Source organism: Pristiophorus japonicus, chromosome 19 (genome assembly GCF_044704955.1).
Source record: "Pristiophorus japonicus isolate sPriJap1 chromosome 19, sPriJap1.hap1, whole genome shotgun sequence".
Taxonomy (NCBI): Eukaryota; Metazoa; Chordata; class Chondrichthyes; family Pristiophoridae; genus Pristiophorus; species Pristiophorus japonicus.
The window spans coordinates 63,886,025-64,030,203 of record NC_091995.1 but is presented as its reverse complement, the minus strand read 5'-3'; the positions used below and the strand labels follow the sequence as shown (position 1 = coordinate 64,030,203).

At 52.4% G+C, this 144,179-nt stretch overlaps 1 protein-coding gene across 4 annotated transcripts; it reads left to right on the top strand.

Annotated features, from left to right (window-relative positions):
* The first annotated feature begins 40,759 nt into the window (after positions 1-40,759).
* On the top strand, positions 40,760-137,420 carry micall1a (MICAL-like 1a). 4 transcript variants are annotated; one of them, XM_070861543.1, is made up of 16 exons: positions 40,760-40,931; positions 43,770-43,818; positions 59,816-59,957; positions 62,775-62,848; positions 65,930-66,066; positions 69,025-69,878; positions 75,347-75,413; positions 88,893-89,215; positions 103,726-104,231; positions 110,704-110,838; positions 111,886-112,012; positions 115,580-115,670; positions 116,680-116,753; positions 116,841-116,955; positions 118,209-118,255; positions 133,724-137,420. In XM_070861543.1, the coding sequence occupies exons 1-16, from the start codon at positions 40,792-40,794 to the stop codon at positions 133,846-133,848; spliced, it is 3,006 nt and encodes a 1,001-aa protein (XP_070717644.1). In that variant the 5' UTR covers positions 40,760-40,791; the 3' UTR covers positions 133,849-137,420. The 4 variants fall into 4 exon arrangements, with proteins under 4 accessions (XP_070717644.1, XP_070717643.1, XP_070717642.1 ...); XM_070861542.1 differs by having other exon boundaries at positions 65,927-66,066; XM_070861541.1 differs by having other exon boundaries at positions 62,775-62,875.
* Positions 137,421-144,179: the final 6,759 nt, after the last annotated feature.

The window sequence follows — 144,179 nt, the reverse complement described above, 5'->3', positions numbered from 1 at the left end:
AGCCCAAGGTACTGCAGATCCATCGCTCGCCCAAGGCAGCCCATGGTACTGCAGATCCAGCGCCCCCCCGAGGCAGCCCATGGTACTGCAGATCCAGCACCAGCCCACGGCAGCCCACAGTACTGCAGATCCAGCGCCGCGCCACACCGTGGTAGCCCATGGTACTGCAGATCCAGCAGCCGCCCGTGGCAGCCCACGGTACTGCAGATCCAGCGCCCCTCGAGGCAGCCCACGGTACTGCTGATCCAGCGAGCCCCACCGTTGCAGCCCAGGGTACTGCAGATCCAGTCCCCTGCGAGGCAGCCCACGGTACTGCAGATCCAACGCCAACCCCGCACCAAGTGGTAGTCCATGGTAATGCAGATCCAACGCCCACCGAGGCAGCCCACGGTACTGCAGATGCAGCGCCCCCGAGGCAGTCCATTGTACTGCAGACCCAGCGCTCTCCCCCCGCGGCATCCCATGGGACTGCAGATCCATCGCCCCCCGAGGCAGCCCACGGTACAGCAGATCCAGTCCCCTGCGAGGCAGCCCACGGTACTGCAGATCCAGCGCCCCCTCCGCCCGTGGTAGCCCATGGTACTGCAGATCCAGTGCCCCCCGAGGCAGCCCATGGTACTGCAGATCCAACGCCAACCCCGCACCAAGTGGTAGTCCATGGTAATGCAGATCCAACGCCCACCGAGGCAGCCCACGGTACTGCAGATGCAGCGCCCCCTGAGGCAGTCCATTGTACTGCAGATCCAGCGCTCTCCCGCCGCGGCATCCCATGGGACTGCAGATCCATCGCCCCCCGAGGCAGCCCACGGTACAGCAGATCCAGTCCCCTGCGAGGCAGCCCACGGTACTGCAGATCGAGCGCCCCCACCACCCGTGGTAGCCCATGGTACTGCAGGTCCAGCGCCCCCGAGGCAGCCCACGGTAATGCTGATCCAGTGCCCCCCCCGCTAGGTGGTAGCCCATGCTACTGCAGATCCAGCACCAGCCCGCGGCAGCCCACGGTACTGCAGATCCAGCGCCCTCCCGCCCCGTGGTAGCCCATGGTACTGCAGATCTAGCACCTGCCCGCGGCAGCCCATGGTACTGCAGATCCAACGCCTCCTGAGGTAGTCCACGGTACTGCAGATCCAACGCCAACCCCCACCAAGTCGTAGCCCATGGTACAGCAGATCCAACGCCCCCCGAGGCGGCCCACGGTACTACAGCTGCAGCGCCCCCCTTAGGCAGTGCATTGGTACTGCAGATCCTGCGCCCTCCCCCCGTGGCAGGCCATGGGACTGCAGATCCAGCGCCCTCCGAGGCAGCTCACGGTACTGCAGATCCAGCTCACCCTGAGGCAGCCCATGGTACTGCAGATCCAGCGCCCCCACTGTCCGTGGTAACCCATGGTACTGCAGATCCAGCACCAGCCCGCGGCAGCCCACGGTACTGCAGATCCAGCGCCCCACCCACCCCGTCGTAGCCCATGGTACTGCAGATCCAGTAGCCGCCCGCGGCAGCCCACTGTACTGCAGATCCAGCGCACTCCCACCACGGCAGCCCATGGTACTGCAGACCCAGTGCCCCCCCAAGGCAGCCCACGGTACTGCCGAATCAACCCCCCCCCAAGGCAGGCCATGGTAAACTGCAGATGCAGCGCCCCGCCCCCGCGGCAGCCCAATGTACTACAAATCCAATGCCCCTAGAGGGAGACCACAGTATTGCACATACACCGCCCACCCCCACCGTGGTAGCCCATTGTACTGCAGCTCCAGCATCCCGCCAAAGCAGCCCATGGTATTGCAGATCCAGCCCCCCCACCAGTGGTAGTTCATGGTACTGCAGATTCATCGCCCCCCCGAGGCAGCCCACGGTACTGCAGATCCAGCGCCCCCCGAGGCAGCCCATCGTACTGCAGATCCAGCGCCCCATGAGGCAGCCCACTGCACTGAAAAGCCAGCACACTCCCCGCGAGGCCGCCCATGGTACTGCAGATCCAGTGTCAACCTCCCGTGGTAGCCCATAGTACTGCAGATCCAGCGCCCCCCGAGGCAGCCCAATGTACTACAAATCCAATGCCCCCGGATGCAGCCCACAGTATTGCACATACAACGCCCCCCTCCATGTGGTTGCCCATGGTACTGCAGATGCAGCGCCCGACCGCGGCAACCCACGGTACTGCAGGTTACGCGCCCCCCGAGGCAGCCCATGGTACTACAGATCCAGCGCCCCCCCCGTGATAGCGCATGGGTCGCAGATCCAGCGCACGCCGAGGCAGCCCATGGTACATCTGTCCAGCGCCCCCCCACCGCAGCAGCCCACGCTACTGCAGATCCAGTGCCCCCGAGTAAGCCCATGGTACTGCAGATCCAGCGCCCGCTGAGGCAGCCCACGGTACTTCAGATCCAGCACGCCCCGAGGCAGCCCAAGGTACTGCAGATCCAACGCCCGCCCGAGGCAACCCCGTGGTACTGCAGATCCAGCGCCCCCCCCTGAGGTAGCCCATGGTACTGCAGATCCAGTGCGCCCCGAGGCAGCAAGGTACTGCCGATTCAAACCCCCCCAAAGGCAGCCCACGGTACTGCCGAATCAACCCCCCCCAAGGCAGGCCATGGTAAACTGCAGATGCAGCGCCCCGCCCCCGCGGCAGCCCAATGTACTACAAATCCCATGCCCCTAGAGGGAGACCACAGTATTGCACATACACCGCCCACCCCCACCGTGGTAGCCCATGGTACTGCAGCTCCAGCATCCCGCCAAAGCAGCCCATGGTATTGCAGATCCAGCCCCCCCCAGTGGTAGTCCATGGTACTGCAGATTCATCGCCCCCCCGAGGCAGCCCACGGTACTGCAGATCCAGCGCCCCCCGAGGCAGCCCATCGTACTGCAGATCCAGCGCCCCATGAGGCAGCCCACTGCACTGAAAAGCCAGCACACTCCCCGCGAGGCAGCCCATGGTACTGCAGATTCAGCGTCAACCTCCCGTGGTAGCCCATAGTACTGCAGATCCAGCGCCCCCTGAGGCAGCCCAATGTACTACAAATCCAATGCCCCCGGATGCAGCCCACAGTATTGCACATACAACGCCCCCCTCCATGTGGTTGCCCATGGTACTGCAGATGCAGCGCCCGACCGCGGCAACCCACGGTACTGCAGGTTACGCGCCCCCCGAGGCAGCCCATGGTACTACAGATCCAGCGCCCCCCCCGTGATAGCGCATGGGATACAGATCCAGCGCACGCCGAGGCAGCCCATGGTACATCTGTCCAGCGCCCCCCCACCGCAGCAGCCCACGCTACTGCAGATCCAGTGCCCCCGAGTAAGCCCATGGTACTGCAGATCCAGCGCCCGCTGAGGCAGCCCACGGTACTTCAGATCCAGCACGCCCCGAGGCAGCCCAAGGTACTGCAGATCCAGCGCCACATGAGGCAGCCTGCGGTACTGCAGATCCAGCGCTCTCCCCGCGAGGCAGCCCACGGTACTGGAGATCCATTGCCTTCCCCAGTGGTAGCCCATGGTACTGCAGATCCAGCGCCCCCACCAGGCAGCCCATACTACTGCAGATCCAGCGCCCCCCGAGGCAGCCCATGGTACTGCAGATCCAGCGCCACACCCCGTGTCAGCCCATGGGTCTGCAGATCCAGCGCTCCCCAAGGCAGCCCACGGTACTGCAGATCCAGCATCCCCATCTCCATGTGGTTGCCCATCGTACTGCAGGTCCAGTCCCCTGCGAGGCAGCCCACGGTACTGCAGATCGAGCGCCCCCACCGCCCGTGGTAGCCCATGGTACTGCAGGTCCAGCGCCCCCAAGGCAGCCCACGGTACTGCTGATCCAGTGCCCCCCCCGCCAGGTGGTAGCCCATGCTACTGCAGGTCCAGCACCAGCCCGCGGTAGCCCACGGTACTGCAGATCCAGCGCCCCCTGAGGCAGCCCACGGTACTGCAGATCCAGCGCCCCCTGAGGCAGGCCATGGTACTGCTGTCCAGCGCCCCCCCACCGCAGCAGCCCACGGTACTTCAGATCCAGTGCCCCGCGAGGCAGCCCATGGTACTGCAGATCCAGTGTCCATTGAGGCAGCCGACGGTACTGCAGATCCAGCATCCCACCTCCATGTGGTTGCCCATGGTGCTGCAGATTTAGTGCCCCCCGAGGTAGCCCACGGTACTGCAATTCCAGTATTCCCTCCGTGGTAGCCCATGGTACTGCAGATCCAGCATCCCCCCCTCCATGTGGTTGCCCATGGTACTGCAGATTTAGTGCCCCCCGAGGCAGCCCACGTTACTGCAGATCCAGCGCCCCCTGCGGCAGCCCACGGTACTGCAGATCCAGCGCCCCCTGAGGCAGCCCACGGTACTGCAGATCCAGCGCCCCCTGAGGCAGGCCATGGTACTGCTGTCCAGCGCCCCCCCCACCGTAACAGCCCACGGTACTGCAGATCCAGTGCCCCACGAGGCAGCCCATGGTACTGCAGATCCAGTGCCCCCTGAGGCAGCCCACGGTACTGCCGATTCAACCCCCCCAAAGGCAGGCCATGGAACTGCAGATCCTGCGCCCCGCCCACGCGGTAGCCCAATGTACTACAAATCCAATGCCCCCTGAGGCAGCCAACAGTATCGCACATACAGCGCCCACCCCACCGTGGTAGCCCATGGTACTGACAATGCAGCACCCCCCGAGGCTGCCCACAGTCCCGCAGATCCAGCGCCCCCCCCGTGGTAGCCCACGGTACTCCAGATCCAGCACCCACCGAGGCAGCCATGGTACTGCAGATCCAACGGCCCCCCCCTCCACGGCGGCAGCCCATGGTACTGCAGATCCAGCGCCCACCGAGGCAGCCCACAGTACTGCTGATCCAGCGCCGCTCCACCGCAGCAGCCCACGGTACTGCAGATCCAGTGCCCCCCGAGGCAGTGCATTGTACTACAGATCCAGCGCCCGCTGAGGCAGCCCATGGTACTGCAGATCCAGCGCGCCCGAGGCAGCCCAAGGTACTGCAGATCCATCGCTCGCCCAAGGCAGCCCATGGTACTGCAGATCCAGCGCCCCCCCGAGGCAGCCCATGGTACTGCAGATCCAGCACCAGCCCACGGCAGCCCACAGTACTGCAGATCCAGCGCCGCGCCACCCCGTGGTAGCCCATGGTACTGCAGATCCAGCAGCCGCCCGTGGCAGCCCACGGTACTGCAGATCCAGCGCCTCCTGAGGCTGTCCATGGTACTGCAGATCCAGCGACACCCTGTTGCAGCCCACGGCACTGCAGATCGAGCTCCCGCCGAGTCAGCCCACGGTACTGCAGATCCAGCGCCCCCCGAGGCAGACGACGCTATTGTAGATCCAGCGCCCCCCGCGGCAGCCGACAGTACTGCAGATCCAGTGCCCACCCCCGTGGCAGCCGATGCTACTGCAAATCCAGTGCCGCACCCCCGCTGCGGCAGCCCATGGTACTGCAGATGCTACGCCCGCCCGCGGCTGCCCACGGTACTGCAGATCCAGCGCCCCTCGAGGCAGCCCACGGTACTGCTGATCCAGCGAGCCCCACCGTTGCAGCCCAGGGTACTGCAGATCCAGTCCCCTGCGAGGCAGCCCACGGTACTGCAGATCCAACGCCAACCCCGCACCAAGTGGTAGTCCATGGTAATGCAGATCCAACGCCCACCGAGGCAGCCCACGGTACTGCAGATGCAGCGCCCCCGAGGCAGTCCATTGTACTGCAGACCCAGCGCTCTCCCCCCGCGGCATCCCACGGTACAGCAGATCCAGTCCCCTGCGAGGCAGCCCACGGTACTGCAGATCCAGCGCCCCCTCCGCCCGTGGTAGCCCATGGTACTGCAGATCCAGTGCCCCCCGAGGCAGCCCATGGTACTGCAGATCCAACGCCAACCCCGCACCAAGTGGTAGTCCATGGTAATGCAGATCCAACGCCCACCGAGGCAGCCCACGGTACTGCAGATGCAGCGCCCCCTGAGGCAGTCCATTGTACTGCAGATCCAGCGCTCTCCCCCCGCGGCATCCCATGGGACTGCAGATCCATCGCCCCCCGAGGCAGCCCACGGTACAGCAGATCCAGTCCCCTGCGAGGCAGCCCACGGTACTGCAGATCGAGCGCCCCCACCGCCCGTGGTAGCCCATGGTACTGCAGGTCCAGCGCCCCCGAGGCAGCCCACGGTACTGCTGATCCAGTGCCCCCCCGCCAGGTGGTAGCCCATGCTACTGCAGGTCCAGCACCAGCCCGCGGTAGCCCACGGTACTGCAGATCCAGCGCCCCCTGAGGCAGCCCACGGTACTGCAGATCCAGCGCCCCCTGAGGCAGGCCATGGTACTGCTGTCCAGCGCCCCCCCACCGCAGCAGCCCACGGTACTTCAGATCCAGTGCCCCGCGAGGCAGCCCATGGTACTGCAGATCCAGTGTCCATTGAGGCAGCCGACGGTACTGCAGATCCAGCATCCCACCTCCATGTGGTTGCCCATGGTGCTGCAGATTTAGTGCCCCCCGAGGTAGCCCACGGTACTGCAATTCCAGCATTCCCTCCGTGGTAGCCCATGGTACTGCAGATCCAGCATCCCCCCCTCCATGTGGTTGCCCATGGTACTGCAGATTTAGTGCCCCCCGAGGCAGCCCACGTTACTGCAGATCCAGCGCCCCCTGAGGCAGCCCACGGTACTGCAGATCCAGCGCCCCCTGAGGCAGCCCACGGTACTGCAGATCCAGCGCCCCCTGAGGCAGGCCATGGTACTGCTGTCCAGCGCCCCCCCCACCGTAACAGCCCACGGTACTGCAGATCCAGTGCCCCACAAGGCAGCCCATGGTACTGCAGATCCAGTGCCCCCTGAGGCAGCCCACGGTACTGCCGATTCAACCCCCCCAAAGGCAGGCCATGGAACTGCAGATCCTGCGCCCCGCCCACGCGGTAGCCCAATGTACTACAAATCCAATGCCCCCTGAGGCAGCCAACAGTATTGCACATACAGCGCCCACCCCACCGTGGTAGCCCATGGTACTGACAATGCAGCACCCCCCGAGGCTGCCCACAGTCCCGCAGATCCAGCGCCCCCCCCGTGGTAGCCCACGGTACTCCAGATCCAGCACCCACCGAGGCAGCCATGGTACTGCAGATCCAACGGCCCCCCCTCCATGGCGGCAGCCCATGGTACTGCAGATCCAGCGCCCACCGAGGCAGCCCACAGTACTGCTGATCCAGCGCCGCTCCACCGCAGCAGCCCACGGTACTGCAGATCCAGTGCCCCCCGAGGCAGTGCATTGTACTACAGATCCAGCGCCCGCTGAGGCAGCCCATGGTACTGCAGATCCAGCGCGCCTGAGGCAGCCCAAGGTACTGCAGATCCATCGCTCGCCCAAGGCAGCCCATGGTACTGCAGATCCAGCGCCCCCCCGAGGCAGCCCATGGTACTGCAGATCCAGCACCAGCCCACGGCAGCCCACAGTACTGCAGATCCAGCGCCGCGCCACACCGTGGTAGCCCATGGTACTGCAGATCCAGCAGCCGCCCGTGGCAGCCCATGGTACTGCAGATCCAGCGCCCCTGCGAGGCAGCCCACGGTACTGCAGATCCAGCGCCCCCTCCGCCCGTGGTAGCCCATGGTACTGCAGATCCAGTGCCCCCCGAGGCAGCCCATGGTACTGCAGATCCAACGCCAACCCCGCACCAAGTGGTAGTCCATGGTAATGCAGATCCAACGCCCACCGAGGCAGCCCACGGTACTGCAGATGCAGCGCCCCCTGAGGCAGTCCATTGTACTGCAGATCCAGCGCTCTCCCGCCGCGGCATCCCATGGGACTGCAGATCCATCGCCCCCCGAGGCAGCCCACGGTACAGCAGATCCAGTCCCCTGCGAGGCAGCCCACGGTACTGCAGATCGAGCGCCCCCACCACCCGTGGTAGCCCATGGTACTGCAGGTCCAGCGCCCCCGAGGCAGCCCACGGTAATGCTGATCCAGTGCCCCCCCCGCTAGGTGGTAGCCCATGCTACTGCAGATCCAGCACCAGCCCGCGGCAGCCCACGGTACTGCAGATCCAGCGCCCTCCCGCCCCGTGGTAGCCCATGGTACTGCAGATCTAGCACCTGCCCGCGGCAGCCCATGGTACTGCAGATCCAACGCCTCCTGAGGTAGTCCACGGTACTGCAGATCCAACGCCAACCCCCACCAAGTCGTAGCCCATGGTACAGCAGATCCAACGCCCCCCGAGGCGGCCCACGGTACTACAGCTGCAGCGCCCCCCTTAGGCAGTGCATTGGTACTGCAGATCCTGCGCCCTCCCCCCGTGGCAGGCCATGGGACTGCAGATCCAGCGCCCTCCGAGGCAGCTCACGGTACTGCAGATCCAGCTCACCCTGAGGCAGCCCATGGTACTGCAGATCCAGCGCCCCCACTGTCCGTGGTAACCCATGGTACTGCAGATCCAGCACCAGCCCGCGGCAGCCCACGGTACTGCAGATCCAGCGCCCCACCCACCCCATCGTAGCCCATGGTACTGCAGATCCAGTAGCCGCCCGCGGCAGCCCACTGTACTGCAGATCCAGCGCACTCCCACCACGGCAGCCCATGGTACTGCAGACCCAGTGCCCCCCCAAGGCAGCCCACGGTACTGCCGAATCAACCCCCCCCCAAGGCAGGCCATGGTAAACTGCAGATGCAGCGCCCCGCACCCGCGGCAGCCCAATGTACTACAAATCCAATGCCCCTAGAGGGAGACCACAGTATTGCACATACACCGCCCACCCCCACCGTGGTAGCCCATTGTACTGCAGCTCCAGCATCCCGCCAAAGCAGCCCATGGTATTGCAGATCCAGCCCCCCCCCCAGTGGTAGTTCATGGTACTGCAGATTCATCGCCCCCCCGAGGCAGCCCACGGTACTGCAGATCCAGCGCCCCCCGAGGCAGCCCATCGTACTGCAGATCCAGCGCCCCATGAGGCAGCCCACTGCACTGAAAAGCCAGCACACTCCCCGCGAGGCCGCCCATGGTACTGCAGATCCAGCGTCAACCTCCCGTGGTAGCCCATAGTACTGCAGATCCAGCGCCCCCCGAGGCAGCCCAATGTACTACAAATCCAATGCCCCCGGATGCAGCCCACAGTATTGCACATACAACGCCCCCCTCCATGTGGTTGCCCATGGTACTGCAGATGCAGCGCCCGACCGCGGCAACCCACGGTACTGCAGGTTACGCGCCCCCCGAGGCAGCCCATGGTACTACAGATCCAGCGCCCCCCCCGTGATAGCGCATGGGTCGCAGATCCAGCGCACGCCGAGGCAGCCCATGGTACATCTGTCCAGCGCCCCCCCACCGCAGCAGCCCACGCTACTGCAGATCCAGTGCCCCCGAGTAAGCCCATGGTACTGCAGATCCAGCGCCCGCTGAGGCAGCCCACGGTACTTCAGATCCAGCACGCCCCGAGGCAGCCCAAGGTACTGCAGATCCAACGCCCGCCCGAGGCAACCCCGTGGTACTGCAGATCCAGCGCCCCCCCCTGAGGTAGCCCATGGTACTGCAGATCCAGTGCGCCCCGAGGCAGCAAGGTACTGCCGATTCAAACCCCCCCAAAGGCAGCCCACGGTACTGCCGAATCAACCCCCCCCAAGGCAGGCCATGGTAAACTGCAGATGCAGCGCCCCGCCCCCGCGGCAGCCCAATGTACTACAAATCCCATGCCCCTAGAGGGAGACCACAGTATTGCACATACACCGCCCACCCCCACCGTGGTAGCCCATGGTACTGCAGCTCCAGCATCCCGCCAAAGCAGCCCATGGTATTGCAGATCCAGCCCCCCCCCAGTGGTAGTCCATGGTACTGCAGATTCATCGCCCCCCCGAGGCAGCCCACGGTACTGCAGATCCAGCGCCCCCCGAGGCAGCCCATCGTACTGCAGATCCAGCGCCCCATGAGGCAGCCCACTGCACTGAAAAGCCAGCACACTCCCCGCGAGGCAGCCCATGGTACTGCAGATTCAGCGTCAACCTCCCGTGGTAGCCCATAGTACTGCAGATCCAGCGCCCCCCGAGGCAGCCCAATGTACTACAAATCCAATGCCCCCGGATGCAGCCCACAGTATTGCACATACAACGCCCCCCTCCATGTGGTTGCCCATGGTACTGCAGATGCAGCGCCCGACCGCGGCAACCCACGGTACTGCAGGTTACGCGCCCCCCGAGGCAGCCCATGGTACTACAGATCCAGCGCCCCCCCCGTGATAGCGCATGGGATACAGATCCAGCGCACGCCGAGGCAGCCCATGGTACATCTGTCCAGCGCCCCCCCACCGCAGCAGCCCACGCTACTGCAGATCCAGTGCCCCCGAGTAAGCCCATGGTACTGCAGATCCAGCGCCCGCTGAGGCAGCCCACGGTACTTCAGATCCAGCACGCCCCGAGGCAGCCCAAGGTACTGCAGATCCAGCGCCACATGAGGCAGCCTGCGGTACTGCAGATCCAGCGCTCTCCCCGCGAGGCAGCCCACGGTACTGGAGATCCATTGCCTTCCCCAGTGGTAGCCCATGGTACTGCAGATCCAGCGACCCCACCAGGCAGCCCATACTACTGCAGATCCAGCGCCCCCCGAGGCAGCCCATGGTACTGCAGATCCAGCGCCACACCCCGTGTCAGCCCATGGGTCTGCAGATCCAGCGCTCCCCAAGGCAGCCCACGGTACTGCAGATCCAGCATCCCCATCTCCATGTGGTTGCCCATCGTACTGCAGAAGCAGCCCCCCTGAGGCAGCCCATGATACTGCAGATCCAGTGCCCCCCGAGGCAGCCCATCGTACTGCAGATCCAGCGCCCCACGAGGCAGCCCACGGTACTGCAGATCCAGCGCTCTCCCCACGAGGCAGCCCACGGTACTGCAGATCCAGCGCCTTCCCCCCGTGGTAGCCCATAGTACTGCAGAAATTGCGCCCCACGAGGCAGCCCATGATATAGCAGTTCCAGTGCCCTACCCCCGCAGCACATACAGCGCCACCCCCCCACCGTGCTAGCCCATGGTACTGCAGATCCAGCACCCCCCGAGGCAGCCCACGGTAATGCTAAACCAGCGCCCCCCCGTGGTAGCCCATGGTACTGCAATTCCAGCACCCACCGAGGCAGCCCACGGTACATCTGTCCAGCGCCCCCCCACCGCAGCAGCCCACGCTACTGCAGATCCAGTGCCCCCCGAGTAAGCCCATGGAACTGCAGATCCAGCGCCCGCTGAGGCAGCCCACGGTACTTCAGATCCAGCACGCCCCGAGGCAGCCCAAGGTACTGCAGATCCAACGCCCGCCCGAGGCAACCCCGTGGTACTGCAGATCCAGCGCCCCCCCCTGAGGTAGCCTATGGTACTGCAGATCCAGTGCGCCCCGAGCCAGCAAGATACTGCCGATTCAAACCCCCCCAAAGGCAGGCCATGGAACTGCAGATCCTGCGCCCCGCCCACGCGGTAGCCCAATGTACTACAAATCCAATGCCCCCTGAGGCAGCCCACAGTATTGCACATACAGCGCCCTCCTACCATGGTAGCCCATGGTACTGCCCATGCAGCACCCCCCGAGGCTGCCCACAGTCCCGCAGATCCAGCGCCCACCCCCGTGGTAGCCCACGGTACTGCAGATCCAGCACCCACCGAGGCAGCCATGGTACTGCATATCCACCGGCCCCCCCCTCCACAGCGGCAGGCCATGGTACTGCAGATCCAGCGCTCCGCCGCCGCGGCAGCCGAATGTACTACACATCCAGTGCCCCGTGAGGCAGCCCACAGTATTGCACATACAGCGCCCCCCCCACCGTGGTAGCCCATGGTACTGCAGATCCAGCGCCCCCTGAGGCAGCCCACGGTACTGAAGATCCAGCGCCCCCTGAGGCAGCCCACGGTACTGCAGATCCAGCGCCCCCTGAGGCAGGCCATGGTACTGCTGTCCAGCGCACCCCCACCGCAGCAGCCCACGGTACTTCAGATCCAGTGCCCCGCGAGGCAGCCCATGGTACTGCAGATCCAGTGTCGATTGAGGCAGCCGACGGTACTGCAGATCCAGCATCCCACCTCCATGTGGTTGCCCATGGTGCTGCAGATTTAGTGCCCCCCGAGGTAGCCCACGGTACTGCAGATCCAGCATTCCCTCCGTGGTAGCCCATGGTACTGCAGATCCAGCATCCCCCCCTCCATGTGGTTGCCCATGGTACTGCAGATTTAGTGCCCCCCGAGGCAGCCCACGTTACTGCAGATCCAGCGCCCCCTGAGGCAGCCCACGGCACTGCGGATCAGCGCCCCCTGAGGCAGCCCACGGTACTGCAGATCCAGCGCCCCCTGAGGCAGGCCATGGTACTGCTGTCCAGCGCCCCCCCACCGTCACAGCCCACGGTACTGCAGATCCAGTGCCCCACGAGGCAGCCCATGGTACTGCAGATCCAGTGCCCCCTGAGGCAGCCCACGGTACTGCCGATTCAACCCCCCCAAAGGCAGGCCATGGAACTGCAGATCCTGCGCCCCGCCCACGCGGTAGCCCAATGTACTACAAATCCAATGCCCCCTGAGGCAGCCAACAGTATTGCACATACAGCGCCCACCCCACCGTGGTAGCCCATGGTACTGACAATGCAGCACCCCCCGAGGCTGCCCACAGTCCCGCAGATCCAGCGCCCCCCCCGTGGTAGCCCACGGTACTCCAGATCCAGCACCCACCGAGGCAGCCATGGTACTGCAGATCCAACGGCCCCCCCCTCCACGGCGGCAGCCCATGGTACTGCAGATCCAGCGCCCACCGAGGCAGCCCACAGTACTGCTGATCCAGCGCCGCTCCACCGCAGCAGCCCACGGTACTGCAGATCCAGTGCCCCCCGAGGCAGTGCATTGTACTACAGATCCAGCGCCCGCTGAGGCAGCCCATGGTACTGCAGATCCAGCGCGCCCGAGGCAGCCCAAGGTACTGCAGATCCATCGCTCGCCCAAGGCAGCCCATGGTACTGCAGATCCAGCGCCCCCCCGAGGCAGCCCATGGTACTGCAGATCCAGCACCAGCCCACGGCAGCCCACAGTACTGCAGATCCAGCGCCGCGCCACCCCGTGGTAGCCCATGGTACTGCAGATCCAGCAGCCGCCCGTGGCAGCCCACGGTACTGCAGATCCAGCGCCTCCTGAGGCTGTCCACGGTACTGCAGATCCAGCGACACCCTGTTGCAGCCCACGGTACTGCAGATCGAGCGCCCGCCGAGTCAGCCCACGGTACTGCAGATCCAGCGCCCCCCGAGGCAGACGACGCTATTGTAGATCCAGCGCCCCCCGCGGCAGCCGACAGTACTGCAGATCCAGTGCCCACCCCCGTGGCAGCCGATGGTACTGCAAATCCAGTGCCGCACCCCCGCTGCGGCAGCCCATGGTACTGCAGATGCTACGCCCGCCCGCGGCTGCCCACGGTACTGCAGATCCAGCGCCCCTCGAGGCAGCCCACGGTACTGCTGATCCAGCGAGCCCCACCGTTGCAGCCCAGGGTACTGCAGATCCAGTCCCCTGCGAGGCAGCCCACGGTACTGCAGATCCAACGCCAACCCCGCACCAAGTGGTAGTCCATGGTAATGCAGATCCAACGCCCACCGAGGCAGCCCACGGTACTGCAGATGCAGCGCCCCCGAGGCAGTCCATTGTACTGCAGACCCAGCGCTCTCCCCCCGCGGCATCCCACGGTACAGCAGATCCAGTCCCCTGCGAGGCAGCCCACGGTACTGCAGATCCAGCGCCCCCTCCGCCCGTGGTAGCCCATGGTACTGCAGATCCAGTGCCCCCCGAGGCAGCCCATGGTACTGCAGATCCAACGCCAACCCCGCACCAAGTGGTAGTCCATGGTAATGCAGATCCAACGCCCACCGAGGCAGCCCACGGTACTGCAGATGCAGCGCCCCCTGAGGCAGTCCATTGTACTGCAGATCCAGCGCTCTCCACCCGCGGCATCCCATGGGACTGCAGATCCATCGCCCCCCGAGGCAGCCCACGGTACAGCAGATCCAGTCCCCTGCGAGGCAGCCCACGGTACTGCAGATCGAGCGCACCCACCGCCCGTGGTAGCCCATGGTACTGCAGGTCCAGCGCCCCCGAGGCAGCCCACGGTACTGCTGATCCAGTGCCCCCCCCGCCAGGTGGTAGCCCATGCTACTGCAGGTCCAGCATCAGCCCGCGGTAGCCCACGGTACTGCAGATCCAGCGCCCCCTGAGGCAGCCCACGGTACTGCAGATCCAGCGCCCCCTGAGGCAGGCCATGGTACTGCTGTCCAGCGCCCCCCCACCGCAGCAGCCCACGGTACTTCAGATCCAGTGCCCCGCGAGGCAGCCCATGGTACTGCAGATCCAGTGTCCATTGAGGCAGCCGACGGTACTGCAGATCCAGCATCCCACCTCCATGTGGTTGCCCATGGTGCTGCAGATTTAGTGCCCCCCGAGGTAGCCCACGGTACTGCAATTCCAGCATTCCCTCCGTGGTAGCCCATGGTACTGCAGATCCAGCATCCCCCCCTCCATGTGGTTGCCCATGGTACTGCAGATTTAGTGCCCCCCGAGGCAGCCCACGTTACTGCAGATCCAGCGCCCCCTGAGGCAGCCCACGGTACTGCAGATCCAGCGCCCCCTGAGGCAGCCCACGGTACTGCAGATCCAGCGCCCCCTGAGGCAGGCCATGGTACTGCTGTCCAGCGCCCCCCCCACCGTAACAGCCCACGGTACTGCAGATCCAGTGCCCCACGAGGCAGCCCATGGTACTGCAGATCCAGTGCCCCCTGAGGCAGCCCACGGTACTGCCGATTCAACCCCCCCAAAGGCAGGCCATGGAACTGCAGATCCTGCGCTCCGCCCACGCGGTAGCCCAATGTACTACAAATCCAATGCCCCCTGAGGCAGCCAACAGTATTGCACATACAGCGCCCACCCCACCGTGGTAGCCCATGGTACTGACAATGCAGCACCCCCCGAGGCTGCCCACAGTCCCGCAGATCCAGCGCCCCCCCCGTGGTAGCCCACGGTACTCCAGATCCAGCACCCACCGAGGCAGCCATGGTACTGCAGATCCAACGGCCCCCCCCTCCACGGCGGCAGCCCATGGTACTGCAGATCCAGCGCCCACCGAGGCAGCCCACAGTACTGCTGATCCAGCGCCGCTCCACCGCAGCAGCCCACGGTACTGCAGATCCAGTGCCCCCCGAGGCAGTGCATTGTACTACAGATCCAGCGCCCGCTGAGGCAGCCCATGGTACTGCAGATCCAGCGCGCCTGAGGCAGCCCAAGGTACTGCAGATCCATCGCTCGCCCAAGGCAGCCCATGGTACTGCAGATCCAGCGCCCCCCCGAGGCAGCCCATGGTACTGCAGATCCAGCACCAGCCCACGGCAGCCCACAGTACTGCAGATCCAGCGCCGCGCCACACCGTGGTAGCCCATGGTACTGCAGATCCAGCAGCCGCCCGTGGCAGCCCACGGTACTGCAGATCCAGCGCCCCTCGAGGCAGCCCACGGTACTGCTGATCCAGCAAGCCCCACCGTTGCAGCCCAGGGTACTGCAGATCCAGTCCCCTGCGAGGCAGCCCACGGTACTGCAGATCCAACGCCATCCCCGCACCAAGTGGTAGTCCATGGTAATGCAGATCCAACGCCCACCGAGGCAGCCCACGGTACTGCAGATGCAGCGCCCCCGAGGCAGTCCATTGTACTGCAGACCCAGCGCTCTCCCCCCGCGGCATCCCATGGGACTGCAGATCCATCGCCCCCCGAGGCAGCCCACGGTACAGCAGATCCAGTCCCCTGCGCGGCAGCCCACGGTACTGCAGATCCAGCGCCCCCTCCGCCCGTGGTAGCCCATGGTACTGCAGATCCAGTGCCCCCCGAGGCAGCCCATGGTACTGCAGATCCAACGCCAACCCCGCACCAAGTGGTAGTCCATGGTAATGCAGATCCAACGCCCACCGAGGCAGCCCACGGTACTGCAGATGCAGCGCCCCCTGAGGCAGTCCATTGTACTGCAGATCCAGCGCTCTCCCGCCGCGGCATCCCATGGGACTGCAGATCCATCGCCCCCCGAGGCAGCCCACGGTACAGCAGATCCAGTCCCCTGCGAGGCAGCCCACGGTACTGCAGATCGAGCGCCCCCACCACCCGTGGTAGCCCATGGTACTGCAGGTCCAGCGCCCCCGAGGCAGCCCACGGTAATGCTGATCCAGTGCCCCCCCCGCTAGGTGGTAGCCCATGCTACTGCAGATCCAGCACCAGCCCGCGGTAGCCCACGGTACTGCAGATCCAGCGCCCTCCCGCCCCGTGGTAGCCCATGGTACTGCAGATCTAGCACCTGCCCGCGGCAGCCCATGGTACTGCAGATCCAACGCCTCCTGAGGTAGTCCACGGTACTGCAGATCCAACGCCAACCCCCACCAATTCGTAGCCCATGGTACAGCAGATCCAACGCCCCCCGAGGCGGCCCACGGTACTACAGCTGCAGCGCCCCCCTTAGGCAGTGCATTGGTACTGCAGATCCTGCGCCCTCCCCCCGTGGCAGGCCATGGGACTGCAGATCCAGCGCCCTCCGAGGCAGCTCACGGTACTGCAGATCCAGCTCACCCTGAGGCAGCCCATGGTACTGCAGATCCAGCGCCCCCACTGTCCGTGGTAACCCATGGTACTGCAGATCCAGCACCAGCCCGCGGCAGCCCACGGTACTGCAGATCCAGCGCCTCACCCACCCCGTCGTAGCCCATGGTACTGCAGATCCAGTAGCCGCCCGCGGCAGCCCACTGTACTGCAGATCCAGCGCACTCCCACCACGGCAGCCCATGGTACTGCAGACCCAGTGCCCCCCCAAGGCAGCCCACGGTACTGCCGAATCAACCCCCCCCAAGGCAGGCCATGGTAAACTGCAGATGCAGCGCCCCGCCCCCGCGGCAGCCCAATGTACTACAAATCCAATGCCCCTAGAGGGAGACCACGTATTGCACATACACCGCCCACCCCCACCGTGGTAGCCCATTGTACTGCAGCTCCAGCATCCCGCCAAAGCAGCCCATGGTATTGCAGATCCAGCCCCCCCCCCAGTGGTAGTTCATGGTACTGCAGATTCATCGCCCCCCCGAGGCAGCCCACGGTACTGCAGATCCAGCGCCCCCCGAGGCAGCCCATCGTACTGCAGATCCAGCGCCCCATGAGGCAGCCCACTGCACTGAAAAGCCAGCACACTCCCCGCGAGGCCGCCCATGGTACTGCAGATCCAGCGTCAACCTCCCGTGGTAGCCCATAGTACTGCAGATCCAGCGCCCACCGAGGCAGCCCAATGTACTACAAATCCAATGCCCCCGGATGCAGCCCACAGTATTGCACATACAACGCCCCCCTCCATGTGGTTGCCCATGGTACTGCAGATGCAGCGCCCGACCGCGGCAACCCACGGTACTGCAGGTTACGCGCCCCCCGAGGCAGCCCATGGTACTACAGATCCAGCGCCCCCCCGTGATAGCGCATGGGTCGCAGATCCAGCGCACGCCGAGGCAGCCCATGGTACATCTGTCCAGCGCCCCCCCACCGCAGCAGCCCACGCTACTGCAGATCCAGTGCCCCCGAGTAAGCCCATGGTACTGCAGATCCAGCGCCCGCTGAGGCAGCCCACGGTACTTCAGATCCAGCACGCCCCGAGGCAGCCCAAGGTACTGCAGATCCAACGCCCGCCCGAGGCAACCCCGTGGTACTGCAGATCCAGCGCCCCCCCCTGAGGTAGCCCATGGTACTGCAGATCCAGTGCGCCCCGAGGCAGCAAGGTACTGCCGATTCAAACCCCCCCAAAGGCAGCCCACGGTACTGCCGAATCAACCCCTCCCCAAGGCAGGCCATGGTAAACTGCAGATGCAGCGCCCCGCCCCCGCGGCAGCCCAATGTACTACAAATCCCATGCCCCTAGAGGGAGACCACAGTATTGCACATACACCGCCCACCCCCACCGTGGTATCCCATGGTACTGCAGCTCCAGCATCCCGCCAAAGCAGCCCATGGTATTGCAGATCCAGCCCCCCCCCAGTGGTAGTCCATGGTACTGCAGATTCATCGCCCCCCCGAGGCAGCCCACGGTACTGCAGATCCAGCGCCCCCCGAGGCAGCCCATCGTACTGCAGATCCAGCGCCCCATGAGGCAGCACACTGCACTGAAAAGCCAGCACACTCCCCGCGAGGCAGCCCATGGTACTGCAGATCCAGCGTCAACCTCCCGTGGTAGCCCATGGTACTGCAGATCCAGCGCCCCCTGAGGCAGCCCAGGGTACTGCAGATCCAGTCCCCTGCGAGGCAGCCCACGGTACTGCAGATCCAACGCCATCCCCGCACCAAGTGGTAGTCCATGGTAATGCAGATCCAACGCCCACCGAGGCAGCCCACGGTACTGCAGATGCAGCGCCCCCGAGGCAGTCCATTGTACTACAGATCCAGCGCCCCCCCCGTGATAGCGCATGGGATACAGATCCAGCGCACGCCGAGGCAGCCCACGGTACAGCAGATCCAGTCCCCTGCGAGGCAGCCCACGGTACTGCAGATCCAGCGCCCCCTCCGCCCGTGGTAGCCCATGGTACTGCAGATCCAGTGCCCCCCGAGGCAGCCCATGGTACTGCAGATCCAACGCCATCCCCGCACCAAGTGGTAGTCCATGGTAATGCAGATCCAACGCCCACCGAGGCAGCCCACGGTACTGCAGATGCAGCGCCCCCGAGGCAGTCCATTGTACTGCAGACCCAGCGCTCTCCCCCCGCGGCATCCCATGGGACTGCAGATCCAGCGTCAACCTCCCGTGGTAGCCCATGGTACTGCAGATCCAGCGCCCCCTGAGGCAGCCCAATGTACTACAAATCCAATGCCCCCGGATGCAGCCCACAGTATTGCACATACAACGCCCCCCTCCATGTGGTTGCCCATGGTACTGCAGATGCAGCGCCCGACCGCGGCAACCCACGGTACTGCAGGTTACGCGCCCCCCGAGGCAGCCCATGGTACTACAGATCCAGCGCCCCCCCCGTGATAGCGCATGGGATACAGATCCAGCGCACGCCGAGGCAGCCCATGGTACATCTGTCCAGCGCCCCCCCACCGCAGCAGCCCACGCTACTGCAGATCCAGTGCCCCCGAGTAAGCCCATGGTACTGCAGATCCAGCGCCCGCTGAGGCAGCCCACGGTACTTCAGATCCAGCACGCCCCGAGGCAGCCCAAGGTACTGCAGATCCAACGCCCGCCCGAGGCAACCCCGTGGTACTGCAGATCCAGCGCCCCCCCCTGAGGTAGCCCATGGTACTGCAGATCCAGTGCGCCCCGAGGCAGCAAGGTACTGCCGATTCAAACCCCCCCAAAGGCAGGCCATGGAACTGCAGATCCTGCGCCCCGCCCACGCGGTAGCCCAATGTACTACAAATCCAATGCCCCCTGAGGCAGCCCACAGTATTGCACATACAGCGCCCTCCTACCATGGTAGCCCATGGTACTGCCCATCCAGCACCCCCCGAGGCTGCCCACAGTCCCGCAGATCCAGCGCCCCCCCGTGGTAGCCCACGGTACTGCAGATCCAGCACCCACCGAGGCAGCCATGGTACTGCATATTCACCGGCGCCCCCCTCCACAGCGGCAGCCCACGGTACTGCAGATCCAGCACCCACCGAGGCAGCCCACAGTACTGCTGATTCAGTGCCTCCCCACCGCAGCAGCCCAAGCTACTGCAGATCCAGTGCCCCCCGAGGCAGTGCATTGCACTACAGATCCAGCGCCCGCTGAGGCAGCCCACGGTACTGCAGATCCAGCGCGCCCGAGGCAGCCCAAGGTACTGCAGATCCATCGCTCGCCCAAGGCAGCCCATGGTACTGCAGATCCAGCGCCCCCCCCGAGGCAGCCCATGGTACTGCAGATCCAGCGCCCCCCCCGAGGCAGCCCATGGTACTGCAGATCCAGCGCCCACTGAGGCAACCCATCGTACTGCAGATCCAGCGCCACATGAGGCAGCCTGCGGTACTGCAGATCCAGCGCTCTCCCCGCGAGGCAGCCCACGGTACTGGAGATCCATTGCCTTCCCCAGTGGTAGCCCATGGTACTGCAGATCAAGCGCCCCCACCAGGCAGCCCATACTACTGCAGATCCAGCGCCCCCCGAGGCAGCCCATGGTACTGCAGATCCAGCGCCACACCCCGTGTAAGCCCATGGGTCTGCAGATCCAGCGCTCCCCAAGGCAGCCCACGGTACTGCAGATCCAGCATCCCCATCTCCATGTGGTTGCCCATCGTACTGCAGAAGCAGCCCCCCCTGAGGCAGCCCATGATACTGCAGATCCAGTGCCCCCCGAGGCAGCCCATCGTGCTGCAGATCCAGCGCCCCACGAGGCAGCCCACGGTACTGCAGATCCAGCGCTCTCCCCACGAGGCAGCCCACGGTACTGCAGATCCAGCGCCTTCCCCCCGTGGTAGCCCATAGTACTGCAGAAATTGCGCCCCACGAGGCAGCCCATGATATAGCAGTTCCAGTGCCCTACCCCCGCAGCACATACAGCGCCACCCCCCCACCGTGCTAGCCCATGGTACTGCAGATCCAGCACCCCCCGAGGCAGCCCACGGTACTGCTAAACCAGCGCCCCCCCGTGGTAGCCCATGGTACTGCAATTGCAGCACCCACCGAGGCAGCCCACGGTACATCTGTCCAGCGCCCCCCCACCGCAGCAGCCCACGCTACTGCAGATCCAGTGCCCCCCGAGTAAGCCCATGGAACTGCAGATCCAGCGCCCGCTGAGGCAGCCCACGGTACTTCAGATCCAGCACGCCCCGAGGCAGCCCAAGGTACTGCAGATCCAACGCCCGCCCGAGGCAACCCCGTGGTACTGCAGATCCAGCGCCCCCCCCTGAGGTAGCCTATGGCACTGCAGATCCAGTGCGCCCCGAGGAAGCAAGGTACTGCTGATTCAAACCCCCCCAAAGGCAGGCCATGGAACTGCAGATCCTGCGCCCCGCCCACGCGGTAGCCCAATGTACTACAAATCCAATGCCCCCTGAGGCAGCCCACAGTATTGCACATACAGCGCCCTCCTACCATGGTAGCCCATGGTACTGCCCATCCAGCACCCCCCGAGGCTGCCCACAGTCCCGCAGATCCAGCGCCCACCCCCGTGGTAGCCCACGGTACTGCAGATCCAGCACCCACCGAGGCAGCCATGGTACTGCATATCCACCGGCCCCCCCCTCCACAGCGGCAGGCCATGGTACTGCAGATCCAGCGCTCCGCCGCCGCGGCAGCCTAATGTACTACACATCCAGTGCCCCGTGAGGCAGCCCACAGTATTGCACATACAGCGCCCCCCCCACCGTGGTAGCCCATGGTACTGCAGATCCAGCGCCCCCTGAGGCAGGCCATGGTACTGCTGTCCAGCGCACCCCCACCGCAGCAGCCCACGGTACTTCAGATCCAGTGCCCCGCGAGGCAGCCCATGGTACTGCAGATACAGTGTCCATTGAGGCAGCCGACGGTACTGCAGATCCAGCATCCCACCTCCATGTGGTTGCCCATGGTGCTGCAGATTTAGTGCCCCCCGAGGTAGCCCACGGTACTGCAGATCCAGCATTCCCTCCGTGACAGCCCATGGTACTGCAGATCCAGCATCCCCCCCTCCATGTGGTTGCCCATGGTACTGCAGATTTAGTGCCCCCCGAGGCAGCCCACGTTACTGCAGATCCAGCGCCCCCTGAGGCAGCCCACGGTACTGCAGATCCAGCGCCCCCTGAGGCAGCCCACGGTACTGCAGATCCAGCGCCCCCTGAGGCAGGCCATGGTACTGCTGTCCAGCGCCCCCCCCCACCGTAACAGCCCACGGTACTGCAGATCCAGTGCCCCACGAGGCAGCCCATGGTACTGCAGATCTAGTGCCCCCTGAGGCAGCCCACGGTACTGCCGATTCAACCCCCCCCAAAGGCAGGCCATGGAACTGCAGATCCTGCGCCCCGCCCACGCGGTAGCCCAATGTACTACAAATCCAATGCCCCCTGAGGCAGCCAACAGTATTGCACATACAGCGCCCACCCCACCGTGGTAGCCCATGGTACTGACAATGCAGCACCCCCCGAGGCTGCCCACAGTCCCGCAGATCCAGCGCCCCCCCCGTGGTAGCCCACGGTACTCCAGATCCAGCACCCACCGAGGCAGCCATGGTACTGCAGATCCAACGGCCCCCCCCCTCCACAGCGGCAGCCCATGGTACTGCAGATCCAGCGCCCACCGAGGCAGCCCACAGTACTGCTGATCCAGCGCCGCTCCACCGCAGCAGCCCACGGTACTGCAGATCCAGTGCCCCCCGAGGCAGTGCATTGTACTACAGATCCAGCGCCCGCTGAGGCAGCCCATGGTACTGCAGATCCAGCGCGCCTGAGGCAGCCCAAGGTACTGCAGATCCATCGCTCGCCCAAGGCAGCCCATGGTACTGCAGATCCAGCGCCCCACCGAGGCAGCCCATGGTACTGCAGATCCAGCACCAGCCCACGGCAGCCCACAGTACTGCAGATCCAGCGCCGCGCCACCCCGTGGTAGCCCATGGTACTGCAGATCCAGCAGCCGCCCGTGGCAGCCCACGGTACTGCAGATCCAGCGCCTCCTGAGGCTGTCCACGGTACTGCAGATCCAGCGACACCCTGTTGCAGCCCACGGTACTGCAGATCGAGCGCCCGCCGAGTCAGCCCACGGTACTGCAGATCCAGCGCACCCCGAGGCAGACGACGCTATTGTAGATCCAGCGCCCCCCGCGGCAGCCGACAGTACTGCAGATCCAGTGCCCACCCCCGTGGCAGCCGATGGTACTGCAAATCCAGTGCCGCACCCACGCTGCGGCAGCCCATGGTACTGCAGATGCTACGCCCGCCCGCGGCTGCCCACGGTACTGCAGATCCAGCGCCCCTCGAGGCAGCCCACGGTACTGCTGATCCAGCGAGCCCCACCGTTGCAGCCCAGGGTACTGCAGATCCAGTCCCCTGCGAGGCAGCCCACGGTACTGCAGATCCAACGCCAACCCCGCACCAAGTGGTAGTCCATGGTAATGCAGATCCAACGCCCACCGAGGCAGCCCACGGTACTGCAGATGCAGCGCCCCCGAGGCAGTCCATTGTACTGCAGACCCAGCGCTCTCCCCCCGCGGCATCCCATGGGACTGCAGATCCATCGCCCCCCGAGGCAGCCCACGGTACAGCAGATCCAGTCCCCTGCGACGCAGCCCACGGTACTGCAGATCCAGCGCCCCCTCCGCCCGTGGTAGCCCATGGTACTGCAGATCCAGTGCCCCCCGAGGCAGCCCATGGTACTGCAGATCCAACGCCAACCCCGCACCAAGTGGTAGTCCATGGTAATGCAGATCCAACGCCCACCGAGGCAGCCCACGGTACTGCAGATGCAGCGCCCCCTGAGGCAGTCCATTGTACTGCAGATCCAGCGCTCTCCCGCCGCGGCATCCCATGGGACTGCAGATCCATCGCCCCCCGAGGCAGCCCATGGTACAGCAGATCCAGTCCCCTGCGAGGCAGCCCACGGTACTGCAGATCGAGCGCCCCCACCGCCCGTGGTAGCCCATGGTACTGCAGGTCCAGTGCCCCCGAGGCAGCCCACGGTACTGCTGATCCAGTGCCCCCCCAGCCAGGTGGTAGCCCATGCTACTGCAGATCCAGCACCAGCCCGCGGCAGCCCACGGTACTGCAGATCCAGCGCCCCCCCCGCCCCGTGGTAGCCCATGGTACTGCAGATCTAGCACCTGCCCGCGGCAGCCCATGGTACTGCAGATCCAACGCCTCCTGAGGTAGTCCACGGTACTGCAGATCCAACGCCAACCCCCACCAAGTCGTAGCCCATGGTACAGCAGATCCAACGCCCCCCGAGGCGGCCCACGGTACTACAGCTGCAGCGCCCCCCTTAGGCAGTGCATTGGTACTGCAGATCCTGCGCCCTCCCCCCGTGGCAGGCCATGGGACTGCAGATCCAGCGCCCTCCGAGGCAGCTCACGGTACTGCAGATCCAGCTCACCCTGAGGCAGCCCATGGTACTGCAGATCCAGCGCCCCCACTGTCCGTGGTAACCCATGGTACTGCAGATCCAGCACCAGCCCGCGGCAGCCCACGGTACTACAGATCCAGCGCCCCACCCACCCCGTCGTAGCCCATGGTACTGCAGATCCAGTAGCCGCCCGCGGCAGCCCACTGTACTGCAGATCCAGCGCACTCCCACCACGGCAGCCCATGGTACTGCAGACCCAGTGCCCCCCCAAGGCAGCCCACGGTACTGCCGAATCAACCCCCCCCAAGGCAGGCCATGGTAAACTGCAGATGCAGCGCCCCGCCCCCGCGGCAGCCCAATGTACTACAAATCCAATGCCCCTAGAGGGAGACCACAGTATTGCACATACACCGCCCACCCCCACCGTGGTAGCCCATTGTACTGCAGCTCCAGCATCCCGCCAAAGCAGCCCATGGTATTGCAGATCCAGCCCCCCTCCAGTGGTAGTCCATGGTACTGCAGATTCATCGCCCCCCCGAGGCAGCCCACGGTACTGCAGATCCAGCGCCCCCCGAGGCAGCCCATCGTACTGCAGATCCAGCGCCCCATGAGGCAGCCCACTGCACTGAAAAGCCAGCACATTCCCGCGAGGCAGCCCATGGTACTGCAGATTCAGCGTCAACCTCCCGTGGTAGCCCATAGTACTGCAGATCCAGCGCCCCCCGAGGCAGCCCAATGTACTACAAATCCAATGCCCCCGGATGCAGCCCACAGTATTGCACATACAACGCCCCCCTCCATGTGGTTGCCCATGGTACTGCAGATGCAGCGCCCGACCGCGGCAACCCACGGTACTGCAGGTTACGCGCCCCCCGAGGCAGCCCATGGTACTACAGATCCAGCGCCCCCCCCGTGATAGCGCATGGGATGCAGATCCAGCGCACGCCGAGGAAGCCCATGGTACATCTGTCCAGCGCCCCCCCACCGCAGCAGCCCACGCTACTGCAGATCCAGTGCCCCTGATTAAGCCCATGGTACTGCAGATCCAGCGCCCGCTGAGGCAGCCCACGGTACTGCAGATCCAGCGCCCCCTGAGGCAGCCCACGGTACTGCAGATCCAGCGCCCCCTGAGGCAGGCCACGGTACTGCTGTCCAGCGCCCCCCCCACCGTAACAGCCCACGGTACTGCAGATCCAGTGCCCCACGAGGCAGCCCATGGTACTGCAGATCCAGTGCCCCGTGAGGCAGCCCACGATACTGCCAATTCAACCCCCCCAAAGGCAGGCCATGGAACTGCAGATCCTGCGCCCCGCCCACGCGGTAGCCCAATGTACTACAAATCCAATGCCCCCTGAGGCAGCCAACAGTATTGCACATACAGCGCCCACCCCACCGTGGTAGCCCATGGTACTGACAATGCAGCACCCCCCGAGGCTGCCCACAGTCCCGCAGATCCAGCGCCCCCCCCGTGGTAGCCCACGGTACTCCAGATCCAGCACCCACCGAGGCAGCCATGGTACTGCAGATCCAACGGCCCCCCCCTCCACGGCGGCAGCCCATGGTACTGCAGATCCAGCGTCAACCTCCCGTGGTAGCCCATAGTACTGCAGATCCAGCGCCCCCCGAGGCAGCCCAATGTACTACAAATCCAATGCCCCCGGATGCAGCCCACAGTATTGCACATACAACGCCCCCCTCCATGTGGTTGCCCATGGTACTGCAGATGCAGCGCCCGACCGCGGCAACCCACGGTACTGCAGGTTACGCGCCCCCCGAGGCAGCCCATGGTACTACAGATCCAGCGCCCCCCCCGTGATAGCGCATGGGATGCAGATCCAGCGCACGCCGAGGCAGCCCATGGTACATCTGTCCAGCGCCCCCCCACCGCAGCAGCCCACGCTACTGCAGATCCAGTGCCCCCGAGTAAGCCCATGGTACTGCAGATCCAGCGCCCGCTGAGGCAGCCCACGGTACTTCAGATCCAGCACGCCCCGAGGCAGCCCAAGGTACTGCAGATCCAACGCCCGCCCGAGGCAACCCCGTGGTACTGCAGATCCAGCGCCCCCCCCTGAGGTAGCCCATGGTACTGCAGATCCAGTGCGCCCCGAGGCAGCAAGGTACTGCCGATTCAAACCCTCCCAAAGGCAGGCCATGGAACTGCAGATCCTGCGCCCCGCCCACGCGGTAGCCCAATGTACTACAAATCCAATGCCCCCTGAGGCAGCCCACAGTATTGCACATACAGCGCCCTCCTACCATGGTAGCCCATGGTACTGCCCATCCAGCACCCCCCGAGGCTGCCCACAGTCCCGCAGATCCAGCGCCCCCCCGTGGTAGCCCACGGTACTGCAGATCCAGCACCCACCGAGGCAGCTATTGTACTGCATATTCACCGGCGCCCCCCTCCACAGCGGCAGCCCACGGTACTGCAGATCCATCGCTCGCCCAAGGCAGCCCATGGTACTGCAGATCCAGCGCCCCACCGAGGCAGCCCATGGTACTGCAGATCCAGCACCAGCCCACGGCAGCCCACAGTACTGCAGATCCAGCGCCGCGCCACCCCGTGGTAGCCCATGGTACTGCAGATCCAGCAGCCGCCCGTGGCAGCCCACGGTACTGCAGATCCAGCGCCTCCTGAGGCTGTCCACGGTACTGCAGATCCAGCGACACCCTGTTGCAGCCCACGGTACTGCAGATCGAGCGCCCGCCGAGTCAGCCCACGGTACTGCAGATCCAGCGCACCCCGAGGCAGACGACGCTATTGTAGATCCAGCGCCCCCCGCGGCAGCCGACAGTACTGCAGATCCAGTGCCCACCCCCGTGGCAGCCGATGGTACTGCAAATCCAGTGCCGCACCCACGCTGTGGCAGCCCATGGTACTGCAGATGCTACGCCCGCCCGCGGCTGCCCACGGTACTGCAGATCCAGCGCCCCTCGAGGCAGCCCACGGTACTGCTGATCCAGCGAGCCCCACCGTTGCAGCCCAGGGTACTGCAGATCCAGTCCCCTGCGAGGCAGCCCACGGTACTGCAGATCCAACGCCAACCCCGCACCAAGTGGTAGTCCATGGTAATGCAGATCCAACGCCCACCGAGGCAGCCCACGGTACTGCAGATGCAGCGCCCCCGAGGCAGTCCATTGTACTGCAGACCCAGCGCTCTCCCCCCGCGGCATCCCATGGGACTGCAAATCCATCGCCCCCCGAGGCAGCCCACGGTACAGCAGATCCAGTCCCCTGCGAGGCAGCCCACGGTACTGCAGATCCAGCGCCCCCTCCGCCCGTGGTAGCCCATGGTACTGCAGATCCAGTGCCCCCCGAGGCAGCCCATGGTACTGCAGATCCAACGCCAACCCCGCACCAAGTGGTAGTCCATGGTAATGCAGATCCAACGCCCACCGAGGCAGCCCACGGTACTGCAGATGCAGCGCCCCCTGAGGCAGTCCATTGTACTGCAGATCCAGCGCTCTCCCCCCGCGGCATCCCATGGGACTGCAGATCCATCGCCCCCCGAGGCAGCCCACGGTACAGCAGATCCAGTCCCCTGCGAGGCAGCCCACGGTACTGCAGATCGAGCGCCCCCACCGCCCGTGGTAGCCCATGGTACTGCAGGTCCAGTGCCCCCGAGGCAGCCCACGGTACTGCTGATCCAGTGCCCCCCCAGCCAGGTGGTAGCCCATGCTACTGCAGATCCAGCACCAGCCCGCGGCAGCCCACGGTACTGCAGATCCAGCGCCCCCCCGCCCCGTGGTAGCCCATGGTACTGCAGATCTAGCACCTGCCCGCGGCAGCCCATGGTACTGCAGATCCAACGCCTCCTGAGGTAGTCCACGGTACTGCAGATCCAACGCCATCCCCCACCAAGTCGCAGCCCATGGTACAGCAGATCCAACGCCCCCCGAGGCGGCCCACGGTACTACAGCTGCAGCGCCCCCCTTAGGCAGTGCATTGGTACTGCAGATCCTGCGCCCTCCCCCCGTGGCAGGCCATGGGACTGCAGATCCAGCGCCCTCCGAGGCAGCTCACGGTACTGCAGATCCAGCTCACCCTGAGGCAGCCCATGGTACTGCAGATCCAGCGCCCCCACTGTCCGTGGTAACCCATGGTACTGCAGATCCAGCACCAGCCCGCGGCAGCCCACGGTACTGCAGATCCAGCGCCCCACCCACCCCGTCGTAGCCCATGGTACTGCAGATCCAGTAGCCGCCCGCGGCAGCCCACTGTACTGCAGATCCAGCGCACTCCCACCACGGCAGCCCATGGTACTGCAGACCCAGTGCCCCCCCAAGGCAGCCCACGGTACTGCCGAATCAACCCCCCCCCAAGGCAGGCCATGGTAAACTGCAGATGCAGCGCCCCGCCCCCGCGGCAGCCCAATGTACTACAAATCCAATGCCCCTAGAGGGAGACCACAGTATTGCACATATACCGCCCACCCCCACCGTGGTAGCCCATTGTACTGCAGCTCCAGCATCCCGCCAAAGCAGCCCATGGTATTGCAGATCCAGCCCCCCTCCAGTGGTAGTCCATGGTACTGCAGATTCATCGCCCCCCCGAGGCAGCCCACGGTACTGCAGATCCAGCGCCCCCCGAGGCAGCCCATCGTACTGCAGATCCAGCGCCCCATGAGGCAGCCCACTGCACTGAAAAGCCAGCACATTCCCGCGAGGCAGCCCATGGTACTGCAGATCCAGCGTCAACCTCCCGTGGTAGCCCATAGTACTGCAGATCCAGCGCCCCCCGAGGCAGCCCAATGTACTACAAATCCAATGCCCCCGGATGCAGCCCACAGTATTGCACATACAACGCCCCCCTCCATGTGGTTGCCCATGGTACTGCAGATGCAGCGCCCGACCGCGGCAACCCACGGTACTGCAGGTTACGCGCCCCCCGAGGCAGCCCATGGTACTACAGATCCAGCGCCCCCCCCGTGATAGCGCATGGGATGCAGATCCAGCGCACGCCGAGGAAGCCCATGGTACATCTGTCCAGCGCCCCCCCACCGCAGCAGCCCACGCTACTGCAGATCCAGTGCCCCCGATTAAGCCCATGGTACTGCAGATCCAGCGCCCGCTGAGGCAGCCCACGGTACTTCAGATCCAGCGCCCCCTGAGGCAGCCCACGGTACTGCAGATCCAGCGCCCCTTGAGGCAGCCCACGGTACTGCAGATCCAGCGCCCCCTGAGGCAGCCCACGGTACTGCAGATCCAGCGCCCCCTGAGGCAGGCCACGGTACTGCTGTCCAGCGCCCCCCCCACCGTAACAGCCCACGGTACTGCAGATCCAGTGCCCCACGAGGCAGCCCATGGTACTGCAGATCCAGTGCCCCCTGAGGCAGCCCACGGTACTGCCAATTCAACCCCCCCAAAGGCAGGCCATGGAACTGCAGATCCTGCGCCCCGCCCACGCGGTAGCCCAATGTACTACAAATCCAATGCCCCCTGAGGCAGCCAACAGTATTGCACATACAGCGCCCACCCCACCGTGGTAGCCCATGGTACTGACAATGCAGCACCCCCCGAGGCTGCCCACAGTCCCGCAGATCCAGCACCCCCCCCGTGGTAGCCCACGGTACTCCAGATCCAGCACCCACCGAGGCAGCCATGGTACTGCAGATCCAACGGCCCCCCCCTCCACGGCGGCAGCCCATGGTACTGCAGATCCAGCGTCAACCTCCCGTGGTAGCCCATAGTACTGCAGATCCAGCGCCCCCCGAGGCAGCCCAATGTACTACAAATCCAATGCCCCCGGATGCAGCCCACAGTATTGCACATACAACGCCCCCCTCCATGTGGTTGCCCATGGTACTGCAGATGCAGCGCCCGACCGCGGCAACCCACGGTACTGCAGATCCAGCGCCCACCGAGGCAGCCCACAGTACTGCTGATCCAGTGCCTCCCCACCGCAGCAGCCCAAGCTACTGCAGATCCAGTGCCCCCCGAGGCAGTGCATTGCACTACAGATCCAGCGCCCGCTGAGGCAGCCCACGGTACTGCAGATCCAGCGCGCCCGAGGCAGCCCAAGGTACTGCAGATCCATCGCTCGCCCAAGGCAGCCCATGGTACTGCAGATCCAGCGCCCCCCCCGAGGCAGCCCATGGTACTGCAGATCCAGCGCCCCCCCCGAGGCAGCCCATGGTACTGCAGATCCAGCGCCCACTGAGGCAACCCATCGTACTGCAGATCCAGCGCCACATGAGGCAGCCTGCGGTACTGCAGATCCAGCGCTCTCCCCGCGAGGCAGCCCACGGTACTGGAGATCCATTGCCTTCCCCAGTGGTAGCCCATGGTACTGCAGATCCAGCGCCCCCACCAGGCAGCCCATACTACTGCAGATCCAGCGCCCCCCAAGGCAGCCCATGGTACTGCAGATCCAGCGCCACACCCCGTGTAAGCCCATGGGTCTGCAGATCCAGCGCTCCCCGAGGCCGCCCACGGTACTGCAGATCCAGCATCCCCATCTCCATGTGGTTGCCCATCGTACTGCAGAAGCAGCCCCCCCTGAGGCAGCCCATGATACTGCAGATCCAGTGCCCCCCGAGGCAGCCCATCGTACTGCAGATCCAGCGCCCCATGAGGCAGCCCACTGCACTGAAAAGCCAGCACACTCCCCGCGAGGCAGCCCATGGTACTGCAGATCCAGCGTCAACCTCCCGTGGTAGCCCATAGTACTGCAGATCCAGCGCCCCCCGAGGCAGCCCAATGTACTACAAATCCAATGCCCCCGGATGCAGCCCACAGTATTGCACATACAACGCCCCCCTCCATGTGGTTGCCCATGGTACTGCAGATGCAGCGCCCGACCGCGGCAACCCACGGTACTGCAGGTTGCGCGCCCCCCGAGGCAGCCCATGGTACTACAGATCCAGCGCCCCCCCCGTGATAGCGCATGGGTCGCAGATCCAGCGCACGCCGAGGCAGCCCATGGTACATCTGTCCAGCGCCCCCCCACCGCAGCAGCCCACGCTACTGCAGATCCAGTGCCCCCGAGTAAGCCCATGGTACTGCAGATCCAGCGCCCGCTGAGGCAGCCCACGGTACTTCAGATCCAGCACGCCCCGAGGCAGCCCAAGGTACTGCAGATCCAACGCCCGCCCGAGGCAACCCCGTGGTACTGCAGATCCAGCGCCCCCCCCTGAGGTAGCCCATGGTACTGCAGATCCAGTGCGCCCCGAGGCAGCAAGGTACTGCCGATTCAAACCCCCCCAAAGGCAGCCCACGGTACTGCCGAATCAACCCCCCCCAAGGCAGGCCATGGTAAACTGCAGATGCAGCGCCCCGCCCCCGCGGCAGCCCAATGTACTACAAATCCCATGCCCCTAGAGGGAGACCACAGTATTGCACATACACCGCCCACCCCCACCGTGGTAGCCCATGGTACTGCAGCTCCAGCATCCCGCCAAAGCAGCCCATGGTATTGCAGATCCAGCCCCCCCCAGTGGTAGTCCATGGTACTGCAGATTCATCGCCCCCCCGAGGCAGCCCACGGTACTGCAGATCCAGCGCCCCCCGAGGCAGCCCATCGTACTGCAGATCCAGCGCCCCATGAGGCAGCCCACTGCACTGAAAAGCCAGCACACTCCCCGCGAGGCAGCCCATGGTACTGCAGATCCAGCGTCAACCTCCCGTGGTAGCCCATAGTACTGCAGATCCAGCGCCCACCGAGGCAGCCCAATGTACTACAAATCCAATGCCCCCGGATGCAGCCCACAGTATTGCACATACAACGCCCCCCTCCATGTGGTTGCCCATGGTACTGCAGATGCAGCGCCCGACCGCGGCAATCCACGGTACTGCAGGTTACGCGCCCCCCGAGGCAGCCCATGGTACTACAGATCCAGCGCCCCCCCGTGATAGCGCATGGGATACAGATCCAGCGCACGCCGAGGCAGCCCATGGTACATCTGTCCAGCGCCCCCCCACCGCAGCAGCCCACGCTACTGCAGATCCAGTGCCCCCGAGTAAGCCCATGGTACTGCAGATCCAGCGCCCGCTGAGGCAGCCCACGGTACTTCAGATCCAGCACGCCCCGAGGCAGCCCAAGGTACTGCAGATCCAACGCCCGCCCGAGGCAACCCCGTGGTACTGCAGATCCAGCGCCCCCCCCTGAGGTAGCCCATGGTACTGCAGATCCAGTGCGCCCCGAGGCAGCAAGGTACTGCCGATTCAAACCCCCCCAAAGGCAGGCCATGGAACTGCAGATCCTGCGCCCCGCCCACGCGGTAGCCCAATGTACTACAAATCCAATGCCCCCTGAGGCAGCCCACAGTATTGCACATACAGCGCCCTCCTACCATGGTAGCCCATGGTACTGCCCATCCAGCACCCCCCGAGGCTGCCCACAGTCCCGCAGATCCAGCGCCCCCCCGTGGTAGCCCACGGTACTGCAGATCCAGCACCCACCGAGGCAGCCATGGTACTGCATATTCACTGGCGCCCCCCTCCACAGCGGCAGCCCACGGTACTGCAGATCCAGCGCCCACCGAGGCAGCCCACAGTACTGCTGATCCAGTGCCTCCCCACTGCAGCAGCCCAAGCTACTGCAGATCCAGTGCCCCCCGAGGCAGTGCATTGCACTACAGATCCAGCGCCCGCTGAGGCAGCCCACGGTACTGCAGATCCAGCGCGCCCGAGGCAGCCCAAGGTACTGCAGATCCATCGCTCGCCCAAGGCAGCCCATGGTACTGCAGATCCAGCGCCCCCCCCGAGGCAGCCCATGGTACTGCAGATCCAGCGCCCCCCCCGAGGCAGCCCATGGTACTGCAGATCCAGCGCCCACTGAGGCAACCCATCGTACTGCAGATCCAGCGCCACATGAGGCAGCCTGCGGTACTGCAGATCCAGCGCTCTCCCCGCGAGGCAGCCCACGGTACTGGAGATCCATTGCCTTCCCCAGTGGTAGCCCATGGTACTGCAGATCAAGCGCCCCCACCAGGCAGCCCATACTACTGCAGATCCAGCGCCCCCCGAGGCAGCCCATGGTACTGCAGATCCAGCGCCACACCCCGTGTAAGCCCATGGGTCTGCAGATCCAGCGCTCCCCAAGGCAGCCCACGGTACTGCAGATCCAGCATCCCCATCTCCATGTGGTTGCCCATCGTACTGCAGAAGCAGCCCCCCCTGAGGCAGCCCATGATACTGCAGATCCAGTGCCCCCCGAGGCAGCCCATCGTACTGCAGATCCAGCGCCCCACGAGGCAGCCCACGGTACTGCAGATCCAGCGCTCTCCCCACGAGGCAGCCCACGGTACTGCAGATCCAGCGCCTTCCCCCCGTGGTAGCCCATAGTACTGCAGAAATTGCGCCCCACGAGGCAGCCCATGATATAGCAGTTCCAGTGCCCTACCCCCGCAGCACATACAGCGCCACCCCCCCACTGTGCTAGCCCATGGTACTGCAGATTCAGCACCCCCCGAGGCAGCCCACGGTACTGGCAAACCAGCGCCCCCCCGTGGTAGCCCATGGTACTGCAATTGCAGCACCCACCGAGGCAGCCCACGGTACATCTGTCCAGCGCCCCCCCACCGCAGCAGCCCACGCTACTGCAGATCCAGTGCCCCCCGAGTAAGCCCATGGAACTGCAGATCCAGCGCCCGCTGAGGCAGCCCACGGTACTCCAGATCCAGCACCCACCGAGGCAGCCATGGTACTGCAGATCCAACGGCCCCCCCCTCCACGGCGGCAGCCCATGGTACTGCAGATCCAGCGCCCACCGAGGCAGCCCACAGTACTGCTGATCCAGCGCCGCTCCACCGCAGCAGCCCACGGTACTGCAGATCCAGTGCCCCCCGAGGCAGTGCATTGTACTACAGATCCAGCGCCCGCTGAGGCAGCCCATGGTACTGCAGATCCAGCGCGCCCGAGGCAGCCCAAGGTACTGCAGATCCATCGCTCGCCCAAGGCAGCCCATGGTACTGCAGATCCAGCGCCCCTCCGAGGCAGCCCATGGTACTGCAGATCCAGCACCAGCCCACGGCAGCCCACAGTACTGCAGATCCAGCGCCGCGCCACCCCGTGGTAGCCCATGGTACTGCAGATCCAGCAGCCGCCCGTGGCAGCCCACGGTACTGCAGATCCAGCGCCTCCTGAGGCTGTCCACGGTACTGCAGATCCAGCGACACCCTGTTGCAGCCCACGGTACTGCAGATCGAGCGCCCGCCGAGTCAGCCCACGGTACTGCAGATCCAGCGCACCCCGAGGCAGACGACGCTATTGTAGATCCAGCGCCCCCCGCGGCAGCCGACAGTACTGCAGATCCAGTGCCCACCCCCGTGGCAGCCGATGGTACTGCAAATCCAGTGCCGCACCCACGCTGCGGCAGCCCATGGTACTGCAGATGCTACGCCCGCCCGCGGCTGCCCACGGTACTGCAGATCCAGCGCCCCTCGAGGCAGCCCACGGTACTGCTGATCCAGCGAGCCCCACCGTTGCAGCCCAGGGTACTGCAGATCCAGTCCCCTGCGAGGCAGCCCACGGTACTGCAGATCCAACGCCAACCCCGCACCAAGTGGTAGTCCATGGTAATGCAGATCCAACGCCCACCGAGGCAGCCCACGGTACTGCAGATGCAGCGCCCCCGAGGCAGTCCATTGTACTGCAGACCCAGCGCTCTCCCCCCGCGGCATCCCATGGGACTGCAGATCCATCGCCCCCCGAGGCAGCCCACGGTACAGCAGATCCAGTCCCCTGCGACGCAGCCCACGGTACTGCAGATCCAGCGCCCCCTCCGCCCGTGGTAGCCCATGGTACTGCAGATCCAGTGCCCCCCGAGGCAGCCCATGGTACTGCAGATCCAACGCCAACCCCGCACCAAGTGGTAGTCCATGGTAATGCAGATCCAACGCCCACCGAGGCAGCCCACGGTACTGCAGATGCAGCGCCCCCTGAGGCAGTCCATTGTACTGCAGATCCAGCGCTCTCCCCCCGCGGCATCCCATGGGACTGCAGATCCATCGCCCCCCGAGGCAGCCCACGGTACAGCAGATCCAGTCCCCTGCGAGGCAGCCCACGGTACTGCAGATCGAGCGCCCCCACCGCCCGTGGTAGCCCATGGTACTGCAGGTCCAGTGCCCCCGAGGCAGCCCACGGTACTGCTGATCCAGTGCCCCCCCAGCCAGGTGGTAGCCCATGCTACTGCAGATCCAGCACCAGCCCGCGGCAGCCCACGGTACTGCAGATCCAGCGCCCCCCCGCCCCGTGGTAGCCCATGGTACTGCAGATCTAGCACCTGCCCGCGGCAAACCATGGTACTGCAGATCCAACGCCTCCTGAGGTAGTCCACGGTACTGCAGATCCAACGCCAACCCCCACCAAGTCGTAGCCCATGGTACAGCAGATCCAACGCCCCCCGAGGCGGCCCACGGTACTACAGCTGCAGCGCCCCCCTTAGGCAGTGCATTGGTACTGCAGATCCTGCGCCCTCCCCCCGTGGCAGGCCATGGGACTGCAGATCCAGCGCCCTCCGAGGCAGCTCACGGTACTGCAGATCCAGCTCACCCTGAGGCAGCCCATGGTACTGCAGATCCAGCGCCCCCACTGTCCGTGGTAACCCATGGTACTGCAGATCCAGCACCAGCCCGCGGCAGCCCACGGTACTGCAGATCCAGCACCCCACCCACCCCGTCGTAGCCCATGGTACTGCAGATCCAGTAGCCGCCCGCGGCAGCCCACTGTACTGCAGATCCAGCGCACTCCCACCACGGCAGCCCATGGTACTGCAGACCCAGTGCCCCCCCAAGGCAGCCCACGGTACTGCCGAATCAACCCCCCCCCAAGGCAGGCCATGGTAAACTGCAGATGCAGCGCCCCGCCCCCGCGGCAGCCCAATGTACTACAAATCCAATGCCCCTAGAGGGAGACCACAGTATTGCACATACACCGCCCACCCCCACCGTGGTAGCCCATTGTACTGCAGCTCCAGCATCCCGCCAAAGCAGCCCATGGTATTGCAGATCCAGCCCCCCCCCAGTGGTAGTCCATGGTACTGCAGATTCATCGCCCCCCCGAGGCAGCCCACGGTACTGCAGATCCAGCGCCCCCCGAGGCAGCCCATCGTACTGCAGATCCAGCGCCCCATGAGGCAGCCCACTGCACTGAAAAGCCAGCACATTCCCGCGAGGCAGCCCATGGTACTGCAGATCCAGCGTCAACCTCCCGTGGTAGCCCATAGTACTGCAGATCCAGCGCCCCCCGAGGCAGCCCAATGTACTACAAATCCAATGCCCCCGGATGCAGCCCACAGTATTGCACATACAACGCCCCCCTCCATGTGGTTGCCCATGGTACTGCAGATGCAGCGCCCGACCGCGGCAACCCACGGTACTGCAGGTTACGCGCCCCCCGAGGCAGCCCATGGTACTACAGATCCAGCGCCCCCCCCGTGATAGCGCATGGGATGCAGATCCAGCGCACGCCGAGGAAGCCCATGGTACATCTGTCCAGCGCCCCCCCACCGCAGCAGCCCACGCTACTGCAGATCCAGTGCCCCCGATTAAGCCCATGGTACTGCAGATCCAGCGCCCGCTGAGGCAGCCCACGGTACTTCAGATCCAGCGCCCCCTGAGGCAGCCCACGGTACTGCAGATCCAGCGCCCCTTGAGGCAGCCCACGGTACTGCAGATCCAGCGCCCCCTGAGGCAGCCCACGGTACTGCAGATCCAGCGCCCCCTGAGGCAGGCCACGGTACTGCTGTCCAGCGCCCCCCCCACCGTAACAGCCCACGGTACTGCAGATCCAGTGCCCCACGAGGCAGCCCATGGTACTGCAGATCCAGTGCCCCCTGAGGCAGCCCACGGTACTGCCAATTCAACCCCCCCAAAGGCAGGCCATGGAACTGCAGATCCTGCGCCCCGCCCACGCGGTAGCCCAATGTACTACAAATCCAATGCCCCCTGAGGCAGCCAACAGTATTGCACATACAGCGCCCACCCCACCGTGGTAGCCCATGGTACTGACAATGCAGCACCCCCCGAGGCTGCCCACAGTCCCGCAGATCCAGCGCCCCCCCCGTGGTAGCCCAGGGTACTCCAGATCCAGCACCCACCGAGGCAGCCATGGTACTGCAGATCCAACGGCCCCCCCCTCCACGGCGGCAGCCCATGGTACTGCAGATCCAGCGTCAACCTCCCGTGGTAGCCCATAGTACTGCAGATCCAGCGCCCCACGAGGCAGCCCACGGTACTGCAGATCCAGCGCTCTCCCCACGAGGCAGCCCACGGTACTGCAGATCCAGCGCCTTCCCCCCGTGGTAGCCCATAGTACTGCAGAAATTGCGCCCCACGAGGCAGCCCATGATATAGCAGTTCCAGTGCCCTACCCCCGCAGCACATACAGCGCCACCCCCCCACCGTGCTAGCCCATGGTACTGCAGATCCAGCACCCCCCGAGGCAGCCCAAGGTACTGCTAAACCAGCGCCCCCCCGTGGTAGCACATGGTACTGCAATTCCAGCACCCACCGAGGCAGCCGATGGTACTGCAGATCCAGCCCCCACAAGGCAGCCCATGGTACTGCAGATCCAGCGCCACCGAGGCAGCCCATGGCACTGCAGATCCAGTGCCCTCCCCGCCCCGTGGTAGCCCATGATACTGCAGATCCAGCACCCTCAGAGGCAGTCCACGGTACTGCAGATCCAGCGCCTTTTCCGCCTCGTGGCAGCCCATGGTAATGCACATCCAGCACCCGCCCGCGGCAGCCCACTGTACTGCAGATCCAGCGCCCTCGGAGGCAGTCCACGGTACTGCAGACCCAGTGCCCCCCCGTTGCAGCCCACGCTACTGCAGATCGGGCGCCCGCCGAGGCAGCCCACGGTACTTCAGATCCAGTGCCTCCGAGGCAGCCAATGCTACTGCAAATCCAGTGCCCCCCGCAGCAGCCCACAGTACTGCAGATCCAGTGCCCTCCCCCGCGGCAGCCCATGGTACTGCAGATCCAGTGCCTCGCCACCGTGGTAGCCCAATGTACTACAAATCCAATGCCCCCTGAGGCAGCCCACAGTATTGCACATACAGCGCCACCCCCACACCGTGCTAGCCCATGGTACTGCAGATCCAGCACCCCCCGAGGCAGCCCATCGTACTGCAGATCCAGCGCCCCACAAGGCAGCCCATGGTACTGCAGATCCAGCGCCCTCCACACGCGGCAGCCCATTGTACTGCAGACGCAGCGCCCTCCGAGGCAGCCCACGGTACTGCAGATCCAGCACCCACGTGGCAGCCCATGGTACTGCAGATCCAGCCCCCACAAGGCAGCCCATGGTACTGCAGATCCAGCGCCATCGAGGCAGCCCATTGCACTGCAGATCCAGTGACCCCCCGCCCTGTGGTAGCCCATGATACTGCAGATCCAGCACCCTCGGAGGCAGTCCACGGTACTGCAGACCCAGTGACCCCCCGTTGCAGCCCACACTACTGCAGATCGGGCGCCCGCCGAGGCAGCCCACGGTACTGCAGATCCAGTGCCCCCGAGGCAGCCAACGCTACTGCAGATCCATTGCCCCCCGCAGCAGCCCACAGTACTGCAGATCCAGTGCCCTCCCCCGCGGCAGCCCATGGTTCTGCAGATGCAGCGCCCGCCCGCGGCATCCCACGGTACTGCAGATCCAGCGCCCCCCGAGGCAGCCCACAGTACTGCCGATTCAACCCTCCCACAAGGCAGGCCATGGTACTGCAGATCCAGCGCTCCGTCCCCGCGGCAGCCTAATGTACTACAAATCCAGTGCCCCCCGAGGCATCCCACAGTATAGCACATACAGCGCCCCCCCCACCGTGGTAGCCCATGGTACTGCAGATCCAGTGCCCCCCCTCGTGGTAGCACATGGGATGCAGATCCAGCGCACCCCGAGGCAGCCTATGGTACTGCAGATCCAGCACCACCCCCACCTCGTGGTAGCCCATGATACTGCAAATCCAGCAACCCCCACGCCCCGTGGTAGCCCATGGTACTGCAGATCCAGCACCCGCCCGCGGCAGTCCACGATACTGCAGATCCAGCGCACCCCGAGGCAGCCCACAGTAGTGTTGATCCAGTGCCCTTCCCCGCGGCATAGCATGGTACTGCAGATCCAGTGCCACTCCCCTGCCGTGGCAGCCCATGGTAGTGCAGATGCAGTGCCCGCCCGGCATCCCACGGTACTACAGGTCCAGCGCCCCCCGAAGCAGCCCACGGTACTGCAGATCCAGAACCCCCCGTGGCAGCCCATGGTACTGCAGATCCAGTGCCCCCCGAGGCAGCCCATTGTACTTAAGATCCAGCGCACTCCCACCGCGGCAGCCCATGGTACTGCAGATCCAGTGCCCGGTGAGGCAGCCCACTGCACTGCAGATTTAATGCTCCCTGGGGCAGCCCACGGTACTGCCGATTCAACCCCCCCCACCAAGGCAGGCCATGGTACTGCAGATCCAGCGTCCCGCCCCCGCTCAGCCCAATGTACTACAAATCCAATGCCCCCCGAGGCAGCCCACAGTATTGCACATGCAGCGCCCACCCCCACCGTGGTAGCCCATGGTACTACAGATCCAGCACCCCCTGAGGCAGCCCACGGTACTGCAGATCCAGCGCCCACTCCGTGGTAGCCCACGGTACTGCAGATACAGTGCCCCCCGAGGCAGCCCACGGTACTGCAGATCCAGCGCCCCCAGAGGCAGCCCATGGTACTGCAGATCCAGCGCACTCCACCCGCGGCAGCCCATGGTACTGCAGATCCAGCGCCCCCCGAGGCAGCCCACGGTACTGCAAATCCAGCGCTCTCCCCCGAGGCAGCGCACATTGCTGCAGATCCAGCGCCTTCCCCCCGTGGTAACCCATGGTACTGCAGATCCAGCGCCCCCCCCCGAGGCAGCCCATGATACTGCAGATCCAGCGTCCCCCGAGGCAGCCCACGGTACTGCAGATCAATCGCCCCCCCCGACTGTGGTAGCCCATGGTACTGCAGATCCAGCGCCCTCCGAGGCATTCCACGCTACTGCAAATCCAGCACCCCCCGAGGCAGCCCACGGTACTGCAGATCCAGCTCCCCCCGAGGCAGCCCAATGTACTGTAGATCCAGCGCCCCCCGAGGCAGCCCATGGTACTGCAGATCCAGCGCCCCCCGAGGCAGCCCATGGTACTGCAGATCCAGAGCTCCCGAGGCAGCCCACGGTACTGCTGATCCAGCGCCCCCGAGGCAGGCAACGGTACTGCAGATTCAGCGCCCCCCGAGGCAGCCCATGGCACTGCAGATCCAGAGCTCCCGAGGCAGCCAACGGTTCTGCTGATCCAGCGCCCCCCGAGGCAGGCAACGGTACTGCAGATTCAGCGCCGCCCCCCAGCCCCCCCCCCCCCCCCCGCGTGGCAGCAACACCATCACAGGGCACAGCGCTGCCCTCTTCCCTAAATGCGACTGCACTAGTATTAGTGTAAAAATAAAACCACAAAATGCTGGAAATATTGAGCAACATCTGCGGAGAGAGAAACAGAATTAACGTTTCAGGTCGTTGACCTTTGCTCAGTTTTAATGTGGAACTCGCTACCACAGGGAGGGATTTGAAGTGAATAGTGTGGATGCATTGAAGTGGAGGCTGGATAAACATAGGGTGGAGTGGAGAGTAGAGTATGCTGATAAAGTTAGATAAGAAAAGACGAGAGGAGACTCGAGTGGAGCATAAACACCGGTCCACGAGGGCGTTGTGAATTAAGTACCGCGGGGGGAGGTGGTGCTGCAGTACCGCGGGCCGCCGCGGGGGGAGCTGGTGCTGCAGTACCGCGGGCCGCCGCGGGGGGAGTGCTGGCGGAGCGGAAGTGCCGGCCGGCGAGCGGAAGTGGCGGGGACCAGGGTCGGAGCCGCTCCCATGGCGACCCGAGCGCTGCAGGATTGGGCCCGGCTCCAGGCCGCCGGATACCCCGGGGTGGAGGTCCGCAACATGAGCTCCAGCTTCAGGGACGGACTCGCCTTCTGTGCCATCATCCACCGGCACCGGCCCGACCTGCTGTAAGTGTCCGGGGAGGGAGAGAGGGGGTGGGGGAGAGAGAGAGAGAGAGAGGAGGAATGATGGGAGGCACGGGTGAGGGATGAGGAGGAGGGGAGGGACAGGAGGAGTGAGAGGGAATGAGGAGGAGAGAGCGAGGAGGGGGTGAGATGGGGTGGAGGAGGGGCTGAGAGGGGGAGAGCAGGTTGTGATGGGGAGGGGGTGAGAGGAGGGGGAGGAGGGGGCAGCGGAGGGAGGGTGTGATGGGGAGAGGGTGAGAGGAGGGGGAAGCGGAGGGAGGGTGTGATGGGGGAGAGCAGGGTGATGGGGGGAGGAGGGGGTGTCCTGAGCCTGGCCCCCAAGCTGCAGGAGCAACAAACCTTTCCTTCCTCACGTTACTGCAGCTTCCCACCCCTCTCTCTAACACCTGTCAGGCTGAAAATCTCTGTTTGAAACCTGAGTGTCACATGACTCTGAAATGAGCTTGCGACCACATATGTGCACCATCACAGAGACCGCCATTTCCACCTCCAGAACATTGCCCGTCTCAACTCATCTGCTCCCGCTAGACTGGACTATTCCAACGCAGTTCTGGCTGGCCTCCCCTCTTCCATCCGAAACGTATCCATTTCCAATCTGGCACCAAATCCTGCTCACCCATCACTCCTGTGCTCGCGGACCTACATCGGCTTCTGGTTAAACATCGCCTTGATTTCAAAATTCTCAGCGGTGTTTACAAATCCCTCCATGGTTTTGCCCCTCCCTATCTCTAACCTCCAGCCCCACCACCTCCCGAGATGTCTGCGCTCCTCCAATTCTGCCTTCTTGAGCATCCCAGATTATAATCGCTTAGCCAAGGCCCCCAAGCTCTGGGACTCCCTGCCTAAACCTCTCTACCTCGTTTCTCTTTTGACAGTCTTTAAAGTCTAACTCTTTCATCTGTCCTAATAGCCCCTTATGTGGCTCGGAGTTGAAGTTTATTCTATGACACTCCTGTGAAGCGCCTTGGGACATTTAACTAAGTTAAAGGCATTATATAAATACAAGGTGTTGTATTAGAAGTGGTATTTCTGCAGGTAGCATGATGCTATTGAGGGTCCTGCTCTCCCTGCTTATAGTGTTACCGCATTACATTCATCCTGGCAGCTGGGGTTTGTAATAGGCATCACTGAAATGGTCAGGCTTGTATCAGCAGTGGGGTAGGCGAGTGAAATGCAGTCCTGTTGTAATGACACGCAAAGGTCGTCAGGATTTCCTTCGAGTGACCTTAATAGTCTGGTTGTGGCAAACTGACGTAACGTGATGAAGGAAGAGTTTGCTGGCCCTGCAGTTGGGGGCCCAGGCTGATAGGACACCATGGTTAAAAGGAGGAGGGCAGATCAAGTAAATGAGACAGGGAGCAGGTGACGGCAGGAGAGGTGCGGAACACCGAGGTTTTGAGTTGGAGCAGGTTCATACAGAGAGAAGGGCAAGCTTGCAGCATAGGATCTTTGCAACTTTGTCGGGACGGCAGGGAAATTAAAAAGGGGATTAGCTGTAATGTTGACAGAGACAATAAAGGCTTTGACATGTGGGGGGAGGGAAGTGTGTTGAAGGTGTCAGAGGGAACCACCAGGCACGTTCGACCTTGTATCCACTCCAGGAGGGAGGGACTGGTTCAGAGCTTTAGCAGGAGAGGGGTTAGAATTGAAGTCAGATCTGGGCTTAGCACAGCAGAGAGTGGGGATAATGTGCACTGGTCAGAAGGTGGAATAGCTCCTGCCACTGATTGCGTCAGTCTGGTGAGGTCTGGGCAGGAGGAGCTCGGGGATAGAGGAATGTGCTCAATCTCCGTCTGACTCATCGCAGGGCCTGAGGGGGTCCTGTACAATTTAAACAGTCTTCTGCCTGCCACAATAATGTTTGGTGCAACCTGCCCAGCGCACTCCCCCCACCCCAGCCCCGCTCCCCCTCCAGCACCGGCCCCGCTCCCCCTCCCGCACCGGCCCCGCTCCCCCTCCCGCACCGGCCCCGCTCCCCCTCCCGCACCGGCCCCGCTCCCCCTCCCGCACCGGCCCCGCTCCCCCTCCCGCACCGGCCCCGCTCCCCCTCCCGCACCGGCCCCGCTCCCCCTCCCGCACCGGCCCCGCTCCCCCTCCCGCACCGGCCCCGCTCCCCCTCCCGCACCGGCCCCGCTCCCCCTCCCGCACCGGCCTCCCACAACCGCCCCCCCTCCCCCTCCCGCTCCCGCCCCCCTCCCTCCCCCCCTCTCCCTCCCCCCCTGTCGCCCCCCCCCTCTCTCTGCCCCCCCCCCCTCTCTCTCTGTCACACCCCCTCGCGCTCTCTCGCTCTCTCTGGATCTCTACCACCCCACCCCCCCCCCCCCGACCCGTGCCTCTGTCGTGTTCCGTTGATGGATTTCCCATGCCAGGGATTGGCACAGCCGACATGTTGGCATTTGATGCAGCCAAACAGCATTGTTACAGAATGTGTTTAAATTCTGTGTGACCTTGAACTGGCACACAGCCTGGTTTGGTTCAGTGCCTGGTGCCACACTCCATGCTGAGGCTGGCCATTCGTCATCGATCGGAACAATCTGTCTCGGACTGAAAAGCTTGTGTGTTTCAATCAGATAGAAATTCCCCTTCCCCACCCCCCCGTTCCCCTCCCTCCCTCCCTCCCTCCCTCCGCCCCCCCCCTTGCCCTCCCCCGGCTCGCCTCCTCCCCTGGACCTGTGGGCAGCACTCTGCACTCAGCTAGTTATCACGAGTAGATAATTGAGGAGGAGGGTGTGTCGATGTCTGTGTGTCTCTCTGTCCCTGGTTGTATTGAAGCCCCTGTAGCAGGACAGATTGTGTCTGACATTCTTGTGTCTTTTTCAGAGACTTTGATTCTCTCTCCAAAGAAAATATCTATGAGAACAATCGCTTGGTAAGTGTTGCAGTGTCAGGAAAACAAAAACTTCCTGTTGGTGCGATTCCATGCAACCATTTCCTGCCATGCTAGGCTTGCGCTGAACTCTGTAGAAACAGTTGCTGCCTCATATTCTCACATTTCTCACCCCCATGCGCACAAGGAGCTGAAAGGAGATAGTTTGTGGTTTACAGATGGTTGAGTACAGAGTGAGTGGATTACTGTGGTGCTGTGCCCGATGCTCGGGTGCTGAGCCAGTGTAGATTGCACAGAGGCTGCCGTCAGTTCAGAACTTTCAACAGCCAGCAACTCTACGAAAGCAGCATATGTACCATCAGCTTTCTGAATTAACGTCCATTGTTATTGTTTAAAGCCCTTCCTGTTGCAGAGCAGCCAGGGACTAAGGAACGCAGAGCGTGAGAACGAGTTTCGTACGCTACCATGACACTTGTCAACCATTGCAACCTCAGGAGCTTCCGGCAAATTCCAGGCACCTCTCCCCCTGGGAACCTTCAGCAAATCCAGGGAAACTTCTGCGAATCCCGGGACCCCCAGAACCACCTGAAAATCCTGGGAACCCCCTCCTGGGAACCTCCTGCAAATCTCGGGACACCCCCCCCCCCCCCCCGGGAACCTTCTGCCGTCTGCAAATCCCGGGCCCCCCCCCCGGAAACCTTCCGCAAATCCCGGGAACCCTCCCCTGGATCCTCCTGCAAACCCCGGGTACCTCCTCTCTCCTCTTCCCCACCCCCCCCCAGCAACCACTGAAAAGCACATATACAGTAATGCCATGTCACCACCTCACCGTCTCAAAACCTGAGACAGCCCGACAAGGTTCTGTACAAGTTTAACATAACTTCTTTGCTTTTGAATTCTGTTTCTCTCAAAGTGAACCCCCAGTGATTTATTTGCACTTTGATGCCTTTTTTAACATGTGTTGCTATTTTTAATGATTTGTGAATCTACACCCCTGGGTCCCTTTGCACCTGTAAACTCCATTTAGTCTCTTTATTTTCCAAGAGGTGGATAGCCTCCTTGTTCCTCCTACCAAAATGCACCAGCTCACATTTATCTATATTGAAATTAATTTGTCACTTACATGCCCATTCTGCAAGTTTGTTTACGGTAGAATTAATGAAAAGCTTTTAGTTTGTCGTGTACAAACTCTTTTAAAAAAAAAAAAAAAAAATAGCTTGTCAGAAATGACTGGAATGTAAAAGAACTGCAGAATACTGTACTAACACTTCAGAAATGTCACTCAGTTACACGGTTATTCATCGACAAACAGTCCAAAAGCCCAAGGGGAGCTGAGAGGCATACCTTTCTGCAATTTGTATACATTTTCAAATATTCAACATATCATCCCATCCCTCGTGTCACTATAGCAACGGCTGCACAAGCAGCAGGAGCAGCAGCTTCCCTATGGCGCTGACGTGATGTACTTCCACGTAAAGTACGACAGTATTAATCACAATGCAACCAGACAACCAACAAATAGAAAGAGCTGTAGTTCTTTAGTTCACGGTATTGAAAAGAATTGAACAAAAATGGGTACAGGTTGGGAATCAGGAGTTCCAGACACCGGGACGATCTGTGACAGGGTCATCTGGAATCCGGAAAATGTTCTGGAATCCGGATCTCTGCCTCCTCCTCCCCCCCCCCCCCCTCTACCTCCCAGCCAGCAGGTTGACTGAGCGATGCATTGACTCTGTGATTTGGCTGGAGCACGAGTTGGTGGCTGTTTTGTTAATGTGCGAGGGTGACTGTTGTGAGATCAGACTGTTTCTTAAACCAAGTAGATTAACTGTAAAGGTAATTACAGTAATTGGATTGTGTCCTGAGACTTAAGGGAGTAGCCGAGAGCTGAGTGAATAATTAGCTGGGATAAAATCTGTTTGTGCTGCTGACAGACTTGAGATGCTGACAGTCAGCATTTGATTAAAGATGATGAGCGAGCAAGTTTTAACCGAGCAGAAGTGTCGCACTGAGACATCGTTGGCCTCTACCTGCATGATCCCAGATGGGTGAGAATTACTGCTGCCCCACATACCCCACACAAACTGTCCGAGACACTTTCATTGGCCAAATAATCTTTTATAGATATTTAATGTGTTTAAATATCCCGGTTAGAATGTTGTCAACATTAGCATCAGTTTAAAAAGGTGGCTCTGCCTGGGAGCTCATTGGGGAGGGTCACTGAGGAGTCTGACAGTGTTCCAGAATCCATGGGACCTGAGTGGGGGAGCGGTGTCCGGGGAGCAGCGAGTGTGGGCGGGGAGTGGGGAGTGGTGTCCGGTCAGCGGGGGAAGGGGCGGGGAGCAGTGGAGGGGGCGGGCTGTGTCCGGGGAGCGGGGGAGGGGGCGGGCAGTGTCCGGGGGGCGGGTGGTGTCCGGGGGAGTGGGGGGGCGGTGTCTTGGGAGCGGGGGAGGGGGGGCGGTGTCCGGGGAGCGGGGGAGGGGGCGGGTGGTGTCCGGGGAGCGGGGGAGGGGCCGGGCGGTGTCCGGGGAGTGGGGGAGGGGGCGGTCGGTGTCCGGGGAGCGGGGGAGGGGGCGGGCGGTAACCGGGGAGCGGGGGAGGAGGGGCGGTGTCTGGGGAGCAGGGGAGGGGGCGGGCGGTGTCCAGGGAGCGGGGGAAGGGGCGGGCGGTGTCTGGGGAGCGGGGGAGGGATCAGACGGTGTCCGGGGAGCGGGGGAGGGGGCGGGTGGTGTCCGGGGAGTGGGGGGTCTGTTGGAGCCCTTGTCAGCCAGCAGTTTAATTTGGGTGGGCTGACAATTCCTGCATCAGACCCATTGGGAAACAGTGCTGTGCGAGACACAAGATGGCTGTGAAGATGTGCACGCGCTCCATTCTCCCCACTAATAGTTGCACTGAGAGTGTGCAGGGACATAGTTAGATTTTCCGTAAGGGAGTTTCACTGTGTGTAGACAGGGCTGAGCAAGTTGGGAGTTGATTCTCTCAGAATACTCGGTGTTGGTTTAACTGATACTTACTCATGTGCAGTCACTTGTTCCAGCTGAAACTGTGAGTTTAGTTTGTGAAGGGTTTGGTTTGCTTGCTGTCTGTCCATGTACAGGGTATGAGTGTTGAAAGCAGAGAGTGAGTTTTGAGGCGGTGTTTGAGCAGGTCAGTGTGCAGATCGCTGGGATAGATACACAGCTCGCCGTGCCACCGAGCTCCAGCCCCGACTCGCTCACTGCCCTGCTCCAGCTGTCTGACCCGGGACATCAGCACGCTTCCATTGTCCCTTCACATCTATTGATCAAACACAAGGAACAACCAGTTTTAATGTCGAAGCATTGTCCGTTATCACGGGTGGGTTTGTGTGTGGTCTAACTGCACGGACAAATGAGCTGATGACAGAGAGAAGTGTTTGTCTTAAGGGTGATACTTCAATTGGAACAATTGCTTACTGCTAGATAATGCCTGACGGGATATTTTTGCCAGCTTCTACATGACTGTCCCAGTCATTGTGTGTGGTGCGTGCTATGCTATGCCAGGCCGGGCTCTAAGGAGCTGTGCTGTGCCAGGCCAGGTTCTATGGTGCCGTGCTATGCCAGGCCAGACTCTCTCACTTCCACCCTCTCTGAGCGTAGCCAGGTGATGTTTCCTGCCAGTCTTGCAATGTTTGCTGTGTCTGCAGTGTGCTTGGCGTTTTATCCTAACCTTTGCGAGCTTTAGTTGCTCTGCAGTTACACATCTGACCTGTTCCACTGGCCCATGAAAGGTATGTGATGTGTGCTTTGCAAACAGTGAGGCCCGAGTACTGTCAGAAGGTTCCCTTAGCTGACACTGGACAGGAAACGTTCCTATTGCAAATATCTGGGCCGACTGTTTAGCTTGCACAGTTAATTTGTGGCCTCTTCATTTTAAAATGACCTGTTAAAAATTGTAAACTACCATAGAAATCATATCTTGGCCATCTTTCCCTTCTCTTTGCTTCTGGCCCTCTGATTCTCCCAGTCCAATTTGCCTACTTGGACAGTCTGTTCAGTTCCTCTCCTCTTTCATGCTGTTTTTTTCTCTCTTCAGGGCACACCCATCAGCAGAACACGCGCCTCTCTCTCACACCCATCAGCAGAACACGCCTGTCTCTCACACCAATCGGAAACAAATCATCATCATCATAGGCAGTCCCTCGGAATCGAGGAAGACTTGCTTCCACTCCCAAAGTGAGTTCTCTGGTGGCTGAACAGTCCGATACGAGAGCCACAGACCCTGTTACAGGTGGGACAGACATTCGTCGAGGGAAGGGGTCGGTGGGGCTGGTTTGCCGCGCGCTCCTTCCGCTGCCTGCACTTGGTCTCTTTACGCTCTTTGCGTCGAGACTCAAAGAGCTCAACGCCCTCCCAGATGGACTTTCTCCACCTCGGGCGGTCTGCGGCCAGGGTCTCCCAGGTGTCAGTGGTGATGTCGCACTTTACCAGGGAGGCTTTGAGGGTGTCCTTATTACGTTTCCGCTGTCCTCCTTTAGCTCGTTTACCATAAAGGAGCTCCGCATAAAGCATTTGCTTAGGGAGTCTCGTATCTGGCATGCGTACTATGTGGCCTGCCCAGCGAAGCTGATCGAGTGTGGTCAGTGCTTCAATGCTGGGGATGTTAGCCTGGTCGAGGACACTGATGTTGGTGCGCCTGTCCTCCCAGGGGATTTGCAGGTAGTTGCAGAGACATCGTTGGTGATATATCTCCAGTGACTTGAGGTGCCTGCTGTACATTGTCCATGCCTCAGACCCATACAGGAGGGCGGGTATTATTACAGCCCTGTAGACCTTGAGTTTGGTGGTAGATTTGAGGACCTGGTCTTCAAACACTCTTTTCCTCAGGTGGCCGAAGGCTGCGCTCGCGCACTGGAGGCGATGCTGAATCTCCGCATCAATGTCTGCCTTTGTTGATAAGAGGCTCCCGAGATATGGGAAATGGTCCACATTGTCCAGGGCCGCGCCGTGGATCTTGATGATTGGAGGGCAGTGCTGTGTGGCGGTGACAGGCTGGTGGAGGACCTTTATCTTATGAATGTTAAGCGTAAGGCCCATGCTTTCATATGCCTCAGTGAATACATTGACTATATCCTGGAGTTCAGCCTCTGAATGTGCACAGACGCAAGCATCGTCCGTATACTGCAGCTCAACGACAGAGGATGGGGTGATCTTGGACCTGACCTGGAGGTGGCGTAGGTTAAACAGCTTCCCACTGGTTCTGTAGTTTAGTTCCATTCCAGCGGGGAGCTTGTTGATTGTGAGGTGGAGCATGGCGGCGAGGAAGATTGAGAAGAGGGCTGGAGCGATAATGCAGCCTTGTTTGACCCCAGTCTGGACGTGGATTGGGCCTGTAATGTATCCGTTGGTAAGGATCACGGCCTGCATGTCATCGTGAAGCAGGCGAAGAATGTTGGCAAACTTTTGGGGGCATCTGAAATGGAAGAGGACGCTCCATAGACCCTCACGGTTGACAGTGTCAAAGGCTTTTGTAAGATCGAAAAAGGCCATGTATAAGGGCTGGTGCTGCTTCCTGCATTTTTCCTGCAACTGGCGCACTGCAAAGATCATGTCTGTTGTGCCCCGTAGGGGACGAAATCCGCATTGTGATTCCGGGAGGAGCTCCTCGGCCACAAGGAGAAGACGATTGAGGAGAACTCGAGCAACAACTTTCCCAGTGGCTGATGGCAGGGTGATTCCCCTGTAGTTGCCGCAGTCGGACTTGTCCCCTTTTAAAAAAAATTGTCGCAATCACCTCGAGACATCCTTGTCCCATGTCCCCACAGGCGACAAATTCATCCTCTTGGGTGATTTTAAAGCCAGGGTCGGCAACAGTGCAGCACTCTGGGGATGCATGATTGGCAGAGAGGGGGTAGGTATAAAAGGCGAAGCTTCACCCACCTTCATCGCTTCTGGGTCCTGTGAATAAAGGTTAGGTCACGGAGTGACTTTGTCTGCAGAATGTGCCTCGTGTGAATTTATAGTCGTGTGTAAGGACACAACACACTCCCTGGGCAGGAGTTTGGGGTCGGAGGTCAGTGAGCCCCCCCACGCGATCCTCTGCCTAATAAAACTATAACGCGGGCTCTGACCTCTGTGCTCGGATTCCTTCTGCGTCCTTCCACTGTGGAAGCTCACCCACTGGGAGCACTGGAACATGAAAACCTTTACATCTGTGACCGCAGAGACTCCTCTTCTTCCTAGGCAGTCCCCTGGAGTCGAGGATGACTTGTTTCCACACTACTATGAGTTCAAAGGTGATTCGAGTTGGGCTTCCCCTGCCCGCCGTGTCTCGCTCAGGGCGGTGATGTCGATGTCGAAACGTCTGAGCCCCCGGGAAACTATAGCGGTGCAGCGTTCCAGTCTGACGCTGTTCGGGTTGTCCATGTGGGGACATGGGACAAGGATGTCTCGAGGTTGGAATAAAAACCCTCTTTAGCCTCATCTGTTGCATCGTGTGTTGGGGCATACGCACTGATGACTGTGGCACATTGGTTCCGAGATAGGGTGATACGAAGAGTCATGAGGCGTTCGTTAACCCCACAGGGGGAGTCTTTGAGGCAGTCGACCAGCTCATTCTTGACGGCAAAGTCGACTCCATGAAGGTGGCGTTCTGCCTCTGGTTTCCCTTTCCAGAAGGTGGTGTAACATCCACCATGTTCCTTCCCCTGTCCGCCGGGTTTTGCTTAAGGCGGCAATGTCAATGTCGAAACGTCTGAGTTCCCAGGCAACTATGGCGGTGCGGCGTTCCGGCCTGTTGCTGTTGGGATTGTGCATGAGGGTCCTGACTTTCCAAGTCCTGAACTTCATAGTGACGAAGTGGAAGATGCCTGTGCATGAGTTCTTTTAATGTGGGGTGGCCGCTGCACACCGGCAACCACACTGGCTTAGCTGAACAAGGTCTTGGTCTAGTGGCAAGGGCGTCCAAGACACCTGGAGACCAGGCACAGCTCGATAAGCCTAATTGCCTACGGCGAAGTGTTGGCCACAAGCTCGGCGCCGAGTAGCGCCATTGATGGTAGATGGCCCGAGGCTTGGCTGGGGGGGCAGGCATTCGGAAGGTGACTTCCAAAGTTATTTTAAAAGTTGATAAAAAGTCTCAATTTATTTCAAAAGTTTCTAAGAGTTGTTAAAAAGTCTAAGATGTAAATCAATAATAGGTTATAAAAGTTTCCCCAGTTTAAAAAGTTTATAAAGATTGTTAAAAAGTCAAGGATGTAGATCAATAATAAATGTTTAAAAGTATTTCGATTAAAAGTCTAAAATGTAAGTTTTAAAAGTTATCCCAACTTGTTTAAAGGTTGAGTAAAAGTTTAAAAATTAATTAAAAGTTGGTGAGGACTTTAAGACGTTGGATTGAACGGCGGCCTCGGAGTCCCTTCGGCAGGTTCCACGTTCTCCAAATCTGTCAGCACAATGAACACCTGGTGTGCGACCACAGGGACCGGCGTGGGCCGGTGTGGTGTCCTTTCGGCCCAGGACAGAAGGGGCCGGTGTGTTGTCCGGCTTCCTCACCCCGGAGAGCGGCCCCGGAGAGCACTGCCTTGTTACAGAGGACTCCGATGCTGACATCGAGCTCAGTCGGAAACAAAAGCAGGGTGAGAGTCACATGGAGTATATGTCACTCATGTTTACACCTTTCAGCTGTGCCATCTTTAGGTCATATAGCAGTCACTATCAGCCAATCGGATGTTCTTGAGGCAGCTGTATGAGAGTCCCTAAAAGGGATGTTCGAGGATAATTTTAATTTATGATTAGATGTTTCATATATTCCGCAAAATTAATAAGAACTTAAGAAAAGGAGCAGGAGTAGGCCATATGGCCCCTCGAGCCTGCTCAGCCATTTACTACGATCATGGCTGATCCGATCATGGACTCTTTAAACATTGAGGTCAAGTATTCATAATTTTATTGAGCATACTTAGAAATATAGTAATTGCAACCAATGATCCCTTTAATTTTTTGGGTGTGAACGGCCCCTTTAATTTCCTATTTCGAAGCTGGTGAGTCTCCTGTGCGGGAGCTACAGAGCACCGAGCAGCTTAAAGGGAACATTGTTGGGGACTACTATTTCACAGATCTGATTGAACATTTTGAATCCGATCCTCCGTACAATTTGCCGCTTTTATATTTTTCTCTTTTCCCCCTATTTTTGCGGGAGTTTATGGGTGCAATTTTCTCCAAAGCTGCTTTTTGGCGTACTTGAAGAATTCCACCTGTTTTTTGTGGGCCTATGTACGGCAAAAAAAAAGTTCTAATTTCTAAGTTTCCCAGTTGGATTTCTTCATTGTCACGTGGCCTAACCTGTCCTTTAGTTTTGGGTGTGGAGCCTTGATCTGCGCCAAAAAGATCGGGTTGCCACGGTAACCAGAGACACAATGCGAGCTGAGGCTGCAAAGTGAAGCATACAGCCAGCTCCCAAGACATTAAGACATTGCAGCAACTTAAAAACACATTAAAACATATTGCAGCAACTTACCTCCAGTTATTAAAGCCGGTCCTGCTCCCCGCCTCTAGCCCTGGCCGAAGGGCCCGAGTGCCTTACCGCTCCCGTTCCTAGCCCAGGCCGAAGGGCTTGCCGGTCTGCTACCCTGCCCCTATCCCAAGCCGAATGACCTCCTCCTTCCCAGTCCCCGCACTTAACTACACCCAAAGTGCCCCCTGAACTCTCTTTCCCCCCCCCAGCATCCTCTCTCTTACCTTTCCTGCTGCAGCTGTCCGGGCATCTGCTGCACTTACCTGCGCCGATTTCCTTACCTGCGTCGATTTCTTCAACTCTCCGGAAGGTTTTTCTGCAGAGGCCACATACACTGGCCTAAGTAGAACTGGAGTAACTCTCAGCTGGTCAAACTTGCCTAAATGACCAGAATTGGCGCGGATGGCAGGTTACGCCCCCTTTGGCTGAAAAAAAAACGTACCTAAAAAAATCGTAACTGAGTTACGCTAGTGCAAATTGATCGGGGAAACTGGGTTTTTAACTTAGTCCAAAAAAAGCAGCCTGCTCCAAAAAAACGGCGCAAATCACTGTGGAAAAATTGAGCCCTATACCTTTCTATGTTGCATAGTTGCATCAAAAGGAAAGAACAACCATTGATCTAATTACCCCAAGACGTGATCTATAACTTCAGTTACTAATCTGTTTTCCTTTTGGAAGAGCCAACGAGCTGTTTTTCTATAGGGCAATGAGATCAGTATAACCCCTCATTTCATTATCTTATCAAAACAACTTTTGTTGCATGTAATTGCTATTCCACCAAGTGAAACTTTGAATTATAAGTCTGTCTTTGATTCTGTGCTATTCAGCACCATCTGATATCCCATTTGACTGAAACCTCAGCTCAGAAGATAATGGCCTGGAATTTGCGGTGGGTAATACCGACGAACTAACAGTGTTTGCTGTTATTACCCCCAGAAACTGACCGCAACTTCAGGATGTAGCGCTTGCGCATCTAAACGTGGAAATCCTGTCAGTCGTTCACTGCTCTGACAGTGCCTGGGCTGTGGACCCCACGCATAACCGGCAATCAGTGAAACTGACCAAAACTTGGGCTTTTCCACTGTAATATCGCTGTTAAATACCCCATTAAATACCTTGTTGGATCAGGTGTAACTGGGGTTTTAACCATATTGACTGCTAAACACATGTTATGGTCCTGAAAATCTCATATTTTATTTCTGTGGAGTGTCATATTTTCCCATCATGGTAAAGATTACAATTTTTAAGAACATATTTATTTCAGGTTTACCTTTTCGCCATGTGAGAGCCCCAATCTTTGTCCTGCTCTCTAACATTTGTAAAAAGTCTGAATAAAAGCAGTTTCTTTGCTTCCTGCTTCCCTGTCTGAGAATTCTGCAATGTGATTGGCTGCTTAGACAGCTTGTTGACGAGCCAACATCTCTCGTCAGGGATTCCCCACTGCACTGCATTGATCTCACTTGCACGTCGAGAAAGACGAAGCTCTCCAGAGATCGCATTAGGGATTCTCCACTATACTGCACTGATCTCACTTGCACGTCGAGAAAGACAAAGCTCTCGTCACAGCGATCGCAAGATCTCTGTGGGCAACTTTGTTCCGGGCTAGCGCTTGAACGCCTTTGCTTCACTGCTGACCGCAAATTCTGGGCCATTGCTTTATCTCGATGGTTTCCTTTTCCAGGGCTATCTGTTGACCTTGCTCCTATATCAGTGATTGCAATCTCCCTGAAACCCGGGAGCTAGTATTCAGTGACACGTCATACATTGACTTCTCTCGTGAAGCAGGTGGTTGCATCATAGTAAATAATAAAAACAGAAAATGCTGGAAATCTCAGTGGGTCTGGTAGCATCTGTGGGAGATGAAGCAGAGTTAACGTTTCAGGCCGATGAACCTTCGTCAGAACGGGCGAATGTTCGAAATCTTAAGGATCACTGAAAGGGGGAGAGGAAGGTCTGTGATAGGGTGGAAAGGGCAAAGACATTCCCTCCCCTCCCCCTTTCAGTGCTCCTTAAGAATCTGTTCATTTCGAACACTCGCCAGTTGTGACGAAGGGTCATCACCCTGAAGCGTTAAGCCTGTTTCTCTCTCCACAGATGCTGCCTGACCCGCTGAGATTTCCAGCATGCTCTGTTTTTATGTCAGATTCCAGCATCCGCCGTGTTTTGTTTTTGTACATCCAGTTGTACGGGTCACTGGTTACCGATTTAAAATTATTGTGCAAGGTGAATTACCCACATGTAGTTCTTTTAAGAGATTACCATTTAATAATAATTCCATATTTTACAAACAAACATTACTACAATATGAGGACAAATCAATAGCAGTATTCCATTAGCACACTTCGCATCCATCTGATTAATGCTTTCCTTACAAGGGATATACTAAAAGTGCAAATAAACACGGAGACAACATTGGAATTTTAAAACACAGCCACGATTATGTTCACCCGCACACCACCTCAGAAAGTTCAGCTGTTTCTTATTCGGCAGGTCTGTTGCCGCTCACCCATGTTATAATCCACCTGTCCTTCCCCCCGCTCTCCACACCATCATTGATGGCAGAGTTTTCAGTGCCTCATGCCCATATCCTTCACCCCTCCAATTCTGTCTCCGTCTGTAAAAGTCTTATGAAAAATTAACATGCTCTGAACGTGTAGATGAGACTTTAAACGAGTAAGATGGGGGAGGGATCTGGTAGAAATAACAGTGATCTGTGGATAAAAGAAATAGGATGTGAGAGTAAATGTCACACCAAGGTAAGGAATAAGGATAACATAAATGGTCACAGAATGGATAAAATAATAAAACCCAAGTACAAAATAATTTTAAAAATAAAGAGAGGAACAATGAATAAAAACAAAGTGTAGCAATGTGCAGAGCAAGCATAACATTGGGAACTCGAGGCAATCATTTGTAGAGAGGAACCAGATATAGTATCATCTCTGTCTTGCTCCTTTAACCAAAAATCCAGTAATCCAGCTGGTCAAATTTAGGCATACTCTTTCTAAAGCCTAGGTCTCAGTCCGTAGGCAAGCCTACGCCTTCTGTTAACTGAAGTGTGGCCTTACACATGCACTAATGTGACCACACAGTAAACCATCAATGCTTTTAACATAGGTTACACAATGGAAACCCAAATTAGCCCCATAATCTCCTAATCTCTCCGGTTGAAGGACATGCACTTTGTTAAACCATATATCTCATGAGCTGCAAACTACAAATCGGGTTTTAATCAAGTAGACTTAAATTGAAGCATGTGTAAACTGAAGCAGATGTCACTCGATTTCACAACTTTACTTCACTCATAGTCATTGTTTCGAAATAATATGTCCCGAAGTTCTGGCAGCTTTCTGCAATGTTACATTTTTATTTTGGACCAACATCTATGATGTGAAGTTTAGATGTGAGATCAGATATCGGCACAGTATTCTCCCAGCCCATTAGTGCAGATATCGGCACAGTATGCCCCCAGCCATTAGTGCAGATATCGGCACAGTATGCCCACAGTCCATTAGTGCAGATATCGGCACAGTATGCTCATAGCACATTGGTGCAAATATCGGCACAGTATGCCCACAACCCATTAGTGCAGATATCGGCACAGTATGCTCCCAGCCCATTAGTGCAGATATCAGCACAGTATTCTCCTAGCCTATTACTGCAGATATCTGCACAGTTTGCCCACAGCCATTAGTGCAGATATCGGCACAGTATGCCCACAGCCCATTAGTGCAGATATCGGCACAGTATGCTCCCAGCCATTAGTGCAGATATCGGCACAGTGTGCCCACAGCCATTAGTGCAGATATCGGCAAAGTATGCCCACAGCCCATTGCTGCAGATATCGGCACAGTATGCTCACAGCCCATTAGTGCAGATATCGGCGCAGTATGCCCCTAGCCGCAGTCCATTAGTGCAGATATCGGCACATTATGCCTACAGCCCATTCGTGCAGATATCGGCACAGTATGCTCCCAGCCCATTTGTGCAGATATCGGCACAGTATGCTCCCAGCCATTAGTGCAGATATCGGCACAGTATGCCCACAGCCATTAGTGCAGATATCGGCAAAGTATGCCCACAGCCCATTGCTGCAGATATCAGCACAGTATGCCCCTAGCCGCAGTCCATTAGTGCAGATATCGGCACAGTATGCTCCCAGCCCATTAGTGCAGATATCGGCACAGTATGCCCACAGCCCATTAGTGCAGATATCGGCACAGTATGCCCCCAGCCCATTAGTGCAGATATCGGCACAGTATGCTCCCAGCCCATTAGTGCAGATATCGGCGCAGTATGCCCCTAGCCGCAGTCCATTAGCTGACTGGCGAAGCAGAGATTTGCTATCACCTTGCGCCAGTGCCCAGGCTGCATTGTTACACAGGATTGCACTCATCCAGAGTCCTTTGTTGACCTGTAACCATGTAGTGGTAAAACAAGAAGGGAACTGCTGCCCTGGGGAAAGGCCTCAGTATTTATTTCTCTCGGAACTCAGTCTGAGCATCGATCTGTCAATCAATCCTAGCATCAGGCACCTTGACTGCAATAGACTCTCACCCCTGCTGGGTTAACAGTTCCAAACAATCAGCCCCTTCTCCTCCCTGTATTCCTAACGTTCTCTCTGGGCAGGGAGAGTATGAAGAGCTTGTCCTCTATCCGTTAACTGAGTAATTGCTCGATCAAACAACCTGGCCTGGTTTTTGCAGACCATTTTATCTCCAGCATTCTTTTGTGCATACCAGGATAAGAAAGCTTCCACCTCCCATAGCTTGTCCGTATAATCCTCAACAGTAATTCGACATCCGAGAAGGAATTAACTCAAGGTCACGCTAATTGCACAGAGATGGAGGAGTTCTGGGCCAGGTAATGTGTGTATTCCAAATGGGCACAACCGCCTCTATCCCACAACGTGATCACAATACAAGCTAGATATTAAGATTATACGATCTTTATGATTTAATACACGGCACCTTGAACCATCATGAAAATTTAATTGTACATATCTTTAGTACTTGTTGAAAGCCCCTCACTGGTAGATCTGAGGTGGGGCTTGATCTATGTTTAATTCATGTGCTACAGACCAATTGGCTCACTCAGCAAACAAAAGACACACGGCAGGCACTCCATTTCCAAACATACTAAAAGCAGGACAGGAAGAGCATGTGCTCCATCCAGACATGGTGCAGCCCTATACACGAACCCAGCGCTCAGTCACACCATGCCCTGGGAGAGGCAGGAAACCAATTTAAGGCAATCAAGCAAGCTCCCGGAGACAGTGACATGCACTATCCCCAGCTACCCTGCACCTTCACCTCTGTAACTTCAAGCATCCTCCTCTCTGCAGCTTGTCCAGCTCCCTACTGAAGGATTGTGGGGAATCCATACATCCCAAAGGGCACAGACTCCCTAAATATAAATACTTTCTAACCCATCTTACGCTTTGCCTCTGTAGTTTATACACATTCACTCGTTCTCCCATCCCCAGCCTTCTGAAATAACCCATCCGACTGGACAGAAATTAATCCCTTCATATTTAAAAACCCCAATCATACATCCTCCATGCCCCATGCCTGTGTTAAATGTATTTAAATGTAACAACTTTTTAAACTATACAGCACAGAAAGAGGCTATTCGACCCATCGTTCCTGTGGCGGCTCTCTGAAAGAGCTGTCCAATTCGTGCCCACTCCTTGATCTTTCCCCATAGTGCTGCACGTGTTTCTTTTGAAGTAGGAATCCAATTCCCTTTTGAAAGTAATGATTGAATTTGCTTCCTCCAACCTTTCAGGCAGTGCTTTCCTGATCATCACAAGACATTCTCCTATTCTCCCCTCCTGCCAATTATTTATATCTGTGTCCTTTGGTTACTGAGCCTCCTGTCACTGGGAACAGTTTATCCCTATCTACTCTATCAAAACCCCTCGAGTCAATCTCCCCTTAACCTTCTCTGCTCTATAGAGAACAACCCCAGCTTCTGTAGTTGAATACCCTTATCCATGGTCGTCGTCATCATCGTAGGCAGTCCTTCGGAATCGAGGAAGACTTGCTTCCACGCTTAGCATGAGTTCTTAGGTGGCTGTACCGTTCAATACGAGAATCACAGTCTCTGTCACAGGTGGGACAGTCAGTGGTTGAAGGGAAAGGTTGAAGGGAGCCTGGTTGGTGCCATTCTAGTAAATCTCTTAAGGCCATGACATCCTAAAGTTTGGTGCCAAGAATTGGAAACAATACTCCAGCTGGGGTCTAACTAGTGATTTATAAAAGTTTAGCATAACTTCCTTGCTTTTGTAATGTATTCCTCTATTTATAAAGCCAAAGGTCCTGAATGCTGCTTTAGCCGCTTTATCAACTTGATAACATAAGAAATAGGAACAGGAGTCGGCCATTTGGGCCCTCGAGCCTGCTCCGCCATTCAATAAGATCATGGCTGATATGATCCTGGCCTCAACTCCACTTCCCTGCCCGCTCTCCACAACCCTTGACTCCCTTATCATTCAAAAATCTGTCTATCTCCACCTTAAATATATTCAAAGACCCAGCCTCCACAGCTCTCTCGGGTAGAGAATTCCAAAGATTCATGACCCTCTGAGAGAAGAAAATCCTCCTCATTTCTATTTTTCTTTCTGTTTTCTCTTTAAATCATTCACTCTCAAAATTATCTTTAAATCATTCACTCATCTGTTTTATTTCTTCCACCCAACACCCTCAGTCCACTTTGGGGGTAGGGACAAGATTTTAAAAACTATTTTCCTTGGCAGAAGACCAGCTGTAAAGGCCTTTGTTGTAGTCAATCGAAAGCCTAGACTTGGAAAATTGACCTGGTCCAACATACATGGTGACTGTGATTAAAAACAGCAAATGCTGAAAATATTCAACAGGTCAGACAGCATCTGTGGAGAGAGAAACGGTTAACGTTTCAAGTGATGACCTTTCATCAGAACTGGAAAAAGAGCTATCCAGCCTAATCCCACTTTCCAGCTCTAGGTCCGTAGTCCTGTAGATTACAGCACTTGAAGTGCATATCCAAGTACTGTTTCAATGTGGTGAGGGTTTCTGCCTCTACCACCCTTTCAGGCAGTGAGTTCCAGACCCCACCACCCTCTGGGTGAAAACATGTTCCCTCAAATCCTCTCTAAACCTCCGACCAATTACTTTAAATCTATGTCCCCTGCTTGTTGACCCCTCTGCTAAGGGAAATAGGTCTTTCCTGTCCACCCTATCTCGTCCCCTCATAATTTTATACACCTCAATAAGGTCCCCCCTCAGCCTCCTCTGTTCCAAAGAAAACAAACCCAGCCTATCCAATCTTGCCTCATAGCTAAAATTCTCCAGTCCAGGTAGCGTCCTCGTAAATCTCATCCGTATCCTCTGTAGTGCAATCACATCTTTCCTGTAATGTGGTGACCAGAACTGTACACAGTACTCCAGCTGTGGCCTAACTAGTGTTCCTCGAGCTTCCATTGCTATGTCTGGCAAAGGCAACTCATTCGTGGTGCTGGGTGGGTTCGTTCTAAGCTGCTTCTTTAAACAGCTTAGCGTCTCTTTAATGTGTGTTTGTGTCTCCGTAGGCATTTGAAGTAGCTGAACAGGAACTGGGGATTCCGGCGCTCTTGGACCCAGAAGACATGGTCGCGATGCGTATTCCAGACCGGCTCAGCATTCTTACTTACGTGTCTCAGCTCTACAACTACTTCACCAACCAGACCCATGGTACGGAGCGGGGGCAGCGCTGCCATTTCATTTGTGCATGCTTTGGAACACTGATTACATTTTTAATTTCTTCAGTTAAAGACCCAGGCCAAGGGATTAGAGTTTGTTTTAACAATCGAGAAAATAAAGCAGCAGTTCAATCCGGGGTGAAATAAAATTGTGCGTGAGATACAAAGGATGCTTCAAGTGGAGTGCAGCCACCACACAAGGAGCTACTGCTTCAGGGCATCCAGAACAGCAGTAACCACAGTTAGCAATTGTCCGATAAAACTAGCAAGGCTGATGCAGCTACAGTATCCATCTGTAATGCAATATTAGAAGGCAAGGCAGAAATATAGGATCGCAAAACACAGTGTTTGGTAAAGAGAGGTTAGTAACGGTGAAACTCGGGCCGAAACTGCTGCTGAGTAACATTGCGGCCTTAGATGAGCTACAAATGTCCCTTCCTCATTCTGTCGGCTGAATGGGGGAACTCCTTGGTCGCTGTTGCTTTGAGATTGTTGTTACACCGGACCGAGCAGGAATGTCTTCCTCCCACACACTCACACGTCTTCATTTATTTTCTGCCAATGCTGGTAGCAAGTTTTCTGTCATCAGCCTGTCGCCAAAAGTCATCCAGGTCACTACTCTCTCCTTTCACAGGTGTAATGCCACGAGTGAGGCTGCAAACATTTACTGTAGGTTCCTTATAAATGGTTTTCTCAATTTTTTGTGCACTTTACAATTCTACAAGTCTTTAGCATTGACTTTCATTCTCAACGTTTCTCAATTTTCTCAAAAACAGACTGTGAGAGCTTCTACAGGTATGTAAAAAGGAAAAGATTACCAAAAGTAAACGTGGGTACCTTACAAGCAGGAGAAATTATAATGGGGAATCAGGAAATGGCAGAGACATTAAAGAAATACATTATCTGTCTTCATGGTAGAAGACACAAAAAGCATTCCAGAAATAGTGGAGAACCAAGGGTCTAGTGAGAAAACAAAGATATTAGGAGTAATAAAGACATAGTACTGGAGAAATGAATGGAACTAAAAGCCGACAAATCCCCTGGACAATGTTCCCGCTTTTTTGGGGTGCCCGGCCCCTTTAGCATCCATTCAAATCTCCACACGTGTGGTTTTCCATTGTAAAGTCGCTGAACGGCCTGTGTACGACCTCCAAAGCACTGTGCAGACACACAGTTTACCTACAGCATTCGGCCCATCGTGTCTGCGCCGGTTGCAAAAGAGCTATCCAGCCTAATCTCACTTTACAACTCTTGGTCTGTGGCCTTGCAGGTTACAGCACTTCAAGGACCTTTTAAGTGTGGTGAGGGTTTCTGTCCCTACTACCCTTTCAGGCAGTGAGTTTCAAACCCCCACCACCCTCTGGGTGAAAACATGTTCCCTGCAAATGCCCTCTCATCCTTCTGCCAATTAAATCTATGCCCCCGGGTTATTGACTTCTCTGCTAAGGGAAATAGGTCCTTCCTATTCACTCTATCTAGGCCTCTCAATTTTGTACACCTCAATTCAGTCTCCCCTCGGTCTCTGTTCTAAAGCAAACAACCCCAGCCTATCCAATCTTTCTTCATAGCTAAAATTCTCTAGTTCTGGCAACATTCTCGTAAATCTCCTGTGCACCCTCTCTAATGCAATCACATCTTTCCTGTAATGTGGTGACCAGAACTGTATGCAGTACTCCAGCTGTGGTCTAACTACAGTTCAAGCATAACCTCCCTGCTCTTATATTCTTTGCCTCGCCTAATAAAGGAAAGCATCCCATATGGCTTCTTAACCACCTTATCCACCTGGCCTGCTACCTTCAGAGATCTGTGGACATGCACCCCAAGAGCAGAGAAGGCTAAGAGGAGATATGGTAGAGGTGTTTAACGTCATGAATGGTTTAGATAGAGTAAATAAAGAGAAACGGTTTCCAGTCGCTGAAGGGTCGAATACCAGAGGGCACAGATTTAAGGTGCTTGCCAGTAGAACCAGAGGCGACATGAGGAAAAACGTTTTAACGCAGCATGGTTAGGATTTGGAACGCACTGCCTGATAGGGTGATGGAGGTAGATTCAATAGTAGCCTTCAAATGGGGATTGGATAAATACTTGAAGGAGAAAAAGTTGCAGGGATTATGGGGAACGAGCGGGGGAGTGGGACTATCTGGATTGCTCTTCGAAAGAGTGGCACAGACTCAATGGGCCGAAGAACCTTCTCCTTCTGTGCTATTCTATTGTATGATTCTATAACTCCTTGCTACACTTCGAATCGTGCAATGTGATCTTTTACGTCCACCTGAAAGGCAGATGAGACCTTGGTTTACCATTTCCTCTCAAAGCTGACATCCCCTGACAGTGCACCACACTTTCAGTATTGCTCTGAAGTGTCAGCCTAGATCGTGCACTCGAGGTCTGGAGCGGGACTTGGACCCACCACTTTCTTGCATGTAGCTCTTGTGCTTGTTGACGCCCACCTTCATGGTTTTTCTTAGCCATCTTTTCATGAGATTGTTGAACCTTCAGGTGCAGGGATTTCCAAGGCACCGTATTGTTGCATAATGCTGAAATCAATCTCGTAGCGTATTGATTAGGCTGGTAGTCTGGAGACCAATGCACTGTGGCAGCTTGTGCAGCCATCTCCTGCTGCTCTGGTAATCACCCCCCCCCCCCCCACCCCAGCCATTCCTCACAGGATGAGGGGCCTCCATTTTGGGAGAATGGACCCAGCCAAACAGCTGAGAGAATAGAAGCACCCATGTAAGGCAAGTGGTGTCCACTGATTGGTCGGTTAGGATTTTGAAGACTCCAGAATAACATTGCTTTTTTCCTGTAGCTGGTGTTCCTCCAAACATGAAAAGACCGGCTGGGACATCACCATCAGAGCCATCGGTCAAGAAACCAGTCATGGTGAGCAAACAAGTCCTCTCGCCAAATGTAAGTCTGTGTTTGTGATCATGTGCTCATCAACCATTTGGATAACTTTACACTGACAATCCTATTAACTATCACTGAAATGGCATAACTCATAATCGCAGAATAACTTTACACTACCCTTGTAAGCACATTAACAACAACAATTTGCATTTCTATAGCACATTTTAATGTAGGAAAAAGTCCGAGGGGGAATTATGCTTCACAGAGGCATAATCTAAAAAAAAAATGGACGTTGAGCCAAAGAAGATATTAGCAGATAAAAGATGGAATTTATCATGGGGTCTTCAAGAGGACGGGGAAGTGGAGAGGTGAGGGGATTAAGGTAGGGAATTCCAGAGTTCCAGGCCTGGATAGCTGAAGGCTCGACCACCAATGGTGAGGCAAAGGGAGGAGATGCCAGTCAGAGAAATGGGGAGTTCCGGGAATGGGGGCAGAGTCAGAGGAAGTTACAGAGATAGTGAGGGGCGAGGCCATGAAGGGATTTAAACAGGAGGAAGAGAGTATTAAATTTGAGGCGTTGGGGACAGGGAGCCAATGTAGGCCAGTGAAGATGGAGTTGATGGGTGAGGGATAGGATATGGGCAGGAGAGCATTGGAATAGTTACTATTGTCAACACGGTTACAGTTTGGACTTTAACCAGTATTTCTCACCTCATCTCAAAAGGTAAGCCTCCATAGGCCAGCCCATAGTTCTTATGAAGCAAAACCTGGGAACTATAGACCAGTCGACGTAATGTCAGTGAGAGGAAAGAAACTGGAATCTATACTAAAAGAAGTGAAAGAAGAGCATCCAGAGACAGAAAATATAATAGTCAGCGTAGATTCCGAAAGGCTGAGTCATGCATAATTAACCGAATAGAATTCTTGAAGGAGGTAACAGAAAGAATCGATCAGGGTAATGCAGTAGATTCCATATACAGGTCGAGCGTCCGAACTCCGGAAACCTAAGGACTGAGGCCATTCCAGGTATTTCCGGATTTTGGAACGTCTTTGCCTGGGCCGAGGTCGGTGGGGTTGGGTCACCTGGGGTGGGGGAGGTCGGGCCGATGAGGGCCGGGGGTGGGGGAGGTTGGGCCACCGGGGGTGGGGGAGGTCGGGCCGCCGGGGGTGGGTGTGGTCGGGCCGCCGGGGGTGGGGGAGGTCGGGCCGGTGGGGGTGGGGGAGGTCGGGCCGGCGAAGGGCGGGGGTGGGTGAGGTCGGGCCGCCGGGGGCTGGGAGTGGGGGAGGTCGGGCCGACGGGGGTGGGGGAGGTCGAGCTGCCGAGGGTGGGGGAGGTCGGGCCGCCGAGGGTGGGGGAGGTCGGGCCGCCAAGGGCCGGGGGTGGGGGAAGGTCGGGTAGTCCAGATTTTAGAACTTTTTCCGGTTTCCAGACGACCCCGCCACGGATCAGCCCGGTGTCCGGATTTCGGACTCAAACTATACTTGGATTTTCAAAAAGGCCTTGATAAGGTACCTCACGGTTGGCTCATGATAAAGGTTAGGGCATGTGGAGTCAGAGTAAATGGATAGCAAATTGGCCAAAAAATAGAAAGCAGAGAGTCGGGGTAAAGGGTAGGTATTCAGATTGGAGGAAGGTCGAAAGCGATGTTCTGCAGGGATCAGTTGTTCCCACAGTTGTTCAAACTTTACATGGATGATTTGGAATTAGGAACAAGTAACTCGATACCAAAATTTTTAGATGATACCAAGCTGGGTATCATCTATAGCTAACACCGAGGAAGAATGCAAAGTAATACAAGAAGACATTAGAAAACCTGCGGACTGGGCAGATAAGTGGTAAATCGCAGGCCCGTTATAGAACCCGTCTGATTTTCATTTCTGTTTAAATTAATGGAATGAAAAATCAGGTGGGTTCTATAAAAGGCAGCAGTCTGTTCTGCTAGATTGGTGCTCAGGTGATGAAGAGAAAAATCTACCCCATGGTCTCTAATCACCACGGAGGTCCCTCTGCAATGTGGAGCGAAATGATTGAATGAGGTGAGCTGTTGAATTCGGCTGAGGCTCAGTATAGACGAACATAGAACTGTCAAACCACATCCCCTCAACCAAGTAACTCACAGCTGCTGGTTTGTATTCTTTGACACTCACGTGTTAGGAATTCCTAAAATTTAATATCTGCTGACATAATATAAGAAATAGGAGCAGGAGTAGGCCCTTCAGCCCCTCGAGCCTGCTCCGCCATTCAATAAGATCATGGCCGATCATCGACCTCAAATCCACTTTCTCGCCCGATCTCTTGCCTGATTCCCCTAGACTCCAAAAATCTATCTATCTCAGCTCAAAAACTCAGCATCCACAGCGCTCTGGGGCAAGAGAATTCCAAAGATTCACATCCCTCTAAGTGAAGAAGTTCCTCCTCATCTCTGTCTTGACCAGCAAAGAATGTCTATAGCCCTCTCTTGCTCCATGTGACTGCATTGTCTTGAATACCATGTGCTATGTAATTAATATCCACTGTGCACAGCTCTGCTCTCCAGATTATAAAAAGGATATCGAGACCAGAACTGAGAGGTTCTAACTATTGGGGAAGATTGAACAGGCCAGGGCTCTCTCCTCTACAAAAGAGAAGGCTGAGGAGTGACCTGATAGAGGTCTTTAAAATTATGAAAGTATTTTTATAGGATAGATGTCAAGAAGATGTTTCGATTTGTGGAAAATCCAAAACCAGGGACCATAAATATAAGATAGTCGCTAATAAATCCAGTAGGAAATTCAGGCGAAAGTTCTTTACCCAAAGAATGGTGAGAATGTAGAACTTGCTATCTCAAGGAGTGTTTGTAGCGAATAGCATGGATGCATTTAAGGGGGAAGCTAGATAAACACATGAGGGAGAAAGGAATAGAAGGGGATGCTGATCGTAGACAGAGTATTGGGAGGAGGCTCGTGTGGAGCATAAACACCGGCACAGACCCGCTGGGCGGAATGGCCTGTGTTTGTGCTGTCGACGCGATGTAATTCTTATTGGCTGTCATTCTGCCTCACTCAGACTCTCTCTCTGAAGTGTTTAATGCTGGCAGTGTATCATTCCTAACCTCCGTATCCTTTATCCAGCAGAGTGATTCCCCGGTGGAAATTGCAGAGAGGCCCCGCCGGAACACACTCAGCAGCACGTGTGCGATCTGCAGCAAACACGTTCACTTGGTGCAGAGATACCTGGTGGATGGGAAACTTTATCACCGCAATTGCTTCAGGTGAAGTGAAATGGAAGTACAGGCTCCTTGCTGCCATGCCGCTTGTTGCTGATACCTAAATTCATTTACAGGATGCACAACAGCGAGAATCGATTGCTTTCCGATCTGTGGCTTCCTGCAGTGACATGGGCCTGATCAGCTACACCAGCAAACATTGGGGGCACTAATAGGCTGCAAATCTCACTGACACATTGAGTTAACATGATCTTTTGGCGGTTTTTTTTGAATGAGTTCTCAGGATATGGATGATACAGGCACAGCCACATTTACTGCTAATTCATCGTTGCCTGAAGAAGGTGGTGCTGGCCCTTCTTGAACCGCTGCAGTCTGTGGGGTAAGGTGCTCCCACAGTGCTGTTAGGGAGGGAGTTCCAGGGTTCTGACCTGGATGGAGCAACAGCGATACATGGCCAAGTCAGGGTAGTGTGTGACTTGGAGGCATTGGTGCTCCTGCAACATTGCTGCTCTTGTCCTTCTTGCTGATAGAGGTGCTGTCAGTAACCTGTATGGGTTGCTGCAGTGCGTCCTGTAGATCATGTACACTGAGCCAGTACTGGGGGGAAATAGTGAGTCCAGTGGCAGGGGCACCAATCAAACTGCTCTGGCCAGGATGGTGTCAAGTTTCGTGCGTATTGCTGCAGTTGCACCCATGCAGGTCAGAAGTAAGTGTTCCATCACACTCCTGACGTGAGCCTTCTCGATGACACAGAGGCTGTGAGGGGTCAGGAGATGAGCCACTCAGCGCAGAGTACCCAGCCTCTGCCCTGCTCTTACAATCAGGGGGTTGGTGTGGCTGGTCCAGCTACGCTTCTGGCCAGTGGTGACTCGCAAGTTGCTGATGGTGGGGGACACGCTGATGTTGAGGTGGCCGAGCATTCTCTTGTCTAAGGTGGCCATTAGAGGAGATGTAAATGGAAAATATCAGCTTTGTTTTATACTGTAGATTAAATGATTGGAAACTGCTTTGTGTTAGGTACCATTCCTGGTATATTTTGGAACCTGGATTGGTTCTTCCATTTTTTGAAAGGGAGTGGCCAAGAAAATTACTTTATAATTCAAAACATATTTCAGATTTACACAAATTCCATTAGAAAGAACACACCATCTTTTCTTGACCGTTACAAAATTTAACAAACTTTTGAAATATACAGACATGCAAACAAATTCATACAGGGTTTAGGCAACAAACACCGGTCACGTTGCCAATGTGAATGTTACCTGCCACATGTCGGCCCAAGCCTGGGTATTATCCTGATCCTGCTGTCGGCTGGAATGGACTCCTTCAATGTCAGAGAAATTGGAGCTGAACACTGGAATGGACAGTGAGCAGGCCCAGTCCTGACCTTATGATGGAGGGAAGGTCGTTGATGAAGCGGCTGAAGGTAGCTGGGCTGAGAACATTTCCCTGAGGAACTCCTGCAGTGATGTCCTGGGGCTGTGATGACTGGCCTCCGACAACCACAGCCACCTTCCTTCGTGTTGAGTGTGACTCCCAGCACTGAAGGACTTTCCCTTTCACCCCCATTGGCCACAGTTTTCCGCAAACTCCTGGGATGTGGATTCATATCCAACCAATACAGATTAAAATAATAACTTTTATTTATATAGCGCCTTTAACGTAGTAAAACGTTCCAAGGCGCTTCACAACACTGTTACAAACAGATACATTTGACACTGAGCCACAGAAGAAATTAAGGCAGACGATCAAAAGCTTGTTTAAAGAGGTAGGTTGAGCTGTTGAGGGATGCTCAAGAAGCCAGAATTTGAGGAGCGCAGTCATCTTGTGGGATTGTGAGGCTGAAAAAGATTACAGAGATAGGGAGGGGCAAGGAGACAGAGTGATTTGTAAACAAGAATGAGAATTTTGAAATCGAGGCGTTTAACTGGGAGCCAATGTAGGTCAGCGAGCACAGGGGTGATGGGTGTCTTGACTTGGTGCGGGTTAGTACACGGGCTGTTGAATTTTGGATGACTTCAAGTTTACGTAGTGTGGAATGTGGAAGACCGGCCAGGAGTGAGTTGGAGTAATGAAGTCCAGAGGTAACAAAGGCATGAATGAGGGTTTCAGCAGCAGAAGAGCTGAGGCAGGGGCGGAGACGGGCGGTGTTGCGGAGGTGGAAAAGGGCGGTTTTAGTTATGCCGCGGATATGTGGCTGGAAACTCATTTCAGGGTCAAATATGACACCTAGCTTGCGAACAGTCTTGTTCACCCTCAGATTGATGCTCGGGAGAGGGATGGAGTCAGTGGTTAGGGAACGCAGTTTGTGGAGGGGACCAAAGATAATGGCTTCGGTCTTCCCAATATTTAATTGGAGACATTTTCTGCTCATCCAGTACTGGATGTTGGACAAGCAATCTGACAATTTAGATACCAAGTAGGGGTCGACAGAAGTGGTGGAGAGGTAGAGCTGGGTGTCATCTGTGTACATGTGGAAACTGACTAATGGGAGGACACTGTTCTCTCGACGCTAAGGGTCCTGGATGAAATAAAATAGAGCAAGGTAAATCTAGCTTCCAATGTGAGGCGGGAAAAATGACCTCAATCACCTGAGAGAGGGCACAGAGGTGAGTGAGAAACATGTTGGACTAACGTTGGATTGGTCGAATCGGGACCACTGTTCTGAATCTGAGATTCGAGTCCACTTTCAACACTGATTGAAAAAATACGCATGGGAATAAAAGGAGGCTTTTATGGGAATTTAAAATAAAATAAACCAAGCAACAAACGGTGTAATGTTACATTGAAGAGAAACACAGGCGACATCCCTTCAGCCAGTCTCTCTGTAGGAAAGCTGGACTGTAAGGTGTCTTTAGTGAGGGCTGATTTTTTGGGGGGGGGGGTTCTATATTTGTTTTTGGGAAGATATCCTTTCCTCCAGACGTGTCGTGTCCTTCCTGACCATGGAGTAGTGAATGAGTTACCGTGCTGGTTTAACCATTCTCGTTCTCTCCCTCTCAGGTGTAAGGAGTGTTCCAGTACTCTGCTCCCTGGAGCCTACAAGCCTGGCGCACATTCGGGCACCTTCGTGTGTACGCACCATCGAGGGCGGGCGAACGGACAGCTGCTGCGCCCTGTGCCTGGTCAAACCCTGCTGTCACACCATGGCTTGGGCTCCATGCCCGCACATACACTTCCACCAGCCAGCCCGATGCCACCACAACACTCCCAGGTGCCCGCAGAAGGGTCAGGAAACTGTAAACGCAGCCCGGCGTTAGAGACAGGATTGAACGAAGAGGAAAGTGGTGCACAGTCAAACTCCCCAGGGCTCGGCCTTTCCCTTTCGGTTAAACGGCTTTCTGCAGCCTTTTCAGTCCCCACTGAAAACAGCCATTCTGCCATTGACAGAACACGGAGACAGCTGGTGCTTTCCAACAGCTTCGGCTTCAGGGATATGGTAAAGCCTGGGGTGGACTCCCTGCCAGAGGAAGCTCCCAGATCGGCAGACTCCTGTGCTCCCAAAGAAGAGACTGAGTGTGACGTGAGTGAGCAGCCAGTGCCAGAACCGCAGGCTGAGGAACAGCAAGCAGCGCACACGGAGATGGGCATCGCCACAGAGAATGCCCAGAGCACGAGCCGCTCAGGCGCTCCAACCGGGGGCAGCGGCCAAAGCTCAGATACCTGCCTGGCTTCAGTCAACATCGAGACTTCTGACGACAAGCTCAAGACTCCTGTCCCTGTTCCGAGGAAAACGGTTGACTCTGCATCGTCACCCATGGCGACGCCGCGCCCAGTACCTCGAACACGGGTTAGCTTTGGTGATGGAACTAATGAACCGTCGGTCCAGAGATCGGAGAGCAGTGTGCTGGTAAATGGTATGTGATGCTTCTACAATAACAGTCAGTTTTATTGATACAGCACCTTCAATGTAGAAAAATATCCCAAAGCACCTCAGATTGAGGAGAATAATGGACGGCAAGCTAAATAACGAGAGTGTAGCAGGTTTGCACAAACGCTTGGTAAAATAAATGGATTTTAAGGGGGGATTTAATGGAGATTGTTTAAGAGTAGAATTTCCAGAGCTTAAGGCCTAGTTGGCGGAAGGCATCGCCGTCAATGGTGGTGCGAAGGAGAGGGTGCCGAAGAGTTAGAGTTCATGGGGGAAGTTGTAGGATTGGAGGGGATTACACAGATGGGGTAGGGCAAGACCCTGGAGAGAATTAAAGACAAGGTGAAGACTATAAACTGAAGGTGTGGGGGGCTGGGAGCCAATGTAAGTCAGCAAGAAGCTGACAGGCCAGCGTCCACGATCAACCTCAGCTGAGTTTTTGTGCTTTGTAATCTGACGCTTCACCATTGCTGAAAACAATGCGGCAAGAGCAGTTAAAAATGTTGATGGAGTAAAACAAATTGTTCATATTAAATGATCTTGCAATACTCTAGCAAAGAGCTGGCACATGAGGGCGGAATGGTTGTCTGATTCCATGAATACAATTGAGCTAGAGGCAGCTAACCCAGGACAGCAGCCTTCTCCGTTTGAGGCTGGCAGTAGCTTGGAGCGTAGAGACACTGAGTAAGTGAACTAGTTATCAATCATTGGAAGGGACAGCACAGAATGAGCCCATCATGCCTGTACTGGTTCATTGAAAGAACGGTCGTGCCTAGTCCCAAATCCTTGCTTTATGTCCGTAACCCTGTGAGCTCCTCAATCCTCAAGTACCCGTCCAACTCCCTTTTCAAATGATTGATAGAATCTACTACTTCCGCCACGTTTTCAGGTCCAGTGTTCCAGATCCCGACAACGGAGTCAAAGAAAATCCCATTTACCCTGTAGATCTTACGCCAATGGTTTGAAATCTCTGACCTTTGGTTATTGACCCACTCGCCAGAGGGAATAGTTTTTCTCTATCTGCTCCATCAAAGCCTCTCATCACCATGAAAACCTCTAATCAGTAGCAGTACTCCCAGACTCTGGGGAATCCCCAACCTCACCCCAAAGCAGAGGCAGAAACCCTCACCACATTTAAACAGTACTTGCATGTGCACTTGAAGTGCCGTAACCTGCAGGGCTACAGACCTAGAGCTGGAAAATGGGATTAGGCTGGGTAGCTCTTTGCCGGCCAGCACAGACACGATGGGCCGAAGTGGCCTCCTTCCGTGCTGTAAATTTCTATGAATCTAAAAAGCACTGCTAGAACTGGAGAACCCGGCCCGTTGCCGCGGGGACCCGGCCCGTTGCCGCCCCACCCGGCCTGTGGCTGCGGGGACCCGGCCCGGTTCAGTAAATCTCCTATAATGCACAGCCTATTCTTATAAAAGTTCCCGCTAGCGATCTGCTACACTGCAGGAGGTGTTTCAGTTTGATTTCAGCCTGTTGCTAGGTGGGGTGCAACCATTGAATGAATCACTCCTCGAGGAATGGGAGCTGCTCTTTTTAAAGTGGTGACGATAAATTTGTTCTGAATTCTTAAGTGAATGACAGGCAACCTTGGCATTTGTGGGCTGACCTCGTGCTCCATTTCTGCATCATTACCCATTGTAAAGTGATCACAGACTTCTCGTCACTGCACGCACTGAATCAGGCCTCTGTCTGTATTCCAGAACAATGCCCTATGTCTCCACGAAACAGCCTAGAGTTACATGGTAAAAAAACTCCCAGAATGACAAGCAATCCAGTTACTGCTTCAAAAATAGCTGGCAAAGTACTTTGAGACGTTTCCCCTTATAGGAGACTGTCCGAGTCGATGAAAGGATGATACCACAACTGAGAGGTTATACCCATCAGGATAGACTGAACAAGCTGGGGCTCGAGACGCTACAAAGAAAGCGACGGGATGACCAATGGAGATCTTTCAGATTATGAAAACGTTTGATCGGGTAGATGTAGAGAAGATGTTTCCACTCGTGGGCAGTCCACAACTAGGAATCATAAATAGAAGATAGTCGCTAATAAATCCAATAGGGAATTCAGGAGAAACTTCTTTAAGAACATAAGAACTAGGAGCAGGAGTAGGCCATTCGGCCCCTCGAGCCTGCTCCGCCATTCAATAAGATCATGGCTGATCTGATCATGGACTCAGCTCCACTTTCTTGCCCGCTCCCCATAACCCTTTACTCCCTTATCGCTCAAAAATCTGTCTATCTCCGCCTTAAATATATTAAATGACCCAGCCTCCACAGCTCTCTGGGGCAGAAAATTCCACAGATCTACAACCCTCCAAGATAAATTTCTCCTCATCTCAGTTTTAAATGGGCAGCCCCTTATTCTAAGACTATGTCCCCTAGTTTTAGTTTCCCCTATAAATGGAAATATCCTCTCTGCATCCACCTTGTCGAGCCCCCTCATTATCTTGTAAGTTTCAATAAGATCACCTCTCATTCTTCTGAAATTCAATGTGTAGAAGCCCAACCTACTCAACCTATCCTCATAAGTCAACCACCTCATCTCCGGAATCAACCTAGTGAGCCTTCTCTGAACAGCCTCCAATGCAAGTATATCTTTCCTTAAATACGGAAACCAAAACTGTGCAGTACTCCCAGGTGTGGCCTCACCAATACCTTGTACAGTTGTAGCAGGACTTCTCTGCTTTTATACTCTATATCCCCCTTGCAATAAAGGCCAACATTCCATTTGCCTTCCTGATTACTTGCTGTACCTACATATGAACTTTTTGTGTTTCGTGCACAAGGACCTCCAGGTCCCTCTGTACTGCAGTATTTTGTAATCTCTCTCCAATTAGTATATCGCTATGTTTCTCCATTTAAATTTTAATTTGCTTTTCTATTATTTCTGCCAAAGTGGATAATCTCATATTTTCCCACATTATACTCCATCTGCCAAATTTTTGACCACTCACTTAGCCTGTCTATATCCCTTTGCAGATTTTTTGTGTCCTCACAAATTGCTTTCCCACCCATCTTTGTATCATCAGCAAACTTGGCTACGTTACACTCAGTCCCTTCATCCAAGTCATTAATATAGATTGTAAATAGTTGAGGCCCCAGCACTGATCCCTGCAGCACCCCACGAGTTACTGTTTGCCAACTGGAAAATTAACCGTTTATCCCGACTCTCTGTTTTCTGTTAGTCAGCCAATCCTCTATCCATGCTAATGTATTACCCCAACCCCGTGAACTTTTATCTTGTGCACCTTATGGAATGCCTTCTGGAAATCCAAATATACCACATCCACTTGTTCCCCCTTATCCACCCTGCCCGTTACATCCTCAAAGAACTCCAGCAAATTTGTCAAACATGATTTTCATAAAACCATGCTGACTCTGCTTGATTGAATCATGCTTTTCCAAATGTCCCGCTACTGCTTCCTTAATGATGGACTCCAGCATTTTCCCATGGACAGATGTTAGGCTAACTGGTCTATAGTTTCCTGCTTTTTGTCTCCCTCCTTTACCCAGAGAGTGGGGAGAATGTGGAACTTGCTCCCACAGGGAGGTGTTTAGGGCAAATGGATGCATTTAAGGGGAAGCTAGATAAGCACATGAGCGAGAAAGATATGTTGCTGGAGTTAAATGGAGGGTGGGAGGGGGCTCGTGTGTGGAACAGAAACATCAGCTGGCCTGTTTCTGTGCTGTAAATTCGATAGAATGCCATGTGAAAATAATAGGAAGATTCACTGGAATGATTGCAGGAATCAGTGGTTCGAGTTATGAAGAAAGACGTGAAAATGTGGAACGTTTTTCACAGAGAAGGTTAAGGGAAGATCTAATAGAGATTTACAACATTTCAAGGGGGTAAATAGCGAAAGTTAGTTTGGCGATTTAGTAATGAGCGCAGACTGAAATTTCTCACTCGGAGTAAGAAGGGGAAAGTTAAAAGGAATGTTTGCTCAGGGTTATTCGAAATGGGGATGCTTTACCACAAAGAGTTATTGAGGCAGTGAATCGAACATCATTTAAAAGGGTATTGGATAAGGATTTGCAAAGGAAGAATATAAAAGTATACAGGGGAATGAGATTACCGTACACAGTTACAGTTAGAGAGCCAGCTCAGATACTGGCCTCTTCCTCTGCTACAATCTCTGGTTCTGAGACCTTTCAATGTGATGAGGTGCTGTATAAATAGAGGTATTATTTCGGAAGGACGGTGTGTCTCCAGATATGGTGTGGCTGTAGTGTTTCAGATTCTTGTGGGATCATTGTGCGAATTTATATTTAACAAGTTGGCAGCTTGTGGACTATGATTATAAACAGCAGTAAACGTGCGGCTGAGAACAAGGCCTTATATAGAGTGGAGCTGGGAAGGCACCTGACCTCTGTATGGAACAAAGTGCTTAAAGGGAGCTCGGTCATTGTCCCTGGGATACGGTGATCCAACATTCCCAAGCTTACAGTATAAAATGTGCGCTCCGAGTCGGGGCCAGAGGAATTAGCAATCTGTGATCAGTGCTCTACTACAGTACAGTCAGCTAATTTTACCGGTGAATATGGCCCAAGTATAGAAACCTTTGTATCTGTACTGGGGGGGTTCCTGGGGTGTGTCCATTTTAAAATTGTTGGTATTATTAAGTCTGTTTTTTAGAGCAGTTATCATTTTGTAACTACATAACCTCATTAAAACAAAAGATTTACATTTACGAGCTCAGCACATCTCAAAGCGCTTCACAGCCAATGAAGTATTTTTGAAGTGTAGTCACGGTTGCAGTGCAGAAAACGCGGCAGCCAATTTGTGCACAGCTAGATTCCACAAACAGCAATATGATAATGACCTGATAATCTGTTTTAGTGATGTTGGTTGAGGGGATAAATATTGGCCAGGAAACCAGGGATAACTCTCCTGCTTTTTTTTCGAAATAGTGCCGTGGGATGTTTTATGTCCACCCGAGAGGGCAGACATGTAATGGTACTTGGCTGTGGGTGCAGGACCAGGGAGTGAGGTGCTACCTGTCCCGTGTCTCTCGCTAAAATATCAATCAGTCTGCCTTTTGGAAGATTGGGGAAGCTCCTTTGGCTGTGTGAGAGATTCCAGTACCCAGATCATATAGCAAGAAAGTTTCTCTGTTAATGGGTCACCTGATCGTACTAGACACTGGACAGAAAAGGTAAACTCCTGATTTATAGGGGACATGGGGTCCGCTTACAGGACAGCCCAGTGACACTGAACCAAATAGAATCTCCAGCACTGACCTGAAATTTGTATCCAGGTGATTGGGTGGCGAGGTGAATGCTGTTTAACGTTACAGGTGATTGGATGGAGAGGTGAGTGCTGTTTAACGTTACAGGTGATTGGATGGAGAGGGACCTCCAAGGGTTTTGTAGTAACTGTCCGTGAAACCACTTCTCACTCCAGCAGAAGCTTCAATCATTTCTTTTGCCGTTTGTTTAGGTGGAGCGTCTGAGCAAACCACACCGGTGCCGAAGCCGCGAGACCGGCCGCAATCTCTTCTGGAAAGGCGAGTGTGTGTGTGTTGGTCGGTTAGCTAGGGCCTTTCGCTTGATATATTCTGTGCTTGGAAAGTAGCTTGCTGAACTGAACTGGACTTTGTAACTGCAGGATGCAGGATATCTGCAGGGCGCATGCAGGGTACTGGGTATCTGCAGAGTACAGGGTCGGTTCAGGGTACGAGGCACCAGCAGGGTGTGTTTAGGGTGTGAGGCACCGGCAGGGTGTGTGCAGGGGTGGGTTCAGGGTGTGAGGCACCAGCAGGTTGTGTGCAGGGTGGGTTTAGGGTGTGTTCAGGTTATGAGGCACCGGCAGGGTGGGTTTAGGGTGTGTGCAGGGTGTGAGGCACCTGCAGGGTGGGTTTCGGGTGTGTGCAGGGTGTGAGGCACCAGCAGGGTGGGTTTAGTGTGTGAGCAGGGGTGGGTTCGGTGTGAGGCACCGGCAGGGTGTGAGGCACCGGCAGGGTGGGTTTAGGGTGTGTGCAGGGTGTGAGGCACAGTCAGGGTGTGTGCAGGGTGGGTTTAGGGTGTGTGCAGGGTGTGAGGCACCGGCAGGGTGGGTTTAGTGTGTGTGCAGGGTGGGTTCAGGGTGTGAGGCACCTGCAGGGTGTGTGCAGGGTGCTGTGGTCAGTTAATGTGACACCTTGCATAAGCTGTGACTTTTTCCGGCAGGACTCTGCTCGGTACTTGTGTTGTTTCACTTTAGTCACTTAGATCGCTCTCTCTCTCTCCCTTGATGACTTGATGCTTTCGCACTCTGGATCGATGCTTCATACTGAGCCCAATAGACAGAGAAGGTCCAGGTCAGGTATCACTGCTTTCTCAGGTCTTGTTCAGTCTCTAGGAACACCAGAGTCAACTCAGCTCCTTTCAGGATTCGGCTCCTCCACCAGCATTGTCTTTTCCCTAAATGGATCTTTTGAGAAATGGTGCTTGTCTCAGTTTTCAGCTGCTCTCTGGCTTTTCAGATAAGAAGTGTGAGGTTCACAAGGCAAAGGAATACAGGGTAATGGTCGGACACTGAGAAGTGTAGAGGAACAAAGGGACCTTGGAGTACAGGTCCACAGATCCCTGAAGGTAGCAGGCCAGGTAGATAAGGTGGTTAAGAAGGCATATGGAATACTTGCCTTTATTAGCCGAGGCATGGAATACAAGAGCAGGGAGGTTATGCTTGAACTATATAAAACACTGTTTAGGCCACAGCTAGAGTACTGCGTGCAGTTTTGGTCACCGCACAGGAAAAATGTGATTGCACAAGATAGGGTACAGAGGAGATTTACGAGGATGTTGCCTGGACTGGAGAATTTTAGCTTTGAGGAAAAATTGGATAGGCTGGGTTTGTTTTCTTTGGAATAGCAGAGGCTGAGGGGAGACCTTATTGAGGTGTATAAAATGATGAGGGGGCTAGATATAGTGGATAGGAAGGGCCTGTTTCCCTTAGCAGAGGAGTTAAGAACCAGGGGGAATAGATTTAAAGTAATTGAGGGGTGGTTTAGCGGGGATTTGAGGGGGAATTTCTTCACACAGAGAGTGGTGGGGGTCTGGAACTCACTGCCTGAAAGGGTGGAGGAGGCAGAAACCCTCACCACATTTAAAAAGTACTTGGATGTGTACCTGAAGTGCCGTAACCTGCAGGGCTACGGACCGAGAGCTGGAAAGTGGGATTAGGCTGGATGGCTCTTTTTTGGCTGGCACGGACACGATGGGCCGAATGGCCTCCTTCCGTGCTGTAAGTTTCTATGATGCCACCAAGTGTGAGCCGAGACTGTGTGTGTCGACGGCTATTGGACTGGAGCAGAGGATGACAGCTCAACCTGATCCTGCTCTCCCGACAGTCCACAATAACCTAGCCAGCAGGCACCACTAGATAGTGATCAGGAACAGGAACCCTGGCTTTCCCCCTTTTAGCCCAGGTGCACAGAGGAACATTCTGTCCATCAAGCCATTTTGTTCTGGCTCTTCCTCCTAATTTCTTGCCCTCTCTCCACATCCCCAAACTCACTCCCTTCTCCATTTGAAATGTCTGAATTCCTCTGCACCGCCAGCCGCCTAGAGCAGAGCAGCCCTCATCCTCCCTGTGTGAAGAACTATGTCCAGGCCTCACTTTTAACTGGTCACCTCAGGGCATCGCCCACCTCCCAAAAACCAATGCAAGCACTGTTCCCCAGGTGAGTGTGTGACAGATCTGCTGTACCCAGCAGTGAGTTTCCAAGCTGCACTGGCAGCCACTTTCACAATTCCAGGCTGGAGTATTGTGATCAGCACGGGGCTTCCCAGTAACAACAGGAAGCATTGATTTTCCCACCATTTGTATCCTTTCCACGTACATTGGATTAATTTGTAAACTCTGAACAGTCGGTTTTTCACAGACCATGGTCGAGAACTGTGTTAACATTCAAAGCTGCCAAAGATTTTGTGCAGTGTGCGTTTCTCTGCTGACTGCCTGTAGCGTGCGTCCATTTGAAGCATCAGCACCCTGTACAGGCTGGGGAGTAGGTGTCGTAGGCGAAGTCTCTTGCTTTCTGTGACTATAACAGGGATGGACCTGTCTGGGCCAAGGGCAGACAAGGTGGAAACCCTGTGGATAGACAGGGGAAACGAAGCAACTCTGAGCTTTCTGCCTTTTGAAGCACGGTGAGGAAAATTGTACATGGTACTGTGTGGGGTGTACCTCAGCAGAGTCTCTGTGTATTGTCGAGGTGAAATGGAGGGTCAGGGAAACCGAGAGCACTTCCCCACAGCCCAGGTAGGAAGAGGAGCACGACAGTCACTGGCCTGACTCGCTGTCAGTTTACGGTGAATCCAGCCCAGTGACGCTCCGCTCAGCAACTTAATGAATGGGTGCCTGGAGTCTGGCGGCCCTTTGGTATTTGAGAGTCTATGATCATACTAAATCAACAGATATCAAAAATCGGATCAACTACAAATCTGAGGCCATTTTCGGCCTCCCCCGAAGGTGACCAGAGAGACCATGAGTCACATCGCTCAATATCCCACCTTCCTTCTGTATGCTGTGATATCAGCATCACACGGACTCATCCAGCTAACGTTTGAATGTTTACAGTGAGTTCGCACTCGCTGCATGAGCTGGCAATTTGTTGCAGCAATTCAGTGAGAAGAGAGAAATCTCCTGACATCGAATCTAGTGCTATGCTTACCGTGTCCCTGCTCTCTCTAACCTATCTAATTCACAAGTCTACACAGACACAGTCTAGTCCCTTCATTATTTTAAATATCTCGATCAAATCTCCCCAACGGCCCTGCTGTTGTGGAGTAAAAGGCCCAGCTACCCAGCCGGTTGTGATAACTTAAGGGCTTTTAAACTGGGTTTCGGTGCTCTGGACCTTTTCCTGGGCCTCGAGATCACCTACCAAGTGAAGGGACCAATATTAGATTTTTAGGGTATGAAGGAGAAGGGGCTGAAGGATATGGAAATGGAATGGGTAGAACTATTTGCTCACATGGAGGGTAAACACTTTTTTTTACTTGTTCCTGGGTTATGGCTGTCACCAGCATGTGCCCATCCCACAGATTGGAAGGGCCGAATGGCCTGTTTCTGCAGTGTAACTTTAATGTATTTCTATATATAACTGGGCACAGTATTCTAGATGAGGCCGAACCAAAGTCTGACAAGCACATTATAATGTGTTTTGTTTTATATTGGATCATCCTAGATTACATTCTAATATGCTTATCAGCCTTTATATAGCTTTGCAGCACTGATGGTAAACTTTCAGAGACTCGTGCACTAACACCTGGCTCTCTTTCCCATTCAACAGACTTCAGTCGGTGCCCAGCATCGTGTATACATACTTGATGTTATCCACGTGTATAACGCTACATTTACCCACATTAAAGTCAGGCACAGGCCATTGCAACTAGATCTGATTGCAATAGTTTTCTTCTCATCCAAAGTCCCAACACTTTCTCAACTCTTCGTATCACCTGCAAACTTGCGGACTGTTCTCCCATAGCCTTCGCTCAGATCATTGGTAAAGATGGAGAAGAGCAGCACCATCGAGCTGAACTCCACCAGTAACCAGTCTCTGTGCAGAGCCACTGTCCCCATCAACACATTCTGTGTATGAGAATGCAGCCAATTCTTTATCCATCCCAGGATCTGCCCTCCAATCCCACAGTTCTCTACTGATAAATTAGCCCATTGTGTGGCCCCTTATCAAAAGCTTTTTCAAATCCAGGTACACAATAACAACCTTCATCCACCAAGCTACTAACCACCTCAGGAAATTAACCCTGGGCTGATGAGATTTGATTATATTTATAGAAACCATGTTGAGAGTATCTCTAATGACCCTCTGTGTCCCAGTGACAATACAGAATATCTCTAATGACTCTGTATCCCAGTGACCATCATCATCATTATCATAGGCAGTCCTTCGGAATCGCGGAAGACTTGCTTCCACTCCCAAAGTGAGTTCTCTGGTGGCTGAACAGTCTAATACGAGAGCCACAGACCCTGTCACAGGTGGGACAGACATTTGTCGAGGGAAGGGGTGTGTGGGACTGGTTTGCCGCGTGCTCCTTCCGCTGTCTGTCTTGACCTCTTCACGCTCTTTGCTATGAGACTCTTAAAAACTCAACGCCCTCCCGGATGCACTTTCTGCACCTCGGGCGGTCTTCGGCCAGGGTCTCCCAGGTGTCAGTGGTGATATAGCACTTTACCATGGAGGCTTCAGGGCGCAGGCAGCATTTAACGAATATGATATAATTGGTTTCATGGAGACGTGGCTCCAGGGTGACCAAGGCTGAGAACTCAACATCCAGGGTTATTCAACATTCAGGAAGGATAGACAGAAAGGAAAAGGAGGTGGAGTAGCGTTGCTGGTTAAAGAGGAAATTAACGCAATAGTAAGGAAGGGCATTAGCTTGAATGATGTGGAATCTGTATGGGTGGAGCTGTGGAATACCAAAGGGCAGAAAACGCTAGTGGGAGTTGTGTACAGACCACCAAACAGTAGTAGTGAGGTTGGGGACAGCATCAAACAAGAAATTAGGGATGCGTGCAATAAAGGTACAGCAGTTATCATGGGTGACTTTAATCTACATATAGATTGGGCTAACCAAACTGGTAACAATACGATGGAGGAGGATTTCCTGGAATGTATTAGGGATGGTTTTCTAGACCAATATGTCGAGGAACCAACTAGAGGGCTGGCCATCCGAGACTGGGTGATGTGTAATGAAAAAGGACTAATTAGCAATCTTGTGCGAGGCCCCTTGGGGAAGAATGACCATAATATGGTAGAATTCTTTATTAAGATGGAGAATGACACAGTTAATTCAGAGACTAGGGTCCTGAACTTAAGGAGAGGTAACTTCGATGACATGAGACGTGAATTGGCTAGAATAGACTGGCAAAGGATGCTTAAAGGGTTGACAGTGGATAGGCAATGGCAAACATATAACGATGACATGGATGAACTTCAACAATTGTACATCCCTGTCTGGAGTAAAAATAAAACGGGGAAAGTGGCTCAACCGTGGCTAACAAGGGAAGTTAAGGATAGTATTAAATCCAAGGAAGAGGCATATAAATTGGCCAGAAAAAGCAGCAAACCTGAGGACTGGGAGAAATTTAGAATTCAGCAGAGGAGGACAAAGGGTTTAATTAGGAGGAGGAAAAGAGAGTATGAGAGGAAGCTTGCTGGGAACATAAAAACTGACTGCAAAAGCTTCTATAGATATGTGAAGACAAACGTAGGTCCCTTGCAGTCAGATTCAGATGAATTTATAATGGGAAACAAAGAAATGGCAGACCAGTTGAACAATACTTTGGTTCTGTCTTCTCGAAGGAAGACACAAATAACCTTCCGGAAATACTAGGGGACTGAGGGTCTAGTGAGAAGGAGGAACTGAAGGAAATCCTTATTAGGTGGGAAATTGTGTAAGGGAAATTGATGAGATTGAAGGCCGATAAATCCCCGGGGCCTGATAGTCTGCATCCCAGAGTACTTAAGGAAGTGGCCCTAGAAATAATGTATGCATTGGTGATCATTTTCCAACAGTCTATCGACTCTGGATAGTTCCTATGGACTGGAGGGTAGCTAATGTAACACCACTTTTAAAAAAAGGAGGGAGAGAGAAAACGGCTAATTATAGACCGGTTAGCCTGACATCAGTCATGGGGAAAATGTTGGAATCAATTATTAAAGATGAAATAGCACATTTGGAAAGCAGTGACAGGATCGGTCCAAGTCAGCATGGATTTATGAAAGGGAAATCATGCTTGACAAATCTGGAATTTTTTGAGGATGTAACTAGTAGAGTGGACAAGGGAGAACCAGTGGATGTAGTGTATTTGGACTTTCAAAAGGCTTTTGACAAGAACCCACACAAGAGATTGGTGTGCAAAATTAAAACACATGGTATTGGGGGTAATGTACTGACGTGGATAGAGAACTAGTTGGCAGACAGGAAGCAGAGAGTCGGGATAAACGGGTCCCTTTCAGAATGGCAGGCAGTGACTAGTGGTGTGCCGCAGGGCTCAGTGCTGGGACCCCAGCTATTTACAATATACATTAATGATTTAGATGAAGGAATTGAGTATAATATCTCCAAGTTTGCAGATGACACTAAGCTGGGTGGCGGTGTGAGCTGTGAGGAGGACGCTAAGAGGCTGCACGGTGACTTGGACAGGTTAAGTGAGTGGGCAAATGCATGGCAGATGCAGTATAATGTGGACAAATGTGAGGTTATCCACTTTGGTGGCAAAAACACGAAGGCAGAATATTATCTGAATGGCGGCAGATTAGGAAAAGGGGAGGTGCAACGAGACCTGGATGTCATGGTACATCTGTCATTGAAAGTTGGCATGCAGGTACAGCAGGCGATGAATAGGGCAAATGGTATGTTGGCCTTCATAGCTAGGGGATTTGAGTATAGGAGCAGGGAGATCTTACTGCAGTTGTACAGGGCCTTGGTGAGGCCTCACCTGGAATATTGTGTTCAGTTTTGGTCTTCTAATCTGAGGAAGAACGTTCTTGCTATTGAGGGAGTGCAGCGAAGGTTCACCAGACTGATTCCCGGGATGGCAGGACTGACATATGAGGAGAGACTGGATCGACTGGGCCTGTATTCACTGGAGTTTAGAAGGATGAGGGGGGATCTCACAGAAACACATAAAATTCTGATAGGACTGGACAGGTTAGATGAAGGAAGAATGTTCCCGATGTTGGGCAAGTCCAGAACCAGGGGACACAGTCTAAGGATAAGGGGTAAGCCATTTAGGACCGAGAGGAGGAGAAACTTCTTCACTCAGAGAGTTGTTAACCTGTGGAATTCTCTACTGCAGAGAGTTGATGCCACTTCATTGGATATATTCAAGAGGGAGTTCGATATGGCCCTTATCTTCTTATTAATGTTGGGGAGGTCCAGAACCAGGGGTCACGGTCTGGGGATGGGGGGTGGGCCATTTGGGACCGGGATGGGGAGGGACTTCTTCACCCAGGGAGTGGTGGGCCTGTGGCGTTCTCTGCCACAGAGGGTTGTTGAGGCCGTTTCACTAAGTGTATTCAAGAAGGAGTTAGATGTAGTCCTTATTACTTGGGGGATCAAGGGGTATGGAGAGAAAGCAGGAATGGGGTACTGAAGTTGCATGCTCAGCCATGAACTCATTGAATGGCGGTGCATGCTCAAAGTGCCGAATGGCCTACTCTTGCACCTATTTTCTATGTTTCTATTATGGATAAAGGGATCAAGGGATATGGAGAGAAAGGAGGAAAGGGGTACTGAGGTGAATGATCAGCCATGATCTTACTGAATGGCGGTGCAGGCTCGAAGGGTCAAATGGCCAGCTCCTGCACCTATTTTCTATGTTTCTATGTCCTTGTAATGCTTCCGCTGCCCACTTGTGGCTCATTTACCATGACACAGCTCCGCATAAATTATTTGCTTAGGGAGTCTCGTATCTGGAATGCCAACTATGTGGCCTGCCCAGCGAAGCTGATCGAGTGTGGTCAGTGCTTCAATACTGGGGATGTTAACCTGGACGAGACACTGATGTTGGTGCGCCTGTCCTCCCTTGCAGGATCTTGCGGAGACATCGTTGGTGATATATCTCCAACGACTTGAGGTGCCTCAGATCCATACAGGAGGGCGGCGGGTATTACTACAGCCCTGTAGACCATGAACTTGGTGGTAGATTTGAGGGCCAGGTCTTGAAACACTCCTTTCTTCAGACGGCCAAAGGCTGCACTGGTGCACTGGAGGCGATGTTGAATCTCTGCATCAATGTCTGCCCTTGCTGATAAGAGGCTCCCGAGATATGGGAAATGGTCCACGTTGTCGAGGGCTGTGCCATGAACCTTGATGGTTGGAGGGCAGTGCTGTGTGGCGGGGACAGGCTGGTGGAGGACCTTAATCTTACGAATGTTAAGCGTAAGGCCCATGCTTTCATATGCCTCAGTGAATACATTAACTATATCTTGGAGTTCAGCCTCAGAATGTGCACAGGCGCAGGCGTCGTCCGCATACTGCAGCTCAACGACAGAGGCTGGGGTGATCTTGGACCTGGCCTGGAGGCGGCGTAGGTTAAACAGCTTCCTACTGGTTCTGTAGTTTAGTTCCACTCCAGCGGGGAGCTTGTTGATTGTGAGGTGGAGCATGGCGACGAGGAAGATTGAGAAGAGGGTTGGAGCGATGACGTAGCCCTGTTTGACCCCAGTCCGGATGAGAATTGGGTCTGTAATGGATCCAAGGGTAAATAGCCCTTATATATGGCTGCCTTCGATCTTACAAAGGCCTTCGACACTGTCAACCGTGAGGGTCTATGGAGTGTCCTCCTCCAAAAGTTTGTCAACATCCTTCGCCTGCTTCACGACGACATGCAGGCCGTGATCCTTACCAACGAATCCATTACAGACCACTTCACGTTCCAATGACCATACAGAGCATAAGAACATAAGAAATAGGAGCAGGAGTAGGCCGTACGGCCCCTCGAGCCTGCTCTGCCATTTAATATGATCATGGCTAATTCAATCATGGACTCAGGTCCACTTCCCTGCCCGCTCCCCATAACCCCTTAATCCCTTATCGGTTAAGAAACTGTCTATCTCTGTCTTAAATTTATTCAATGTCCCAGGTTCCACAACTCTCTGATGCAGTGAATTCCACAGATTTACAACCCTTTGAGAGAAGAAATTCCTCCTTATCCCAGTTTTAAATGGGCGGCCACTTATTTTAAGATTATGCCCCCTAGTTCTAGTCTCCCCCATCAGTGGAAACATCCTCTCTGCATCCACCTTGTCAAGTCCCCTCATAATCTTATATGTTTCAATAAGATCACCTCTCATTCTTCTGAATTCCAATGAATAGAGGCCCAACCTACTCAACTTTCCTCATAAGTCAACCCCCTCATCCCCAGAATCAACCTAGTGAACCTTCTCTGAACTGCCTCCAAAGCAAGTATATCCTTTCGAAAATATGTAAACCAAAAATGTTATCCAAATTCCAGGTGTAGCCTCATCAATACCTGGTATAATTGTAGCAAGACTTCCCTGCTTTTATACTCCATCCACTTTGCAATAAAGGCCAAGATTCCATTGGCCTTCCTGATCACTTGCTGTACCTGCATACTATCCTTTTGTGTTTCATGCACAAGTACCCCCAGGTCCCGCTGTACTGCATCACTTTGCAATTTTTCTCCATTGACATAATAACTTGCCCTTTGATTTTTTTTCTGCCAAAGTGCATAACCTCACACTTTACAACATTATATTCCATCTGACAATTTTTTGCCCACTCACTTAGCCTGTCTATGTCCCTTTGCAGATTTTTTTGTGTCCTCCTCGCACATTACCCTTCCTCCCACCTTTGTATCGTCAGCAAACTTGGCTACGTTACACTCGGTCCCTTCTTCCAAGTCGTTAATATAGATTGTAAATAGTTGGGGTCCCAGCACTGATCCCTGCGGCACCCCACTAGTTACTGATTGCCAACCTGAGAATGAACCATTTATCCCGACTCTCTGTTTTCTGTTAATTAGCCAATCCTCTATCCATGTTAATATATTAGCCCCCAACCCCGTGAACTTTTATCTTGTGTGGTAACCTTTTATGTGGCACCTTGTCACATGCCTTCTGGAAGTCCAAATTCACCATATCCACTGGTTCCCCTTTATCCACCCTGTTTGTTACATCCTCAAAGAATTCCAGCAAATTTGTCAAACATGACTTCCCCCTTCATAAATCCATGCTGACTCTGCCTGACCGAATTATGTTTTTCCTAATGTCCTGCTACTGCTTCTTTAATAATGGACTCCAACATTTTCCCAAACACAGAGGCTAACTAGTCTATAGTTTCCTGCTTTTTTCTGCCTCCTTTTTTAAATAGGGTCATTACATTTGCAGTTTTCCAATCTACTGGGATCTCCCAGAATCCAGGGAATTTTGGTAGATTGCAACCAATGCATCCACAATCCCTGCCACTACTTCTCTTAAGACCCTAGGATGCAAGCCATCAGGTCCAGGGGATTTATCTGCCTTTAGTCCCATTATTTTACTGAGTACCACCTCCTTAGTGATTGTGATTGTATTAAGTTCCTCTACCCCCCCTAAAGCCCCTTGACTATCCACTGTTGGGATATTGTTAGTGTCCTCTACAGTAAAACTGATACAAAATATTTGTTTCGAGTTTCTGCCATCTCCATGTTCCCCATTACTAGAGGTCTTGTCCTCTAAGGGACCAACATTTACTTTAGTCACTCTTTTCCTTTTTATATACCAGTAGAAACTCTTGTTATCTGTTTTTATATTTTGTGCTAATTTACTTTGTCTACCTTCCCTATCTTAATCATTTTTTTAGTCATTCTTTACTGGCTGTTAAAAGCTTCCCAAAGTTCTGTCCTCCCACTAGTTTTGGCCACTCTGTATGCCCTTGTTTTTAATTGGATACCGTCCTTTATTTCTTTAGTTAGCCATGGATGGCTATCTTTTCTCTTACATCCTTTCCTCCTCACTGGAATATATTTTTGAGAGTTGTGAAATATCTCCTTACATGTACACCACTGTTCATCAACCGTCCCACACTTCAATCTATTTTCCCAGTCCACTTGACCCAACTCTGCCCTCATACTTTCATAATCTCCTTTAACACGCTGGTTATAGATCTAACTTTCTCACCCTCCATCTGAATTTGAAATTCAGTCATGCTATGGTCACACATTCCAAGGGGATCTTTTACAAGGAGATTGTTTATTAATCCTGTCTCATTGCACAGGACCAGATCTAAGATAGCCTGCCCCCTGGTTGCTTCCGTTACATACTGCTCAAGGAACCCGTCCCTTATGCACTCTATGAACTCTTCCTCAAGGCTATCCTGACCAATTTGATTTGTCCAATCAATAAGGAGGTTAAAATCACCCATGATTATTGCTGTTCCCTTTTTACAAGCCCCCACTATTTCCTGGTTTATACTCCGACCAACAGAGTTGCTACTGTTCACTAAATCCCTGAGATTAAAAGGGAATCTCTGAATGCTGGAAATGGGAGGTAACAAATTGGGATATTGAACGGATGCAGTCTCCGCCAGGACTCAACCCGTCTTGTGTCTTTCAGGTTTTGACTTGTCCATGACTGTTTTATTTCACCATATTCGTATTCCCTTTTTTTTTTCAAGCAACACCTTTCTACTTTTTCTTTTCCAATATGATATGCTTTTTACATGTGCTGGGCCCAGGGGAGGCCCGTGTTCATCCCTGGTGGCGGTTTCTGCCATTGCGCACACAGCAGCCGGAGCCAGTGCCTGCAGTCCAGCAACTGGCTCCTGTAGCTCCACCTTTCCTTGTGATTATGGCCCTACATCTGTCAGACTTCAAAAATAATATTTTCATTGGATAAGAATATGGAATGTCCCAGATCTTGAACCTGTAGACTTTTTGACAAGTGGGAGAAGTGAACGTCCTCTCACACTTTGGATTTTAGCACAGTTGGTGGGCTCTGCTTGCACAGTGACCCCGGCCGCCGACCTGTGAAGGAGAGCGGAAGGGGCTATCATCCAAACCATTTGTTTGTTGCTGCCTTTCCCTGGCCCCCTGACACTGACGGTGCGTGGAGGCCCCGGCCTGCGAGGGAACATCAGCGACAGGTCGGGGCCATAAAAGGAGGTAGCAAGCAGCGGCCATGGGCAGCGTGGTGATGTACCACGGCAAGGTACAGCGCGAGCCGGTGCAGGAGGGCGATGGCAGCGAAGAGTGATGTCAGCAAGGTCCAGGTCGGTGATTGGAGTGTGGGCAGATACAGCAGGAGCGGCGAGGTCGGGGCGAAGGAGTGGTGAGAGATTGTGGAGAGACCGGGGGACAGAAGAGCCGTGAATTCGGGGCCCAGAAGAGGCGAGGGCCCAGGGGCAGCATGGACCAGCCCACACTGCGATATGTGTGCGCACTGGGTCCGTGCAGCAGAGCTGGTCTCCAGTCGTCCTGGTTAATCCTTGCCACTGGACCAAGACTTAGCTCTGTCAGGCCCGTGTGGTGGCTGGTGTGCAACGGCCACCCCACGTTAAAAAAATCTACGCACAGGCATCTTCCACCCTTCAGGACGTAGTTCAGGGCCTGGAATATTAGGTCCTTCATTGAAACACTTGTGAACGCATCCTTTTTTGGCGTGGAAGCAAGTCATCCTTGTTTCGAGGGACCACCTATAAATGAATGAATGAACACAGTGCCACAGATACACAGAGGACCTGGCTTCCATTTCACTTCACAACTGACAGAAACGTCGAAACCAAAACGGACTTGAAGCTGTGGCTGTTGCTGAGAGGCAGCCTGCGATTAAGCTGGTGAGTGAAGTTCAAGTGCTGCAGCATTTTAAACACTGGGCCATCCTCCCTTTCTTTGCTTGAGGGTTAATGCAGTGCCTTTGGAATGGTTGTTAGTGATCAGACACTTGTAGCATTGAGCAAGTTAGCTTTGGATAAAGATCCGATACCTCACCAGCCATGTTCTTAATTTCTCACTGAGTATTGTATTTATCCTGCAAGCTTATCAGTTTAAAATCTGTTGTGGCATTACAAGCACAGACATGGCCTTACTGTCTAGTAAGTGGCAGAGAATGTGAGCACGACCTCAAAAGCAAGGTGAAGAACTAAACTCATGGGACTATTGTGCCCCATAAAATAGCAAGCTATTAAGCCAAAGCATTAAACATGTAACTCCAGGTCTTGATAGGAAACAAATTCAACGTTAAAGTGCAGGTTTGCTGTTCAATGTCATATTTAGTAATGCTGCTGCTTACAGACTGAAGCGTTTGAACACTGTGCAGTGGCCATATTCGTTTTCGAAGTTGCTTGGGTAATTTTGCCTCGAGCACTGAGTCAACAAAGCCCTGCCCTGATCCTGGCATTTCCAACACCCTGCACTTTTAATTTATAAAAAATAAAGTTTCTGCAGAAATGTGGCTCTTGTATGAAAGTGAGTTCCATTTTAATGGAGGAGGTGCCTTTGCCATGGTTTCTGATCAGTTCTTTGTTTCAAACAGGAAAGGAGGAGACATCAAACCTAAAGAACCTCCTTGGATGTCTTTGGTCAATTCTGAGTCAAAGAGGAGGCCTGCGCCTCCCCGGCCTGGAGTGAGAGCCAGCCCCAGCAGTGCTCAGCGGGAGACAGAGTCCCATCCCTTCAACCCGTTTGAAGTGGATGATGATGAGGAGGAAACAAACGATGTGTCTGAGAAAGTGCCGGGCGCAGCCTCGACTGAGACTGCTGCCAAAGCGAACCACCCGTGGTATGGGATTCAATCGGCCAACAGCCCAAGGAGCAAGAAGCGGCCTGCACCCCGAGCACCAAATGCAACGCCCTCAGGTGAGCCTGGCACTGAGCTATTGCTCTCTCCTCTGCTGGGGGTTCAAGCTCGATCTTCCTATATTTAGGGAGGACTGGGTTCCAGGAAAGATGACTAACCTTTTGGCAGCAATCGTTCCCTGATTATTTGATGCGGAGATGGGCAGAGCAGCAGTGGTAATCAATGAGTGATTAACTAATGTGGGTTTGAAAGCAAGACAGACTTGCATTTATATCGCGCCTTTCACAACCTCACAATGTCCCAAAGCGCTTTACAGCCAATGAAATACTTTTGAAGTGGTGTCACTGTTGTAATGTAGGAAACGCGGCAGTGCACAACAAACTCCCACAAACAGCAATGTGATAATGACCAGATCATGTGTTTTAGTAATGCTGATTGAGGGATAAATATTGACCGGGACACTGGGAATATCTCCCCTGCTCTTCTTCAGAATAGCACCACCTGAGAGAGTAGCTGGGGCCTTGGGATTTGTAGCGCATCCCAATCAGAAGTTGTCTACTGTTTATAAAATACCACTACTTTCCCCTTGACATATTCAGGTCTGTATTTTCTTACCATCAAGCAGGGAAAGGAAGCTGGTAATGTAAATATTCAAACGCACCCACCCCTATCAGGGTGCAGATATTCCACAACTGAACAGGAAGGTACTATTTAAAATAACCTAGGGGTAAGCCCAGGTTAGCAGGTCATGGGCCCCGTTAAGAGATATGGGGCATCCTGGCTCAGGCCAATTCTTTCCCTGTTCCTGGGTCCGATCACCACTCTGCTCCTCCCTCGGTACATCAACTTGAGCTGGTATGTAGCTGAAGTTCCCACGAGGATACCCCAGGGATCAGCATAGTGGACCACGCAGCCTGCTGTGCTGGAAGATTTTGTTCCAGCTTGAGACACAGGATCAGCTCTTGATGCCAACATATGGTGCTGAGTTCTTTCACCACAGCTTGTTAGCAGCTTTTATCTGCACTGGAGTTCATGAACCTCACGTCTGGCAGGACTGCTGTTCAGCCCTCACAGCCATTATGTCAGAGTTTTTTGTGCCAATTCAATCTTTGGCTGCTGGTGATGTCCTTATAGGTTTCAGCACCAATGGCCCCTCGACACGAGCCGAAAGGCTTTGTGGCTGGGGCTGTGACAGTTCGATAAGTGGGGGTGTGCTCATTCAGTGAGCAGGGATGCGATAGTTCGGTGAGTCATATCCTGCCAATTGTAGTACATACCCATCATCCCTACACTCTGTCTCCTACCTCCTGACAATTCCTTATCCCTGTCAATAGGTTGCCTCCAATTCCATGCGCTATGATTTTTGTTAAGTCTTTTATGTGGAATGATATCGAAGGCATTCTGGAACTCCATATAAATAACATTCATAGACACTCCCTTATCTACCACGTTAGTAACCTCCTCAAAAAATTCAACTAGGTTCGTTAGAGATGATTTGCCCTTTACATATCAGCTCTCTTATCAGCTCATATTTGTGCAAATGATCAATCACTTTGTTCTTAAATAATGGAGTGACATTGGCAATTTTCCAATCCAAGGGGACAATTCCTGAAGATCATGACGAGAGCATCAACAATTTCCTCACCTACTTCATTTAATAATGGGGTGGAATCCATCTGGTCCTGGGGATCTGTCTACGTGTTTCTCCAGCACCATATTTTTTAACCTGTATTGAATCTAGTTAGTTGCACCCCTTGATTTATTTTTAGTTTTGCTTGTAACTCTAGCATTTTATCCTCATCCTCTACTGGTAAAATTACTCTTTCTGCAAAGTATTTTCACAGTCTGATAATCTGGAAGATTTTTGCATGAAACAGACTTTTGCAAACTTCACAGTTCAATATCAGATATGGTTATGTGACTCTTTGAAACAGAGTGCAATTGAACTGAAGATATTGAGATAAGTTTCTCTCAGAATCCAGATCAAAGACTTCGAGAGGACAGAGTTGTCAATGAGCTAAGCTCAAAGACTGAGATGAGCAGATGATGCATTGAGCAACTGACATCACTGTGTAGTCCAGACCTGTTAGTGCTCTGACCAAGTAGAACTTCAAGAGCACTTGACAAAACCCCTATAGCCAAACTAATTTACGTATCAAACAGTGCGGCCTGTGTCTCCCAGACAGCTGGGCTCCAGTTTCCATTTTGAGATTTGGTTGCGACTGACAGCTTCCATTACCCCAGCTATCTGCAGTTAAATATCAAAAATGTTCGAGATCTGGAAGATAAAGGGAATGATTGGCGGGCTGTGGCAAGTGGCGTTCCCCAGGAATCTGCTGGAGTTTCAGCTTCTCACCATATATAAATGATTTGAGGAAGGAATAGGGAGCTAGATATCCAAGTTTGTAGTTGTCGCTAAGTTAGGAAGAACAGTAAGTAATGTAGATAGGAGCAGGAAGTTACATAGGATATACGGCATAGAAACAGGCCATTTGGCCCAACCAGTCCATGCCGGCGTTTATGTTCCACTCGAGCCTCCTCTCGTCTTTCCTCATCTAAATCTGTCAGCATAACCCTCTATTCCCTTCTCCCCCATATGCTTGTCCAGCCTCCCCTTAAATGCATTGACACTATTCGCTTCAACCACTCCCTGTGGTAGCGGGTTCCACATTCTCACCACTCTTTTTGGGTAAAGACGTTTGTTCTGAATTCCCCATTGGATTTCTTGGTGACTATCTTATATTGATGGCCTCTAGTTATGCTCTTCCCCACAAGTGGAAACATTCTCTCTGTATCCACTCGGTAACAAAACCTTGCATAATTTGGAGGACATCTATTAGCTCACCCCTCAGCCTTTTTTGAAGAGAAAAGAGACCCAGCCTGTTCATCCTTTCCTGATATGTGTACCCTCGCATTTCTGGTATCAGCCTTGTAAATCTTCTCCGCACCCTCTCCAGTGCCTCCAAATCCTTTTTAAAATATGGTGACCAGAACTGCACGCAGTTCTCTAAGTGTGGTCTAACCAAGGAACTTCAATTGTTTCAGACCTCCTCAGCATTGAATATCTCTCTCTTCGCCCCCCCCGCCCCATTTGTTGTCATCCGCAAATGTAGAAATTGTGTTTTTCATTCCAAAGTCTAAATCGTTAATATAAATTGTGAACAGCACTGGTCCTTGTGGAACATCACTACCCACCTTCTGTCAATGTGAATAGTTACCTTTCACACCTACTCTCTGCTTTTTCTTGAACTCAACTAGCTACCTATTTTGCGACTTGTCCCCTGACTCTGCATTCTCTGACCTTTTTCACCACTCTATAATGGGATACCTTATCTAAGGCTTTTTGAAAATCTAGACAAATTATATCTACTGCATATTACCATTATCTACTCTCGCTGTTACCTCTTCAAAAAATTCAGTGAGGTTGGTCAAGCAAGACTTTCCCCTTTGAAATCCATGCTATTTGTTATATTTTTGGTTTCTAGATGATCTATTTTCTGCTTCAGTAGGGAGTCCATTATTTTTCCGACCATCGATGTTAAGCTGACTGGTCTATAATTCCCTGGACATGTTCTATCTCTGTTCTTAAATATAGGTATTACATTAGCTATCCGCCAGACCTTTAGCACTACACCTTTTTCTAATGAATTATTAAATATGTGTAGTAATGCCTCTGCTTTCTCTTAAAATCCGTGGATTCTTTTAAAATGCGTGGATGCAATCCATCCGGACCAGGGGTTTTATCCTCGTTGAGTTTGCACTTATCTCATTACTAATCTCATTGTCCGATGTCATGTCCGCCTCATCTATCTCCCTGGTAAATACTGAAGCAAAATAATTATTTAACAATTCTGCCATCTCTGTATCATTACCTGTGGTATTCTATCTATCCCTTAATGGCCCTATTCCCATCCTAACCTTCCTTTTTTTATTGATGTGCTTGTAAAATATTTTACTGTTTTAAGAACGAACATAAGAAATAGGAGCAGGAGTTGGCCATTTGGCCCCTTAAGCCTGCTCCGCCATTCAATAAGATCGTGGCTGATCATCTCTTCCTTGATAATTTAATTTCATAGTTCCTCATTGCCATCCGAATTATTTATTTTTACTTCTCTCCTAATCTTTTTCTATTCTCCCTTACCATGCACCTTATCCTTACCATGGGCCTTACACTAAACATCCGTAAGACAAAGGTCCTCCACCAACATGATCTGCCGCACAGCACTGCCCCCCCAGTCATCAAAATCCATGGCGTGGCCTTGGACAACGTGGACCAATTTCCATACCTCGGGAGCCGACAATCAGCAAGATCTGACATCGATGACGAGGTCCAACATCGCCTCCAGTGTGCCAGCACAGTCTTCGGTTGCCTGAGGAAGAGAGTGTTTGAAGACCAGGACGCCAAATCTGGCACCAAGCTTATGGTCTACAGGGCAGTAGTGATACCTGCCCTCCTATATGGCTTAGAGACGTGGACTATATACAGTAGACACCTCAAAGCGCTGGAGAAGTACCACCAGCGCTGCCTCCATAAAATCCTGCAAATCCACTGGGAGGATAGACGCACCGTCAGTGTTCTAACTCAAACAACATCTCCAGCATCGAAGCACTGACCACACTCGACCAGCTCTGTTAGGCGGGCCACATTGTCCGCATGCCCGACACGAGACTCCCGAAGCAAGTGCTCTACTCGGAACTCCTTCATGGCAAGCGAGCTCTAGGTGTGCAGAGGAAACGTTTCTAGGACATCCTCAAAGCTTCCTTGATAAAGTGCAACATCCTCACCGGCACCTGGGAATCCCTGTCCCAAGACCACCCAAAGTGGAGGAAGAGCATCTGGGAGGGCGCTGAGCACCTCGAGTCTCATCGCCGAGAGCATGCAGAAACCAAGCGCAGGCAGCGAAAGGAGCGTGCGGCAAACCAGACTCCCCACCCACCCTTTCCTTCAACCACTGTCTGCCCCACCTGATACAGAGACTGTCATTCCCGTATTCGACTGTTCAGTCATCTAAGAACTCACTTTTAGAGTGGAAGCAAGTCTTCCTTGAATTTGAGGTACTGCCTATGATGACTCCCCTGCTGTCTATATATGCCTCTTTCCTTACCCTCAATTGTTCTCTTATGGCTTTATTCATCCATGGATTCTCATTAGTGTTTCGTTAGTTCTTTCCTTTTCGCCGTATATATTGTTCCTGCATTCTGTTGAACACCATTTTAAATGTTTCCTATTGTTCTATCTGGTTGTTTGCCAATATTGTTGCCCATTTTATTTTCCCAAGTTCTATTCTCAGTCCCTCAAAATCAGCTTTTCTCTAATCTGTTACCCTGGTTTTTGACCTTCTCAGTGATTATGTCTAGAACTAGAGGACGCAGTGTCAGGATACGGGGTAGGCCATTTAAGACCGAGATGATTTGAATGAAGGGACCGAGTGTAATGTAGCCAAGTTTGCTGCTGATACAAAGATGGGTGGGAAAGCAAATTGTGAGGAGGACACAAAAAATCTGCAAAGGGATATAGACAGGCTAAGTGAGTGGCCAAACATTTGTCAGATGGGTTATAATGTGGGAAAGTGGCAGAAAAAATAAAAAAGCAAATTATTATTTAAATGGAGAAAAATTACAAAGTGTTGCAGTACAGAGGGACCTGGGGGGCCTTGTGCATGAAACACACAAAGTTCATATGCAGGTACAGCAAGTGATCAGGCAGGCAAATGGAATGCTGGCCTTTATTGCAAAGGGGATGGAATATAAAGGCAGGGAAGTCTTGCTACAACTGTACAGGGTATTGGTGAGGCCACACCTGGAGTACTGCGTGCAGTTTTGGTCTCCTTATTTAAGGAGGGATATACTTGCTTTGGAGGCAGTTCAGAGAAGGTTCACTAGGTTGATTCGTGAGATGAAGGGGTTGACTTATGAAGAAAGGTTGAGTCGGTTGGGCCTGTACTCATTGGAGTTTAGAAGAATGAGAAATGATCTTATTGAAACATGTAAGATATTGAGGGGGCTCGACAAGGTAGGTGCGGAAAGGATGTTTCCCCTCGTGGGAGAATCTAGAACTGGGGGCATAGTTTCAGAATAAGGGATCGCCCATTTAAAACTGAGATGAGGAGGAATTTCTTCTCTGAGGGTTATAAGTCTGTGGAATTCTCTGCCCCAGAGAGCTGTGGAGGCTAGGCCATTGAATATATTTAAGGTGGAGATAGACAGATTTTTGAATGATAAGGGAGTGAAGGGTTATGGGGAGCGGGCAGGGAAGTGGAGCTGAGCCCAAGATCAGATCAGCCATGATCTTATTTAATGACGGAGCAGGCTCAAGGGGCCAAATGGCCTATTCCTGCTCCTATTTCTTATGTTCTTATGTTTATATTCTTATGAAGAGGTATTTCTTCACTCAGGGATGTGAATCTTTGGAATTCTCTGCCCCAGAGGGCTGTGGTTGCTGAGTCTCTGAATATATTCAAGGCTGAGATAGATACATTTTTGGACTCTGGGGAATCAAGGGATATGGAGATTGGACTGGAAGCGGAGTTGAGATCAATGATCAGCCATGATATTGAATGGCGGAGCAGGCTCGAGGGACCGTATGACTCACTCATGGTTCTATTTCTTATGTTGTTGTATTATGTTATCGTCCTAAAACATTATATTATGCTCACTATTGCCTAAATGTTCCCCTACTTTTACGTCTCTTATCTGCTCTGGTTCATTCCCCGTTACTAGATCCAATAGCGAATCCTCCCTTGTTGGGGTTTTTACATATTGAGTTAGAAAGGAGTCCTGTACACTTTTTAGGAACTCCATTCCCTTATCCCCTTTATCTACCTCTCTTATCTGGGTTACAGGTTGAACCTCTTCAGTCCGGCACCCTCGGGACCTGACCAGAGAATTTTCCAGACCACGGGAGGTCACGCCAACCCCAGACTTAAAAATCCCACTGAGCAAAGTTTCCAGACAGGTTTCTGCTCCATTCAGTGGAATCCACAGCAGATTCCAGTTGACACGAGGTGCCGTGCAAAAAAGCAAAACCAAACAACACAAGCATTACAGTTAATAGGAATAAAGTATACTGCTGACCTGGGGCTGGCTGCTGCTCCTCCTCTCCCCGCTGCCCCCGGCGCCTGCTCCCCAGTCAGGTCAGCGCGGAGAGGTAGCGGGGAGCGCGACGGCCAAAGCTGGGCCCAAAATGCTGCGGAACGAACCGGCTGCGTTCTGCGCATGCGCTGTGCAGTGTCTACAGCGCAGCATTTCAGAGCCAGCTTCAGCAGCTCTGTCAGCTGCCGCGCTTCTCGCTCCCTCTCCGTGCCAATCGATCGGGGGAGTGCGGGGACTGGGGAGCACCGGGGGTAGCAGAGAGAGGAGGAGGAGGAGCAGCCAGCCACAGGGCACAGCTCGGTCGCGACCCACCACCGGGAATGTTGCTGGACCAAAGAGTCCCGGACTGGAGAGGTACAACCTGTAGTTGAAATCCCCCATGATTATTATTCTATTTTTTTTTAACTCAGTTTCCTAATCTGACTGCATAGTTCTTCCTTCCACTATTAGGTGGTCTGTAGACTAGCCCTATTCGTGTGATTGATCCTTTATTATTGTTTATCTCTATCTATATGAATTCTATTTCTGTCTTGCTGATATCTGTGTCACTTTTTTTTACTGCCATTATTTTATCACTAATAAGTACAGCTACTTTATGCCCCCTTTTCCCTTTCTATCTTTTCTAAATATGTTATAATCTGCAATGTTTAATTCCCAGCCCTGATTTTTATTTAACCATGTCTCAGTGATCTCTACTATGCCTCGTTCCTCGCAACACATGATTACCTCCTGCTCCCATTTTATTACAGACACTGTGTGCATTGCTGTACAGACAGTGTAACTCCATTTTAATAGGATTTCCCCCCTCAACTATGTTTAACCATCTTTTTAGACTCGTGTTCTATTTATTCCCTTGCCATCAATGTCTTCCCTTACTTTATTCTCTCCCATGCTCTCTTTTCCTGTTTTGTTTATATTTAGGTTGATTATGTTTTTTGTAGATCCCTCCCCCCATCTAACTAGTTTAAAGCCTTTGCCACCTCCCTATTTACCCTTCCACGTTACAAAGGGCCATTGACAGATTAAGTGAGTGGGCAAAATGGCAGAGTTCAGTGTCAGGGAAGTATGCTGTCATCCATCCACTTTGAATCCATGAAAGATAAAATCAGAATATTGTCTTAATGGTGAGAGACTCGGAACTGTGGAGGGGTAAAGGGAGTTTGGGGTCCATGTACATAAATCAATAAAAGCTAGTGCACAGTACAAAAAAAACAATCAAAAAGGCTAATGGAATGTTGGCCTTTCTCTCCAGGGGCTGGAATACAAAAGGGAGCAAGTTATGCTTCAGTTGTAAAGAGCCTTGATCAGACCCCGTCTGGAGCACTGCGTTCAGTTTTGGGCACCACATTTTAGGCTTGGAAAGGAGTTAGCGCAGATTCACTAGAGTGTTACTGTGTTTAAAGGGTTAAATTACGAGGTCAGATTGCATAATCTTGATCTGTACTCCCATGAGTATAGAAGTTTGAGGGATGATCTAATCGAGCTATTTAAAATGATAAAAGGATCGATAGTGATGTGGGAACCCAGAACAAGGGGACATAATCGTAAACTTAGAGACACACCATTTATGAGTGAAACCAGGAAGCATTTCTTCACACAATGGGTAGTAGATATCTCGACCTTTCACCCCAAAAGGCTGTGGATGCTGGGGGTGAATTGGAGCCTTCAAGCCTGAGATGAACGGAATTTTATTAGTTAAGAGTATCACGGGGTATGGAAGAAAGGCAGATAAATAAGAACACAAGAAATAGGAGCGGGAGTAGGCCATTTGACCCCTCGAGCCTGCTCCGTCATTTAATAAGATCATAGCTAATATGATAGTGGACGCAGTTCCACTTTCCTGTCTGCTCCCCATAACTCTTTATTCCCTTATCGGTCAAAGATCTGTCTATCTCCACCTTAAATATATTCAGTGACCCAGCCTCCACAGCTCTCTGGGGCAGAGAATTCCACAGATTTACAACCCTCAGAGAAGAAATTCCTCCTTATCTCAGTCTTAAATGGGTGGCCCCTTATTCTATGCCCCCTAGTTTTAGTTTCCCCTACGAGTGGAAATATCCTCTCTGCATCCACTTTGTCCAGTGCACCAGCGCAGCCTTAGGAAGAGAGTGTATGAAGTCCACGCCCTCAAATCTGGCACCAAGCTCATGGTCTACAGGGCTGTAGTGATACTCATGGTCTACAGGGCTGTAGTGATGCAGCGGAAGGAGTGTGCAGCAAACCAGGCTCCCTGCCCACCCTTTCCCTCGACGACTATCTGTCCCACCTGTGACAGAGACTGTGGTTCTCGTCTTGGACTGTACAACCACCTAAGAATTCATGCTAAGAGTGGAAGCAAGTCTTCCTCGATTCCGAGGGGACTGCCTATGATGATGATGATGATGATACCCGCCCTCCTGTATGGCTGAGACGTGGACCATATACAGTGGACACCTCAAATCGCTGGAGAAATACCACCAACAATGTCTCCGCAAGATCCTGGAAATCCCCTGGGAGGACAGACGCTCCAACATCGGTGTTCTCGATCAGGCTAACACCCCAGCATCGAAGCACTGACCACACTCAACCAGCTCTGTTGGGCGGGTCACACTGTTCGCATGCCCGACACAAGACTCCCAAAGCAAGCGCTCTGCTGAACTCCTACACAGCAAGCGAGCCCCAGGTGGGCAGAGGAAACGTTACAAGGACACCCTCAAAGCCTCCTTGATAAAATGCAACATCCCCACCGGCACTTGGGAGTCCCTGACGAAAGACCGCCCTAAGCGGAGGAAGTGTATCCGGGAGGGCACTGAGCACCTCGAGTCTTGTTGCCGAGAGCATGCAGAAAACAAGCGCAGGCAGTGGAAGGAGCGTGCGGCAAACCAGACTCCCCATCCAACCTTTCCTTCAACCACTGTCTGTCCCACCTGTGTTAGAGACTGTAATTCATGCATTGGACTGTACATTCACTTGAGAACTCACTTTTAGAGTGGAAGCAAGTGTTCCTCGATTTCGAAGGACTGCCTATGATGATGAATAATGGACTCCAGCATTTTCGCAATGACAGATGTTGAGCTAACTGGTGTATAGTTTCCTGCTTTCTGTCTGCCATCTTTTTTAAATAGGGGCGTTATATTTGCGTTTTTCCAATCCGCTGGGACTTCCCCAGAATCCAGGGAATTTTGGTAGATTACAACCAATGCATCCACTATCACTGCAGCCGCTTCTTTTCAAACCCTAGGATGCAAGTCATCTGGTCCAGGGGACTTGTCCGCCTTTCGTCCCATTATTTTACCAAGTACTACTACTTTAGTGATAGTGATTGTATTAAGTTCCCCCCTCCCTAACCCCTTGATTATCCACTATCTGGATGTTTTTAGTGTCTTCTACTGTGAAGACCAATACAAAATATTTGTTCGAAGTCTCTGCCATTTCCCTGTTCCCCATTATTAATTCCCCAGTCTCATCCTCTAAGGGACCAACATTTACTTTAGACACTCTTTTCCTTTTTATGTACCTGTAGAAACTCTTGCTATCTGTTTTTATATTTCACGCTAGTTTACTTTCATAGTCTATCTTCCCTCTCTTTATTATTTCTTTGCTGGCTTTTAAAAGTTTCCCAAACCTCTGGCCACCCACTCATCTTGGCCACATTGTATGCACATTATCAGCCATGATCTTATTGAATGGTGGGGCAGGCTCGAGGGGCCGTATGGCCTACTCCTGCTCCTATTTCTTATGTTCTTATGTTTTCAATTTGACACCCTCCCTTAATTCCATAGTTAGCCATGGATGGTTATCCCTTCTCTTACAGTCTTTCCTTCTCATTAGGATATATTTTTGTTGAGAGTTATGAAGTATCTCCTTAAATGTCTGCCACTGCTCATCAACCATCCCACACTTTAATCTATATTCCCAGTCCACTTTAGCCAACTCTGCCGCCTTCATACCTTTATAGTCTCCTTTATTTAAGCTTAGGACACTGGTTTGAGATCCAACTTTCTCACCCTCCAACTGAATTTGAAATTCAGCTCATTCCTAGAGGATCCTTTACTAGGAGATTGTTTATTAATCCTGCCTCATTACACAGGACCAGATCTAAGATAGCCTGCTCCCTGGTTGGTTCCGCAACGTACTGTTCAAGGAAACTATCCTGGATACAGTCGATGAATTCTTCCTCAAGGCTACCCTGGCCAATTTGCTTTGTCCAATCAAGATGAAGATTAAAATTGCCCATGATTATTGCCGTTCCTTTTTCATAAGCCTCTATTATTTCTTGATTTATACTCCATCCAACAGTTAGGGGGCCTATAGACTACGCCCACCAATGACTTTTCCCCTTTTTATTCCTTATCTCCACCCAAACTGATTCAGCATCTTGATCGTCTGAGCCAATATCTTTTCTTACTAATGCATCCTTTATTAACAGAGCTACCCCACCTCCTTTTCCTTTCTGTCTGTCCTTCGAATTGTCAAATGGAGTTGAGGTACAGATCAGCCATGATCTAATTGAATGGTGGAACGGGCTAGCGGGGTTGAATAGCCTGCCAGTTCCAATGTCCCCAATTTCCCCACTCTGCATTTTTCTATCAAAATTAAGTTGCTTTATTCCTTTGCTTGTACAGAATGTTCTGCCAGCAGGAGATATCTATTCAGCACATTGCTATCTTACTGTGTAGTCTCTCCGTATGCTGTGGGTGCACTGGATGTTGGCGGGCACGCGATGTTGGCGTGCAGGCTGCAGCCAAACCCATGGTCCTTGTTGGCACAGGCTTTCTTGTGAACCTCACAAGCTAAGCATGTTCCATGTAACTGAGGCTTTGTATAGGAGTCAGACTAATGAGATTCTTCTGAGTTCTAAAAATATCAGAAAGCCTTGAAGCCACTCCTCAAAGGAGCTAAAATACACTCCTGGGCGTACAATGCCTGGGTTTCAAAGGCCTTAAACAAGGAAATGGAAGCCACTTTGTTAAGGATCCCAAATCAAGGGTAATATACCACGATGGAAATTCAAATCATAGTTGTACAAATGCCATCCCTTCTTCAGCCCAATAAGAGTATCTCCATAGATGGACACAAGTCCCTTCATGCATCTTCAAGTATTTCTTCCACTGATATTATAAGAACATAAAGCACGGAGAAAGAAAGAGCTGACAGCTGAATACTGTAGAATCTTTGGAGAAATAAAATTAAAAAGCATATTAGGAATGCTAAGAGAGAGCATGAAAAATTCTTGCCAAAGATGTTCGATAAATATATTAAGAACAAGAGGCTAACTAAAGAAAGTGTAGGGCCTATTCGAGACCATGAGGGTAATCTGTGTGTGGATGCAGCATATGTTGGTATGGTTCTTAATGAATACTTTTGTGTCTGTTTTCACAAAAGAAAGGGGCAATGCAGATACTGCTATCGAGGGGGAGTGTGAAATTCTGGATGAAATACACATAGTGAGAGAAGAGGTATTAAGGGGTTTAGCAGCTTTGAAAATAGGTAAGTCCCCAGGCCCGGATGAAATGCATCCCAGGCTGTTGAGCGAAGTAAGAGAGGAAATAGCAGAGGCCTTGATCATCATTTTCCAGTCCTCTTTGGATTTGGGCATGGTGCCTGAGGACTGGAGGACTGCTAATGTGGTACGGTTGTTGAAGAAGGGAGAAAGGGATAGGCCGAGTAATAACACGCCTGTCACCCTAACCTCAATGGTAGGAAAATTATTGGAAAAATCCCGAAAGACAGGATAAACCTACATTTAGAAAGGCAAGGATTAATTAGGGACAGTCAACACGGATTTGTTAAGAGAAGACTATGTTTGATTAACCTGATTGAATTTTTCGAGGAGGTAACCAGGAGGGTCGATGAGGGTAGTGCGTACGATGTAGTATATATGGACTTTAGCAAAGCTTTTCATAAGGTCCCACATGGTAGACTGGTCACAAAGGTTAAAGCCCATGGGATCCAGGGCAAAGTGGCAAGTTGGATCCAAAATTGGCTTAGAGGTAAGAAGCAAAGGATAATGGTTGATGGATGTTTTTGTGACTGGAAGGATGTTTCCAGTGGGGTTCTGCAGGCTCAGTACTGGGTCCCTTGCTTTTTGTGGTTTACAATCAATGATCTAGATTTGAATATCGGGAGTATGATTAAGAAGTTTGCAGATGACACTAAAATTGGCTGTGTGGTTGATACTGAAGAGGAAAGTCATGAACTGTAGGAGAATATCAACTGGTCAGGTGAACAGAGCAGTGACAAATGGAATTTAATTCAGAGAAGTGTGAGGTAATGCACTTGGGGAGGGATAATAAGGAAAGAGTATACACATTAAACGGTAGGCAACTTTGATGTGTAGATGAACAAAGGGACCTTGTCCACAGATCCCAGAAAGTAGCAGGCCAGGTGGATAAGGTGGTTAAGAAGGCATACGGAATGCTTGCCTTTATTGGCCGAGGCACAGAAGACAAGAGCCAGGGAGGTTATGTTTAAATTGTATAATACTCTGGTTAGGCCACAGCTGGAGTACTGCGTGCAGTTCTGGTCACCGTATTATAGGAAGGATGTGATGGCACTAGAGAGGGTGCAGAGGAGATTTACTAGAATGCTGCCTGGAATGGAGAATCTTAGCTATGAGGACAGATTGGATAGGCTGGGTTTGTTCTCATTGGAACAGAGGAGGTTGAGAGGAAACCTCATTGAGTTGTACAAACTGTTGAGGTGCCTGGAATATAGTAGATAGTAAGGGCCTATTTCCCTTGGTAGAGGGGTCTATTACGAGGGGGCATAGTTTTAAGGTGGTTGGTGGAAGGTTCAGAGGGGATTTATGGGGGGGCTTCTTTACGCAGAGGGTTGTGGGGATCTGGAACTCACTGCCTGGAAGGGTGGTGGATGCAGAAACCCTCGCCACATTTAAAAGATGGTTGGATGGGCACTTAAAGTGCCGTAACCTGCAGGGTTAGGGACCTAGAGCTGGTAAGTGGGATTAGACTGAATAACCTCTTGTTCGCTGGCGCAGATACTGCAGGGAATAGAATACGGCCAGAATGATCGGGAATAGTTTTGATCGCCTGGATGGGTCAGAGAGGAATTTTCCCAGATTTTTTCCCCAATTGGCCTGGGTTTTTATCTTTTTTTGCCTCTCCCAGGAGATGGCATGGCTCCGGTTGGGGTGGAGGGTAGAATGTTGTGGTGCAAGGGATGGTCACAGTTGTGCGAGGCGGGCTGGGTGCTCTTTACCTTTCTGCCATTGTTCATAAGTTACTATGTAACCTTCAGGGCTGCTGACCGAGGGCCGAAATGGCCTCGTGCGCTGAAAATTTCCATGTTTCTATATCCATGTTTCTAACATACAATGTGAATGTCAATTACTCTGTTTTCTCTGAATTGCTTTGAATGCTTTAGCAACTTGTGTTTGTATCGTGGCTTTAATGAAATGAGCGCACATTTTCAATTTGCAGTTTTCATTTCATTCCTGAACTTGGAGGGCTAATTCGGACTTATTCATCTCTTTCAGCCCATTGCTCGCTTCAGTTTCCGGCCTACGATAATTCCTTCTCCAAAACGAGCCCTTCCCCATCCCTCAGCATGGAGAGTATTTCTGGGAATTCAGCAAAGTCTACTCCAGAACTGCATAGACGGTTTGAAACTGAGGCAGCCGGGGAGAGACCTGCATCAGACAACAGCCCAGCGGCAGCCAGAGGGAGCCCTCCAGCAGCCAGAGGGAGCCCTCCAGTAGCCAGAGGGAGCCCAGAGGTATCGAGCGAGAGCTCTCCAGCAGCCAGAGAGAGCCCAGAGGTATCGAGCGAGATCCCTCTGGCAGTTGGCGAGGGCCCAGCGACTGCCAATAAGAGTACCGCACCCGTCAGTGAGAATCCTCTTTCAATGAGCGAGAGTCCTACACCATCCAGCCATCATCGCCCTCCACCTAAACCTCCAATCAGCCGTAGCCCTAAGCTACCTGCTCATCCATCCCCTGAGTCAAACAGATTAGGACACTCCTGCACTGAGCTTCAGCCAAAGGTAAGTTATAGAATCATAGAAATTTACAGCATGGAAGAAGGCCATTGGAGCCATCGTGTCTGTGCTGGTGAAAAAAGAGCTATCCAGCCTAATCCCACATTCAAGCTCTTGGTCCGCAGCCTTGTAGGTTACGGTACTTCCAGTGCACATCCAAGTACTTTATATTTATATGCTGAGGGTTTCAGCTTCTACCACCCTTTCAGGCAGTGAGTTCCAGACTCCCACCGAGGTGGAAAAGGTTCTCCTCAACTCTCCTCTAATGTTTCTACCAGTTACTTTAAATCTATGCTCCCTAGTTCCTGACCTCTGTACTAAGGGGAATAGGTCAATCTATCCACTCTGTCGAGGCCCCCTCATAATTTTATACATAATTCAGTAAGGTCTCCCCTCAGCCTCCTCTGTTCCAAAGAAAACAACCCCAGCCTATCCAATCTTTCCTCATAGCTAAAATTCTCCTGTCCCGGCAACATCCTCGTAAATCTCCTCTGTACCCTCTCCAGTGCAATCACATCTTTCCTGTAATGTGGTGACCAGAACTGTACACAGTACTCTAGCTGTGGCCTCACTAATGTTTTGTACGTTTCAAACATAACCTCCCTGCTCTTGCCTTTATTAGCCAAGGCAAAGAATACAGGTATTCTGTATGTCTTCTTATCCACCTGGCCTGCTACCTTCAGGGATCTGTGGACATGCACTCCAAGGTCCCTTTGTTCATCTATACATCAGTATCCTTCCATTTAATGTGTATTCCCTTCATAGAATCATAGAAGATTACAGCACGGAAGGAGGCCATTTCTGCCCATCATGAACATGGCGGCCAACAAGAGGCTATCCAGTCTAATCCCACTTTCCAGCTCGAGGTCCGTAACCCCGCAGGTTACGGCACTTCAGGTGCATATCCAAGTACTTTTTAAACATGTCAGGCAGTGAGTTCCAGACACCCCCCACATCTCTCTGCGTGAAGAAATATCCCCTAAAATCCTCTCTAAACCTTCTACCAATTACTTTAAACATGTCCCCTGGTTGTTGACCCCTCTGCTAAGGGAACTAAGCCCTTTCTATCCACTTTATTTAGGCCCCTCATAATTTTATGCACCTCAATGAGGTCTCCCCTCAGCCTCCTCTGTTCCAATTAAAAGAAATCCAGCCTATCTAATCTGTCCTCATGGCTTAGATTCTCCACTCCCGGCAACATCCTCGTAAATCTCCTCTGTAACCTCTCCAGTGCAATCACGTCCTTCCTGTAATGTGGTGACCAGAACTGCACGCAGTACTCCAGCCGTGGCCCAACCAGAGTATTATGCAATTTAAGCATAACACCCCCTGCTCTTGTATTCTATGCCTCGGCCAATAAAGGCAAGCATTCCGTATGCCTTCTTAACCACCTTATCCACCTGGCCTGCTACTTTCAGGGATCTGTGGACAAGCACTCCAAGGTCCCTTTGTTCCTCTACACGTCTAAGTGGTCTACCATTTAATGTGTATTTCCTTTCCTTGTTAGCCCTCCCCAAATGCATAACCTCACACTTCTCTGGATTAAATTCCATTTGCCCACTTGACCAGTTGATTGATATCTTCCTGCAATCCGCAGCTTTCTTCTTCATAGAAACATAGAAATTTACAGCGCAGAACGAGGCCATTTCGGCCCATCATGTCCACGCCGGCCGACAAAGAGCCATAAAGCCCTCGGTCAGCAGCTCTGAAGGTTACATATAAACCAATGAACAATGGCGGAAAGGTAAAGAGCACCCAGCCCAACCAGTCCGCCCCACACTACTGCGATACCCCATGTATCGCAACATTTTACACTCCACCCTACCCGGAGTCGTGCGACCTCCTGGGAGAGGCAAAAAACAGATGAAAAATCCAGGCCGATTGGGGGAAATAAAATCTGGGATAATTCCTCTCCGACCCATCCAGACGATCAAAACTAGTCCAGGACATCACTCTGGCTGTATTAGATTCCCTGAAGTACTTACCATCGTATCTGCGCCAGCCAACAAGAGGTTATCCAGTCTAATCCCACTTTCCAGCTCTAGGTCCGTAACCCTGCAGGTTACAGCTAAATGTGGTGAGGGTTTCTGCCTCTGCCAACTTTGCAGCCAGAGAGTTCCAGACCCCCACAGCCCTCTGTGTGAAGAACCCCCCCCCCCTTCAAATCCCCTCTGAACCTTCCACCAACCACCTTAAAATTATGCCCCCTCGTAATTGACCCCTCCACCAATGAAAATAGGCCCTTACTATCCACTATATCCAGGCCCCTCAAAATGTTATACACCTCAATGAGGTCTCCCCTCAGCCTCCTCTGTTCCAAGGAGAACAAACCCAGCCTATTCAATCTGCCCTCATAGATAAGATTCTCCATTCCAGGCAGCGGCCTTGTAAATATCCTCTGCACCCTCTCTAGTGCAATCACGTCCTTCCTATAATACGGCGACCAGAACTGCACGCAGTACTCCAGCTATGGCCTAACCAGTGTATTATACAATTTAAGCATAACCTCCCTGCTCTTGTACTTTATGCCTCGGCCAATAAAGGCAAGCATTCTGTATATCTTCTTAACCACCTTATCCACCTGTCCTACTTTCAGGGATCTGTGGACAAGCACTCCAAGGTAAGGTCCCTTTGTTCCTCTGCACTTCTAAGTGGCCTACCATTTAATGTGTATGCCCTTTCCTTATTAGCCCTCCCCAAGTGCATTACCTCACACTTCTCCGAATTAAATTGCATTTGCCACTGTTCTGCCCATCTGAACAGTAGATTCATATCCTCCTGCAGCCCATGACTTTCCTCTTCATTATAAACCACACAGCCGATTTTAGTCTCATCTGCAAACATGTTAATCATATCCCCTATATTCAGGTCTAGATCATTGATGTATATCACAAAAAGCAAGGGACCTAGTACTGAGCCCTGTGGAACCCCACTGGAAACATCTTTCCAGTCGCAAAAGCACCCATCACCATTACCCTTTGCTTCCTGCCTCTGAGTCAATTTTGCATCCAACTTGTCACTTTGCCGTGGATCCCATGGGCTTTTACTTCGTGACCAGTCTGCCATGTGGGACCTTATCAAAAGCTTTGCTAAAATCCATATATACTACATTGTACGCACTACTCTCATCGACCCACCTGGTTATCTCCTCGAAAAATTCAATCAAATTAGTCAGACATGTCCTTCCCTTAATGCATCTATGCTGACTCTCCTTGACTAATCCGTATCTCCCGAAATGCAGTACCTCACACTTCTCCGGATTGAATTTCATTTGCCACTATTCTGCCCACCTGACCAGTTGATTGATATCATCCTGCAGTCTAAAAGGAAAGAACAAACTGAGACTCCATGGATGAATACAGCAATAAGGGAACAATTGAGGGTGAAGAAAGAGGCATACATTAAGTACACAGACAGCATGATAAGGGAGAACTCAAAGGGATTAGAAGAGAAGTCAAAAAAAGAATTAAAACATAAGAAATAGGAGCAGGAGTCGGCCATTTGGCCCCTCGAGCCTGCTCCACTGTTTAATAAGATCATGACTGATCAGATCATGGACTCGGCTCCGCTTCCCTGCCCACTTCCCATAACCCTTTATTCCCTTATCGCTCAAAAATCTGTCTTTCTCCGCTTTAAATATATTCAGTGACCCAGCCTCCACAGCTCTTTGGGGCAGAGAATGCCACAGATTTACAGTCCTCTGAGAGAAGAAATTCCTCCTCATCTCAGTTTTAAATGGGCGGCCCCTTATTCTGAGATATGTCCCCTAGTTTTAGTCTCCCCTCTGAGTGGAAATATCTTCTCTGCATCCACCTTGTCGAGCCCCCTCATTATCTTATATGTTTCAATGAAATCAATTAGGAAGGCAAAGAGGAACTATAAATTCATTGATCAAGGAAGATAAAACAAAATAGTGAAATATTTTACAGGCACATCAGTAAACTAAAAAGGAAGATTGGGTTGGGAATAGGGCCATAAAGGGATAGACAGGACAATATCACAGGTAGGGATAGGCCGAAATATTACATAATTATTTTGCTTCGGACATTAGAGGATGAGGTAAGTGCATTTAAAATTTAAAAAGGGAATATATTAAATAAACTCATCAAACTCAAAGAGGATAAAACCCCTGGTCCGGATGGATTGTAACCACGCACTTTAAAAGAATCTCGGGAAGAGATAGCAGAGGCATTACTACACATATTTAAGAATTCTTTAGAAAAACGTGTGCCAGAAGGGGGATCGAACATGTCCAGGAAATTATAGACTAGTCAGCTTAATATTGGTGGTAGGAAAAATAATGGAATCCCTACTAAAGGAGCAAATAGAACATCTAGTGTATAATAATGTATAGATTTCAAAAGGGAAAGTCTTGCTTGAGATGGGAGTAAAGGGTAGCTATATTCACAGTAGCAGAAGGTGGGTAGTGGTGTTCCACGAGGATCAGTGCTGGGACCACTGCTGTTCACAATTTATATTAACGATTTAGAATTTGGAATCAAAAGCACAATTTCTAAATTGCGGGGGGATAGTCAATACTGAGGAGGACTACAACAAATTACAGGAGGACATTACTAAACTTGCAGAATAGGCAAATAATTGCCAAATGAAGTTCAACACATAAATGTGAGGTATTATATTTTGGTAGGAAGAATAGGGAGGTCACTTATTACTTGGGAGGATGCGAGTCCAGGTGGGGTTGAGGAACAAAGGGATCTCGGAGTACAAAGACACAAATCACTAAGTTTGTGACACAGGTTAGCAAGGCAATTAAAAAGCAATCCAAGCACTAGGGTTTATGTCTCGAGGGATAGAATTGAAAAGTAGAGCAGTTATGCTAAACCTGTATCGAACCTTGGTTAGACCACATTTGGAGCACTGCAGTCAGTTCTGGTCGCCATTTTATAAAAAGGATAAAGTGACACTGGAGATGGTGCAGAGAAGGTTTACAAAGATGATGCCAGAAATGCGAGGGTGTACAATATCAGGAAAGGATGAACAGGCTTGGGCCTCTTTTCTCTTGGGAAAAAAAGAAGGCTGAGAGGTGACCTAATAAAAGCCTTTAAAATTATGAAAGGTTTCAATAGAGTGGATACAGAGAGAATGTTTCCACTTGTGGGGAATAGCATAACGAGGCCATCAATGTAAGATAGTCAACAAGAAATCTAATAGGGAATTTTGAAGAAACTTCTTTACCCAAAGAGTGGTGAGAATGTGGAACTCACCACCACAAGGAGTGGTTGAAGCGAATAGTATCGATGCATTTAAGGGGAGACCGACAAGCATATAAGGGAGAAGGGAATAGAGGGTTATGCTGATAGATTTAGATGAGGAAAGATGGGAGGAGGCTCGAGTGGAGCATGAACGCCGGCAGAGACTGGTTGGGCCAAATGGATCCAACTTGCCACTTTGCCCTGGATCCCATGGGCTTTTACTTTTCTGATCAATCTGCAACGTGGGACCTTGTCAAAGGCCTTGCTAAAATCCATGTAGACTACATCAAACACACGGCCCTCATCAAACCGCCTTGATACCTCCCCTAAGCACCAAACATTTCTTCTCTTAACAAATCCATGCCCACTGTCCTTGATAAATCCGTGCCTTTCTAAATGGCAATTAATACTGTCCCTCAGAATTTTTTCCAACAATTTGCCCACCACCGAGGTTCAGTTGCAAGTGAGAAAGGTCTAGCCCTTTCTCACTTTTTGAACAATGGTGTTGGATAACTGGGCAGAAGTCACCAGAAATGTCATAGATGCCTCTTGGTGCAGTGTGTAGTGAGTTCCTATGTGAAGCAGCTATCAGAAGCAGATGATTTATTTACAGTGTGATGCACTGGGGCTGCAGCACTGATCCTGGGGCGGCCCCATATGTCACTGCCCACCAATCTGAGAATTTTTATCATCAGTGTCTGCCTCCAATTCATCCACCTCAATTTTAGCTAGCAGTCTTGTGAAGCAGGTCTTGGTCGAACAACTCGGGCGGACAGGTGCTTTAATGGCGCAGTGCTCCAAGTCTGTGACTTGGACCAGTGCTACCTTTCCACACACGACCTTGTATGTGCAGGTTAAACAAATGAAGAAGGTAGTTTGGATTCTTTTTATAGCTATGCACCTCCTTATTCTGTGGAAGAAATTGGACCTCCATATATAAAGTTCTCTCTCAGCCATTCCTCGATTCCCTGCACGGCTTTTCTGGTGCTGACTGCAGGTAGCAAGTTTACCTTGTGTGCATCACTTTTGGTTAAGGTCAGAACAAAGTCTTTGACACGGCAAAGTGAAGGAAGACTGCTGAGCCAGACTCTGAGCTTTGTTCCCTCCTGTGAGGCAGTATTCTCTTTGTACACATGGTGAACTTCCTTCTCGGAGCCAGGCGGGCCCCTCCCCCAGCCTGGTGGCTCCCCCCCCCCCCCGCCCCCACAGATCGCTCCCACTATCTTTGTTTAAGAAATGAAATTCTGTGTGTTTATCTTTTGCAGTCTTCTTGCAAAGAAAATCCATTCGATAGAAAATCCACTCCAGCTGGGCTAGTCGCCCCGCTGAGACCGCGGAAAGGCCCAAAGCCAGCTCGCCCCCCCGCGCCCGGCCATGGATTCCCACTAATCAAACGCAAGGTAGGTGCAAGTTTTCACCCTCCCGGTGGCCGTCAATCTTCTTCCATTCTTGCAGTGAAGCCTAGACCGCAAACACGAAGAATCACTGACATTGCTTCAGGTCTTGCTGGTGAAGTTTCACTCACACTAGCTCTGTGTCTTGTCCTCTCCGATGCAGTGCACTAACATTGATGCACGGCACAAAAACATGTGAGCATTTGTATTTGTTTTCCCTTCATTGTTTGTCGCAGGTTACTCACTCCCAGGAACTTGTCGGCCAGCCTGCGACAGGCCAGTCTGAGCTCAGCTTTATAGCCGCTGTGCACTCGGCGTCAGCCGAGACTCTCTTGTCTCTGAGTCAGAAGGTTGTGGGTTCAAGTCCCACCACAGAGACTGGAGCACAGAAACCTAGACTGACAATCCAGCACACTGCTGAGTGAGTGCTGCACTGTCAAATCAGACTTCAGGTGGACGTTAAATGTTCCACAGCACTATTTCAAAGAAGATCCCATGTCCTGGCCATTATTTACCCCTCAACCAACATCAGTAAAACAGATTATCTAGTCATTATCACATTGCTGTTTGTGGGAGCTTTCTGTGCACAAATTGACTGTCGCGTTTCCTACATTACAACAGTGACTACACTCCAAAAGTAGTTCACTGGCAGTAAAATGCTTTGGCTGTCCTGAGGTCATGAAAGGTGCGATATAAATACAAGTCTTCCTTTCTTTTCCCTGTGTGTCCGATTATCACACTCACTGACTGGCTTTCTTTTCTCTTGATCAGCCATAGGAAGTGTGATTTGAGAAGGAGCATTTGGACAATGTTAATTTTGCCTTCACCTCAAAATGGCGCAACTTTGCATGAAGCTGTGCCTGGCAGCCATTTTGAAGGTGGCCAAATTCCATCCAAGGCATGTGGATTGAGGAACAAGGACCTGTGCTCTTCAATCTCTGTCTTGGATATGAGCCTTGAGGACGATTCACACTTCCCTTGTTGTATTTTGTTCATTTGGTGAATGGTCTGCAATGTGCCAAGGTGATCAACTCTGCCTCTGTGATGATTCAGGTACACGCGGATCAGTATATTCCAGAGGAGAGTATACAGGGAGAGTTGGAACAGCTGGAACAGCATCTAGATGAACTGGAACATCGTGGGGTTGCACTGGAGGAGAAACTGCGCAGCTGTGAAAATGGTGAGTTGAGCAGATTCCCTGAACGAGGAACTTAGAGACAGGAGTGGCCTATTCAGCCCCTTGATCCTGTTCCACCATTCAATTAGATCATGGCTGATCTTATCTGATCTCAATTTACCCGCCTTGATTCCGTAACCCTTGATAACCTTGCCTAACAAAAATCTAACAATCTCAATTTAGAAATTTTCAATTGACCTGCAGCCTCAACAGCTTTTTGGGGGAGAGTTTTCCAGATTTCCACTATCGCATCACCCTGAATGACCCTAGCTCTAATTTTAAGATAATGCCCACTTCGCACTGTGCCCATATCCCTTGATTGCCTTAATATCCAAAAATCTATCGATCTCTGCCTTGAATATACTCAACGACTGAGCCTCCACAGCCCTCTGGGGTAGAGAATTCCAAAAATTCACCACCCTCCGAGTGAAGAAGTTGCTCCTCATCTCAGTCCTAAATGGCTGACCCCTTATTCTGTGACCCCTGGTTCTAGACTCCTCAGCCAGGGGAAAACATCCTCCCAGCATCTACCCTGTCGAGCCGTAAAATAATTTTGTATGTTTCAATGTAATCACCTCTCATTCTTCTAAACTCTAGAGAATATTGGCCGAGTCTACTCATAGGGCAATTCCCCCATCCCAGGAATCAGTCTGGTGAACCTTTGTTGCACTGCCTCTATGGCAAGTATATCCTTGCTTCGGTACGGAGACCAAAACTGTGCACAATACTCCAGGTGCGGTCTCACCAGGGCCCGATATAATCGCAGTAAGACATCTTTACTCTTGTACTCAAATCCTCTTGTAATAAAGGCCATCATACCATTTGCTTTCTTAATTGCTTGTTGTACCTGCATGTTAACTTTCAGTGATTCGTGTACAAGGACACCCAGGTCCCTCTGAACATCAACATTTCACAATCTCTCACCATTTAAAAAATACTCTGCTTTTCTATTTTTCCTACCAAAATGGATAACTTCACATTTCTCCACGTTGTATTCCATTTGCCATGTTCTTGCCCACTCATTTAGCCTGTCTATATCCCCTTGAAGTCTCTGGATCCCCCTCACAACTTACATTCCCACCTAGCTTTGTATCATCAGTAAACTTGGATATATTACATTTGGTCTCCTCATCCAAATCAGTGATATAGATTGTGACTAGCTGGGGCTCAAGCACCGGTCCTTGCGGTACCCCACTAGTTACAGCCTGCTAACCCCAAAATGACCCGTTTATTCCTACTCTCTGTTTTCTGTCCGTTAACCAATCCTCAATCCATGCTGGTATACGACTCCCAATCCCATGAGCCCTAATTTTGTTTCATAATCTCTTGTGTGGCACCTTATCGAATGCCTTCTGAAAATCCAAATACATCACATCCACTGCTTCCCCCTTATGGCATCTTCATCATCATAGGCAGTCCCTTGGAATTGAGGAAGACTTGCTTCCACTTTTAGAATGAGTTCTTAGGTGGCTGAACAGTCCAATACGAGGACCACAGTCTCTGCCACAGGTGGGGCAGATAGTCGTTGAGGGAAAGGGTGGATGGGGCAGGTTTGCCGCACACTCCTTCCGCTGCCTGCGCTTGGTTTCTGCATGCTCTCGCCGACGAGACTCGAGGAGCTCAGCGCCCTCCCGGATGCACTTCCTCCACTTAGGGCGGTCTTTGGCCAGGGACTCCCAGGTGTTAGTGGGGATGCTGCACTTTATCAGGGAGGCTTTGAGGGTGTCCTTGTAACGTTTCCGCTGCCCACCTTTGGCTCGTTTGCCGTGAAGTAGTTCCGAGTAGAGCGCTTGCTTTGGGAGTCTCTTGTCTGGCATGCGAACGATGTGGCCTGCCCAGTGGAGCTGATCAAGTGTGGTCAGTGCTTCAATGCTGGGGATGTTGGCCTGGTCGAGGATGCTAACGTTGGTGTGTCTGTCTTCTCGAGATTTGTAGGATCTTGCGGAGGCATCATTGGTATTTCTCCAGCGACTTGAGGTGTCTACTGTATATGGTCAATGTTTCTGAGCTATACAGGAGGGCAGGTATTACTATAGCCCTGTAGACCATGAGCTTGGTATTCTACTAGTTACAACCTCAAAAATCTCAACAGGTTTGTCAAACATAATTTCCCTTTCATAAATCCGTGTTGACGCTACCCAATCCTTTTTATTATTTTCTAAGTGTCCCGTTACCACGTCCTTAATAATAGATTCCAGCATTTTCCCTACTAATGTCAGGCTAACTAGTCTGTAGTTCCCCGTTTTCTCTCCCTTCTTTCTTAAATAGCAGGGTTACATTAGCTGCCTTCCAATCTGCGGGAACCATTCTAGAATCTATGGAATTTTGGAAGATGACAACCAATGTATCCACGATCTCTTTAGCCACCTCTTTCAAAACCCTAGGATGTAAGCCATCAGGTCCCAGGGGATTTATCGGCTTTCCGTCCCAGTAAGTTCTCCAATACTATTTTTTTTAGTAATACTAATTTGTTTCAGCTCCTCATTCTCTCTGGCCCCTTGGCTGTCCACTATTTCCGGGAGGTTTTTCGTGTCTTCCGTGAAGACAGACACACGGTATTTGTTTAATTTCTCTGCCATCACCTCATTATAATTTCTCCTGTCTCAGCCTGTACGGGACTCATGTTTACTTTTGCTAATCTTCTCCTTTTTATATACCTATATAAGCTCTGACAGTCTGTTTTTATGTCTCTCACTAGTTTACTTATTTTTCCCTTGGTCCTCCTTTGCTGAATTTGAAAATGCTCCCAATCGTCAAGCTTACTGCTCTTTTTGGCAATATTATAAGCCTCTTCCTTTGATCTGAAACTATTTTAACTTCTGTTAGCCACGGTTGGACCACTTATCCTGTGGAGCTTTTGTGCCTGAAAGGAATGTATATTTGTTGTAAATTATGTATTCTTTAAATGTCAGCCACTGCTCATCGCTCATCCAGCGTCATACCTTTTAATGTAGCTTCCCAATCTACCGTAGCCAACTCGCCCCCTCATCCCTACATAATTTGCTTTGTTTAGATTTAAGGCCTAATTTTGCATTTGACTAAATCACTTATTACCTGCAATATCTATATCCCAGTCATGCCCAGTTTGTGGCCACTACATCATACCCTTGAATGTGAATTTGCATGTCTGATTCACTGGTTAAAGGGGTAAGTTTTAAGGATGTCTTGAAGGAGGGGAGAGAGGCAGCGAGGACTAGGGAGGGAATTCCAGAGCTTAGGGCCCAGGCAGCTGAAGGTACAGCCGACAATGGAGAGCGATTAAAATTATCGATGTGCAGGAGAGCGGAACTGGAGGAACGCAGAGTTCTCGGAGGGTTGAGGAGGCTACAGAGATAGAGAGGGACGGAACCCAGGAGGAAATTGTAAATGAGGATGAGACTGGGCCCCAATCCTGTTGCACTAGGGCTGGTGCTGGAGGGAGTGGGGGGAGCTGGTGCAGTGGGTGCGCTGCTGGGGGTGAAAATGTCCTTGGCCAGAGGGTTGGGGGTGGGGGGGGGGGGGGCGAAGCGAAGGAAGAAACCAGCCTTGCCACGTCTCCAGTCAGCAGTCATTGTATTTTTGCATCCCCAGATGAAGATGAAGATGATCTCCTCGTGGACTGGTTCAAACTGATCCATGAGAAGCACATGCTGGTTCGCCGCGAGTCCGAGCTTGTGTACACGTGAGTGACTCTGCGGGCTGAGTGTGTCACTGTTTGAACCCTTTATTCCAATAAGTCTCTTTCTATGAACCTTTTTATTTCATTGATGCCTTGCCCCGCCCCAGCTGACTGATGCACCTTGGGACAGCCTGAGGCTGAAGGACACCGGCCCTGATTGATTGACGCCTTGGGGACCAGCGAATGTCTGTGGTCTTCGGGGATGGTGTGCGAGGGACAAAGACAAGGAATTGCTCACTTTGGTGCATCACCCGTCAACGGGAGCTGGAGGCATCAGCCATTCAGCCAATCCGGGGCTATCCTGGAAATCGTCATCCTCCGTAGCTTGTGCATGCTTGGGGTGTGAGAGCGCGAGGCTGTCAGTGTTTGCACCTTGTGTTTCTCTGGCTCGTCACCTCTGCAGCAAGATACACTTTATGAGTCATTTAATTTCTTTATATCTGTCTGTGGTCTTTAAATAAAGCAGAGTAATAGTGTCGTTCCATCCACCTCGTTCCCCCTTGTCCTTCCCCCCCCCGCGCCCCCCCTCCTTCCCCCCCCGCGGGCCCTCCGCCCGGGCCCCCCCCTCCTTCCCTCCCGCGGGCCCCGCCCTTCCCCCGTGGTCCCCCCCTCCTTCCCCCGCGGGCCCCCCCCCCCCCGCCTTCCTCCTTCCCCCACGCCCCCATCGTCCCCCTGGCTCGAGTCACTGTTTCCATTCAAAACTAGAGGATTCAATGGGGTCTGAGAACAGCAACATGTCACAGCCCCTGAGCGGTGACTGCCGCGATGAACTGACCAGTAGCATGCAGATTGCAGGGGTCGGCAGCCTGTGGGTGGAGAGGGAATGGTGGGAGCTTGCCATATCCTGGTCGCTGAATGCGGGAGTTGTAGCCGGATGATTTGCTATGTAGCGATTGATGTTGGTAGCTATTGTACCCAGGAAGCTGTGCGACACCATTCCCCCCCCACCCACCCACTTCTGACTTTGATGTGATGCCTGTTGTAGTAACGTGAGCCCTCTCCCGTTTCCCAGTTTTAAGCAGCAGAACCTAGAGGAACGGCAGGCAGATGTGGAGTATGAATTGCGCTGTCTACTCAACAAACCAGGTCAGTGACTGTTACACAGTGCACTGGGATTTACCACCCACAGTCCCAGCTCCCTCAGGCTGATCGCTGCTTCCATTGTCTCCGCAGAGAAAGATTGGACGGATGAGGATCGGGCGCGGGAGACAGAATTGATGCAGGAGTTGATTACAGTCATCGAGCAAAGAAACGCAATCATCAACAGTCTGGACGAGGACAGGCAGCGGTAATCTAATCAGTAAATTAATGTGTTGAGTGATGGGCACAGGATAGTGGGTACACGCTTCTTGTCTGGGGGTGAGGGGCACAGGATAGTGGGGTACATGCTTCCTGTCTGAGGGTGATGGGCACAGGATAGTGGGTATACGCTTCCTGTCTGGGGGTGATGGGCACAGGATAGTGGGGTACATGCTTCCTGTCTGGGGTGAGGGGCACAGGATAGTGGGGTACACACGTCCTGTCTGGGGGTGAGGGGCACAGGATGGTGGTGCACATTGGCAATCAGAATCGACGAGGTTGGGAGGCGGGGGCGGGCGAGGAGCAGAGGAGGCCGGGGTGGGCGAGGTCGGGGCGGGTGAGGTACAGAGGGCGGGCCCAGCGGGGACCAGAGGTCGGGATCGATGAGGAGGGGATGGACGAGGCACGGAGGAGCAGAGAGGTCGAAGCCCAGAGATGGAGCAGCGTGGACAAGACCAAGGGAAAGCGCAGCACGGGCCAATAGCGAGGCTGTGAGGTCGTGAGGCTCACATTGCGGTCTATGAATTCCACGTAGAGAGAGGTCCTGTGGGAAGGAGGAAGGATGGAGGACAGTAGGGGTATGTTTGAGTTTGTGTGTATGTATTGGCCCATGCGGTGGAGCCTGGTCTCCAATCGTCTTGGATCCCCTTGCCACTGGACCAAGACTTTGTTCCGTCAAGCCCATGTGGTGGCTAGTGTGCAATGGTCAACCCATGTTAAAAAAATCACACGTGGGCATCTTCCACCATTTAAAATGAAATCATCAGTCACCTGAGTACTTATTTTTAATGAGGAAGCAAGTCATCCTCGACCCCGAGGGACTGCCTATGATGATGCTTCCTGTCTGTGGGTGAGGACACAGGATAGTGAGGTACATGCTTCCTGTCTAGGGGTGAGGGGCACAGGATATTGGGGTACATGCTTCCTGTCTGAGGTGATGACACAGGATAGTGGGGTACATGCTTCCTGTCTGGGGGTGAGGGGCACAGGAGAGTGGGGTACACGCTTCCTGTCTGGGGTTAGGACCACAGGCTAGTGGGGTACATGCTTCCTGTCTGGGGGTAGAACCACAGGATAGTGGGATACATGCTGCCTGTCTGCGGGTGAGGGGCACAGGAGAGTGGGGTTCATGCTTCCTGTCTGGGGATAGGGGCATAGGATAGTGGGGTACATGTTGATTGTGCACAGAGGCGAATAGATCTTTGAGAACTGGAGGTAAATTCTCACCTTAATGTGTTACAGAGAGGAAGAGGAGGATAAGTTGTTGGAGGCAATGATTAAAAACAAAGGTGAGATATCATTTGCATTTATTATAATTGGGATGCGGTTTCTTTAAACAGATTGTTCCAGTGTTTTTTTAAATTCTGGCCCATTTTTGCCCCTTTTCCCCATTGAGAAGGGCAGCAGGATAGTTGGTCTGAATTACTGCTCTGCAGCTGGGAGGAGCCTCAGTGAGGGGGTGGCCTTACTGTGATTCACAAATTCCTTACTTTATAGTGATGTCCACATCCAGGGTCCTCCGTAGATCATCTTGTCATTGACTCATTGTATTTTCCCCTCCCCTCTGGGACTCATGGAGGGCGGCATGAAGAGGTTGGGGAAGTATTACCATGGAGGCAGGGACCTGAAGTACCTCTCCGAGAGTGTACGTGTGATCAGCTGGACCCACCTGTAGGTCCCTGTTCCGGTAGCAGCACTGTCAGCAGAGATGGACACACACTGTTAGATCTCTTAATTTTCAATGGGATGTGATCTCCGGTGATAGTTTAACATAACTTTATTCTGGCAGCTGCAACAAACTGCTGGCTTTATGCCAGGTCCTTTGTCCTTCTGAAACACATGGCAAAAAATGGCTGTATTTATTCTGGATCAATTTACAATCGTGACCTCGCTCCCTTTGACTTTATTGGCTCAATTGATATGTTGTTAGCCCATAATTGGCTTGCTGCCAAAAGTCCTGAAATGTCAAGCGTGAGTTATAGCTTAATGCAATGTGCTAATTCTTACGTAGGCAGGGGTCTGTTTTCTCAACTTTGCAGCCTGTTTGAATTCTCTATCAAATCCCCCTTTTGATTCTTTCACAAAATGAATCATAAAACATTATGTATCACTGGTTAAACATTCTACAACATAATTTCAAACATGTTAATAGAGTTTCCTTCTAAAATTTGTTGATGTGTTTCGCCACATGTCCGGACTAGTATCTTCCACACAAATTTACATCAACCCGAATTCCATCGTGGCCACAATGGAAGTCTGGTTTTAGTAGGTTAATTAACCTCATTCCAATTTAATCCAAATCAATATCTTAATTCAACCAGTAAACAACCTTCCCTTAAGCATAACATACCCCTGTGCCACGTACAGGCGGTCTGCTGGGACCTGCAAGGTGTCTCACCTGCGGGACAACAGCTGCAGCCGCCTGGTTGCAACAACATTTAATCAACATAAACAAACAATATAAAAGTAAAATAATTACAAATTAAAATAAAAGTAAAATAATTACAACCTTCCACCAATGAAGTTCCTATTGAACCGAACCATTCAGTGGCTCCGCTCCACAAAGTGAATGATGGGGGTTGCTTAAGTTTTTCTACCTCCTTTTGGATATGTTCCGCTAAGTGGGTAATTTCTTCGGAGCTATCTGGGATATATGTGCAACACTCAGTTCCGAGTAGGATGCAACTACCTTCCTTTTCAGCCAGGATGTAGTCAAGGGCCAGTCTATTCTGTAGGGCTACTGTGCGGATTGCTATCATTTCTGCATTGATTTTAACTAGGGCCTCTGAGGTATCATTGGCTACCCGTTCCACAACGGATGCCATGTTAATGGATTCCCTTGCCAGTCTGGCGGTCCCATACCTGGGGATCAGAATGGCAAAGAACCTCTCTGTTTCTGTGATAGCTCTATTAGGATGGTTTAGATGTTCCGACAGTGACTTTATATGATACATATATGGCACAATGTAGGCTAAATAGCAGGATCCCGTCCAATTCTGGGGCAATCAAGGGTAGACCTTGTGGCCACACACACAATAGGTGCCATTATAGGCAATGAATGTTAGCTGTTTGTCACCCTTTCCATCTGTTTTATTCAGAATCCCCGTTACGTTAAGAATTCCCACATCAACCCAGTTTGGACGGTTCCGTGGCTTGATTATATTATAATTCCGGGAGCAGTTACTATGCCCCATATTTTGGCGCCTCATGTTTCTAATCAGACAGACTGATTCCCCCGGTCTTCCTACCCCCGTTGTATTAGTGATAACAAAAAATGGGGGCCGTTTGGAATTATTGTTGCATGGTTGGTATCCCCCTTCAAAGGTAGTCAGATTGTAACCTGCTGACTTTCATTTATGGGCCCAGTTTTCTGTATCCTGAAACGCATTGCCTGTTTTGTTTTGGTTAATTATCCACTTAGCCATTTCTGAGATATTCAAGGAATTGGCCTCAAGGGAATCCCTCCCTTTGAGTGAATACTCAACAACTTGAGCGCACACACCCAACAACTAGAAATGTTACTTTGTTTGGCATAAATGTATGAAATGTATGAAAAAGTATTTACATGCAATTCCCTGGGTACTCTACTATTTCCCTTTGGTGCAGAGGGTCGTCTAGTAAGAAGTAGGCAAATGCCTAGAATAACTGCAGTCAGTAGTACAGTAAATTTATACATTTTGGCAAAAAATAATTGTCCTTATCAGATTTCAACTTCAGTTACGGGTGCTCGTTTAACGTGTGAGGCGTGGATCCAGGCTTTCTTTCCTTGGACTTTAACAGTAGCCTGGGTGGTCAATAACACTTGGTAAGGTCCCTCCCACTTGACACCCAAAAGTTATTTTTGTAACTTTTTCACATAAACCCAGACTCCCGGGATTATGTCGTGTCCTCCTTCGGGTGGATTACCCCAAGCTGCTGATACCTGTCGGGAAACAGAACTAATAGCATTGGTTAGGTCCTGATAGTATGATAACGGAGTGTCACTCATTAAGTGAACATCAGCTTTCCGTAAATCAATAGTTCCTGGCAGCGACATGGGTCTTCCTGTTATAATTTCAAACGGGCTTAGACCTGTAGTTCTGTTTGGGGTTGCCCTAATGCTACATAGTACTGTTGGTAGTGCCTGGGGCCATGGTGTTCCTTCTTGGTGATGGCTTCTTTAGAGGCACGTTTCCCCTTTAAGATATCATTCAATGGCTGAGCAAGCTGTGTGAAGGAGTCAATCCAATTTCTGTTAAAGTTACACAATCCCAAAAAGGACCTTCGTTCCTGAATAGTGGTGGGTTTTTTAGCAGCCCGAATGGCTGCAGTTCTATCTTGGGTAAGTTCTCTCTTTCCTTGTGAAATTTTTTGTCCCAGGTATACAACCTCTTCTTGGGATATTTGTGCTTTGTCGATGCTGGCTTTATGTCCTTTCAGCCAAAGGTGGTCCAGCAGAGCTCGTAGATCTTGTTCATGCTGTTCTTCCGTGTTTGAAGCTAGCAAGATATTGTCTACATATTGGATGACGGGAGGTAATTTTCGCAAATGGCTTTGTAAAGCCATGTGGAATACCGTAGGGCTGTTGTGGAAACCCTGCGGTAACCGGGTCCAAGTATACTGTTGTCCTTGGACCGTGAAAGCAAACCACTGTCGAACCTCCGGTGCCAGTGGCACCGACCAAAATCCGTTGGCCATATCTATAACCGAGAAATATTTATGTTCCGGTTTGAGGGCATTAAAAATGGTGGAGGAATCTGCAACCAAAGGAGCTTTTTGATCAATACACTGGTTAGCTTTCCTATAATTGACAGTCAAATGGCAAGTTTCATTAGATTTCTGTCCCGGCCACACGGGGCTATGCATTTTAATAAGCACCCCTTGTTTCTCCAATTGCTGAATAACCGGTAAGATTCCCGTGATGGCAGTTGGACTGATGGGATACTGTTTAGTGCATGGAGGCTTGGTCCCGGTAAATGACGCAGGCTCCATCTGGAGTAGGCCACAATCGTTCTTATCTTTAGCCCATATCGGGTGTTCCTTCAATTCTTCTTTCTTCAAAGTTCTAATTGACCATGTCACCCGACCATCCTCAAAATAAAACGATGAATCTACTTGGATTAGAACGTCCATTCCCAAAAGAGGTTGATCTACTGGGCCTATCCAGACCGGCGTGGTTAGTTCATGTGGACCCAGCTCTATAAGTACCGGTGTTGTCCTTTTAATTTCCATTTTATGGCCCCCAACTCCATAGGCTGTACGTGCCCTACCATCCAACGGCAAAAAGTCTCCATATTGTAGGGGTAAGCATGATAATTCTGCCCCTGTGTCTAAAAGACAGTCCACATCCTTATTGCCCACCCTCACAGTTATATATAGCCCATCTCCCCTCTGTTGTAATCGTGCGAGGAGGGGGGCCAGGCGGGCTCTAATCATTTTTTGCTATCCCAAGTAACTCTTTCTGTTGTTGTATTGTCAGTCGCTTAAATGCTTCTATGAGGTCGTTATTTTGTGACAAGCCTGGTTTGTTGGCTGAATTGTATCCCTGGATGCGTCCTCTTCCCCGGCCGTGATCGTGCTGTTTCGCCCTGCACGTCTTGGCCCAGTGACCTCCTTTCCCACAATAATGACATTTTCCCGGTAATTTTCCGAATGACTGTTTATCGGAATCCTGGGATTTCCATCCCATAGCCTGCACAGCTCGGACTTTAGCTCCCATATCCCTGTCTAATTGGTTACATCGCTCCACTAACGCTGCAAAGGTAGTTCCTCTACCTTCCCAGTCCGGTAACACTACCTGAAGCATTTTGGACAGTTCTGGCTTTCGAGCTGCCACGAAAGCTGCTTTCATGGGTCCAAACACTTGTTCATCCATTTCCTCATCCGTATTATTCATACCCGAATGTTCTAGCCACGTGCATCTAAACCGCTCGTCATACTCCAGGACCTCCTCTGTTCCTTTCTGTTGGCAGGCTGCAATTTTTCCCCAGTCTGTCTTAGCTGGACTGAAGGCTTGCAGTCAGTGTCTAATTGCATCCCACCCTGCGTCTAATTCTTGCTCATCCTGCCCCAAAGCTTCTTCTACCTTGTCGTATAATTTTCTTCCTTGTGTTTTTGGCACCATTATGTTCAAAATTTGCACTCCGTCCCAGGGATGAAGTTGATATATATTTCTTAAGCGGTCCAATTGGTCCCACGTTTTCACTCCCCCTTTCTTTGGATTGGGCAACTCCTTGGACCATTTATCAATTTTCTCTGGGTCTGCCGGATCATGAAATAAATATTCTGCATACACCCTTTTCTTCGTTTTTTTGGTTCCACTCTCATCCACAGTCTCTTCTGATTTGCCTGCAACTCGTCTTTTTTTTAAACGGGGCAAAACGCACCCCTAATTCTTCATCCTCCGACCCTGTATCGTCGGAGGACTGAGAATCAGTATCTATTCCTTGGTCGTGTCTTCGGGTTTGCGCTTTTAATTTATCCAAACATGGATACCCTGGGAATTGACCGATACATTTTCCTTTTCCTATTACTGTCTCTTGACCTAATGATTTTTTCCATTCTTTAATTTCACCTTTAAGATCTTTAACTTCCGCTTCCAGCTTTTCAAGTTCAAGCTTATTCTGTCCCATTTGTTCACAAACCGATTGCAATTGGTTCTTTGTACTGGTTGGGTCCCTATCATGTTGGGAACGCGTTATAATTTCATTCCGCTTTCGGATCTGTCCCATAACGACTAGGGACCATCTGGTTCGTTCTTTATTTTTCATACGGGTCGTTTTTCCCCAGACTCTCTTGATCTCGTCCAAGGACCATTGTCCTTTGGAGGTTCCATACTTTTGTTCAATCTTGATACAGGTTTTAGATAAGCTGAATTGTTGCTCTATGTATTCTTTCAACTGTTCGAGGATTTCGTCTATCAAAACCTCAGGTGGTGCCCGCCCGCCTTCAACAGTTGTAGGCAATTCTTTGCTCTTATCTTCTGATGCCATAGTACTGATTTCTTTACTGGGGTCTCGAGTCGTAGGCTTTCCAGCCGAACAGTGGGTCGGTGATGAATTAACTAACACACCGCCGAAGTTTAGACGTCTATGGGACCTCGAGCCGATTACCAACAGGAGGGTTCGCAAACCGGAGGCTTTCGGAATCAAGTAGAAGGGGAGGTGAATTTAGACGATTGACCGAGAACTTTTATAAAGAGGAGTCCTTATGTCCTTAAGAGGAGTGTGTAGGTCCGATATCCAAAATTCAGTTTCTTCCCTCAGCGATCCTGTTCGTGATGCCAAAATTGTTAGATCTCTTAATTTTCAATGAGATGCGAACTCCGGTGATAGTTTAACATAACTTTATTCTGGCAGCTACAACAAACTTGCTGCTTTATGCCAGGTCCTTTGTCCTTCTGAAACACATGGTAAAAAATGGCTGTACTTATCCTGGATCAATTTACAATCGTGACCTCGCCCCCTTTGACCTTACTGGCTCAATTGTTAGCCCATAATTGGCTCACTGCCAAAAGTCCTGAAATGTCAAGCGTGAGTTATAGCTCAATGCAATGTACTAATTCTCACGTAGGCAGGGGTCTGTGTTTTCTCAACTTTGCAGCCTGTTTGTATTCTCTATCACACACCTGGTACCCACCACTGTAACCCCTCCCGATCTCTGCAGCTACATTCCCTACAATGTAACTTCAACATCTGACAACTTTGCCCTTGAAATCAAATCCAAAACATTTCTGTTAAAGGGGATTTGGAGTTTTATGGTGAATCTGTGCAGCACATCACTGAGACCTCAGCCGGAGCAATTCTGGGCTCCCTGTTTTGGGAGGAGATTCAAGTCATGGAAAGGACACAGCAAAAATTCACCAAAATCATGTCAGTGTTGAGTGGTTATAGTTGTGAGAAACTGGGGTGCTTTTTCTTCTGGAATAAAGGTGGTTAAATAAGATCGAATTGAGGTTTTCAAAATCATAGAATCATAGAAATTTACAGCACGGAAGGAGGCCATTTCGGCCCGTGTTATCGAGGAGGAGGAGTGTGAAATATTAGATGAAATAAACAATGAAAGGTAGTATTAAGGGCTTTAGCACCTTTGAAAATGGATGAGTAACCAGGCCCAATGAAATGTATCCCAGGCTGTTAAGTGAAGCAAAAGAGGAAATAGCAGAGGCTCTGACCATCATTTTCCAATCCTCTCTGGCTTCACGTGTGGTGCCAGAGGACTGGAGAACTGCTGATGTGGTACCTTTGTTTAAAAAGGGAGAAAGATATAGACCGAATAATTACAGGCCAGTCAGCCTGACCTCGGGTGGGAAAATTATTGGAAAAAATCCTGAAGGACAGGATAAATTTCCATTTAGAAAGACACAGATTAATCAAGGGTAGTCAGCACGGATTTGTTAAGGGAAGGTCGTATCTGACTAACTTGATTGAATTTTTCGAGGAGGTAACCAGGAGAGTCGATGAGAGCAAAGCGTATGATGTATATATGGATTTTAGCAAGGCTTTTGATAAGGTCCCACATGGCAGACTGGTCACAAAAGTAAAACCCATGGGATCCAAGGCAAAGTGGCAAGTTGGATCCAAAATTGGCTCAGAGACAGGAAGCAAAGGGTAATGGTTGATGTGTGTTTTTGTGACTGGAAGGATGTTTCCAGTGGGGTTCCGCAGGGCTCAGTGCTGGGTCCCTTGCTTTTTGTGATATACATCAATGATCTAGACCTGAATATAGGGGGCATGATTAAGAGGTTTGCAGATGATATTAAAATCATCTGTGTGATTCATAATGAAGAAGAAAGCTGAAGACAGCAGGAAGATATCAATGTACTGATCAGGTGGGCAGAACAGTGGCAAATGGAATTCAATCCGGAGAAGTGTGAGGTAATACATTTGGGGAGGGCTAACAAGGCAAGGGAATAAATATTAAATGGTAGGACACTGAGAAGTGTAGAGCAACAAAGCGACCTTGGAGTGCATGTCCACAGATTCCTGAAGATAGCAGGCCAGGTGGATAAGGTGATTAAGAAGGCATACGGAATGCTTGCCTTTATTGGCCGAGGCATAGAATATACGAGCAGTGGGGGTTATGCTTGAACTGTGGGTTAGACCACAGCTGGAGTACTGCATGCAGTTCTGGCCACCGCATTACAGGAAGGATGTGATTGCACTCGAGAGGGTGCAGCGGAGATTTACGAGGATGTTGCCGGGAGTGGAGAATCTTAGCTATGAGGACAGATTGGATAGGCTGGGTTTGTTTTCCTTGGAACAGCGAAGGCTGAGGGGAGACCTCATTGAGGTGCATAAAATTATGAGGGGCCTGGATATCGTGGATAGGATGGGCAAATTTCCCTTGGCAGAGGGGTCAACAATAATCCCTTACATCTTCCCCGAGCTGGGGACACTATCCCACAACTTCCACTTTATTCCAAGTCGTTTCTGGTTTTGGATATCCGGACCTCGATGAGCTAGCTGTAACAACTCCTCCCTGCACTACACAGGCACGAGCCATCTATTCGCCTTGAATAACATTCCCTGTTTCACTGTTATGTCTGCAGCTCTGAAAGGTCCCTTCACAGGCTTCCCTCCGACCTTATCCCTAATCACCATTTTAAGATCTGCATCTTGCAGCTGAGCTCGTTTTAAATCGGGTGGCAATTGTATCTCCTTGGGTCCCTCTTTTCCCTTTGCAGCTATGATCTGTCCATATCGGTACGGGTCCCAAGGTATCCCTTCCCCTGTCCCCGCTTTGGCCAGTCAATCAGCCTTCTGACTCCCTTCCCATTTGGGCTGTCTGGGAATGCGCTTTAACCTTTTGTTAAAGGTTACTACCCGTGATGTCTAGAATGACTTTTAACAGAGGGGCCATCACCAATGGCTTACCGTCTGATGACTTGAACCCTTGCCTAGCCCATATCGCTAAATACTGTGCAGGAGTTGCAAGTGAACCTAAAGTCCCAGCATATATAGGGGGTTGGGAATTCCCTTGGGTGTGTGACCACATACGTTACGGCTGGGGAGCTTTATGGCCGCCTCTATCCCTGCCTCTGGATCGTAAATCCCGCAACCTGTCTTTCTTTCTCCGTTTGTCACTGAACTAGACCCGTCCACGTAAATGTCTCTACCTGTCGGGTGTTCCACACTCCTTTCACGTGAGCCGCCCCCGGATAAACCAGATTGGGGGCTAGCTTGGGTTCCCCGAGCCTCTCCACCTTTAGCTGATAAAGCAACAATGTCCAACGAGCAATCCTGTTACTGCTCACTGTCCCATCCTTCATTCTACCGTCCAGTAACATTGTGTCGGGTCAATAGGGTCACTGTAGGTAACCCTGTGAACAACCGAAAATGTTTGACTGCGCAAAAAGTTGCTAGCAGATGCCACTCACAATTAGAAAAGCTCTTTTCCACCTCTGTGAGAACCCGGGTGGTGTAGTCAACCTGATGTGTCGCTCCTGGAATAACACCGCACTTAAACTGTCCCCGCTAGCCACTACCTCCAAGCAAAAGTCCTGGTCCCCATTTATTGCTCCCAATGCTGGTGCCGTCCTCTTTTAACCGAATGAAAGTTTCCTGACAATTCTCATTCCATTCCCATTGTACTCCCTTCCTAAGAAGCCTTAGCAAAGGAGCTGCCGTGGCTGCATATCCTTCGATAAACTCCCTGTAGTAACCTGTTATATCCAGGAAAGACCTTACCCTTGAAACGTCCTTTGGAACGGGTAGTTCCTGGACTCCTTTCTTTTAACTCCATTTCTTTTGGCTCTCCTGTGCTAATGGTCAAAGCTAGAAACTGCAGCTCCCCTTGTCCAACTTGGGCTTTCTTCCGATTTCCTTTGAAACCTGCTTCTTTTAACAAACCCAATTAATGGCCCGTGATCCTCCGCACTTTCGGAGAATAATAACAGATTGTCCACATGTTGGGTCAGGCTGACTAAAGCCTTTTAGTGCCTCGGCCATGCTTTGGTGGAAAATTGAGGGACGGTTGTGAAACCCTTGTGGAAGACACGTCCACGTGTACTGCTGTCTTTTAAAGGTAAAGGCGAATTTATGCTGGTCCTCCCGTCTCTGGGATGCAGCAAAACCGGGTTGAAATATCCAGCATGGTAAAAGTTGTTGCGGCTGCGGGATACTCGATCAGATCTGCCGCTGCTGCTACTGTGGGTGCACAGGCTGGAATATTTTTATTCAGGACTCGGTAATCTACCATGGCCCTCCGAGTTATCGGGCTTCTTTACCGGCCACAGGGGTGAATTCACATGGGTAGTTATCGTTCTTAATATATCTTGCTCCACCAGGGAATTTATAACCATTTTCAAATCTCTTTCTGCTTCCCGGGAAAATGATACTGTTTCTGGGGCCGTGACATCTACCTTCACCTCTACCCCGGTCACCCGCCCCTGCAATCATGTTTGTGCATGGCAAACGCGTCTATATTCTCCCGTACGTGCCCTTGATACCTGCCGGGACTCTATCGACTAATCGTTTCAGGTCATAGCTCCCTTTCGGCTTCATCGTGCAGGTGCTGCCTTTATCTTTACTGTCCCTGGCAACCACTACAATCTCGCCTGTCCAACCTGCATCTACTGCCCCTCATAGACAGTTGTTTTTCATATCCACTATGGCGTGGTGTGCCAACATGTAGTCGGCCCCGAGAACTCCCGAACCGGGCTGTTCCCACTTCATCAAAATGCACTCCCACTTAGTTGCGTTGGGTCCTAATTCTAAAGTTAAAGTTGTCGACACCGCCTCAGTCTGCTCATTACCCGTAAAGCCTGCCAGTGTAAATGGGACCCCGCCCGACCATGGGGAAGTAGTCGGATTCGGTGAGTGGACCACCGTACTAGAGGCTCCTGTATCTAGCAAATAACTTCCCCTCACGGTCTCCACTTTAACATCTACGCATGGTCTGCCCCATTCATCGTAGATGAGCAGACACAGGTACTCTGGTTGGGCTCAGTGTCACAGTGGGGGTACAGACACACTGGGTCCTCTGTCACCCACAGCAACGTCCAGTTTTCCTTCATCCTTGCCCATAACCTGCCGTAATGCAGCCTCTAGGATCATCACTGGGTCGTCTTCTACCTTCCCTTGGTTCGTCTCGACCTTGGGACCCTCGTCCCCTGATTTTCCCCCTTTCAGGAGCTTACACTCCCTACTCCAGTGCCCCAACTTCCCACAAAACACGCTTAGGATCTACCCGCATTACTTCCCTCCTGTCTCCATTCCCCCTCACTCCGTGCACCTTCCCCCTCACTCCGTGCACCTTCCCCCTCACTCCGTGCACCTTCCCCCTCACTCCGTGCACCCTCCCCCTGTGTTTCTCCCCTTCCCCTTGTCCTGACTTGAAAGCTAGAGTCAGCTTTCTCAACACACCCAACTACGTATTGTGGAGACCCGCTGGGTCAAACCATGACTTGGACCTTGTCCAGATTCGCAGCAAACTGTTGGACACTGGTTCTCAGCCAATGATTTCTGGGAGCCCCTGGTAAGTCTGCATGTACTAGATTCCCTCCAGTGGCCCTCAAGTAAATTGGCCATAGCCTATCTGCAAAGGTATCTGGCCACTTGCCTACTTGCTGTTTAGTCTCCTCTACCTGCCAGAGCGGGACTACCTTGGCTGTGCCCTAAAGCTATCAAAATGTCCTCTTTGAAGCCCTGCATGGTTCCTTCCCCTAACTTAGTGGCTGCCGACAAACTTATCTAGCTTCCCATCCACGAACAGCGGTATCAACTTCCTCATCTCGTTGCAGTTATTAATGCCCCCTATCTGCTCCAGGTTGACAAAATGAACGGAGGCGTCCAGTCCCTGCTTCAGTTTAAACCCCCCCCACCCGTCAGCATTTCCTGCAGCTGAAGTAGCGTAAACGGGAGCACATAATCACCGGATCACCGCCTTATGCAGGTGGACCAAACTTCTGCTGTCGCAGGGAATACATCGGTCTCGGGGGCGGGGGTGGTGGTCCTGGTGCCTTGGGAGCTGGCCGATGCTCGCTATACTGGGGCCCATCGTCTGATTCCTTCCCCTCTAGATCCCAGTCTTCCCCAACTGCTCCAGGCGCCATGAGACAAACCATCCCTTTGGCCCCGTTTAGCTCTGAGGTTAACTGACGGATCCTTTCCCTACAAAGCCTGTGATCTGCCCCCTCGTGACCCTGTTTCTGAGCTACTTTGTACGCTATTTTTATATTCCTTAATCGGTCCTGCGCTTCTTTGCCTCTTTCTAGATTTCTTTCTCTTTGTTCGCAGCAAGTCTGCCGCTGCCTCATGCACTTGGTCACCTGACACTGCAAGTATTCTCGATTGTTCCGTGCCATTTCCTCCACTTTTTGCTCCTGCCTTTCCTCACTTAAATCTTTTGGCAGTCACTCTACTCCGGCATCCTTATCACTGATGTTGCTTTCCAGTTCACGGTCTTTGTCATCCAGCTGTCTCACCTTTCCCCTGAGAAGCTGTGTTTGCTTCTGTCGGCACATTAGGCGCATCGCCTTCTCTCTCCACCTTTTATGGTTACTACTAACCGTCCACTCTGTCGCTTTTTCCTGTGGGTGCTCAGTGTAACATTTCTCGTGTCCATGGCTCACTAACTTATTACAGATTATTATTTATTCCATGAATGCTCCTTTTCATAGTCATAGAAAAGCTTTAAAACATTCCAATGTCCAGCATCAATGTCCTTCATTGATTCAAAACTGTAGTTGGCTGTCGCCTCTTCCTGTGCTTCAAGATTTAGTCTCCAGACCCTGGCATCTTCCTGTGCCCTGAGCCAAATATCTTTGCAACCTTACATTATTGAAACATATAAGATTCGGGGGGCATAGTTTCAGAATAAGGGGTCGTCCATTTAAAATAGAAATGAAGAGGAATTTCTTCTCTGAGGGTCCTAAATCTTAGGAATGCTCTGCCCCAGAGAGCTGTGGAGGCTGGGTCATTGAATATATTTAAGATGAAGATAGACAGATTTTTGAATGATTAGGGCGTCAAGGGGAGCAGGCAGGGAAGTGGAGTTGAGGCCAGAATCTGATCCGCCATGATCTTATTGAATGGCGGAGCACGCTCGAGGGACCAAATGGCTGATTCCTGCTCCTACTTCTTATGTTCACTGATGTCTTTTCGGGAACGAAATCTGCCATCCAGACCCACAGCACTGTGGTTGACTGTAAAAGGTCTCTGAAGTGTCCTCACAAGCCACTCAATTCAAGGGGCAATTAAGGATGGGCAATAAATGTTGGCCTTACCAGCGATGCCCACATCCCGAGGTTGAATAGAAATCACTCGGAGAATGAAAGGGCAAGTTGGAAAGAATGTTTTAACACTGGGGTTTATTGGAACAGGGAATGTTTTACCACAAGGCAGTGACTGGACATCATTTAAAAGGGAATTGGATAAGGATACACAAAGGAAGATTATAAAGGAAAGGGCAGGGAAATGGGATTGTCTTCCATACATGACTCACGCGTCTGTCTCGTAATGTTTTACCGGTGATTTTAATACTGGGAGTGTGCTTGCAGAAATGTGACAGATTGCTCCGGAGGCAGACATTGTGTACTGGTCCGTGCTCTGCCTCTCCTCAGTGAGGCCATATGTACCAGGCGCCCATCACCCCTTGCTCGCTGACCTACATTGGCCCTCGGTTGAGCTCTGTGCTCCTCCAATTCCAGCCTTTTGTGCATCCCAGATTTTCATCGCTCCACCATTGGCAGCCATGCCTTCAGCTGCCCAGGCCCTAAGCCAGGGGTAGGCAATTATTTGGGCTGGAGGACCACTTACCAAGTTTTGGTGAGCTGTTGAGATCTGTACACCAATCTTCCCGTGAAGCTGCATGCGCCATTACAGTGCACACCAATTGCCTCACAAGCAGAGGGTGTTAAGTTAGTGAATGTTAACTCATTTACTAATTATCAATAAATATAAATAGTGTTAACTAAATAAATGAAAACATTTAAATCCTAATTAGTAAACACAAATCAGTTTTACATTAATTAGTTAGGTGGTAGTTAATAACTGGTTAACCAGTATCTTCCATCAGTCACCCATCACTGGGGGTTGGGCCTGGGCTGATTTGGGGTTGCGGGGAAATGGGGCTGGTCTGAGAGGGACTGGGGGTGTGTGGAGGGGAGGGCAGGTCTGGTCTGGGGGGGAGGGGTGAGGGGAACAGGGGTTGGGGGTGGGGGTGAGGGAACGGAGGGGAGTGGGGGTGAGGGGAACGGGGGGGAGTGGGGGTGAGGGGAACGGGGGGGAGTGTGGGTGAGGGGAACGGGGGGGGAGTGGGGGTGAGGGGAACGGGGGGGGAGTGGGGGTGAGGGGAACGGGTGGGAGTGGGGGTGGGGGTGAGGGGAACGGGTGGGAGTGGGGGTGGGGGTGAGGGGAACGGGGGAGAGTGGGGGTGGGGTGAGGGGAACGGGGGGGGGGGGGTGAGGGGAACGGGGGGGAGTGGAAGTGAGGGGAACGGGGGGGAGTGGGGGAGTGGGGGCGAGGGGAACGGGGGGGAGTGGGGGTGAGGGGAATGGGAGGGGAGTGGGGGCGAGGGGAATGGGGGTGGTGAGGGGAACGGGGGCGGTGAGGGGAACGGGAGCAGTGGGGGTGAGGGGAACAGGGGGCAGTGGGGGTGAGGGGTGAGGGGAACGGGGACAGTGGGGATGAGGGGAATGGGGGGGCAGTGGGGGTGAGGGGAACTGAGGGGAACGGGGGAACGGGGGGGAGTGGGGGCGGGGGGGAGTGGGGGCGAGGGGAACGGGAGGGGAGTGGGGGCGAGGGGAACGGGGCGGTGAGGGGAACGGGGGCAGTGGGGGTGAGGGGAACGGGGGGCAGTGGGGGTGAGGGGAACGGGGACAGTGGGGATGAGGGGAACGGGGGACAGTGGGGATGAGGGGAACGGGGGGCAGTGGGGGTGAGGGGAACAGGGGGCAATGGGGGTGAGGGGAACGGAGGTGGGGAAGGGGGACAGGGCTGGTCTGTGGGGGTGGGAAATGGAGCTGGCCTGGAGATTGGGGGCAGGGGAAGAGTTTGGGGGGGGCGTGGTGGGTGGGCCAGGGTTAGGAAAGGGCTAGTCTGGGGGAATGGACGGGCCTGGTCTGGGGAGGGGGGCGGGGTGGTGGTACGGGTCTGGTCTGGGGGACGTGGTGGGGGTGGATTGGCCTGTGCCCTCCCCACGGTTACACTCACCGCTCCCCACCGGTTATGGGGCCATGCTGCCATCAGTAAAAGGTCCTCACCCAGGGGGCCGTGGGCCAATTGGCGACTCCCTTCTGTCCACCTCAGCCTCCGTACTCCGTATCTTCGCCCATTGCTGGACTCCCTTGCTGGCTCGGAGACAATGGCCAGCCTCCTGACATCACGTGGGGCGGGGTCACACTCGGGTCAGGTGCACTGGACGTTCTGCCTCAAAGCCAGCCCTGGGTGGGCCGGACTGAATACATTGGTGGGCCAGGTACAGCCCACCACTGCCCTAATCTCTGAAATTCCCTCCCTAAACCTCTCTGCCTCTCCTCCTTTAAAATGCTCTTCAAATCCTATCTTTGACCAAGCTTTGGGTCACGTCCTAATATTTACTTACGTGGCTCGGTGTCAAATTTTGTTTGATAATCACTTCTTTGAAACACCTTGGGCATTTTACTACTTTAAAGGTGCTATATAAATGCAAGTTGGTGGTATCAGCGCTCTACCCCTCCAGCAGGTTACAGGTCTGCATGTGGGCCCCCTGCCTCTGTGTGTGGGCCCAGGCCCTGCCATGTCAATACATTTGCATACTTCAGAAAGATGATCAATTCATCGTTTTATTTTAAATAGATTTCCATAAAGATCCCAACAGCGAAATAAAGAAAAAGACAAAATTCAAACCGAGCAAGATGCTTAAGTTTCTTGGCAACAAGCCAGAGGGAAAGTCGAAAAATGCCAAGGGGAAGAATTTGTGATTGTTGGCGGTGCGGCGATGAATGGCACGCTGCCAGTGCCACACCAGCGGGGCGAAGTTGGCACAGACGGGCACACAGCATGTGTTGGGACTCATCGTCTGCTGATTGCTTCATGGGAAGAGGATCCGAATCTGATACTGACGTTGGGGAGCTCCAACATGGTGCTGGCTGAGGTTACTCACTATATATCCTTATTGTATGTGCAATAGAAGCCACTCCAGTCCTGTATTATTTGTGCTTAGCGTGGTTTAACGTTACCGGTGAACTCTCTCCTTTCTCGGGCGAAAGTTGGAACTTCCCCTCGGGGCGGTGCTGTGCAGGGTTGAGTTCTCGTGTCGGACTAACTGCTTGTTCGCTGTTGGGTAGTTTCAGGACACGCCTGGCTCTCTCTTGCCAAGTGCCCTGGAGTTTGGTTTTTAGTGTGTGAAGATCTGCCGGTTTCCTGCCACACACATTCCTGACAACACACAACTGATTCACAATTTTCCACCTTTTTCTCTGTGTGCAGGCGCTGCTTATTTTGTGGCACCGTTTGTGCCGATTAATCTGTCACCTCAAGAAATTCTAAATCTTTATCAATTGAAAGTTTTCGAAGAGGCTAGCCACGTGTCCAAGAGCAGTCATCATCATCATAGGCGATCCCTCGAAGCGAGGATGACTTGCTTCCACACCAAAAAAAGGACGAGTTCACAGGTGTTTCAATGAAGGACCGAATATTCCGGATCCCAAACTACATCCTGAAGGGTGGAAGATGCCTGTGCGTGGGTTTTTTTAACGTGAGGTGGCCATTGCACACCAGCCACCACACGGGCTTGACAGAGCTAGGTCTTGGTCCAGTGGCAAGGGTTAAACAAGACGCATCTCTGCTCCTTTTATGGCCCCGACCTGCCACTGGTGTTCTCATGCAGGTTGGGGCCTCCACGCTGCTCCCGAGCCGCCGCACCTCCGCTCCAAGAAGCAGTAACTTAGCAGTGACGCACCAGCGTGGTGTGCCAGGCATCCCGACACTCCATAGCACTGTGGGGGAACAGTGCGCTAGGCACTGTGGGTGTGTGGGGGAACAGCCCCAGAATGTAAGCTAGACCCCCAGCAAAAGGGTGAGCTTAGAACCAATGTCAAGACCCATTTCAATGATTTCTCCCCCACACTGCCCCACTGCTGGAGCTGAATGCCATTTGTTGCCGTTTGATTTGGCCATCAGTGCTCTGTGCTCAGATAGCCTGTGTAGATCATCGTGTGATTTCTGCCCTTTGCTGATCGACCCCTCGACAAACCAAACTACACGGCCCAAGCCCAGTGTGCCCACCCGCTGTGTGTGAAACTGTTACTCTGACCCCGTCCCTTCCCCTGCCCGCACAATGATAAGCAACCGTTTATGATAAACAGAACTTAAAACATTGCTGTAACAGCAGGTCAGTCAGCTTCAGTGGGGAGCAGCCCTTCACAACTGAAATGATGAACAAGCACAGTGATAGAATCAGAAGGGGGGAGGGGAACAGCAGGAGGGCTGGAGCCTGAGATGTTCACCTGTCTCGCTTGACATGGATTGACGGCCCACTCAGTGTCTGGTTCACTTGTGGGTATTTGCAGCTTTTTGCTGTCTGGGATCACCGTGTCCCATGGACTCTGTCGTCGGGTCTTTGCTCAGACATGGTGCTGACCCTGTCCGGCACTGGGGATCAACATGTTCCGACATAGTGCTGACCCTGTCTGGCACTGGGGACCAACATGTTCCGACATGGTACTGACCCTGTCCGGCACTGGGGATCAACGTGTTCCGACATGGTACTGACCCTGTCCGGCACTGGGAACCAACATGTTCAGACATGGTGCTGACCCTATCCGGCACTGGGGATCAACGTGTTCAGACATAGTACTGACCCTGTCTGGCACTGGGGATCAACGTGTTCAGACATAGTGCTGACTCTGTCCGGCACTGGGGATCAACATGTTCCGACATAGTGCTGACCCTGTCCGGCACTGGGGATCAACATGTTCCGACATAGTGCTGACCCTGTCCAGCACTGAGGATCAATGTGTTCAGACATAGTGCTGACCCTGTCCGGCACTGGGGATCAACGTGTTCGAGTCCTGAGCAAATTGTTGACTGGAACACTTCCCTTTTAATTTCAGGTCACTAACTTTGCTTCTTACAAATAATCCAGATCCATTGTTGGAAATGAAACGGGGTATACAGAGAGTCTTTGTATATAGAAGCTACAGGGCTGTGCTCCTCAGTCCCATTCTTTGCCTATCAATTTCCCTCAGGCGCGTCTCTCTGCAGTGAAAATGCTACAAACCTCCAGTTTGTGAAACTTCACAACTGGAACATGGCAGAATAAGCTCGATTCTACTGCAATCTTCCAAATATTCTCATTTCTGCGTTGGCCTTTCAGAAGTGAGGCCTTCCACTCTGCACTGACTGATGGTGGAAGCAGTGAATTACCACTGGGATTCCTGCACTGCTGTGTAACACTAGGACAGACATCTGAAAACTGCAGCAGTTTTTGTACACACATGCGCTTGCGTACATAACGCAATGTACATGTATGCGTATACATGTCATGAGTGCGCCCATAACTTGTATACGCTCGTGCATATATGTTGCGGGTTGAGACACATCACGTGGGTGTACAACCAGAGACACTGGCAGATGCCCGTGTGCTTTCAGTCATGGTCTGTAATGAGGGTCACATATTCATGTTCCTGATAATATTGCACTTTAATTAGCCGCTAGAGTCCCAGCATGCACTGTGCTGTTCATTTACACAAGGTTCAAACTGAAATCGGATGGTCGCCATCTGTACTCAACCTGCCAGCATTCGCCGTGCCCCTTGACCACGATCAGCACCGTTAGTGTGCCATCATGTTGTGCGCTGGGCACTCACTCACAGCCCATGCCGGCCTTCCATTGGAGCTACTCCCAATTCAGCATGCCCAGGGCGCAGTAATTGTCTTCACACCATCAGTTAAGGGAGTAACTTTCAGTTTTGTCTTGTGAAAGGGCGTCTGCACATGAACACATCACACCACCAAGCAACACGATGTCAGTTTGGATTCTCACATCAGCCAGACTTTTTCAGGGACTTTTAGATTTGTGTTTTGAAATGTAACTCTTAGCTTCTGAAGATTGGATGAGAGAAACCCATGCTGTACTGTGGTCTGGATATGGGACTGAGCAAATGGTATATGCACTCTTACCCTGATTAACACAATTTGTCTGTTGAGATTTTGTAGGTTCTTAGCAGTCATTATATTTCTATCTAACATACAGGAACAGCTGCCAAAAAAGCCTTAATTCAATTTATTGTCAAATCTGTTGTTTAAAGCCGTTTTTGTACTTATTCTTCGGGAATAATGGTGCCATTTCTTCCTATTAGAATTTGTTATAGTATTGCTTTCATCGGTTGGATTGGGCGGTTTTGCAGTTTCAGGTCTTTTCTTTCGCTGTTGTTCTACCTTACCTATTTGTATATAATATTTATTGAAACACACAAGCACTGTTCTAAAGCTATATTATTCTGCTAACAAAATGGGTAAAATTGGAACCAATAAAATGGAAAGTTGTCCAAGTGTGCCTGATTTATGGACGGAAGTGGTGGTTGAGAATCCATCTGCATGTTACTCATTAGTTTTACGCCACATATCCTGGGAATGGTTGGTGCGCAGGAGGGAAACTTTCTCCTTTAAGAGTTATGTCACCTGCCATCTGGTGGCTGTTCTTGGAATGGCCCTATGTTCGCAATTGTTCTTAATCACTGCAGTCACTGTCAAAATTAAATCAAGTTTGTCGAGGAGGATCGAGGTTTGTTTAGTAAAAGTTTTCAGTGTCTACTGAGTTCAAAGAGTCCTGATCAAGCCCAGGGGCAGTGATGTTACACAGGTGATCAGCTGGAGCCTTCCTGGCTAGATGGACCAGCAGAGAGCATTTGCCACATCACACTGTCTGCCCTGTCATGGTAACTCGTCTGCTAATCAATCTATTTTGGAGTTAAGGTTAAGAAACCTTTCACAACAACAACTTGTATTTATATAGCACCTTTAATGTAGTAAAACATAGAAACCTACAGTGCAGAAGGAGGTCATTTCAGCCCATCGTGTCCGCGCCAGCCGACAAAGAGCCACACGGCCTTCAGTCAGCAGCCCTGAAGGTTACATATAAACCTATGAACAATGACATAAAGGTAAAGAGCACCCAGCCCAACCAGTCCGCCTCACACAACTGTGATACCCTTATACTGAAACATTCTACACCCCACCCCAACTGGAGCCATGTGATCTCCCGGGAGAGGCAAAAACCAGATTAAAAATCCAGATCAATTGGAAAAAAAATCTGGGAAAATTCCTCATTGACCCATCCAGGCGATTGAAACTAGTCCAGGAGATCACCCTGGCAGTATTCGATTCCCTGCAGTGCTTACCATCGTATCTGCGCCAGCCAACAAGAGGTCATCCAGTCTCATCTCACCAGCTCGAGGTCCGTAACCGTGCAGCACTTTAATTACACATTCACCACCCTTCCAGGCAGTGAGTTCCAGATCCCCACAACTCTCTGCGTGAAGAAACCCCCCCCCCCCCCCCTCAAATCTCCTCTGAACCTTCCACCAACCACCTTAAAACTATGCCCCCTTGTAATTGACCCACCAATGGAAATAAGCCCTTACTATCCACTATGTCCAGGCCCCTCAACATTTTGTACACAGCAATGAGGTCTCTCAACCTCCTCTGTTCCAATGCGAACAAACCCAGCCTATCCAATCTGTCCTCATAACTTAGATTCTCCATACCAGGCAGCATCCTAGTAAATCTCCACTGCACCCTCTCCAGTGCAATCACGTCTTTCCAATAATACGACGACCAGAACTGCACGTAGTACTCCAGCTGTTGCCTAACCCAAGTATTATACAATTTAAGCATAACCTCCCTGTTCTTGTATTCTATGCCTTGGCCAATAAAGGCAAGCATTCCGTATGCCTTCTAAACCACCTTATCCACCCGGCCTGCTACTTTCAGGGGTCTGTGGACAAGCACTCCAAGGTCCCTTTGTCCATCTACACTATTAAGTGGCTGTTTAATGTATATACCCTTTCTTTATTAGCCCTCCCAAAGTGCATTACCTCACGCTTCTCCGAATTAAATTCCATTTGCCACTGCTCTGCCCACCTGACCAGTAGATTGATATCCTCCTGCAGTCCATGACTTCATTATCAACCACACAGCCAATTTTAGTGTCATCTGCAAACTTCTTAATCATATTTCCTATATTCAAATCTAAATCATTGATATATACCACAAAAAGTAAGGAACCCAGTACTGAGCCCTGCGGAACACCACTGGAAACATCCTTCTAGTCACAAAAACATTCATCAACCATTAACTGTTGCTTCCTACATCTAACCCAATTTTGGATCCAACTTCCCACTTTGCCCTGGATCACATGGGCTTTAACCTTCATGACCAGTCTACCATGTGGGACCTTATCAAAAGCTTTGCTAAAGTCCATATACACTGCATCGTGCACAGTACCCTCATCCAGCCCTCTTGTTTACCTCCTCAAAAAATTAAAGCAGGTTAATCAACTGCGATCTTCCCTGAACAAATCCGTGCTCACTGTCCTTAATTAATCCTTGCCTTTCCACATGTAGATTTATCTTGTCTTTCAGGATTTTTTCCAATAATTTTCCCACCCCTGAGGTTAGGCTGACAGGCTTGCAATTACTCGGCCTATCCCTTTCTCCCTTCTTAAACATTGGTACCACATTAGCAGTCCTCTGCCACCATGCCAAAATCCAAAGAGGACTGGAAAATGATGGTCAAGGCCTCTGCTATTTCCTCTCTTACTTCGTTCAACAGCCTGAGATGCATTTCATCCGGGCCTGGGGACTTACCTACTTTCAAAGCTGCTAAACCCCTTAATACCTGCTCTCTCACTATATTTATTTTATCTGGAATTTCATACTTCTCCTCGATAGCAGTATCTGCATTGCCCCTTTCCTTTGTGAAAACGGAGGCAAAGTATTCATTAAGAACCATTCGAACATCTTCTGCCTCCACCCTCATGGTCTCTAATAGGCCTACCCTTTCTTTAGTTACCCTCTTGCTCTTAATATATTTATAGACCACCTTTGGGTTTTCCTTACTTTTGCTAGCGATGAATTTTTCATGCTCTTAGTATTCCTAATACCTCTTAACTTTCTATATTCTTCCAATGATTCTATAGTATTTAGCTGTCGATATATGACACAAGCTGTTTCCAGTCCACTGTGGCCAAATCACTCCTTAACTTAGAAAAATTTGGGACTTTTATTCCTGGTCTATCCTTGTCCTTATCTATAACTAACTTGCATCCGTCTGAATTATGGTCACTGGCACCCAGGTGCTCTCCCAAGTTTTCTCGGGAGCCTCCTATCAACATTGACGATGAGATCCAACACCACCTCCCGTGCAGCCTTCGGCCGCCTGAGGAAAAGAGTGTTTGAAGAACAGGCCCTCAAAACTGCCACCAAGCTCATGATCTACAGGGCTGTAGTAATACCCGCCCCTTCCCCCCCCCCCCCCCCACCTCCTGTATGGCTCAGAGACATGGACCATATACAGTAGACACTAAGTCATTGTAGAAATACCACCAGTGATGTCTCCGCAAGATCCTACAAATCCCCTGGGAGGACAGATGGTGCAACCGTTAGCATCCTCGTCCAGGCCAACAGCCCCAGCATTGAAGCATTGACCACACTCGATCAGCTCTGCTGGGCAGGCCACATCGTTCGCATATCAGACACGAGACTCCCAAAGCAAGGCGTTCTACTCAGAACTCCTTCACGGCAAACGAGCCAAAGGTGGGCAGCGGAAACGTTACAAGGACATCCTCAAAGCCTCCCTGATAAAGTGCAACGACCCACTGACACCTGGGAGTCCCTGGCCAAAGACCGCCCTAAGTGGAGGAAGTGCATCGGGGAGGGCGCTGAGCTCCTTGAGTCTCGTCGTCGAGCACATGCTGAAATCGCGTGCAGGCAGCGGAAAGAGCGTGCGGCAAATCAGTCCCACCCACCCCTTTCCGCAACGACTATCTGTCCCACTTGAGACAGAGACTGTGGTTCTCATATTGGACTGTTCAACCACCTAAGAACTCATGTTAAGAGTGGAAGCAAGTCTTCCTCGATTCCGAGGGACTCTGACAGGATGATGATGATGATGATGATGATGATGCTCTCCCACTAATATCCCTTCAACCTGCCCAGCTTCATTCCCCAAAACTAAATCCAAAACTGCCTCCTCTCCTGTTAGGCTTGTTACATACTGACTGAAAAAGTTCTCTTGAATGCATTTTAAGAATTCTGCACCCTCTATACCCTTCACACTATATTTGTCCCAATCAATATTAGGATAGTTAAAATCCACTACTATTACTACCCTATGGTTTGGTTTTTGGACTTCAAAGCAATTTGCCTATATATTTGCTCCTGTATCTCCCTCCCACTGTTTGGGGGTCAATAATACACACCCCGCAGTGTGATCGCCCCTTTTTTATTTTTCAATTCAACATACATGGCCTCATTTGGTGATCCCTCTAACAGATAGAAACATATAAATTTACAGAGCAGAAGGAGGCCATTTCGGCCATCATCCCCCATCACCGCTGTAATAGTTTATTTAATTAATAGCGCGATCCCCCCGCCCCCCCCCCCCCTTATTACCTCCCTATCTGTCTTGTCTAAAAATCCTATAACCAGGAATATTGATCAGCCAAGCCTGCCCCTCTTTCAACCATATCTCTGTAATGGCTATAATGTCATACTCCAAGTTCGGCATTTGGGAAGGATTCTGATGGGACGGGCGGGTTGGGTGCGGGGGGAGTGTTCCCGGTGTTGGGTGGGTCCGGAGCCGGTGGGGGGCACGCTCTTGGGATGGGGGGTGGGCTGTTTGGGGCTGGGATTGGGAGAGACTTCTTCACTCGGGGAGTTGTTGACCTGTGGGGTTCCCTGCTCTGGAGAGATGTTGATGCCAGTTCATTGGGTGTGTTCAGGAGGGAGTTGGATGTCCTTGGGGTTGGGGATGTGGAGGGGGCGTGGGGGGGAGGTGCTGGGGTGTGTGATCAGCCATGATCTTGTTGAATGGCGGTGCAGGCTCGAAGGGCCGAATGGCCTACTCCTGCACCTATTTTCTATGTTTCTATCTACCTATGCTCTTAGCTCATCTACCTTATTCACTATACTCCTCGCATTGAAGTATATGCCATTTAGCACAGGAAGACCTCCTTGATTACAACTTACTAACCCTTGTTTCCTCTGTTTTACAGATTCGCTTTCTACATTCTTGCTTTCCAATTTTAGCTTTACTTCTTTCCCCATTGAATTTGTTCTCAGGTTTCCATCCCCCTGCCAAGCTAGCTTAAACTCTCCCCAATAGCACTAGCAAAATTCTCCGCAAGGATATTGGTCCCGGTGCTGTTGAGGTGCAACCCATCTGGTTTGTACAGGTCCCATCTCCCCAGAAGCAGTCTCAATGCCTTAAGAATTTAAAACCCTCCCTCCTACAACAACTCTCCGTGTTCATCCTCTCCACCCTTCTGTTCTTGTAATCATTAGCATGTGGCACCAGTCGTAACCCGGAGATTACTATCTTTGAGCTCCTACCCTTTAATTTTCTTCCTAGCTCCCTAAATTCTGCCTGTAAGATCTCATCTCACTTTCTCCCTATGTCATTGGTCCCGATATGGATCACGACCTCTAGCTCTTTACCCTTTCCCCCCAGAATGCCCTGATCTGCTCTGTGACATCCTTGACCCTAGCACCAGGGAGGCACCAAACCATTCTGGAGTCACGTCTGCGGCCACAGAAACGCCTCTCTGTTCCCCTAACTATAGAAGTCCCCATCACTGCAGCTCCCTTATTCTTTGTCCCTCCCCTCTTGTGAAGCTAAGCCACCCGTGGTACCTTGGAATTGGCTCTGGCTGCACTCGCCCAGAGGCACCATCGCCCTCACCGATACTCAGAAATGAATATTGGTTTGAAAGCGAGATGGACTCACTGGGGAACTCCTGCGCTACCTGCCTAGCGTTCTTACTCTGTCTGGTGACCATCCACGTCCCCTCTGCCTGCACGCTTTGAAGCTGTGGGGTGACCACCTCCTGAAACTTGCTATCCACATAGCTCTCAGCCTCACGGATGCACCGTAATGACTCCAGCCGCCGCTCAAGCTCCAAAAAGCGGAGCTTGAGTGGGTGAAGCTGGAGACACTTCCTGCACACACGGTTGTCTAGGCCGCACGAAGCATCCAGGACTTCCCCCATGCTGCAGGACCTGCAGCCCACAGGACTGAGCTGCCCTGTCATCCCTCTAATTTGACTTATCTAATTGAAATCTAATTAAGAGAAAAATAGAGATACTTACCAATCAAAGTCCCCGTCTGGATGAGGACTTTGAGATCCTCGTCAGAATTGAACTCCGCATCGACCTTTGGGCCTCCTGCTCCTCGGAGCTCCTGAACTCACGGACCTCTCAGAACTCCCGAACTCTCGACCTCCCGACCTCTCGAACTCTCAACCTCGCAGAATGCTTGACCTCCCGGAACTCTCGACCACCTGACCTATTGAACTCCCGGACATCCTAAGGCGGGTCACAGGAGTATTATCAAACAAAATATGACACCGAGTCACATAAGGCGATCTTGGGGCAGATAACGGGTAGATTTTACTGAGCGTCTTAAAAGAGGATAGAGAGACATAAGAGGTTTAGGGAGGGAATTCCAGAGCTTAGGGCCCAGGCAGCTGAAGGCACGGCCACTGATGGTAGAGCAATTGAAATCGGGGATGCTCAAGAGGCCTCAGAGAGGAGTGCAGAGATCTCGGAGGGTTGTCGGGCTGGAGGAGATTAGAGATATAGAGGGGCGAGGCCATGGAGTGATTTGAAAACATGGACATGTTAAAATTGGGGAGTTGCTTAACTGGGAGCCAATGGGTTTGGTCTTCCCAATATTTAATTTCGATGGGATGTCTGAAAAGCATTATCACAATTTAGAGATAGTGGAGGGTTCAAGAGACGTGGTGGTGGTGAGGTAGAGCTGGGTGTTGTCAGCGCACATGATGCCATGTTTTTGGATGATGTCACCAAGGGGAGGCATGTCGATGTGAAATAAGAGGGGACCAAGGATAAATCCTTGGGGGACAAGAGAGGTGGGAAGAGAAGCTGTGGCAGGTGATTCTTTAGCTAAGATTAGATAGATAAGAATGAAACCATGCGAGTGCAGTCCTACCCAGCTGGATGATGGTGGAGGGGCGTTGGAGAAGACAAGAGTGGTTGACAGTGTCAAAGGCTGCAGGCAAGTCGAGGTGG

Coding starts and splice junctions, on each gene's coding strand:
- micall1a (XM_070861540.1), top strand. CDS start 40,792: ATGGCGACCCGAGCGCTGCAGGATTGGGCCCGGCTCCAGGCCGCCGGA. Junction 43,819..59,815: donor TCTATGAGAACAATCGCTTG/GTAAGTGTTGCA, acceptor GTGTCTCCGTAG/GCATTTGAAGTAGCTGAACA. Junction 59,958..62,774: donor CTTCACCAACCAGACCCATG/GTACGGAGCGGG, acceptor TTTTTCCTGTAG/CTGGTGTTCCTCCAAACATG.